General features: G+C 40.3%; 10 protein-coding genes across 20 annotated transcripts; 9 read left to right on the top strand and 1 right to left on the bottom strand.

Moving 5' to 3' along the window:
• The first annotated feature begins 15491 nt into the window (after positions 1-15491).
• Positions 15492-21990, top strand: emc10 (ER membrane protein complex subunit 10). Of its 2 annotated transcripts, XM_082531268.1 has the most exons (8): positions 15492-15632; positions 15768-15834; positions 16613-16725; positions 17335-17448; positions 19059-19243; positions 19483-19576; positions 20462-20559; positions 21681-21794. In XM_082531268.1, the coding sequence occupies exons 1-7, from the start codon at positions 15543-15545 to the stop codon at positions 20546-20548; spliced, it is 750 nt and encodes a 249-aa protein (XP_082387394.1). In that variant the 5' UTR covers positions 15492-15542; the 3' UTR covers positions 20549-20559; positions 21681-21794. The 2 variants fall into 2 exon arrangements, with proteins under 2 accessions (XP_082387394.1, XP_082387393.1); XM_082531267.1 differs by lacking the exon at positions 20462-20559 and having other exon boundaries at positions 21681-21990.
• A 5545-nt stretch (positions 21991-27535) lies between these two features.
• LOC309705444 (tripartite motif-containing protein 16) lies at positions 27536-42124 on the top strand. Of its 3 annotated transcripts, none has more exons than XM_082531265.1 (7): positions 27536-27801; positions 30740-30872; positions 32076-32293; positions 36562-36588; positions 36699-36761; positions 40823-40962; positions 41376-42124. In XM_082531265.1, exons 3-7 carry the CDS (start codon positions 32239-32241, stop codon positions 41778-41780), a joined length of 690 nt encoding a protein of 229 aa, XP_082387391.1. In that variant the 5' UTR covers positions 27536-27801; positions 30740-30872; positions 32076-32238; the 3' UTR covers positions 41781-42124. The 3 variants fall into 3 exon arrangements, with proteins under 3 accessions (XP_082387391.1, XP_082387389.1, XP_082387390.1); XM_082531263.1 differs by having other exon boundaries at positions 31748-32293; XM_082531264.1 differs by lacking the exons at positions 27536-27801; positions 30740-30872; positions 32076-32293 and adding an exon at positions 33733-36470.
• Positions 42125-42236: 112 nt separating this feature from the next.
• akt1s1 (AKT1 substrate 1 (proline-rich)) lies at positions 42237-50918 on the bottom strand. The gene is made up of 6 exons (XM_082531262.1): positions 50772-50918; positions 48463-49204; positions 48103-48370; positions 46769-46852; positions 46508-46683; positions 42237-44375 (listed from the first exon to the last, which is right to left on the bottom strand). Exons 2-6 carry the CDS (start codon positions 48853-48855, stop codon positions 44238-44240), a joined length of 1059 nt encoding a protein of 352 aa, XP_082387388.1. The 5' UTR covers positions 48856-49204; positions 50772-50918; the 3' UTR covers positions 42237-44237.
• Positions 50919-54566: 3648 nt separating this feature from the next.
• On the top strand, positions 54567-66891 carry tbc1d17 (TBC1 domain family, member 17). 2 transcript variants are annotated; one of them, XM_082529594.1, is made up of 17 exons: positions 54567-54675; positions 57341-57436; positions 57527-57604; positions 57699-57810; positions 57885-58068; positions 58224-58335; positions 60867-61037; positions 61128-61253; positions 62082-62185; positions 62613-62707; positions 62794-62910; positions 63919-64019; positions 64646-64745; positions 65394-65491; positions 65652-65768; positions 65853-65939; positions 66137-66891. In XM_082529594.1, the coding sequence occupies exons 1-17, from the start codon at positions 54649-54651 to the stop codon at positions 66296-66298; spliced, it is 1887 nt and encodes a 628-aa protein (XP_082385720.1). In that variant the 5' UTR covers positions 54567-54648; the 3' UTR covers positions 66299-66891. The 2 variants fall into 2 exon arrangements, with proteins under 2 accessions (XP_082385720.1, XP_082385719.1); XM_082529593.1 differs by lacking the exon at positions 54567-54675 and adding an exon at positions 56839-56910.
• Positions 66892-71433: 4542 nt separating this feature from the next.
• Positions 71434-73445, top strand: ccndx (cyclin Dx). Its single transcript, XM_082531792.1, has 4 exons — positions 71434-71941; positions 72056-72271; positions 72446-72766; positions 72987-73445. The coding sequence occupies exons 1-4, from the start codon at positions 71675-71677 to the stop codon at positions 73134-73136; spliced, it is 954 nt and encodes a 317-aa protein (XP_082387918.1). The 5' UTR covers positions 71434-71674; the 3' UTR covers positions 73137-73445.
• Positions 73446-73787: 342 nt separating this feature from the next.
• Positions 73788-79147, top strand: nucb1 (nucleobindin 1). Its single transcript, XM_082529245.1, has 13 exons — positions 73788-73885; positions 75067-75190; positions 75289-75396; positions 75535-75667; positions 75975-76078; positions 76294-76479; positions 76576-76666; positions 76780-76838; positions 77064-77156; positions 77243-77332; positions 78226-78396; positions 78488-78605; positions 78694-79147. Exons 2-13 carry the CDS (start codon positions 75071-75073, stop codon positions 78777-78779), a joined length of 1359 nt encoding a protein of 452 aa, XP_082385371.1. The 5' UTR covers positions 73788-73885; positions 75067-75070; the 3' UTR covers positions 78780-79147.
• A 642-nt stretch (positions 79148-79789) lies between these two features.
• On the top strand, positions 79790-88117 carry LOC309704308 (uncharacterized protein). Its single transcript, XM_082529374.1, has 9 exons — positions 79790-80050; positions 81327-81383; positions 82924-82977; positions 83087-83170; positions 83265-83309; positions 83566-83637; positions 83729-83767; positions 84784-84843; positions 84950-88117. The coding sequence occupies exons 1-9, from the start codon at positions 79835-79837 to the stop codon at positions 87188-87190; spliced, it is 2868 nt and encodes a 955-aa protein (XP_082385500.1). The 5' UTR covers positions 79790-79834; the 3' UTR covers positions 87191-88117.
• A 366-nt stretch (positions 88118-88483) lies between these two features.
• LOC309704307 (uncharacterized protein) lies at positions 88484-99412 on the top strand. 2 transcript variants are annotated; one of them, XM_082529372.1, is made up of 11 exons: positions 88484-88743; positions 92247-92300; positions 92376-92471; positions 92577-92636; positions 94527-94577; positions 94690-94773; positions 94847-94891; positions 95354-95431; positions 95530-95589; positions 96569-96628; positions 96735-99412. In XM_082529372.1, exons 1-11 carry the CDS (start codon positions 88528-88530, stop codon positions 98973-98975), a joined length of 3045 nt encoding a protein of 1014 aa, XP_082385498.1. In that variant the 5' UTR covers positions 88484-88527; the 3' UTR covers positions 98976-99412. The 2 variants fall into 2 exon arrangements, with proteins under 2 accessions (XP_082385498.1, XP_082385499.1); XM_082529373.1 differs by having other exon boundaries at positions 96711-96765.
• A 1938-nt stretch (positions 99413-101350) lies between these two features.
• LOC309704309 (uncharacterized protein) lies at positions 101351-111884 on the top strand. 3 transcript variants are annotated; one of them, XM_082529376.1, is made up of 8 exons: positions 101351-101584; positions 105739-105798; positions 106048-106104; positions 108150-108209; positions 108361-108444; positions 108537-108575; positions 109041-109100; positions 109207-111884. In XM_082529376.1, the coding sequence occupies exons 1-8, from the start codon at positions 101366-101368 to the stop codon at positions 111445-111447; spliced, it is 2820 nt and encodes a 939-aa protein (XP_082385502.1). In that variant the 5' UTR covers positions 101351-101365; the 3' UTR covers positions 111448-111884. The 3 variants fall into 3 exon arrangements, with proteins under 3 accessions (XP_082385502.1, XP_082385501.1, XP_082385503.1); XM_082529375.1 differs by having other exon boundaries at positions 108537-108596; XM_082529377.1 differs by lacking the exon at positions 108537-108575.
• A 1903-nt stretch (positions 111885-113787) lies between these two features.
• LOC309705389 (uncharacterized protein) lies at positions 113788-124093 on the top strand. 4 transcript variants are annotated; one of them, XM_082531185.1, is made up of 8 exons: positions 113788-114116; positions 118270-118329; positions 118579-118635; positions 120430-120489; positions 120641-120724; positions 120817-120855; positions 121321-121380; positions 121487-124093. In XM_082531185.1, the coding sequence occupies exons 1-8, from the start codon at positions 113898-113900 to the stop codon at positions 123725-123727; spliced, it is 2820 nt and encodes a 939-aa protein (XP_082387311.1). In that variant the 5' UTR covers positions 113788-113897; the 3' UTR covers positions 123728-124093. The 4 variants fall into 4 exon arrangements, with proteins under 4 accessions (XP_082387311.1, XP_082387310.1, XP_082387312.1 ...); XM_082531184.1 differs by having other exon boundaries at positions 120817-120876; XM_082531186.1 differs by lacking the exon at positions 120817-120855.
• Positions 124094-125696: the final 1603 nt, after the last annotated feature.

Genomic DNA, 125696 nt, shown 5'->3' with positions numbered 1-125696 from the left:
AGCAATGTTTTAAAGAAGAATAGGCCAAAATTCCTCCACATGAAAGACCGATAAAGTCGTACCGAAAATGCTTCTTTCAAGTTATTGATGCTAAAGTTGGTTTTACAAGCTACTGAATCAAGGGGTGTACTGAATCAATGTAACGCCAGTGGGCTACGTTTCCTTAAAGAGAGATGTGAGTATGTGGGGTTTGACTTGGCAATGGATGGAAAAAGAGAAGTGCAGGACCCCCCATTTCATAACACTTTACATTTCTTTATAAGTTGACCTCAAAAAGTGGAATTTAGCCATACATTTTTAACAGTTTTAATAAATAAATGTGATTCAGGAAGTAATTAAATCATGAACCTCGGAGCAGAGACTGTTCTTTTTGAATTAGTCAGATTTAACTCAACCAGTCAGGCTGCTTCTGCTCTGGGAGCAGCTCTGCTTCTTACTGAGTGATGTTTTCAGTAACTGAAAGTCCAATCCTCTCCAATTCTTACGCATTTTTCGAACGCTATTCAACAGGGAATCCCTCAATGCCTGTAAAGCACCTTAATCCCAATATAAAAGCAACTCACTCTTTTATTAATATATGCAGTAATCACATGTGGCCAAGCTGCTGCTGTTGCTACACTTTCCTTAAATCGCATGACGGTGTGACCAAAAGTATTTTTGTATTCTTTGTATTTTCCACAATATTCAGATACACACACACATATATATATATATATATATATATATATATATATATATATATATATATATATATATATATATATAATGCAGTGTATTAGCAGGGGAGAAATAAAAAGAAGATTAATATTAAAGCAGTCTATTTATAAACAGACTCTGTGTGTGAGTATCAATGGTATTATTGGCACTTGGCTGGCATCCACACTGGGAGCAGAGCATGACTGATGTAGTTTCACCATTTTATGATGAGGATGGAGAGCGAAGCTGTCAACAGAATCTGGGTACGCTTAAGCCTCTGCCCTCCCGATCACTCAATCATTTGCCAAGTTAATTTGACAGTCTTGATGATCTTTACAGCTGCATCACGTACTGAATAGACTGTCTCTCCATGTAGGAGGAGAAGGTAAATGGATAAATCTCGAGTAGCAATTAAATAGTTGCTTGACATGCAGGTAGTAATGGATGGTGTAAAACATCAAAGAGCAGATGTTCCCGTAATTCGAGTGATTGTCAGAATCAAAAATAATAACTGCACATCACAGAGCAGCTTTCCATGAAATCAATTTGTGACACAGTTTTAAAATAAAAAACATGCAGTTATGAAGATTTTATTGATCTTTTTCTTCTTTTTTTCTGAACTGTTGATCAAAATAACTGCAAATATAAGAAAAAAATATTACTTTGAAACTCAAAAAATCTGTATTGATCAAATGTCCACTCATCTGTAAAATGAAAGCCTCGGGAAGGGAGTTAATCTGCCTGGTAAATAGGAACTCGCAGTTTTAACTGCACTGATACAACCAGGAAATAAACAGGAGCGGTCTTTGCAAATCTAGATGACCTACTTTTTGTTTCCGGCTGCTTAGTTTTAGCTTGTTGGAGGAAAAAAAAACTATATTTAATATTTTAAGGGATTTTTTTTTTCATATGAACCTTTAAAAGATGTGAAAGGTGCTTTGAAGAAGATTTAGAAGAAAATGGTTGAACGTATGCTCCTCCAGACTGTGTCTAGGTTTGAACCATTTTAATCATTATTGCCCTCCTTTTTTAAAAAGGTCACAGTTTACATAAAATCTACAATCTGAACAAAGCTTGGTTGAGCAATCTGAAAATATATGCAATAATCTCTGCATTAACTTTAACATTTGCTGCTACTAGCCTCTCAAATGTTCTTCTTCAGTAAACTGAGTGCAAGTGGGACAAAACAAGCAATTTGAAGGCGTCACCTTAGACAGCTAATCAATGGATCGAGGAAAGCGGTGGTATTAGTTGTAGCCTTACACTGTGTACAACAGCAAACCTTCCTCAATCTGTGCTTTGATGAGAGATTTGGTCCCAAGATTGTTGTGCTGTCATCCCTTTAGAGAACCTGTGTGTGATTTATGTGTTGATTTATTACAGCAGAAAGGATGAAATGATATACTTTCTTCTCATTCTTTTCAGTATTTCATCTTGATCTCAAAAGCAAGCTCTGTGCTCTATAGAGACTTTACTATAAAGAAAAAGGTCACTAATAATGTTTCTCCCACTGAGAGAAGTTGATAAAGCTCCGACGGTGCTGACATTACCGTGTTATTCCATTTGTACGCGTTCTGCAACGATCCTGCATTAAGCCTGTCGTGGCCAAGGACCGAGGGATTAGACGCACAAGCTTGTGGAGGGAACACAAGAGACTGGATGGTTGTATATAATACTGACTTTTAATGATGATGATAAGAATTATGGCTTGTTTGAATTGGACCAGTCATGTCTCTTTCCCCCTGCTTTCTCTTCGCTCCTTGCCACACAAAAGGATGAAGATTTATGGAAGAACAAGAGCGCAGAAAGGGAAGGATTTGGTAATCGGTTTGAAAAATGGGTGTGAAACTGAAGATTAGATTTTATAGCAGTGCTGTAAACTTTCCTGACAATTTCAATGAATTGACATTGTGTGAACAAAGCGCTCTCAACATAAGAAAACAATTACTAAATGCAATTCTAATTTAGACATGAGGAATCTGTAAACAAAGGCAGCTTTAAATACCATATTAAGCTGTCATCCACTTCAGCTTTCCATTTATTTCCTTTTGTCTTGCAGCTCAAATCAACACCAGCCTGTGCTCCAAATAGGCTAAGGCCTCTCTCTGATCAAAGAGGAAGCTTTTAGAAAAAGGGATACATTTCTGGGTGTGTATCCACTGCGCATCACACTGCTTGGGCTGCGCTCTGAGAGGCTTTGTTAATGATATTTCAGGGGATCAGTTAACTTTTCACACTCTTTTTGTAGGACCTCGTGGCACAGTTGCTTGACTCTGCATCTGTCTGCAATCCATCAAGCAGCAGGCGCATACCTGTGGGAACTTGATGATCGCCTTGGTATGAAGTAATGCTACACTCGACCCGTTGTGAGACGCGTGGTTCGGGGAGCTGAAGAGCGGAGATGTGACATAATAGACATGGGAATACAGGAAGTTTAACCTTCTGCTAAACAACTGTGAAAAAAAGAAGACAGGCTCTGGCACCAGTTTTACACACAGATACATGATTGGTCCAGGTGTAACTATCACTAAGACAGATCCTTGTTTAGCTCAAAAGAATTCAGTTGCACATCTTAATTCATCCTTTAGAGAAAGCAGTTTTATTCTTGGACTGTGCTGGAGTAGCATGATTCAGAGCTCAAATTGATGCTTATTTATCTTATACCTGGCCTTGGTGTAGCCTCTCACTTCATCCACCTGTGTGAAAAAAGCCATTTTATTTCCTTTATCCTGCTCTTTAAGCCACCTTTTTTCTGAGTGGATACTACTTGTTAATGTAAGATTTGAACAGCTGGTAGTTTGGGCTTCTGTCCTCCCAGCCAGAGCCATGTGACCATAATAATGACATTCCCTCTCTCTGAAATCAGATCAAATTTCTTAACTTTAAAACAAAATAAAAACTGAAAAATAATTTAATGGTTCAAAAAAGTGACATAGTCTCAATGGAGAACAGGCCTGCAGCAGTGCTGTGGCTCGATACTCAAATAAAAAGAAAAAAATGAAACAAACTAAAATTTATTAATGATTTTGGAGTTTTTTTTGTCATCTATCTACGCTCTTTAGTCACAGAAACAAACAGGTTTTAGGCTGGTCCCATGAGATATCCTAAAAATAAAGAATTGACCCTAAAAAAACACAGCCAGCCCACTCTCAGGATAACTAAGCAGCAACCTCCTGGCTGATAAATGAAGCCAGAAGTTGCAGAAACTGTGGCTCCATGACCACTTGATGCTGGCCTCAAAAGTGAGTCTGTCTCACCTGATTTCTGTATGCATAACTTCACAGCAGAAATAAACATTTTTTACAGGTTGGTACAAAAACATCTTGATCTCTAATTCAGAGGCAAATTTCCATCTAGATCTTTAGTTTAAAATGTATTAAGTTATTGTGGCATGGCTGTTTTGACTGGAACAGGTTGATGCTGACATCGATGTCTTTAGCCACTAGCTTTCTGCTACTTTTCACCTGTTTTCAGTCACTAAACTGCACAGCTCAACAGCATTTGCAGTGTCTCTGCCTCTTGGTCTGTATTTAATTTAATTCAATTCATTATTTGACAAAAACTTGGCTTGATGTGCAGGTTTTTATTAGTGGCATTCTAATGCTCAACTTATCAAGTATCTATGTCTTTGCAAAGCACTCACTGAAACACTAGCAAGAATTAAATGCAAAAATAGAATTTACTTTAGCTACTGCTGGCTCCAAAAGACCAGGATGGCAAAGACCATTCTTCAAAACAAAAGTTCTCAAACTGACAGTTGGTCTTCTTAGCTGTTATATCCAGTCTATGAGACTAAAAAAAGCTGGCATCAGCAGACGATTTACATGCACTCATAAGTAGCCGTTGAAAATGCGCAGTAGTGATAGCTGTTTTCATTTGTCTGAGCAGCATCATACTGTCTAACAGACAAGTCTGCAGAAGTTCTGCTAAAACAACTGGAGTAGGAGCCGAGCAGTTCGATGTGCTCACTCAAAAAAAGTATGGTTACTCCTACTTAAGATATTCAAGAACTTGATGCAGTGGATGAATGCAGATATCAGTCTACGTTTGCCCTTCATCTGAATCTAAGCCAGATTCAGAGTCTTTTTTGTTAAGCTGAACCGCGCTCCTTTGTATGCTAACAGGGGAGGGAGTGTTTGGGTAGAGATGGCGGCCTCTGGCAGCGTTACTGGTAATTAAAAATTGTGTTGTTATGTCTACGCGTGCTCAGCAGTGGAGCAGCGCCAGTGAACTGTCACCCTGCACCCTGCAACTATTACCATCAACTCTGGTGCGCAAGGTCTAATTATTCTGTGACTGGCTCATTCCAAAGCTCCCACTGGTTCATGAGACATAACAATCCATGATTAACATGAAAACTATGATCCTACTGGGCTCCTTCCACGTGTCTTATATGGGTCAGCTAAGGTCCATCCAAGTGTGTTTCCCCTCGCTCTCTAGAGGCGCCTTTCCTTTTGTGGATCCACAAGACCACGGTCATCGCTTTTACACTTGAGAACTATTCTTGTGGCTGTTTATTGGGATGCGTGCTTCTTCCCGATCACCAAGTCTTCTGAAGCCCCAACAGCCTTAACACTGGATGAGTCACATGAGCTGTAACCAGCTGATCGACAGGGGCAGAGGGGCTCCAAAGCTGAGGATGTGTGAGGAAGTTCATGAGCGGGGCAATAATTTGGGATGGGTGGAAACACAAGAACAAGAGGAGACTGGGTGACGGCTGTAATGTGGTGTTAGGAACATAATATGTGTGATGTCAGGACGCTGGCCTGGAGACACATTGGATGCAGGGATGGAATTACTGCTTGATGGAAGAATAAAAAGGGAAAGGGTATAAGGTACACTAAAGGGGACAGATTTCAGTGCATCAAATGCATTTTATGATGCATCAACGCTGACGTGCATTTCTAAATACGGACTTTTGCAGACGCATGTCGCTTTCAGCAAAACGCCTTTTTTGGTCTGATCCACATGACTTTGAAAGAGCTCAATGAGTAAAACAGATATCGGAATTATATATCTGAGAAAATGGGAGTTCTGACTTTTACATAACAGCAGTGATATGGTGAACTTCATGCAGATTGGCGAATGGGGAGATTGATGCCAGCAGAGGAGACAGTGTAATAGAATGAGGGAGGCAATCAGGGTCAGATAGATAAGGTGTCTGAGGTGCAGAGATACGACGGCAAGGTAGATACACCTGACTTGACAGAGGTCCCTCTAACAAATCATTCCCCTCATCTCTCCGCTTTTATCTGTTACCTCTTTCTTCCCTCGTGCCCTCCTTCACTCCTTCCCTCATGCATGCTCTCATTTCTCCCGCTTAGAGCTGCAAGATGATTTACAGTTTGAGGTTGTTGCTGACAAAGGCGGCGGAGCATATTTCAGACCCAGTGACTGATAGAAACATTACAGCATACACTACATCACAGTGCTGTGGTGATGTTTCAGCACTGAGATTACCAAATGTTATGCCACATGCATGGGAAGATTATCCGCTGGAACCACATACTTCCAGTTTATGGTGCAATGAAAGGGCTTATTATCAGTAATAAAAGAAGGCATTTACTGCCATTTACAGCCTCTGTTTTTCTTTTAATTAAATAACTTCAGTGTATATAAAATGTATGGAGTTTTGCATAATTATATGACACTGGATTTAGTGTAAAAACAAAGCGCATGCACTCTGTCTCTGTAATAAAACATAGTCACTTAAGATAATTGCATATGACGTGCATTTTCATCAGTTATAACTATGAAACTCACATCAGACGTCACTATAAGTTTGCCAACTTTTACCGTCTTGCTTTCTTCAGCTTAATTAAACGTCATGTATACAAAACACTTTTCCTATAAGAAAATACAAGTTCAAGCAGCTAAAGAGAATATATTTTTCTTTATCCATAACTTTGGATTGTTTTATTTTTGATTACCAACATTTAGGCAAAAAAAACCCTAAGTGCATTTAACTCTGAAAGTATTTTTAAATATTTGTTTAGCTTTCATTGAACTCAGTTGCAGTTTCGCACTATACCTCAGAACAGTTGTTTGGGAAAGAGAAAGCAGCACAGTGATACCAAATGAAGGCATGCACCTATAAACCTAACACTCATGCCACAGATTATTAAACAGCTTTAATTTGCATGCCCACTAATAAATTGTAGTCTATATTAGGTCATTCATTACCAACGACATTATAAAACTCCTGATTTATTGTGATTGAAAAGATAATTTTATCAAGAATAAACACTAAGGGTTAAAATTAGTTAGAAGTGCCTTGATTTTTCTCTTCCCACACATCTGCACCTTGCACAGAATCACTAGCTTCCACGTCTGTTTTTTTCTGTTCTAATCTCACAGGATGGACCAGCTTACCTGGGTTCTGGGGCTCAGGCATGACTGTGTCTGTTTACAGCGATTCCTCTGAAAGCGTCTTCGTCCCTGCTTGGCAGTGGCTCTGCCTGCATTTCCAACTCTTCCATCCCTTTTTATGACCTCCGCCACCCCCACCCATACCACCACTACCACCGCCTTATCCCCCTCATGCCCACCCAACACTTTTACTTTGTACCACTGCCATGCCCCCCCTTAACAAGCAGAACAAGGAAGGAGGAAGAGAGTGACAGAGATGTTGTCACTTGAAACCTTAGTGGTAGCTGCAGAGCCCTGAGGAGGCACTGAGACACCATGAGGGGTAAAAGTGGTTCAGAGCCATAAAGAATTCCAACCCATGGGAAAACCTGCCAGCTGATTAACTCATTAGGCCCTGTAGGCAGAACATTAATAAACTTACTGATGCTAATGAGCTCTGACTGACAATTTGACTGAGGGATGCCGCAGTGGTAAAACTCCACAGATGTTTTGTGTTATTAGAGGGGAGGATAATATGTTTTGCCACTTTAATGAGGGTTAGGAGGTTTAAAAAATGAAGAGTGAATCTTTTCCTTTTTTCCATGCCCTAAATCTATAATTAAGCATAGCTTAAGCTTGGGAAGGCCACAAAGTCAAGCTCAGCTGCAGTGCCAGAAGATCAGACGATCTCAGTCCCTGGCCACATCAGCTGATGGCTCAAAGGAAACCCCTCTACATTTCCAATTGACAAATAGGGCATGCTTTTTAAGAAGTTTTAGCTCGCTGACAGTCGCTGCACATCTGCAACCTCCTTTGCAACCCGTCTCCTCACTTCCTCCCGTATCAGACTTAATCAGTGTCATGTCTCTCAGTGATGCCTGCTCTTTTCTGTCTTCTTGCAGCTCTGCCTGCCTCCAGCTCTCCGTGTATGCACATGGAAGGGTTGTGGGAGAACTATGTCACCATGTATAAATCACTGCAAATGCAAGTATCAGCCTTGCTTTCACTAACGGTCTTGAAATTAAGGCTTCTGTGACTCTAATCTTTTTCACTAGCCAGCACTTGCCTCACTTTATTCCGTAGCACAACAGACTGATCATGTAGAATTAACTTGTTATATAATGCATGTTTACCACAAATATATGTTATGCTGTAGTGAATACCCATTTAGCATTGCTTAGCTACAAAATAAGGAGTATTTGGCAATTCTTTCTACTCCTAATGGGCTGTGTTGTTCCATTAACATAGGTTGTGTTGAAAAATTATTGTAAGAGGTGTTCCAGTATTTTTCTGTGTCATGAAAAGGGGTCTAAACTATATATCAATAACCCTGCGGAGGGTGTTGCTCTTCTGAAAAGCCTACCCTAAGGTTCTTCTCCCCCTCTTCCACCCAGTGATTTTTTCACTGTCCCCAGCTGACAAGAAAGGGAGAGGGGGAAGGAAATCAAAAATGAGAGCAAAACAGCGGCAGCCGTGCGTTCCTATAGGCAATGACAATCCCATTTGTTCTTTTGTAGGCATAGCTGTCAACTAGCTGTACTTTGTGAGAGAGGAAAGCTTCATGCAGGGATTTACGGAGGAAGGTCAGAATAGAGAGAGGTCACCTTATGAGTTCCTGAACTATGTATGCTCACACTAGGATTTGTTCTTCACATGTGTGACATATGACGTAATCAATATATTTACCAAAAAAAGACAGGATTTAAATGACAGAAAAAGGACAGTAAGCTCTTACTGTAGACCAAATTACAAACATCAGTGTTAAATTATGCATTTAATAAGCCTTTCACTTTCCATTTCTTCATCCATATGCAGTTCTCTTTTTTCCTTTGGTTTCTGCGCTCATTTTTTTTTGCTTTCGAAATTACTCAGGCAGCCCTAACCTTGCATAATAATACGTATTCTTTGAGACTTTAATTTTGGAGAGAGAACTTAAGCCAGAAAGAGAGGCAGAGATTGAAGAACAGCTATTTAAGGTAAGTGCAACTTAAGATTCATATGTTCAAGGAGAACAAAATACCCCAGAGGAAGATTATGGAGAGCTGTTTGAATAGGACATAAAAGGTCCTTGAGTCTGTTAGACTTACTGTATATCATAACTTTACATTACTTTACTTTAAAGCTGAATTATCTTCAATAAATCTTTTTTACGCATTCACAGGTCATCAGTTGCAATTTATAATGTGACTAAACTCTCTGAATGAGCTGAAATTATTCATATATTGTGGATTCAAAGTGGCTATAGAAGACTTACTATAGGTGTCCTAAATGATCCACTGATTCCCTACAGAGGATGACACCAGAGTTATTTAACGCTTGCATTAGTTAAGCCTCACTGAAAAACACTTAATGCCAGCTGAAGCAGGTCCCCTCCATTCTCACAGCAGCTTTCCCAAGACAGCGTCATAGCACTATATAGAGGTTAAAGCTTTTAATGGATGTCATTTAGCAATAATTTAAAAACAAATCTGTTAAGTAAATATATTTTATTGTGTTTGAGAAACTACATTCAGGGTGATATGAGAGTATTTTATGGAAAATGGCAGTAAAAAGACAGAAAATGGTCAGATGAGTATAGCTCACCAATAAACAAAGGAGTCTCTAAATGTCTCATCCTGGTGTGTCAAATACTGTCATTCTGTCAGATGCATGTAGTGTCCGCATAGGTTGAGTCAACAGCCACAACAAGTTTTCTTTTTAATATTGTAGGGTCTTTACCTTATGAAGCACCTTGATGCAACTGTTGTGATGAATTGGTGTTATATAAATAAAACTGAACTGAAAAACTGAACATGTGGTTGGATTTATAGTCTGGGCGACAGGTGCAGAGATTGCTCAGATGAAGATAAAAAAGCACAGAATTTGCCATCCACCACATCATACGAAACATTTTCAGAGGTGGAGCCAATGCAGTGTTAATTGCATAGTAATGGTCGCTAAGTAACTTATTTTCCTTACCAACTGGGAAATAGGAGGCCTACATACAAATTTTGCTAATCAATAGCACTGAAGTTTCTAGCAACCAAATAAATTCAGTGGCTCCACTACTTAAAATTACTAATATGCTTTGGAAAATATTTGTGTTAAGGGTTTATCACTATGTTGGCAGTTCTGGCTCTATTTTGCACCCATCACAAAGACTACAGGAGGATATCCTGATATGAGCTAAAACACCTTCTTCCCAACAATAGTCCTACATATTTTAAATGTTATGTTTATTATGCAGACCTATGACACGTTTCCTTGATTTTTATTAGACAGAGGCAAACTTTGAAATAATAAGGTGTATGTACAAGTACTTCCGGTGAGCCACAGGTTCAGGGTCACTACTCTAAATCTTCAGTTTCTAGTAGACTTTTTCTTCTCTTGAATCTGTATAGTGCCAATAAGATTTATAGTATGTCATCTCAGGTACAGTGCTCTGTCTATGGGCACAAGAAGCACCACCCAACTGTTATTTTTAAGAGGTGGAACCAATTAGAAGAAAAAGCAGGATGATCTTAAAAGGAGCTAAAATAACTCCTTTCAGTAAATTAGTGAACCAAGGGTTTGCATCAAAGCCTAATATAAGATAAATAAGGATTATTCTGAACTGTAACTCAATCAAGTACAAAAATGTGGAGTTATTAATGAGCCCCCTTTAAGGGTGCACAGTGTGACGCCATAAGCATGTACTTTATAAGCATCCATAGCAGTGAGTGACAGCACATACACCAAAGGAAAACCTTATGCATAACTGTCAGATGCCAGTGGCTTTGACAAAACAGCAGTATTTGAAAAAACAAGCTAGTTATTTCACCTGTACAGATAACGGATTTCCTGGTATGGTGGTTAGTGCTGTTGCTTCACCGTAAGAAGGTCCTGGGTTCAAATCTGCAATCTGGCTAGTTTGTAGTGGTTTCTTTCTGGGTATTCTGGTTTCCTCCCACAGTTAAAAGTCATGCAGTTATTAGAGTTAGGTTTATTGGTGATTCTAAATTACCTGAGAATGTGAGTGCAAATGGTTGTTTGTCTCTATGTGATAGACTGGTGAGCTGTCCAGGGTGTACCCTGCCTCATAACTTATCACTTCAGGGTTATGCCCCAGCCCCCCCTGCAACCAGGATAAAGATAGGAGGATGGTAGTTGCTGTAGATCCATTCACTTTTTATGTTAGCCAGACTCTAGACTTTGTTGAACATTATGTAATATGAAGACAACATGTAGTATTTAAGTGACCAAGTAGTATTGGGGTAAAAGTTTGTCATGGTCCCCGTGCCTGCTCGGCTGGCCCTGTGTGGCTACATGTTATGTTTTGTCTGTTCTCTCTCTCCTCTCTCTCTGCTCGCTGCCTGGGCGGAGCTCATTGTGAGCTCCCGGCCTCCACCACCTGTAGGGAATCACCTGTGGCTCCTCACCTTGTTTGCTCCCACTACTTAAGGCAGTGACTGAGAGCACCTCACCGCTGGACTACTGAGTAACGCTCATCAGTGCTACTTTAGCCTCAGCCAGTTTTGAGCTCTGTCCGTGAAAGTTCCGTGCTAACTCTTGTTCTCTGTATGCAGATTTCTCGTGCTTGGTTTGGGGACTCTGGATGCTTTTCCCGACTCCTCTCTGCACCCCTGGGAACCCTGGCCCCCTTCTCCTTCACCTGTATATAGTGCACCTGGAGTGTGTAAATAAACCTGTTTTTCTGAGATTTCAGTCTGCGCCGAGTCCTCCCTGCTCCTCCGTGACAAAGTTATTGAATAGTGTTGAAACAAAATGACAAAATTGTGAAGGATTCAAACATTCCAAGAGCTCAACTTACTTCATCTAAACATGTTTCAATCACGTTTATTGAACACAAATTGCACAGGTTTATTGAATATGAAAAAGTTGTGTTGATTTAACTCAGTTGTTTAAGTTTCTGCCAAAGCAAAACATTTGTGTGCAACCAATGTCCATTATTGAATAGAGCAGTGCTCATAAGTTTTAGACTGCTGTAGATTGCTGTAATATGTTTAATTTGCTATGTAGCCATGGGATGGATGGATGATTGCATAAAATTCAGTTCTGGAATATTAGAATGAAAACCCCAACAATCAGTTGGCTCTCTATGAGAAACACTTGGCAACAGTGGGAACGAAAAACTTCCTCTTAGAACAAAGAGCCTCAGGCAGAACCAGCATAAAGGAAAATCTCACATGATCCTCGTGGTGTAACTCTACATGGAAGTCATACCTGCGCTGCACCACCCCGATGTAGGATCAGCTTGACAGCCTCTAAAAAATTGTCTAGCGCAGCCACACTCAGTAAACAGAGGAAAGAGGGATTCTTAGCACGGCGGTAAAAAACTGAAAACAATTCAATTTTAATTTCTATAATTATCTGATTTGTCTGATCAGTTGTAAACACTGCAGTATGAAAAATTTATTCACAAAGACTACACTGCTGAGGCTTGGAAGAAAATGTTTTCTTTAGTGAAACTGTGGTAACATATTTACAACTTTGGATGTTTTTTTCTTTTTCCTCACATCTTGTTCGCTTCCTCTCTCATTTGTCACCCTGCTCCATTTTTAACAGCCCGCAGGCAGACAGGACATGACAGTGTCTTCCTTCAAAGTGAAAGTCCTGTTGTCATTTCACATAAATATACATGCTTTCATATTTGACTAAGAATAGTAAGGTGACACCGTTGTTTAGGGCTGTGACAGAGAGTAATGGGCTCTCCCACTGGGGGGGAAGGGGGGGGGGATACTGTATAGGGCTGCATGGTTTCAAAGGCAAAGCCGGGGGGGAATCACATGCCACAGTCACCATATGTTCCATACTGAGCTCTGGCTCCTTTAAGCTGAAGACGAAGCCCAGAGAGACAGATCGTTTCCATCAACAGAAATGTAATAGCAGTATGTGCACATCTATAATTTATGATCAAATAACTGGTTTGAATACATCATAAATACAGTTCATACAATATATTAATATATTAATGTTGGCATATAAGATGTGGAAGGAATTTGTGTGTAAATTAAAGCAGGTTTCGAGCGAACTTTTAAGGAGATCCACACAACTGTTTTGGGACAGCAGGAAAATATCAATTTTGTAAATGTAGTAATTATTTAGCCATTTTTGCACATTATTTCTTCGTTTCAGCTTAATTGTAACTCTTATAAATGTCTGGAATAATAAAGGAATAGGCTTTTTTTAAACAAAAAAAAGAGTTCTGTTTCAAAGAGTTATATGAATAAATAAATAAGTTAAGATAAGTTGGATGTCCAAAAGTAACCTTGACTTCTTGGTATTCCAAACTTTAATGGATTAATGATGAATTCAAAACTCCTTTTCAGCACTTTGATGCTGAAATGTGAAGTTTAAAATGATTGATGCCTTTCACTTGTATCCACAGAGGGTTTATTGCATGTCAGCAGAACTCTTCAGCCAAGAATAAGCATTGAGAAATAAATCGCATCAATCACATTTGGCAGAAACGTGCAGCTGTTTTCTCTTCTCTCTGGTTTGATACTTTTATATTTGGCGGGTACCTCTAATCAGTCAAGTCACAGCTACAGTGCTTCTTGTACCTAACCCTTGGATTGTCCAACAGCATTTCAGCACCTTCAAGCCTAGTTAAATTAGCAGCTGGAGCCAGAATCCAGTGCTCACAGGCACAGAAAAGAGCAGCAACGATCCATAAATTCTGACTTGGAGGTGCCACATTTTGCAGCCTTTACTCACTGAGCCTATTGAGCTGAAGGAACACTGCTATGTGCTAACAAACTGAGGCAGGACCTCTGAGTTTATAGAGCACTCACAGAAAGCTGAGCCCTTCATAAAAGTCCCATTCAAAATTAAATCTAAATAAATGATTAAAATACTTCTAAATCTTATCATACGCAAGCAGCTCTAAATGTAGATGTCCAAACACCACCATGAAAACCCTAGGATTGAATACTTCATTCTGGGGAAAGAAGTGTGCATTCCTCCACCGAAAAAAAGAAAGTCAATATATGCATATTTTAAGTATTCATGTAGCCCCCTCTCTGTATTTGGTTTCTTTTAATTTAGCAGGAGCACAAGGGAAATAATTTGAAATGAGAGAAACACCGCTAAACAGAAACACTGTAACTGAATTGTCAGGCACTCAAACCCCTGCATCAGAGGGTTTGAGTGCCCATACCTGGCACTGGGCAAAGTACATACTACCAACTTTAATAATATTGAGAAGGTACTGGAGCCAGACTTAAGTCTTCAAATAGCCACTGCAATCCTCATTTCCAGTTTTTTTGGTGAGTTCTAATTGCAGTAGTCACAGTTTTGCAAAGATTAAAAAAAGGAAAAAAAGTCTAGCAGGGAAAAGAAATCTGATGATAAGAGGTCACTTGAGACACATTCCAGTGCCAGATGTGAACTGCTGCCAGTTATGACTTGATGTAAAACCCTGATCTAGCTCTTTAGATTAGTGCAGGAGCGGATCTAAAGAGCTTTATTTGTTTCATCAAAGACTTACCCCTAAGCAGGGCATTTACCTAAATAAAACTCTGGCTGAGGTAGAGCATGAAATGCTGACTAAAAGATGTAACACATGAATTACCCCTTAAATATTTATTATTCAGCTGATAAAAATTGCACTTTTCGGGGCACTTCTGTGGAAGTAATGGGGGTGAGAAGAAGGTCGAGGCAGTGTTTTATGATCTGTTAGCAGCCTCTGCTGGCGTTGGATGTGTCAGTACATGTTAATCTCACTCACAAGAGATCTCTATCATGTTTGTTTCAGTATTTCTGTTTTAGAATGCAAAGGAGAGTAAATTGGCATGTTTGGCATATTGTGACAGATATTAAACGTATATAAAATTGTTATTCCAATACTAATTATACCCTAAATAATGTCAGAAGTATACTCTGACATTAAATTAATATCTTAATTTAAATAGAAAAGATTTTGGGGGTTGTTGGCTCATCTCTAAAGTAAATTTTCCATCTCTCATTGCACATGACAAAATATAAAGAAATACTAATTTAAAATCTTTACAGCACGAAATAGAAATTAAAACTCGTTTATGTGGTAAGAGGAATTCATTATTGCTGACATTACAAGGTATCACCAGAAATACAGACAGATTATTAGAAGCATTCTGTCAACAGGTGTGTGTGTGTGTGTGTGTGTGTGTGTGTGTGTGTGTGTGTGTGTGTGTGTGTGTGTGTGTGTGTGCAAGCAATGACGTTACCTACATATAGAGCACATGAAGGTCTCCAATCATTATTAGGAATGATGCAGACAACGTAGGATTACTTGATAATGATTAATTGATGGTAAGTAATTAAGCTGTCTAACAGCTTAAAGAAAAAAGAAAAAAAACACTTGCATGTGATTACATTTTATGTTGTTTGTTAACCCTTTGTTTGAAATCGTAATTACTTTTTGAAAAAGAAAAGAAAAGAAAAGAAAAGAAAAGAAAAGGAGCTTTTGTTATGAAAATCGCCGGAAGTTAATGTGTTATGCCACTTGAGGCGTTCTTCCGGTGTCTGTTTCTGCCAAAATGGCTCGTGTGGTACAATCTAAGGTTGCTGTTGTTTCCACTGTTTTCTTCGTATGTTTACATTTCGCATGTTGTAATAACGGAAGAAGGGTAAGTGTGAAGTGTTATAACATAGACGACATCAATTTAAATGCAGTGAAGTGGATGCTGTACCTGTTAGCTATTTAGCATTAGCTGTGTATGACCGACTGAAAGGCTAACAGTGGATTTCATGTTCATTCTCAGGTTGGTGATGCCTTGGAGACTGAGTTCAGTGGTTTCTCTGTGCCTCTTGAACACTCATTTGAAGTTGGTGAGAAACATATTTAATTCTTTTCTTACTGTAACGTTGTATGATACGACATTGATTATGTTGGTAAGCTAACTAAGCTTAACGCAACAAGAAAATTGTCATGGTAAACGCCAGACTCCATTTAAAAATGTCTGTTTAATATGTTTTTGCATTTATTAATGAATGTACCTGATTTGCTACAAATGTACATATTTTTCAGAATTGTTTTTTTGCGTTTATAACAACCTATGAACGCCTACACTTCACACCTACAGGAGCTTTAATGACATCCATTCTAAATCCATTGGCATTAATAAGGAGTTGGTTCCCCCGTTAGCAGCTATAACAGTTTCCATTCTTCTCGGAAGGCTTTCTACGACATTTCTGTCTGTTTAAAATTAAATTATTCTCAATAATGCGTGCAGCTGGGATAAAGTCAGCTATAACAATACAAGCAGTTAAAAGTCATTTCACAGCCCAGAATTAAACACCCTTTGAAATCATAGCATTTGGATGGGCAAATTCAGTATTTATTATACTCTCAAAATGCAAAATCAAAACATGCTGTCAATCAAATAAAAAAAGAAAACAGGCAGTTACAGTTTATTCCTTCATTTAACAATAATAAAACACTCTGCTTTGATGACAGACTTCTACCTTCATTTTATGGTTAACTATGAACTATGTAGAGGTACAATGTGTTGGTTCTTTTTTTTTTACCCAGATTTTTACAAGTCTCCAAGCAGGGAACGGTTTGTTATCATTTGTAATTTATTTATTTATTTATTTATTTTTCCAGATGATGTAGCAAAGTTTCAAGTGCGTGGAGCTCTGCTGTTAAAGCCTGGAAGAGAGCCGGGTGTCTCACTAAGTCAGAACCCGCTGTCAGATGAGGACAGGACCAAATTGAAGGTGAACCATGTTAACCATTGATTTAGTGATGTTTTCTACACATTTCCAAGATGGCCCAGTGATGGAGAGATTTCCCCTGTTTCAAATAAATATTTAGTTGGGGGTTTTTTGGGGGTTTTTTTGGGTGCCGGGGGGGGGGGGAGGGACAAGTACTTGTCGGTACTTGCAGTGCACACTGCAGTCACCTATTCTCACGCTCACTCATGCATTCTGTTAGCTTCAGACATTTTTTACCTGTCACTTAATCACATATGAATCGAGGTAATTTGGGGTTCAGCATTTTTCCTGAAGAGCTGTAAATCAAATAAGCAGTCTTCATATAAGTAGACAACCTTCTTCTTGAGCCACCACCTCCTCATCTGTAGAATTACCTGTGACTGAAAGTCACCCAAAATGTTGGTACCAACGTGGGTAACATCACTCACTTGTTCCACTGGTGTAGGATGTGTTTGGATGTTTAGCCAAGTAAAACAATAGGTGAACTTTCCTAGATTTATACTACATTAACCATAGTATCAGTTCAGGATGTGTTAATGTATCCTCCTTATAATGTTTCTGTATGAACATGCGTTTCTAAATTACTTGTTTTTAACTTGGCTATCCCCACAGGAAGTGGCTGCAGTAGACGGTCTATACAGGATCAGAGTGCCTCGTGTTTTCCTGCAGGCTGACAGACAGACAGAGCGGCAGATGGAAGGCTACCTCACAGCATTCGTCAGAGCTGTGTGTATTTCCCTCAAATTCTCCAGAAATTACAGATAAGATTAAAAAACAACACCTCCTGTAAAATTGAGCACATGTTTATTGACGGCTTTTGAGGGTAGTTTTCACTGCATGGTTAAACTTAGCTTTTAGATGGAGACAGGAAAAAGGTAATGACTTGGAGAAAAGTGAGTAAAATCATAGGATGTAATGATAGGTTCTTAAAATATATTACTGTAACTTGATTCCAGCTCCTATTTCTCCTCGTTCTTTTGGCTGTTATTGGCAAATGTTCATGGGTGTTTAAAGCAAATTAATTCACATGATTATTGTGAGGCAAAATTTTGCTTTACTCACGAATCATGAAAATTACTCTAGACCGGCTCACCACAAAATATAGAAACTTTTTTGTTAATACAAAATTATATTAAACATTTTCTTCCAGCTATGAAAGAGCAGCTTTGAGCAAACATTTTGGCTCTGAATGAGGTTTTTTTATGATGTGGTTAATCTGATGTGTTTTCCCCCAAATAATTTACAGTCTAGTTGTTGCTTTTTTTGCTCTTCTATGCTGGAAAAAATACAGTTGGTTTAGAAATGTTATGTTTTTCCACAAAGGATAGAACAGAATATTTATACAGTTATATGTTATACATATTCTAATGTGAGTTCCTCGACCAATTTGACTTGATAAACTCGTCATAGTGGCCTTATCAAAGGCAGTAAAGTTAATGGAAGTTAACTTACTTGTGTTAAAGAACAAATTTCTCACAGCAGGAGGTCGGCCGTTGAAAGAAAAGAATTGAAATAAAATAAGATGAACCGACACAAGGAGTGGGCGAAGTAGCCTCAAAGTTATATCACCGTATTTCAAGGAATATGTGTAATGATATTTGACAATGACGTTTTATTGATGATTGCAGCGGGGAGCATTTATTAGTGCAAACAAAATAAATGGATTTTTCATGTTCGTGTACAATGAGCAATGATGATAGACTACCTAATTCCAAGTTTGAAGTTGTCAGCAGCAGCAATATAATACTACGTACAGTAATGGCACAGCAAGCACAAAAGTCACCTGGTTAGTGTTTTAAGTATAACAAAACTACTTAAAACTTAGCCTTGTAAGTTTTCATTAGACAAGTTTATTGTTTCCATCTTTAGCTATTTTTTTACATTTTGCAAAGTATTGCACATGTTGGAGGTCTGACTTCTTGTAGCCCAACTACTATTTGCATTCCATTGAAGTAGCCTCTTTTATAATTGCCACATGTTCATCTGAGGCTGGTGCGTTGCTCTCACTCTTAGACAGGAAAGGCGTGGTTCTTTTTAACATGTAAACATTTATACACAGATTATGTGATGTATCATATATGAATGTATGAAGTAGAGTCCCTCTATCAGTGGAAAGGTATTATGATAGTATAATATCATAAGTTACTTTGTGATCCTGTCAATAGAAATTAAGAAACAAAAACACATTCACACTTTAATAATATTGAGAAGCAATATTTGATCAGTGCTAGTTTTGACCTAAAGCTTCTCAAACGGTGTGTAATTAGTGTAAATTGTAAATATTTCTAAGCAATAAGCTGTTATATATTGTTTTAACATTCTCCTGTGATCCTCAGTGTGCCATGGTTGAGTCCCATCTGAGCGATGTGATCGCGCTCCACACTGACGTCTCCGGGTACCTCATCGGTGTCTCCATAGTGACGTTACCTGGGGCCTGCAGGGGCACTGAGGTCGAGGATGAGGTCGACCTTGAGATTTTCAACACCACTCTCAGCATAATGGCTCCAGTGAATGCACCTGGGTCAGTCACACTGCTTTTACCTGTGATTTTGTCCTTTTCTCCTTTACAGCTTCTTTACAATCTGACATTGTTTCAATCTCTACTTGTGGTTGTCTCTGCATAAGTCAAGGCCTCCTGCAGGTTTTTTCCACATCCTTTGGTTTAGCTTTTGCCTTGGCTTAGCAGCTCTATGTCAGTTGTCCTGGGTGGCACAAGTCCCTCTATACCTTTCACAACACTAATTGTCACCTTTCTTCCAGACCTGAGACGGCTTTCTTCCTTGAACGGATGGAACAGGAATCTGAGAAGAAAGGGAAGAACCCACAAGAACAGAAATCTTTCATCGCTAAATATGTAAGTACTTACACAGAAAACTGCTGATAGGCTAGAAGGGCCTAAAGATGTACAGGTAATAAATAAATGAAAATGACTGTTAAGCTCGTATTTTCTGTTCTCAGGCGCATCACATCTTTTCAAATATGTCTAGTATGTTTTAATATACACTGGAGACATCAGTGCTGTACTGCACTTTTGCTTCTATTTCATTTGCCAGGATTTATGGCAGAAAAGTGAAAATATCTCCCAAAAAGTCAAAATGGTTCCTGTTGTCCTGTTGAAAGGCTCTTTTCTACCTGCAGTTTGTGTCAAACTACGGGGGAAAAAGTTATTTGTCAGTACCTTTTAGGCACAGGTACACTTTTCAGTTTGTTTCTCTTACTCCGCTGAAAGCAGCGATGCGAGTCCTCCTCCTTTCCTTCTTCTTTGCAATGCAACTCTGTTAAAGACACTAGTAAAAAGAACTGGACTTGGTGGTCAAATGTAGATGGACAGTGTAATCAAACCCTTAATTCTGGAACAGATAGTGTTTATCTTTATGAGGCATATGAGTATGCAGACTTGTTTTTCATCTGATTTGTTTTCATACCAAAAACTGCTGCTCCAGGCAGCTGGTCGCTTGCTAGAGGTCCCAGTTTCACGAATCCATGTGTTGCTAGTCGTCTAATATTAGTTTTCCCACAAAGTGCATAAGAACATAAAAAGTAATCCCTTAAACCCAGTGGTAAGGTTTTGTGTGTCTTCAGACTTTCTTAGCTTCGAGCTGTTTTTCCAGGCAGAATCCCGCCCTGTATCCTGTCTTAGTTTGCCTGAGCGCTGTTAAATCTGTCTTGTTTTGCTGTTCTGTGTGTTTCTTGCTGTGTTCACTGATCTGTGTTGAACTGATGCTGTACTGTGTTCCAGTGGTATTTGATTCTGGGTGGTGCAATCTTCCTCATGGTCACCAATTCGGCACAGCCCCCAGCAGGGGGAGGCAGAGAGCAGAGCTGAGTCCCACTGAAGTACAGTTTCCTTACTTGTCCCCTTCTTCAGTTTGTATTTAACCTTTAGTCAGCGTGACTAAATGAAACCCCGTCTCCTTTCTGTGTCCACTCATTCTGTCCTTCTGTCTTTTCATGGTCTCTTCAGGTCCAATGCCAAATACTTGCAATGGTGCTCCCTTTTGGGGTTGCCACAGTGGATCTTTAGCACCAACCCCCTGCATTTCCTCCTTGACTACATCCGTCAGCCTCCTCTGAGATCTTCCTATTTTCCTCTATCTTCAATATCCAGTGTTTCTCTTCTGCACATGCTCAAACCATCTCAGCCTTGCCTCTCTGACTTTGTCCCTCCTATACTCTTTTCTAATCTTGTTTGTGCTTGTCACTTCCAATGAAAATCTGAACACTTCCAGCTCCACCTTCTGTCTTTTTGTCAGTGTAATTGTCTCCAAACTGTACATCATAGCAGGTCTTAAAACCTTCTTTTTCACTCTTGCTGTTATCCATTCTGCATTTCTCTCGTGCACTGTCTGTCATTTGGGTTGGCCCAGGTATTTAAAGTAATTTTCTTTCCCTATCTCGACTACTTGCATTTTTAACATTCCACCTGCGTTTCTCTCATACATGTGTGATTGGGAGGAAAGGTGAAAATGCCAAAAACATGAATTACAGAGATCAAATTTGTTTTTACTCATCAGCTGTAAAAGGCTGATTGTGTATTGTCATCACTACGCTGGGCTGGCAGGCGACATCGACACCCAAGTTTGTGAATGTGATAACTCAGAACAAGGCGACATAGAATTTTGAAATTCATAGCATAGGGGTATCTACTAGGAGGCTTAGGGATACCACTGGCATCCACCAGTATGTATTATTGGGAGTCTACAGGATAAACCACCAGTATATCTGAAATTATTATTCTGGCTATATTTAGCATGTGTTTGGTGTTTGACCCCTGAGATCGTCACTCTATGGCCCTGTCACCCACTTATGCCTTTTCTTCTCTTCTGTTGTGAAAATGAACTGAAGCTAATCTGGGATGACCAATCAGGAGCCACTGATGCTAGATGATCACAGTTGATTTGTATGTTGAAACCAAAAATATTGCAGTATTTAGTTGCCCTTTTCTTCTTCTCTTCCAGTGGATGTACATTGTGCCTCTCGTTCTCTTCTTGATGATGTCTGGCGCTCAGGATCAGTCGGGAGCAGGAGCTGGCGGTGGAGCAGGCAATGGCGGTGGCCGATGATCAACAACACAACAATTTTTGTTTTGCTTTTGTTTTTTGTGAACTAAACAATACTTCTTGGGCAGTTTTTCATTGCTGTACATAATGCTGTTAATGGAAGATACACGTCGGTCACACACAACTTACCTCTTGTAGAAGAGATATAGTACCCTGCAGATGACTGCGTTTTTAATTCTAATGTGAAAATAAAGTATTTATTACTTGAGCTGTATTTGTTTTTTTTGAGGGAAAGTTACTCAAGCTTATATTATTGCTCCTCTATTATACTATACTATAGGTCCTCTTTACTCCGATTTGTATTTAGTTGCACTAGTAGTATGCTTCCAAAACTTCATAGTCAGTGGAGATTAAAAAAAAAAAAAAAAACTACTGTAGTGAAAGAAAACGCAGTGAGAACATGCAAACTCCATGCAGAAATACCCCGGGCTGATGGTGGAATTGAACTCAGGACCTTCTTGCTGTGTGGCAACAGTGCTAACCACCGTGCCACCGTGCTGCCCTGTTTATCCATCTAAATAATAATGTTTTTTATTTTAGTTGCCTCATTTTGGAGGGTATGTGTTTTCTTAATGGAACTGAATGGCAGTTCATGTAGGAACTGTTGCTAAAACTGGACAACCTGCATTCAAACAGTCCAAATGGAAACTTGCACTTCAGGCTAGGAAATAAATCAACCAGTTTGACTCAATGTGTGCAAAAGTCCTCTCTTCTTCACAAAAACTGCAAATGGAAGAAGTATAAATTAAAATAAACTGCAGATAAGAAGTATAATAAGATCTAGAAAATGGGGTAACCAAATCTAATGTATGAGTGACATATACTTATTTTAAGATCTAGCCTTATTTTCAAAACTGTTACTTTAAATCTAGTTCTATCTGCTCTTGTATATTCCGGCTTTCTTCCTGTTTTCTTTCACTAATGGGTGAAGCAAGAATTGCCTCTGTGTCACTCCACCACATGTGAACTGGAAATCCTCCATTCAGCAGTTTAATCTTTTATAATACACCCAAGGGTTAACCCCGTGGGATTAGAGCAGCTGCTGCTTTCCCCCAGCAAGTGTCAACTGTTGTGACAGTTTATTCAGTAAGTGCTGCTTAAAAAACTGCACACACAGAAGGATATTTAAGGATATCCCTTTAAAAAAAACTTCACTACATTTTATGATTTCTTATGTATGCAAGAAAATGGATGTTTGGGGAAACACTAAAAGTGCAAGAGAAGAATGCAACACACTGAACATCAAAATGTAAAAAGCAAAAAGGCTCTGCAACCTGCTTGGTTGGGGCCTTTTTCTATAGAGTTTTCATGTTCCTCCAACCTGGCCTAGATTATCCAGTTGGCATTCTCATTCTAGGCATTTGCTCAAGGATCCACACACCTGCCTGTCTGTTAGCCCTGTGATGAACTGGTGATCTGTCCAGCTTGTATCACATCTTTTTCTCCATCACAGCTGGATAGGCTCCAGAATAAATTACAGTCCTCATCAGAATCACATCACAGAGTCTCTTTAAATCAGTCAGATTCAGACTTGGCTCATCATAGAGGGTTTCAAGAAGCTAAGATAACGACAGCAAAATGCTCAGCTTAAGGCTTTACTAACCATGATTGAAAGCGAGGTGGCTATCACCATCCTTTATTTACAGTCTATGGTAGCCATACATTAATCAGCTGCAGCTGTGTGTGATCAATATAGATCACAGCTATGATAATTAATGAAAGGAAGAAAAAACTGTTATTCACTGAAGAGATTTTGTTAATGCTACTGATTTCAAAGGCATAATCCTAGAATAGTAAGCTATTACTTGCTTGGACAGCAGCCCAATCCAAATGAAAGCGGGACAACCCCTCTACCACGGATCCTCCAATCTGTGTATTTATAATTATGAGTCAAGGAGAGAGACCACAGCTTCGTGGCTTTAGTAACAGAATGTCCCAGAATCCCTGAGTCAACATTCATCAGCATATGTCAGTCACACTGGCTGTTTTGAGTCCGCATGTCCAACTGTGAGGGACATCCTCTTCTTTTGGGAGGTTAAATGTTGCGCCTCAAGACTTTGGTCCCCTTTGCCCTCTTCCACTCACCAACCAGACCTTTCTCAGAATCACACACACACAGTCCTACTCTGTGACTGTTTTCAGCCACTGCCTGCGCTATCTTGATGAATAACATGAGGGATAAGGTGATAACAACAGCTGAGAGAAAGATGAGAGCTGGAATGAAATAAGCCATTTGACAAAAGTCATCTATTTGTAAAGAGATCTGCTTCTGTCAGACAGCAGCAGAGCTTAGACTAGAGATGGTGATCAATCTGGGTTTTCGTGTAACATCAGCTAAATGAGCCGAGACTAAACTTGTTTTGAAATGTTTCCTGCCACACAGTTTAAAAACCAGAACTACAGCTACACACTTACGTAACTCACACACTAATAAATCCAGAGGGTCAGTAGGGGGTGTGATGTATGTCCCTGTACCAGGGAGCGGGGAGGGGGACCCTGACAGTGACACATTCAAATCAAATCAAATCAAATCAAATCACTTTTTATTGTCACATCACATGTGCAGGCACACTGGCACAGCACATGCGAGTGAAATTCTTGTGTGCGAGCCCCACAAGCAACAGAGATGTGCAAACACAACAACACAAACGAGCAAAATACAAGAATGGCCAACCTGAAACTAATAAATATATGTACAATATATAATAGTGTATGCATTTCTGGATGTGTATACTAAATATTTTCCTACGTGTGTGTGTGTGTGTGTGTGTGTGTGTGTGTGTGTGTGTGTGTGTGTGTGTGTGTGTGCGCGCGCGTATACACATTTTTACAAATTAAATAGTAATAAAATAAAATAATAATAATAATAATAATAAAATATATAAAATATACAGAGTTGAATATGTGCAAAACAAGTGGCATTTATTTACAGTGTGGAGTGCATAATGTTGAACATTATTGTTGTGCTGATGTTTAGGAATGGAATCCAGTGTATTTGTGGTTACACTGAGAGTACAGTCTCAGAAAATGGGAACAGAGACATTACAAGAGAGTTCTGAAATTAAATCTAAAGAGAGTTCAGCAAAAGCAAGTCTGGGTTGGAAAAAAAAACACTGTTGTTGGGGGAGAAATGAGCAAACCTTTTAAGTAGTTTTTAATCACATTTGGCTGGTGATCTAAGATATGATGGTTGTTATTTTTAAATGTTGCTATGATGACTGAAATTAAACTCAGCAGACAGTGATTTAAAATAAGTATCCAAAGGCGAGATCCCAAATTCCTCAGAGTGGCACGATCTGTGCCCTTGGAGTCTGCATCTTATTGAGAACAATTTAAACTGTGGTAAAGATTTTGAGTTTAAGTTAATGTAACATACAAAAATGACCCTTTTAGAAAAGTTGCAATTTTTTTTCATTTTATATAAATTCATTAACATTTTTAATGCAGTTTGTCTCTTTACCAACCACTCAGAAGAAACGTACACATATTTATCCCAAAGTCCAGAAATTAGCACGTGTATGTTTCAATACCATGAGACGCTAAAAGATGAATGACAGAAGCATTACAGTAGATAATACGATGGGAGAAAGCAGCAGGGTGAGGAGATCTCAAACAGGCTGCTTGTACTGCAGCATGTTGCTCACAAATGTCTCTGTGTTTGGAGAGCACCAATGTCAGCACGTCACTATGTGAGGAAGGACGCTCCAGCCTTCTTTCACCATGTTTTTAGTCTCATTATACTGTGTATAATAACAATAAAGGCTTTAATTCTCTCAGCTACAGCTACAGTGGTGTTTGATGCAGAGGTGTGGACTCGAGTCACATGACTTGGACTCGAGTCAGACTCGAGTCATTAATTTTATGACTTTAGACTTGACTTGAAAAAATGTTCTAAGACTCAGAGGTGGGACCAAGTCATTGTTTTGCAAGTCTCAAGTAAGTCTCAAGTCTTTATCCTCAAGTCTCAAGTCAAGTCTCAAGTAATGTCAGGCAAGTCAGAGTCGAGTCTCAAGTCACTGGTGTAAAAGTCCAAGTAAAGTCACAAGTCTGAAATTTTGAATTTCAAGTCCTTTCGAGTCTTTAAAAAAAAAAACGAAAAAAAAGCATGTTGCAGTTATATGCTAAATGTAAATATTAGACCATGTAATTTTTAAATCTGTGTTTTTCTCAACACATGACAAAATAGTGAACTTAGAAAATATACACAAATTGTGAAATTGCACCTCTTTAAAATGCAGCTCAATTAAACCTAGCTCCAAGAATAATTTTCACCGACAGTTCTGAGATAAGCTGCATGTTATTCTTGGATGCGGTTGTAGGACTGGCTTTAAAATCGCATGACAAAAATATCATACATAAATAAATATTTTTTTTTAAATATCATTTTAAAAAAAAACTGTATCACCAACGTAGCCTGGAAAACATTTGCTAGTTAGATGAAGTCAGCTATCTCATCGTAGCATATTTATATGCATATTTATAATCATACGGTTCTTGGAGTGAGTGCACACACTCATGAAGTTTAGTAACTTCCGGTCACTGCAACAAGCCCAGGTACAGTTTACCGACGGATGGGTGCAGGACCTTGAAATGCACCGTGTAGAACGAAAGACCATCGTACGTATCATAAGTTTACCAGTCTCACAAATCGTCGTCATAAATACACATTCGTTAACCGTTTATTAATAGGACCTTTGAGCTCAACGGTAATTAATTAGTAGTGGAAATAATTTCTGGTAGCATCACAGAAATGTAGCAGTGACAATAATATTGTATGCTGTAATCGTACTGGGCAATTAGTGATACAAAACAACTGTTTTATCCTGTGAATAAAAGTATATGTTTTTGTCAATGTACCATAATAACAGAAGCGAAACGCAATATTGTGTCAGGATAATTTACTATTTATGCACAATAAACAAAGGAGCATAGCGCGACAATTTCTGTTCAGCGCCAGACTTGCTTGTAACCTATATCACCAATTATGTTAAGAAAAATGACGTATTATTAACTACAACAGCAGACTGACCTTCGTGTAAATGCTTGGAGCAGACTAACCTGTGAGCTGGAGTGTTCTAGGACGTTATATTTGGTCTTTGAATGGCTGCAATCCAGTCGCCTCTTTGTTACTTCGGAAACATGGCTCGAACAATTTCTCTTCAACGACATAATCCGATAACAACCGATCTCTTTACCCGTCGGCTTCCCGTGGCTGTCATGCGACCGGCTATTGCAGTTAATAATACAACAGCTTCTTGACATTTTTGTGTTTCTTTTTATCGCTGTATAACTGATTTTAATTGAAAGCCTGCTTGCCACGAGTTCCCGAATCCTTTGCGGTTCTACCCGTGAATGACGTCACATTTTCAATCTCTATATAATATGAATGTTAAATTTTATATTTGGGGTAAAATATCAAGTCTTTTCAAGTAAACCGGTTCAAGTCCAATTCAAGTCCCAAGTCATTGGTGTAAAAGTCCAAGTCAAGTCACAAGTCTTAGAACATTTTTTCAAGTCAAGTCTAAAGTCATAAAATTAATGACTCGAGTCCACACCTCTGCTAAGACTTGTGACTTGACTTGGACTTTTACACCAATGACTTGGGACTTGAATTGGACTTGAACCGGTTTACTTGAAAAGACTTGATATTTTACCCCAAATATAAAATTTAACATGCATATTATATAGAGATTGAAAATGTGACGTCATTCACGGGTAGAACCGCAAAGGATTCTGGGAACTCGTGGCAAGCGGTACTAGCGCACGCAGGCTTTCAATTAAAATCAGTTATACAGCGATAAAAAGAAACACAAAAATGTCAAGAAGCTGTTGTATTATTAACTGCAATAGCCGGTCGCATGACAGCCACGGGAAGCCGACGGGTAAAGAGATCGGTTGTTATCGGATTACGTCGTTGAAGAGAAATTGTTCGAGCCATGTTTCCGAAGTAACAAAGAGGCGACTGGATTGCAGCCATTCAAAGACCAATTATAACGTCCCAGAACCCTCGAGCTCACAGGTTAGTCTGCTCCAAGCATTTCCACAAAGGTCAGTCTGCTGTTGTAGTTAATACGTCATTTTTCTTAACATAATTGGTGATATAGGTTACAAGCAAGTCTGGCGCTGAACAGAAATTGTCGCGCTATGCTCCTTTATTTATTGTGTTTATTGTGCATAAATAGTGAATTGTCCTGACACAATATTGCGTTTCGCTTCTGTTATTATGGTACATTGACAAAAACATATACTTTTATTCACAGGATAAAACAGTTGTTTTGTATCACTAATTGCCCAGTACGATTACAGCATACAATATTATTGTCACTGCTACATTTCTGTGATGCTACCAGAAATTATTTCCACTGCTAATTAATTACCATTGAGCTCAAAGGTCCTATTAATAAACGATTAACGAATGTGTATTTATGACGACGATTTGTGAGACTGGTAAACTTATGATACGTACGATGGTCTTTACTTTCTACACGGTGCATTTCAAGGTCCTGCACCCATCCGTCGGTAAACAGTACCTGGGCTTGTTGCAGTGACCGGAAGTTACTAAACTTCACGAGTGTATGCACTCACTCCAAGAACCGTATGATTATAAATATGCATATAAATATGCTAAGATGAGATAGCTGACTTCATCTAACTAGCAAATGTTTTCCAGGCTACGTTGGTGATGCAGTTTTTTTTAAAATGATATTTTAAAAAAAAAATCATTTATTTATATATGATATTTTTGTCATGCGATTTTAAAGCCGGTCCTACAACCGCATCCAAGAATAACATGCAGCTTATCTCAGAACTGTCGGTGAAAATTATTCTTGGAGCTAGGTTTAATTGAGCTGCATTTTAAAGAGGTGCAATTTCACAATTTGTGTATATTTTCTAAGTTCACTATTTGTCATGTGTTGAGAAAAACACAGATTTAAAAATTACATGGTCTAATATTTACATTTAGCATATAACTGCAACATGCTTTTTTTTCGGGTTTTTTTTTAAAGACTCGAAAGGACTTGAAATTCAAAGTTTCAGACTTGTGACTTTACTTGGACTTTTACACCAGTGACTTGAGACTCGACTCTGACTTGCCTGACATTACTTGAGACTTGACTTGAGACTTGAGGATAAAGACTTGAGACTTACTTGAGACTTGCAAAACAATGACTTGGTCCCACCTCTGGTTTGATGATCTAAGAGTACAGATTAAATATAAAAACTTCTAAAAAATTCAAACATAGACTCATAAGCTGTGCTTCTTGTTTTGGCCTTGAAGACCCTGTCCACCCTATCTGTTCCCTCCTTTTGGTTGTTTGGCCTCTTTATTTATTTTTTGGTAATTATCACTCTCTAAATAAATGTTGAGTTCAGGAAGTTGTCATTTTTAATCCCCAAAAAAATACTTTTGATATGATTTATTTGAATGAATATTTCATAAATTGATTGTATATGTGTCGTGACCCTGAAGAAGGTTCCTGATCCCCTTGTTGGGTCTAAAATTACAGTATATGAAGTAAAATAGTCAAATCCTATAGACACATTAATGCTCTGCTGTCTTTGTTCTTTCTCGCATCTTTCACTTTTGCTATATTTAATTAAATATATTCAATAACAGATTTAGATTGTGTACCTTTTGCATAAAAATGCGACTATGTTATTTATTTCTTCTCATTAAGTAGATTTAAATGGTTGCTGTGATCGTTTTCATGAAATATTTCTTTTTGTCACTTCTGTCAGTCTGGGATAAACACTCTTCATAGCATACATACTTAGAGCCAAATACTGTAAATGTGGACAAAACACTGAGAGGCCAGCACCTGCCTTGTCAATCAGAGAAAAGCTAAGAAAACTACAAGGGGAAGTCTTCACAGTCCTGGAAAAGCATCCCAGCAGGCCTCCGCAGATTACGGTCTCACACTCAATGAATCCCCAGCGACCAATTGTGCTATACATTTCACCACAGCCCCATCATGTTAACATGCAATGAAGTAACATGATCAGACACTTAACAGCCAGGTCGGGACTGGAATATTACATAGTGATTGCTGAGTGTATAATGTAGCACCCCTAAACACACATAGACCAAAGGTCATGGTACAATACTGGTTAGACGGCTCACTGGCAGCAGTAAGCAGCAGGTGCTGAAATTTGCTTTCATGGCTTACAGTGTGTGTGTAGTATTACAGGAACCATCACTAAGCTTGCGCCTCATTAAAATTCCTCTTGTAATAACAGTGAGACGGAGTTATTTCCTCTTTGACTGTAATTATCAGGATGTGCCAATAAATTCAATACTAAGATGTTGCTTACAATTATATGTAAAAAAAAAAAAAAAGTTCCTTTTACCAAACATTATTTCCCCAAAATTGTATATTTAAAAAAAAAAACAACCTTTTAGATTGTTAACGTTGTTTTCCACATAAAGTGAAATATTTCATGCTTTTGTCATTTTAATTTGAAGAATTATAATAAAATCAGATCTCTTGAGTCGGTGAGATCAGGTCCAGCTTCTAAAACTCCGTCACCATGTGGTCGGGGCTCCGTCACCATGGATTGTTGCATTGCTTTGAATTTTTTCCGTCCACTGAATGTGTGTTATCGTTGGTAATCAGGCCCATAGACAGAAGTCCAGGTTGCTTTGATAGCAACCCTCAGCTCATGTGTATTTTTGGGCTGGGTGTTCCTCATCTTCCTGTTGACAGTAGCCCATAGATTCCATGTCAGGTCAGGCATGTGTGCTGGCCAGTCAAGCTACAGTAATAACATGGACAGCAAGCCATTTGGTAGTAGCTGTGGCACTGTGTGCTAAGTCTTGCTAGAAAAAGAAATTGGCATCTCCATGAAGCTTGTCAGCACATGGAAAGCTGAAGGGCTCTAAAACTGGTTGCATTGATTTTGGACTTGATAAAACCACCAACCAACACCACCAACACCAGCTGATGATATGGTTGCAGATGTTGCAGAGCCTTCACAGATGGTGGAAACTTCACCCTGGACTTCAGACATCATGGATTCAAGGCCTCCCTACTTTCAATCTGTTTCTTTGGACCGATGATTAAGGTCCAGTTCTTTTTCTCCTTCCCCCAGGTAAGATGCTTCTGGATCAGGAGTGGGTTGATATTAGGACAGAACCTTTAAAAGGATGCCTGTGTATGGTGTTTACAACAGTATTAACATATAACTCCACAACACTGTAAAAATTTATCTTATCTTCAAACACAAAACAGTACACTCACTATACTAACTATAAATGTATGCTAATGTTATATTTAATTATTTAATATAACTGACAGTAAATGTGAGTAAAATCTGGACAAACAGACTAATTAGAAATTAGAAATTGCTATTTGCAAGCTTGAAGTGCAGCAGCATTTTTGATAAGCTTTGCTCCAAGTTCTTTGCCACGTGCGCTCAAAGCAACTGCAAATAGATGAGATTTTTGGGTTGACGACAGCTCCCCGGTGGGTAGACATCTCCCACTCGCTGTACAGAAAATAACCCCCTATAGCTTGAGTTAGTCAGTTTAAGCTGCAGTTTAAAAAGTCAGTCAAAGTTCATCGTGTTGCTGAGGTGACAGGACGAGTCCTTATTTGCAAAGGGTCACCATAGCGTATGGATCTACACGTGTGACTTGGCACCGATTTTTACACCAGATGCTTCCCGATGCAGCCCTTACAGGGATTTGTGTCTCCTCCTGGTCTTTCATGTATTAAGCAGATATGCTAATGACTCCTCTATGATGCCACTACAAGGCTAAGCACTGATATGCCGTGTGGATGTGAGCATATGCCAATTAGCCAAAACATTAAAACCGCTGACAGGCTGCATGAATAGCACTGAGTTTCATGTTGAAATGCAATGTTCTGGCAGAAAATTTGCACGTTTCCAAATTCATCTTGATGTCATTTTGACATGTTGACCTCACCACCGCCCTCCTACCATGGCAATGACACTCCCCAAAGGCAGTGGCTTCTACCAGAAAACAAACACAACAAAGTAGCAAAGATTTTGAGTTCCAGACCTGCCAAATCCAATAGATTGACAGAAGCCACATGAGGCAATCCACAGAACATAAAGTATCTGCTGCCAACGTCCCTGTTTGTCTACATCCATGACACAAAGAGGTTTGGGCACATTGCTATATTTTTTCCCCCATTCTTTAAACTAGATACTTAAATTTCTCAGTGCTAAATGCTATGTAAGCTCTGGGGTTTACCTCGTGCATGTGCTCAGTCCATGTGTACGCAGATAAGTTTGCATACTTGGGATGTATTGCTCATCTCCATCAAGCGATCCCAAGAAAGGATCAGGAGTTTCAAGTAACAGGACCATCCCGTTGGATGGCCGGTACATCCAACCCAAACTCGTGCACCTCCCCTCTCTACTGATTTGGAAGTTAATAAGAGTGACACTCCGGAGATGCACAGGCACTTTCACAGGACGTCGCCGATTGATGCCAAACTGTGCCGTGAGAAACACGAGAATCATGCCCGTACCCAGGAAAGCAGGTAAGAAATCAATCTCACCTGAGTCTTTATGAGCATCGTGTCTTCAATATGTCTTTCATGACATTTGAACTGTTGTAGTCAATATTCTAAAGCTCGAGTACATTATACTGTGATGCATTTAATGACAAATACGGCAGTTCAAATGTTTGACTTTCAAATGTAATGTGACCCAAATGTTTTTGTTTGATTGTTTTTTTGTATGTTTTAAATTAAGGTGGCTCAGGAGGTAGAGCAGATCATCTGCTAATTGTAAAGTTGGCGGTCTGATCTTTGGCTGCAGCAGTCTGCATGCCAAATTATCCTTGATACTGAAGCCTGGGCTGCTCAGTGTGATTGTTATATAGAATGCACTTGGGCAAAGAAAAAAGTGCTTTTGTGAATGAGTAAAAATGCATTATCTAAGAGGCAGTTCATTTACCATTCCTTATGGACTTTAAAAATCTTAATTACAGTTTGTCACAGTGTGTTATTACTGATTTATTATGTGTTTTATATGTTGTTTATTTGACGTTGTTAAGTTACCTCACGCTGACCATCCCTGGACATTAGCTGGGAGCCAGATATCCTTCCTCACCTTGGATTGTGCCAGTTTGGTCCATTAATCATGTCAACAAAGAGCCTCTCGCCGGGTGGTGATCGTTTCGTCAATGTCACAGCCTCGCCTGCAGTTTCAGTGCTCATATTTCTGTCTGTCTTTCTTGTTTCTGTCCCTAAGCAACGTGATACACCTGTCCAAACACGCCCACGTTGCTTCATTCTCTGTCTCCAGCTAGAGGAAGATATTTCATATAGATTCTCCATATCCTACCTGCTTCTTATGGATTTTTTCAGTCTTTCCAATTCCATAATAGCTTGCATAACCCAAGTCACCCGCTCTCCCTCCGTCTCCATCCTCAATTGTTGCTAATCCCTCCTCTGCTGCCACAGTAATGAAGTGTGAAATGCTGCACAGTAATTCAGGGACCAAAATGCAAATGCTCATCTTGGTGTTATTTATGGCTGTTTGATTTTGCCTTTATGTAACATATAGCACCCGCGGCTTCTGCAGTTTGTCGTCTCCTGGAGGAATTAGTGCCATTAAAAGTTTAATTTGTCACCATAATGTACATGAATGCAAGCGTAATGTGGCAAATCTAACTAATGTGATTAGCTAATCTTTGATGCATAAAAATACTCTAAAAATAATGAAATAATTCAAAATGGAAATTTGTTATGGGAGCCTACATACTTGTATTAGCCCTTCAAAAAGGCCTTTTCCTTCTGAGTGTACTTTATGTCCTTCCAATCTCCATCTCACATGTGCGCTCGTCACCCATAGGGCTTCTAGCCAGGAAGTTTTGACACTTGACAGGAACTATCACTCACTATCTTCTCATCTTGCTGTCTCAGTGGGATGCTCTGAACCTGATCTGTGCAGATAGCTCTGTCCCACTGAGAGAGGAATCTGGGGAGGGGGTGAAAAAAGAGGTTTACCTCGTGACACTCCAAAACAAACACTTCTTGTGAAACACTGTGAGAGTCGCCGTTGACCTTTCCAGCTGGACTGAGCTGAGCTCGAGCGCTTCCTTTCTGAAAGAGCTCAAAGGACGAGAGAGAGAAAGACCGATGAAGTGATCTGTCACCAGCGACTTTCTGCTCCCAGTTTCCAATGATGACTTCATGACCTTCACTATATCCTGCTTTGTCCTGCCAAATCTCTGTCTGCCCCATCCATCAATGGTGCAGCATTATGCGAACGCATCAGTCTATTAAAACGTTTGAGCTTGTGCATTGTAAACTGGCAGGCTTGCTGTTGAAGTCAATCATGACATGTGGACAATATCCAAACTCAAACCTCGTCTGTAACTGAATCCTACTCAGTACGGTTTAATTAATATGTCTGCATGCCCAGCCAATTATCAAATTCTCTGGCCTTAGTGATGTTGATCAGGTAATTGTTCTTGGCGTAATGAGCTCCTGCAAAACAATACCTCAGCCTATATTTAGGTTTTAATTAAAGCACCCAGTGAACATTACTTTACCTATTGAGGAAAAGCCAACACATTTAAAGTTGGCCCACTCCTCTTCTGGAAACCCTACCCTACCCTACCTCGGTGCATTAGCCACAGTAAAGAGAATTGCAAGCCAACACATTTCAGAGAAAGCAATGCCACCCCTTCAATTATATCTGATGTTTGCAGATGTTATGCCAGGCCATCATTTGTCCTTCTGGTTGTCACGCTGCTGGCATCCTCCCCAGTGGAGGGTCACACAGGTCGTAGAGGTAAAGTTTCCCCAGGCTGAGATACGTGCTGGATTCTCCTCTTCAGACATAGGGAAACCTCTATGGGCACAGAAGTCACCTTTCTAAAGACGCGGGATCCAGTGCATTTGCATTCCTGTTAATAATCAAAACTACACACAGGATAACCATTATAATCAAAAACAGCTTTAAAGAGTTTGTAGTTCATCCCATTAAATAATCTATACAACAAAAGAGGGAAAAAAAGAAAAACATAAGGACAATGATTAAAAAAAATAATAAATATAAAAATCAACTAAACCTGGAGATATATAAACTCAAAGTGAACAAGTATCAAGCTGAAGCATGAATTTATTCGATTTATCCTGTCAAGTTTATGTCCTTCCTCTGTTTAGGCTTCCAAAATGAGCTAATACTACCACTACAAATTCATGTTCAAAACATCTTTGTATTGTGTTTAAGAGATAGTAACTGACTGAAGGTTAACTCAGCCAAGCTATACTTTCATATGGTACCACAAGATGATGCAGCAAGTCAGTATCACCTTTATTTAAACAGGCAAAAGAACAAATGGTGGTGTGGGAAAACGCTGCCCCCTGTTGGTAAAACCTTTAGTTAAAATTGGCAGACGGAAACTACAAACAGTACCTTTAACAAATAAAGTTTACAGGTATATGAGGATTTTTATAAAACAGGATGCACTGTCGCTGCGTAAAACACCCAACAAATATTTAAAGGAGTTAAAATCAACTAATCAAATTACGTCATAATACTGAAGTTAAAAATACTCCTGCACTGGATGCTTTTATTTTTAATTCAAGACTTTTTATGAAGCCTGCAACTGGGACTGAATAAGTATACAACAAAGTAAAAGTAATGTAATTCTGGCCATTCAACAGATATTATACAGCTTTAATAAAAGCACAACTTTCAAATTAAGTTTTTATGTACTGACCCATACAAAGCCTCCACTCTGCAGGAAGTACTAGATCACTAAAAGCAACGACTTATACAATTATAATTTAACAATCAACCCTTAATCTACATGTCCTCACCAAATGGCCAAGCCTTAAATCTTTACTATCTTTTTTAGTGGAGATGAATGACAATCAGGGATTCGGTCATAATACTGCCATAAAACTATATTTCAGTCTGTTACAGCCTCTTATGGTATAAAAATGAGGGGAGGGAGAGCAGAGTTTAAGTAGGGTGAGGTTTAGTTTAATTAAATTGTCTTGATTTTTTCTTAAAAAGTGAAAGAAAGCATGTTTTATGACTTCTCATTAAATGAACATAGTTATACCCTCCATATAGGACGTCAGAAAAACGAGCCTGTTCTGTCTTATTTTGTTAGACAAATCAGATAAATACCGGGATGTAACAGTCTGTTAAATGAGCGTGAAGCATAAAATAATCGAATCGTTTTCTGTGTGAAATCTGAGAGATGGTAACTTGACATACGCAGAGGCATGATTGATGACCGGACGGGTGAGGGATCACAGTTTTCTCCGAATGTCAGAAGACGCAGTGACTCACAAACTGGAGGAAGAACAAACGGAGAGCCTGTGACACGATAAACACGCCCACAGCGGTGGGAAGAAAAAGCATCCCACAGAAAGTCAATTCTTAGAATCAGCTTCCTGTCATCAGTGGCCATGAACGGTGTTCCCAGCAAATGTATGCGGAGTCCCATACGTTGAAACCAGAACCTCGAAAAGCATGAGGGAACTCCATGAATCAGTGCTGAGCCGACATTTCACACATACCCCTATGTGATCTACAATGTGTTGAGAGCAGCAGGTGATTAACTGCAGCTGCAGTGCTGGCAGACACTATGAAGAAGGTGCAGCCTGTAGAGGAAGATGAAAAGGTTTAAAGTAACCGCCGCTGCCACCCTGGGCGTCGAGCGGTCAGCTTTTTGTCATATAAGCTCATGTGAGAAACCATGTCTGAGGACAGGCTGTAATTCCATATACAGTGTCTGTAGTAGACAGCAGTGAAATGATGCTCTCGTTTTCTTTTCCAGGGAGAAAAAACAGTAGTGCTACAGAAGGTAAAAACCAGCATGGAGTCCCGCTGTTGTGAAGGCTTTGCATGTGGATATTAATGCATTAAATTAAATCAATGTGTCATTATTTATCCACTTATTCCTCCTCTTTTCAGTAATACTGCCACCATATGAGCCCAATATCCCCGAACCAACCACCAGGGCCGACTTCATGAAATGTAAGGCTTTTTATTTTAATATGAAGCTCCTGAGTAAAGAAAAAAAGATGAATAATTAATAATTAAGTAATGTCACGCCATGCTATTTTTTTTTAATTCAAAAGAATTATGGAGCAAACTTATTAAGATGATCAAAGATTAAAATAATAATGGTCAAAGTTTGTTCCACATAAAAAGGTTAATGAATAAAAATTTAGAAAGTAATCGTGGTGTAAGACTTAGATACCAGATCACTTAACACCAAATTCAATTAGTCTATTACACTTCCTAATATGTATTTAAATGGTTATTACATTTCCCAGAACCAGTCACTAACTACATTATTAAATAAATATGTAACAGCATATTCACAAATGTTATATCCCACAGAAACAGCGCACCACTTAAACGTCAAATGATTCAAAGTTGCCTCGTCACTTGCCAATAGTTGCTTCTAATTTTTATTATTATGCCTGTTTTTTTGGCTGCTGTTGTTTGGGGGGGGGGTTAGACCAGGATGACTGTTAAAGTAAGGTCAGTAAATATTATTTACCCTGCTATACTCACTGCTCACACAGTAAGCAGCTGATTCTGAGAAAGACTGTAGGGGAACACTCTGCAGGGGGCTGACTCTCATATAGCCCAACTTTTTTTTTAAGCTTTTCCAACCCTGAGATTCATTCACTCACATTGCTGAGTTAGATTACATCATCAGGTTACTGATGTTGTCAGCAAACGTGTACTATAACATGATCCACATTGGAATAAATTATAAGTATAATACTGTATTTGCGCAGGTGTGTCCTCAAAGTGGGTGTCAGTCATACAGTGGGCCCACAGCATGCCTTAGTTTATCCTTTTTTTTCTTTTACTCAAATGGGACAATAATTTACAAAATAACTGTGCTGAATGAAATAAGACTTTTAAAAAAATAGCGACTGAGACATTAAACTTTTCCCAGACATTTCTACACAAACCTCTTTCTGCAACCTTAGACGATGCCCCCTGCTGTCTGTTAGACAGAATAAAGGTTTATAGCACTGACTTTCTTTTTCAGACCCAGGAGTTAATCTTTACCAAACAAAGCTAGTAATGAGAAGCAATAATGAACGAAGGAAGGATGTTAAGGGTCATGAGGAGAGAACTGGGAGTTCAGAGAATCTGACGGCACTGGCACTTCATGTTTGTTTGCTTGCTTGTTAAAGCATCGGCCTCAGCTTTAGCTGTTCTTCCTGAGGTCCGACCTACACACACACAAACAAGCTGGTTCTACTGGTTCACCTCCACCTGTAACTTACAATGTCATTGATCATCTAATGCACAGCTAATGTGGGTGATTTTACTCTGCAGGGTTGAAACTACAATGTCCCAAAAATGGATCCCAAAAACTGCCTCTTGAGTTGTTACCATGTTGTTTCATGCAGGCTGTATAAATGAGAACCACCCTCTGAAAAATATCACTTTAACACTAAGGAAATTAAAGAATGCCTGTCACACTGTCCACACACACTTGGGATGATCCAGTGTATCCACCTTCTTTTTTTTCTTTTTTTTTTTTAAAGGCATTTTGTGGATAAAGTTAAATTAATTATGCTAAAAGGGTAAGGTGGGGTGGGTGGATAGGTAAGTAGGTAAACCTATGTTTGCAGTGTTCGTAGTTCACCTGCCAGTTTAACGTAGCCCGTCTTTGAAGGGTCACTTGTCACTAGGGATGGGTATCGTTTAGGTTTTATCCGATACCGGTGCCAAATCGGTACTTTTGAAACGGTGCCGGTGCTTAAACGGTGCTCGAACCGGTGCTTAAAGAATGGAGAACACAAACTTTGTCCAAAAACCTCTCATGTTCAGCTGTTTTTTTTTGTAAAAAGATAACAATGTGTGCCTTTTCTGCAGCTATGTGGCATATATGGTATCACTCTTGGCTGGAAGCAGTGCTTAAACAATGGAAAAAACACAAACTTAAACCCTCTCATGTTTAACTGTTTCCCACTTTTTCTTTGGTCATTTTAGCCTTTTTGGCCAGGGTGAAGGGAGTATCTGCCATCAAACAAGAAGACAGCCGCATGTAGCTATGATGATGTTTGCTAGTTCACCTTACATGCATTAATGTAATAACGTGGTTAGCCTACTCAACGTAAATTACACACGAATTAAGCTACTCACGCAGAGAAGAACGGCTGCTGCTGCCATCATCATCCTCATCATTTCTGCTACACTGGCAGGGCTAGGGGCCAGGACTCTATTCTTCGGGTTTTTGGGGGATGTTGCTCCGGGTCCGATAACTGGCAACCCACCCGACGTGCACGGTGTGAGGTCTCGCAGCAAGCTACCAAATACGGCGCATTTCTCGGCTTTTAAAAAAACCGCTATGCATCGCCAGCTGTTTAATCGGATTCTTGGTGTTACCTCCTTTGACAGTATCACAGTATCAGCTTAAAGCACTTGTTGCAGGCTGCTGAGTTTGCATATTTTGCTGTGAAGTACAGCCAGACTTTTGACCGCTTCGCCTTGGACATTTTTAATCTGTAGCTCTGCTCTAACAGAACTTACGTACCTGGCCCCGCCTACTATCCTCGGAAACGTAAAATGATTGGCTAGAAGTGTATCACAGCTCAGGAAAAAAAAAAGCACCGAAATAAAGCACCGAAATGTGCGCTGCTTTTCGGTCTGGTTACTACCGTTTATGTCAGAACCGGTGCCATCGGTACCCATCCCTACTTGTCACATTAATCAAGTCTTTCCTCAACTCTCACTCTGAGTATCCCCCAAAATGAGAGAATTTTTCACATTTACCCAGGTGCTATTCATTAATATAAACTACTAATACTCCCAATAACACACTGGATTTGACAGAGCTACATGGTAATTCACAATATTTTCCAAATCCTAATCACTCCAGGAGCACTAAAATGAAGATTTTCTCTTATAAACAATCAAAAAACAGCTAAGTCAGCTATAAAAGCTTGTATGTAGAAACTCAACACAACAAAAATTTACACATGTTAGAAAATCTGTAATCACAGAAACAAAAAGAAAAGTGAAAAAGCAGTGGAGGAAGTAAACCGCGCAGCAGGGGTTGTGCTCCTAAATTGACATCATGGTCAATGCGCTGCTTGTACAGTTTAACTCTGAAAAATAGACTTACAAGTATTGCACAGGGGTGGTACTGGGCTTTTCACTGAAACTGGGAGGGAAGATCTTATGTGGCAGTTCAGGGAGTGTAAGAGACACTGCAAAACATCAGTGACAGAAAACTCTCGCTGGCTATTCGGAACAAAACAGCAGGAAGCACATTCTTCTGTCAGATGAAACCAAGATAAAGTTATTCGGCTCAGAAGGGGTCCGGCGTGTTTGGCAAGAACCTAGCCACGACTTTCACAATGAATGCATCACAGTGCTGACAGTGAAGCATCGAGGTGGTAGAGTGCCAAAGGTTCTGGGGACATAGCATTTCTAGATACCCTTGGATAAGATTCCAGGAGCCTGTCAGAAGAGGAACGGTCCAAAACAAAACAGTTTCTATATCATAAAAATATGACATTTAACATCTTTGGGTTACTTAACAGAAAAGTAAAACAAAGAAAAGCTGAACACAGCTGTCTATGAATAATGACGAACACCTGTCCAGATGTTTGGTGAGAAGGCCTGAATCTGTTTTAATAAAGGCAAAAGTAGTATTCAAGTATTCATGCAAGTACATGCACAAGGATGTACTTACGATGACAAAATAATGTTTATGTAGTGGAGGGGGGGAAATTACAATAATGTGGAATAAATGCAAAAATAGTTAATTAATATTACTATTTTAGGTTAGTGCCCCCAATTAAATCCAAAGATATCAGTTAAACATAATTTAAGCCAAAAATCAAACAGAAAAGTTGCACATTAATACTCTGAAAACTGCAACAACAGAAATTTAAGATCAAGGTTTTTGTTTTCTTTCTCAAAAAGTAGATCTCGAAACTTAGACGTGCAATTTTAAAGTTGAAAGTCTTTAATTTTGGGTTACTCTGAAAGACAGCCACCAGTCCATCACCAGCCTCCCGGTCTCAGTTTGTATTTTTGCCCTCCCCTTTCCTCAGATTGGATCCCCCTCTCTTTCGATGACAGAACTGCAGAGAAACTGTTGTGGATTTCAGAGGGCGGCTCTAAAGTGGCTCGTACATCAGATGCAGTGTGCCCTTATCACCAGAGACCTGAGAGATACGACCACTCACCACAGGTAAGCTTGGAGTTAATCATCGTTCTGGGCATTATGGGAACAGGCTCAGGGGCCCATCAAAGAGGCAGGAAGTAAAACTAACAGGAACCAGAACTTTATTTAAACTTTTGGTCTTGGAACCAGCATGTTGGTGCTTTTTTCCTGTATGTTAAAATCAAAAATGACTAGAGTCTTCCAAGTTAATATCTTGATCTGACAACAACAATTAAGAATCCAAAGACAGTTTACCATAATTAAAGACAAGCAAATTTAAAAGGTTCAGAAGTGCATCTACTGGGAAAAAAATGTATTAGGAACATTACTTCATCAAATTGCCTGCAAATCAAATCAATAATTCTGCTCATCATTTAATTCTTGAAGCCATTTTTTTTGTTGCTAGCTTAATTTCCTACTATGGCTCGTCTAACCTTTAGGTGCTGTGCAAGGAAGGGCTGCTGGGCCATCGAGGGTACTGGGAGGTGGAATACGACGGCTGGGTGGTGATCGGGGTGGTCAGCGAGAGCTCACCCCGGAAGATGCAGGACGGACCCTGCGGCATCGGAGAGAACAAAACCTCCTGGGGTGCCGGCTGGTCTGGCTCCTGCTGTCAGATCTGGCACAATGCGGAGAACGTGGACATCCAGATGCCCCTGTTCTCCACCATGGGCGTCTACGTCGACCAGCCCGCAGGCATCATAAAGTTCCTCTTGGTGGAGGGAGAGGCTGAGAAGGAGGTGCGGCTGATTCACAAATTCAAAGAAAACCTCCAGGAGAAGGTCTTCCCTGGCTTCTGGGTTGGTCCAAATTCATTCTGCCTTATTCGGAAAAAGGATCAGTGATACAGTAGAAGAAGCAAATCGGGGAAAAGGGAGGGAGGGTCACGTATCAATTTAAAAAGCAGGGGGAGATGGGGATCTTGTGATGTTTGGGGAACAAGTGCTGTAACCATTTCTGCTTTCTCTAGTGCATGAAGAAAGCTTATTGGTTTCAGACAGTCCCCAGAGATGCCCAAATGTCATACTAACAGGCATTTATCTGTGTTATTTAAACTTAGAAGAATGGGCATTTAATGGTATATTTCAATCCAGCTGGGACTTTTCATGAGCTAGACTGCCTGTTTTATTCAGTCTGGATGTTTTGTATGTGCCAAATGTAGTCAATAAACTCTCATATTGTGTAATAACACTGAGCTCTTCTATTATATCTGTGTGACTGCTGCCTAGCAGACTTAAACACAGAGCGCTGGTACACTCTAGAGGCCTTTTATAAGAATACATCTATAATGATACAGGAAGTCTTTTCTCTTGGTGTTGCTCCTTTATTTGAAACATAAAAGTAGTTAACGGAACATTTGTTTGTTTTTCGAAATGTCACACATGGACATTTATCTTTTCAGATCCACTCTACCTCTCTTTCACCCTCTCTCACACAGTCTTCTCATTCATTCATTCAATCTTTTCAACAACATATCAGGAGCAAAAAAAAAAAAGAAGAAAAAACCCATCTTCTACAAATCAGTTTTGATTTACAATCATTCTATCAGTCAGTCATTCATTGGCAAAAGTAAAAGTAAAAATAGACAAGTTACGACGAGGTGCTGGTGTCCTCTGCTCTCTGCTCACATTATCTAAAGCCACAAGCTTCATATCAAAGCAACCACTGGTTTCTACCCCTTAGAAGGAATAGACTGGTTTCTATTGGGGGCAACAGCAGGCCTCTTGGTCATCTTACCAGGTAAATGATGGGAGTATACAGAAGGAAAAAAAAACCAAATGTGGCAACTTTAGCATGTTGAGCTAAATGACGGCGAGGCCCTGCAGTTAAATCTGACCTCGTCAATGATTAATGACCAACAGATGCAAACGTTTTCTGTATTTAAACCCACAGATCTGTGCGGATCTTATAGGATTTTTTTCATGGGAATGTTGGATTTATGTTTTCTCCGTAAAAGTTGAGACTCTCCCTGCTATTTTTAAACTTTAAAAGGACCAATTTGCCTATTTACCTTCTTTGAAACACGAATGCCTTTGCAGGTGTGAACTGAGAACCAGAGGTTAAATAGCACAGGGGCTGGCTCGCTCTTAAAAGTCACTGATTAACATGCATCTAATTTGTTTACAGCAACGATTTAAAGACAGTTTTGTGTGCATAGTAAAGTTACTAAGCACCACTACCTATTGCAAATCATTTAGACCCATGTTAGTTTCCTCCTGTAATTCTGGGGTGGAGGTAGGAACCATTTTTAGCACCATATGCTGGCGAATTTGTGTAAAGAACTACAGAACCTCTTATAAAATTTACACCATATGTAAGGGTACAGTTTCACAGTACAACTTCAAACAGTTTCACTGTAATGCTGACAGTGAAAAGAAACACCCCTGAACACTCCTAAGCTGAAATTATGGCCAATGTATCCATTTTTCCTTGTTTGTTGACATTTGTAAAGCTAGAAATGCTGCACAATCGGGTGCTGCTGTGAAGGGCTGGATAAACTAGTTACAGGCCTAGATCCCTCTGTTGGTAAAGACGCAGGTTATAACATGTTAATTTTTAGCTTTGGTGGGGCTGATAGGTTGAACTGAGTCCATCTAGTTTGCGGTTTGCTTTCAGCTTTTCTGGCGTGCAAAGCTTTGCCAAACTGAGACGAGCTAAGCTAACAGTCTCCGGATTATGCCTCAACATTTAACAGACTTGAGAGTGGCATCGATCAAAAAAAAAAAAAAAACTATTAACTACCACATATTGCCTCATCTTCATAATAAAGCTAATACAACTCAAAGTTGGAACTTAAGCACAAAGAAGCAGCATCTATGATGAAGCGGGTACAGGCAGCTCTTCCCCAAAGTCTCATCACTTCACAGGTAACCTGACCAAAAGGCAAACGTCCAAAAAACACCAGGTACATGTTTACACACCCTGTTTTAGTGACTTTTAGTTCAGTGCAGTGGGTCACTACACAAACATCTCGAGGTCCAATTGTAATGTAGTGTCGTGGAAGCTAGTATTGACGAAGTGGGAGGGGCAGGGGTAGTGTTGAAACGTTAGTGTTCATAACCACATTTCTTTAGGAAAGTTACTCCACAAAGCATGTGCCGTTAATTTTGGTTAGTGAGAAATAAATGGAGGTATTAGCTTTTACACTGTGTCACATACTGTACGTCACATTTGCCAGAAAATCCAGGGTTCCTCCTCTCACTCCTCTCCACATTTCCTCCTATCCCTTTACCACTCTCCCTCTTTGTACTTGCCTCACTCCCTTTCCTTCCCTCCCTACACCCTCTCCTTCCCCCCTTCACTCAGTGCTTGAGAGAGAAGTCCCCTGTGTTGAGACGGGGTCGAGGCAGGGCCCCAAACATTTCCGTCCCATCAGTGGCTCCAGGGGCCAGCAGAGCCTTCATACTGGCAGCGATGTGCTCCAGGTCAGCACAGCCCGACTAAGAGACAAACACAGGGAAAACGAGGGGTTAACAAGGGATATGGACTGAAACTGACCAGTATCAAATATTGCCTTTTCATGTTCATTTCCTGTACATTTCTGGTGTTCGACATTCCCAGCTCGACCGTAAACACTCTTTCTGTCAGTTGTGTTCGACAGTGCCGTCATGGCCATTAATGGGTGCAAATGAATAGCGTCTTTGTTTTAGTCTTCAGACAGCATGAAATATGTCAGGATGGACTGACACCAACGGGCATGAACGCTAAAAACAAAAGCCTGCTTAATTATCAAAATGTCATGACCCATTTCTTTTCAGGAGGTCTGTTTATCTATGCCCATCAAGCTGTTGGATCAGAGCATCTGAATTCTGTTTGCACATTTTTTTCCAGAATTTATTTTCAGGACTAAAAAAAAAAAAAAATCCTTCAACTGTCTGTTCTTAAACAGATAATAACATTTGTGTTTAAACTACCAACCAGGCATTATGTCTGCATTCATTCTGAATCAGAAAACCTCATAATGACATTCTAACATTTAATACCATTGAAATTTGTTAGTTACAGATAGTACCACCAGATAAACCTCAGCTCAGCACTGAGTTTAACTCATGGTAAGTTATCCAACCAAAAAAAAAAAAAAAAGTGAAATCTGACATGAAACGAGATCAAACCATCAAAAAATAATGTGTTTATTATTGTTTAAACCTTTTTAAAAGCATCACATGACTGCACTAACTATTCACGGCTGTTAAAACATTTCAGTGCTACTTGAATGTACCACATCTACATATTCCTAATTATATCTCCCACTATCCCCAACATTTAAAGAAGTAGTTAGAACCAGTCTGAACAGTATCAACCTACATAAGCACAACAAGACTGCAGCTGTAACTGTGCTGCTATATATTCAGGATATTCAAGATGAATTAATGAAATACGTTGAAATGACTCTTTAAAAACTGCAACGCTTGCACTTTTGGTGCAGCTCACATGCAAAGAATACATATCACAAACAACTATAAACTGAGCAGCCACCATCTCCCAAACAGATAGCTCTGGTGTTTCAGCTCAAGCAAAGCAGGCATCAATCATCTGCACAGTTGAGAGTTTCTCATATCTGACCTCTAATTTGTTCCCCCTCCTTTCATTTATGGCAATGAACAGGGGTTGTAAAACACGACACTCTCTGTGCAGCTCCTATCCACCATTTTTCGATGCATTATGCATTTACTTATGCAAACTATTATTTGTTTATGCATGACAGTGTGTGGAAAGAGGCATGCCTGAGTTTGGCCCAGCAGAAACTCCACTTTTTCCTGGACTTGCTCTCCCAGTTGCCGTTCTGTACTACATAACTTAGATTATCTAGTAAGTTAAAGGTATCAGCCTCCATTGTATGATCCATCACACTAACTTTACATTACATGACTGCAGGCCATAGAGCTACAGTAGCAGACACCATCTGGCAAATTAAATTGTGGGGTGGCCTAGCATGTTATCTGTGATCGACACAGACGCACTACAAATACATTCATGAGAGCTGCTGAACGTTGTTGTGATGCGATTTGATAACATTAGCACACAGATTAGTTTGATAAGAGCAGATGTGAGGTCACTGACGGGCAATCAAAAAGAAACGCATCATTAGATTTAATAAAATTGAATTCTCTTTGGAGTCGAATGTTATTGGACTGTTATTCAGGATTATGTAAGTATATTAGTGGGTCTACTGCATATTTATTAAACTGTATAATGCTGAAATGCTTAAAAAAAACAAAACATTCAAAATGGTTGAAAATGAAACACTGCAAAAGGCACCACTAATTCAACCTACAATCCAAAGTTTCTGCTGGTTTATACTCTAAACTATCACTTTGCATTTTATGTAATGTTTTGGTCCCAGTAAGGATTCTAACAATTTTTCCAGTTACCCGACTGCTCAGTAGTCAGTGCTGCTGGCCCCTTTTGACCTGAGTCTGTATGTAACCAACCATGGTGATCAACACTTAGGAGAAGTTAAGAGTTAAAACTAGTTAGTCTGAGCTGTAAACGACTGACTGGCTGCCCACCGATCTCCATGTGTGACACAGAAGGTCAGATCATTTGGCCTCAGTGTCTGAGATGCGCTCACCCGTTCTCCACTGTTGCTGTCTCCCTGAGCAGCTCTGCCTCCTCTGCAGCCCCACACAGGCACAGATACAGGCAGGGAGCGGGCCAACGCCATGGGATGGGACTGACGGGATGAATACGCACCCTGACCCACAGCCATACCGCGCGATGGCGGAGGGGCATCCTCACTCAAGGAGCCTGAAACAAATTTAAAAATAAAGAAATTCAGCTCATGCACATATGTGTATGTGTACACATGATGCTCGGCATATTGAACGCTCACCATCCGTGCTCTCTTCCTCTCCATCAGATTCAAAGAACGGCTCACAGTCCCGAGAAACAGAGTCCTCATCCATAGAGAACACACCTGAAGCAGAAGGCATACTTTGAATTGGAATAAACACAACATATGCATTACAAATTGATTTCTCAAAATGTTTTTGCACCCATTTCAACAACATCAAAATGTTTTAAAACTCTTTGTTTTAACATTTCTGTTTCAGAAAGTGAAAACGGAACGAATGAAGCGTTTTAATGATCAAAACACTGAAACAACCTGAATAATGAGCAACCTCCTCATTATCTAAAGTGTGTGTGGCTGGAAAATATGGCCAGCTCGTAAAAGCTCATAAAACTAGCAATTAAATAGTCCGAGGATGGAGAGTAATGGTGCCAGAGAGCCTGCAAGACTAAATGAGCAAATCACTACCAAGTCCCATGAAGATATTTTGGGTTTTCCCAGGGATTTTCCTTTTTTGGATGACAATTAGAGACTGATTGTAAAAATTAAAAAATGAATAATAATTATTATTATTATTTGACAAATGTCAAAGATCTCTCACACTGAAAGATTATCATGCATTATATCTGAGCATGGTTATGAAACTTTGATAAATACTGGAAAGGATGCACTGAGTTTACCAAAACACAGGATATCAACAAAAACACCTCACACCAACTGAGCACGGTGGTGGAGGAATGATGAATGATGCTTGTTTTGCACCATCATTTGCGGGACATGGGCACCGTGCAATCATTGAATCAAGCATGAACTCCTCTGTCTACCCAAGTATTCTACAGTCAAATGTGGGTCCATCTGTCCAGCAGCTAAAAATAGCTGAAACTGGATCGTGCAACAGGACAGTGATCTTAAGCACAACAGAAAATCTCCAACAGAATAGCTTGGAAAAACAAAAACAAAAAAGAACCAAGATTTCACAATGGCTCAGTCCAGCCCTCAACCTCACTGAAATGCTGTGGCGGGACCTTAAGAGAGCTGTGCATAAATGAATGGCCACAAACACCATCTTTAGGCCTACAAAACAGACTAGGTAAAGGCAACGTGTTGAATTTTTATTAAAATAATTCAGCAAACATAAAGTCAAACTACAACTGAATAAGTGTGGATGCTGACGTGGTTTTCATGTGTCCTTTTGTGAAACCGAGTGTAGTTTAATAGAACTTATATGTGGGCATATGTATTATAATAATTAAGGTTTTTTTTCTTAAATTAAAAAAAAAAAAACAGAATACTTCAAGTCATCACGTTTCCAGTGATAACACAGTAAGAATCTGCATGGATCAGGGACAGCAACAGATTACAGTGTCGTTCCTCACCTGCACTTTCATTCCCATAGGGTCTCCTCTCATCCATGTCCTCTTCCTCTTCTTCATCCTCACCCTCTTCTTCTAAATCCTCAATCCCAGACCTCTGTCGACCTCGCTCGGCCTCCAACGCGCTCTTCTCACGTTCCCTCTCTCCGGTACCGTTCTGCCCGCCGCCCTGCCCGGGCACAGCTCCTGAGCTGTAGATCGACGGGTAGTTTTGGGAGTACAGTCTTCCACTAGGACTGACTCCTCCCACTACAACGTCACTTGTTAAGCTCTGCACCAACAACAGAGAATCAAACACATTACAGATGTGAACTTTCTGAATCAATACCGCAGTTTGCTATCTAAAGCAAACAGTTCACTCACCCCCCTGTTTCCAGGGTCAGAGGTCAAGTCAACCACTAGCTTGGTTCCTCCCTCTCCTCCAGCTTGGCGTGTGTGCTTTTGGGCTGTTAGCATGGTTGTGGAGTGCAGCACACCGATGTCATCCATGTAGCGACGTGCCGACTCAGCCAGAAATCCCTGACCCCATACATTATAAGAGAAATCGCACTCCCTGGAAAAGGCACTGCCGCTCTCCCGCTTCCTCCCCACTTCTCCTTCTCCAGTCACCGACCGGAACTTCTTACAGGCTGTGAGTATGGCCAGGTCGCAGCCAGACTTTTGGCAATACACTTCTGCTGCAGAAAGTAGTGCCAGCCAGCTCTCTTTGTGGTTGTCTGGGATTTCGAGCTCGGATGACTGCGTGATGGAGGCCATAATGGTGCTAAATGCTGTTTACAGATTTCTTTGATGAGCTGATTTGATGAGACAACTGAGTAATACTAAGAAGTGATGAAGAGCTTTGAGGACTTGGGGGCACCAAACTTAACAAAATACTGACTTTGGTAGCTGTGGCGTGTCTGACTTTGCTCAAATGGCTGAAAACTTACAGTTACTCACTTGCTGGTGTATGGATAGTTTTTGCACTGATGAAGATGAAGGGGAAGGGTAGGACCTATTAGGCAGAGAGGCACTGGGTGACTTTGAGATATGACATACAAGGTGGTGTCCTTACACACTGGAGAGCCAGGGGAGAGAAGAGGTGTTGTCAAGTTGCTGGTGATACCTAAAAAAATAGAAATAAATAGAGTTAGGTTAAATCACTGCTGTTTTTTTTTTCCATGTGAACAATAAAGACAAAAAGGTTGGAAGAACTTAAAAAAATGCAGACTCAGTTTGTGAATTTGTGACTTCTCAAAGAACATTACAAAAAGACTTAAAAGTTCTTCAAGCACAATCCAAGACTGAGATCATAGTGGAATTGCCTCTAATTACATTGAACATCTGATGTTTAAAGACAATTAAAGGATTCCAATTATACTTTAACCCCTTTAACAGCCACCATCAAATAACGCAGGGGTTGAAAGAGTTGCATATTAGGCAACAGCCACCTAACACAGGACCCTGGAAAGATTACCTAAAATTCAGCTTCCACTGGATTGTAAGAAAATACATAAATCATACAGAGTACAAGTGCTTGTTCCTGTTACTGCATGTCACAGACATTAAAAACAGACTGATTTTGCAGGGGTTAGATGGGAACATTTCTCACGATTCACTAATTTTATATGGGTTTAGCTCCATAGTGTAGTGATTAACACATTCACTTGGCAAGCAAACGGTCAGTGGTTTCACTCTAGCCCGAAATACAAATCCCTTTGAGATATCAGCAGGAAAGGAAAACTCTTCCATATCAAAATAAGTGGTGATGCCATTTACAAGTACCTGTAAACTCCATAAAAAGGGAAAGATGACAACCTAACCCTACCCCAACTCACTAGGTGGATGTGAAGAGGTTAACTAGGGTTTAGTCAACCTAGAAAACACTCCCAAGTCAATCACAGAAAGTTGATTCTGGACGTCGTTTTTTCAGACTGAAAAACTTGTGGGGGGGGGGGGAGTCTGGTGTACACAAGTCAACATGTGAGTCTCACAAGGAATGTAGCAAGAAAAAAAAAAAAGTGTTGATCTATGGATGTACCCCTACTGGCACCCAAAGATGGTCCTCAGACATTACAGCAGCTGAAATAACATACCTTAGCTTCCCTTTATGCTTACACGCAGTTGTAACAATTGCATTCAAATAAACTGTTGTATATTTATTCTTCGTGTGATCGACCCCAAACCTTCAACCTGCGTAGTTTATTTTATTAAGTTAAATATAATAAAATACCACCCTAATGCCTTCCACACTGTTGCATGCAAACACGCTCTCTGACCCACATTTGGTTTTATGGGACCTGGTCTAATTTAGGTGTGTGCAGGTTAACGTGTAAACCTACATGAATTAGTCTGACTGTCGCAGCCCCCACCAGTTCTGTGGGCTGCATGACACCTACCGATGCTAACTACTATAGCTACTGCACCGCTTTCAAACCACTCTGCTCGCTCCTGCTTCCATTTGCTGCCACATCTGCACTGATCTATGTCTCATTTCTGAACTGCACGCTGTGGGCATTACTGCACGGTTGCCACCACTGCTGTTGTTGTTGTTGTCGCTGATCTTGTTGTTTAATCAGTGTTGTGTGCAACCTCCTCATGATGGAAGCACACTTCACCTCCATTTTCGGGCTTTAGTAGGAGTCAAGATTTGGAAAGATAAATTACAAAAACGAGGTGAGACCTTCACCTACCTTGTCAGTTTCTTTCTTCCACGCTGCCAGATGTTTATCGACCTTAAAGTTGTTTGAATCTTTCGTACTGTGCCTTCTACCACGGTTTCTCTCCCCTTGCTAGGCTCGACACCAGCGAGAGCAAGCTAGCAAGGATTAATAAGGCCTTTTCCGGTCAGGAATTTCGCAATAAAGGTCTGTTTCGTCAACATAACACGGCGTGCATTTTTTTTAAATTAAGTAAAATACAATTATTTAAAGTAAAATAATCTTGAACTCAAAGCTGTTGGTAAAAAATATTACTTTCGGAGAAAAAGTATTTTTTAAACTCTTACTTTACAGGAGAAAAATCAGTATACAGTTACCCATTGTTTTTTAAGGGGTTTTTAATCAATAAATTTAATACCTGCATTTTTTTAATCTCTCAGTGTGCATTTAAAGTGAATTTAGATTAAGTTTCAACATAACTTATCAAATAAGCGTCCTAGTGTTTCAAAGGCCAGATTTGCTTTAAATGATTTTTGTGTAAACTTGGATAACTTGTTTATTTACTTCCTAATAACTTCCAAAACTTGAAATTAATTAATTATAGGTAGTTACATACATTACTTGAGTTTATTGCCAGAGAGTCGCGTGGACATGTGTGGTCCTCAAAAGGAAATGTAAATCAGTTAATAAAATGTTAAAACATAATAATAATAATAATCCACTGGTCCTACTAAAGATTAAGTTGGGGTACTATTAAAATGACCTCACCCAGACTACATGATCACACTCCCATATCACTACACTCAACTTTTCTAGAAAGCTACAAAGCCATCGTAGTCCACTGGCCTAAGTGTGCGCACTAGCCGCCGGAAGTCCTAAAGAATACAGAAGAACTGAGGTCAATTAAAAATCCTAAACACAAACAGAACAAAGCAAGCCCTATACTGAAAGTACAACTCAATGAATGACAGAAATTCAACACCACGGAGCCCAGGTAATTGGGTATATGACTCCTGAGGAAATACTTTAAAACGAGTCTCTCTGGAGGAAAACCGATCCCCAGTTATTACTCAATCCGCTACAGTAACTCATTCAGGGAACAGTAGATCTACTGCACACATACAGATTAGAGTACTGTGTTGAATCAGCTTCCTTCTCTGAGCAAGACAAAGCGGCCTATTACACCTGGTCCTGTGCTACCTTAGCATCTCCCACAAACACAGTTCTTACAACTGCTGAATCTCCTAAGCACCAAAGGAATCCCTACACTACATATGCACTACATATTTACTAACTAAATGACAAAAAGATAAGCACTTGGGTTTAAGTTAGGTTTAGGTTAATAGCAATAAATTATTTATTTAATTTTTAAAAAATGATAAACCATTTTATAATGCCGGGGTTTGTGTTATATATAGCATTTTACATTCACTTAATACGGCAAATGTCAAGGTGATGCTAATGTATTTAAGTGAATCAGTAAAGCCAGCTTGGATTCTGACCCGGTTTTTTATTTTATTTGTTTATTGAAATTGAGACGTATGTAAGAAAGCCGTCCTAGAAACAAGTCTTTCCACTTCATCTAAATTAGTTTAAATTTTAATTGGAGAAAAGAAAGAAAGAAAAATACATGTATAGAAACACAAATCAAATCCCTGGGTAAAAAAAAAAAGTTTTAATTTTTTTAAAATATGCTTTGCCACATTTCTTTTACCACTATTTCTGCTCTTTGAACTCAGGACTCTCTCTCTCTGGCTCTTATCCGTTTTTTAACTCTGCCTAACTTGACGCCTCTCTGACGTCACCTGTTTACTGCCTTCCATTCGAGAGCACGTTTCACACGTGACAGACGTTTGGGGCCGGGCTCGTGCTCGCTCTGTTCTCGTGCACATGGAGCTGTCCCCCCTAGCCTCATCAAAGCCCACCTGCCCTACCAGCTACTCGGAAGTTATGGGCCTGCGTTGTTTCTGCAGTAAAAGCTGGATAGCTCCAGCAGCTGCCGTCCCTCCCTTTAAAGTGTCGTTAATGACGCAGCCCTCGGTGAACCAGCAGCCTGAGTGATTTTGGAGTTGTGTGTTTTCTGCCACCTGGCGGTCACAATGAGAGCTTGCAACAGCACACTTGGGTGCCGAATAAACATCTATCCAATGATCAGTATGAGCCGCTCGTATTGCTGTGATTATTACACTGCTATTTGGAAACACCTGAGAGTAGTGTAATTATGTTAGCTGTAGTCTAGCAGTTATATTGAGAAAAAGTGCAACATCACTGTCTGAAATTGCACAATAGTAAAAAAAAAAAAAAAATGTGGGTCAGCAGCTCTAAATGTGGCATTTCTTCCTTTCTTTCTTGCGAGGCCAGAAGAAACTAATTGTCAGCACAGCCCTGATATCATCATCACGTTCAGTAGCTATAGATCAGCATGAATTTGGAGTCATGTTTCTCTCAGCTGGCGCTCGGCAGGGAGATGTGGTCCTTTTGTAGCTAGATGCTCTTTTGCACTCTCCTCAGGATCTTCCTTGAGCTTTATAAATCTGTGTTTATATATTTCCCAAATAGACATTAACGTTGACATTTATCCTTTTAATAAGTTGCAATCAAATAAATATTGATCATAGCAGCTCTTGGTCACAGTAAAATTTTTCTAAACACATAAAACGGTTGTAAATTGATGAATTATTTAAACCCCAATCAGCCACACTATTTTAGCAGCATAGGGCTATCATACAAAAACTCTATTATTTCTCTGTGATGGATATCTTCTGTTCTAATGTAATTATCTTGCTGGTGTAGAGGGGATGTAGGGATGCCTGAAACTGCGACTGCATCTGAAAGGTACCATCTGTTCATCCCCACCAAGATCAGTGCCAGAAATATTGTTTTTGAAATATCCCTGAAAGCAGCGAGTTTGTCTAAGGCCTGCCGATCTGCTCTGGTTATTCAGCTGCAATTTGACAGCCGAGTAACCCATTATGTTCAGAATATCTAAATTTAGATATTTTCATCTTTCCAGTAACTGTAGAGTTTTAGTATTAGTATTAGTGTGTAGTATTGTATTGATCATTCTGGTCATGTCAAGGCAAGATGATCAGATCCCTCAAAGTTTGAGGCAAAGAGTGTTATATTTTGATGTAACTGTGAACAATATTTTATTTAAATGAAACTTTCCAAAAGCATAAAGGGAAGTTTAGGAATATTTTTATGGTCTTATGTGATATTCTTGAGCCACATTCACATTAAAATGCTGTGCATGCCCACATTTTTCTGTCTTTGAAACCAGTACATTTTGTAACATCCTTTCTTCTTCTTCCTTTAAGTGAGCTGAGTCATTGGTTTGTTTAAAAAACAAAGTGCTGAAACCTAATTTTGAGTAGTCTAGAGTAGCTTTCATGTAATCATTTCCTCATTATTTTAGCTAAAGTTTACATCAAGTACTTAACACATGTACTGTGTGTTGGGATGTGCACAGTCTTTTGATGTAGGTGTTCATCCTAACTGTGAGGCACTTTGTAACTGTGTTTGTTGTTGTCGTTGTTGTTGTTTTAGACTACAACTAAAGTTATTCTTTTTTCTTTTTCTAATCCATTGCTGTTTAGAGTCAGCGTTGTTTTCTGCCCTCTAGTGGTTGTCATGTGCATTACATAAAAATTTACATTAAGGTATTCAGACATAATAGGTCACTGCCTGTAGCTGACAATCAAATCAAATCAAATAATACCATAAACTCTTACATAAATATTGGCCTCTGTAATAATATTAAAGCGTTTAAAATATAATTTAAAAACAAAGCAGTACAAATTACGTTCTGATTGGGTGTTTTCTGACATGACGTTGCCATGGGCGGGGTTTTGCATTAGCAGGAAGCTTGACGTCACGTTTGTTTTGGGAGAACGACGGAGACGACAGGAAAATGGAGCAAAGCGCTGAGGATTATAAGGTACTCCTGAATTAAATGTTTAACACGTTTTCACTGGCTGTTTCTGTGAATGTTCGTAACTGTGCTGTTGAATATTGGGCAGAACTTCTGATAGCTGACTAATGGTAGCATCTAAAGCTAGCTGTGGATCTCCAGTACCGTTCGTTAAGCTCGAGCTGGGCTACGTGGTGCTTTAGCTCGATATAAGCTGGATATATTTTTTTGTATAGTTGTGTGTATAACCACACAGACATGAAAGCTTAAAGTGTGTTCAGAAAGTCGCGAACTTAATTCAACTTTTCCTGCTTGGCTGTCTCGCTTTCACCCACTGACCTGAGCAGAGCAGTGACTTTATAGTCATGTGATGTGAATGTGTCATTTACCAGTTCTTTGCTATGATTTACCTGCCGGGTCAGCTGTTTGACTGGTCACGTGGTGCACGGGCTCGTTAATCACATTTGGGCACTGGGTGGGCTACGTTTGCATTTATTTATTTTTTATTAATATCATTTAGTTTTTAATTTTAGTTTGCTGTCCAGTTTTCCAAAAAGTTTTAGCCGTCGTCAATCATTTTTCAAATGAGGTTTAAAAATAACAGGAAAATACGTTAATCTTCTAAATAAGGTCTCGACGACCTCGTTTGCCATAACTATATGCTATTAAGGCGTTTGAGCTATTTCCTAGGAAATACCGAGCTGTCATTTAGCTTCCTGAGTTGAACCCACCATGGTTTTTGTGGGTTAATGCTTGTGGTGTTGACTGACAAAGACTGAAACTAAATGAGCTAATTTTATAGGTTGAGTGTTATCGTGTAAGTATTTCAGTTAGTTCTCATGATTTCTAAAGTTTACGTTATTTTTACAATGATCACGTTTTGTTTTTCTCACTTGACCTCAGATAACTACGAGTTAGTTTGTATCAGCTGTGTTTGACGTTAATTCTTGTTTCCATCTGCCATGTGATGAGTTTATTCCACGTGGATGTTTGTTTTTTTTAACTGCAAGACAGTAAACTTTCTTTGTTTACAACCAACCTGCTGTCAGTGTGGTACCACCAATTAGCCCGAAGTCAGGAACACAGACCTGTTTGGCGACCACTGGTTCCAAAGGCAAAGTGGCTGCTGGAGGATTTTGGGTTGCCAGGAGGTCACTGACCAGTTTGTTTTTAGTTTATTTACTCCCTCTTCAGCACATTTTGAGCCCTTTTGAGGATATTTGTTACCATTGTTATGCAGACGATATCCAACTCTATATATCTTTTAAACCGGAAGAGGCTTCTAAGCTGCGGCTTTTAAATGTGTGCTTGGAAACCATTAAAGGCTGGATGGCTGAAAACTTCCTCCAACTAAATGACAGTAAAACCGAAGTCCTCTTATGTGCCCCAGATAGACATATACCCAGTATAATAAATGCTCTTGGTCCTCTTTCAACGTTTGTAAAACCATCTGTCAGGAACTTAGGGATTATCCTTGATCCTGCTCTTACGTTAGATAGTCATGTTAAATCTCTTGTTCGGTCTTGCTTTTATCATTTAAGAAATATTTCTAAATTGAGCTCTATTATATCCTATACCGAAATGGAGATTGTTATTCATGCTTTTATCTCTTCACGACTGGACTATTGCAATTCCCTGTTTACTTGTTTAAATAAAGGTTCTTTGGAGCGTCTGCAGATCGTTCAGAATGCTGCAGCAAGACTTTTGACGAAAGCTTCTAAATTTTCACATATAACACCGTTGCTCATGCAGTTACATTGGCTTCCTGTTGAATTTAGAGTCCAGTTTAAGATTTTGGTTTTAACTTTCAAGGCTCTTCAACAACAAGCACCACCATATATCATTGAACTTTTACAGCCCTATGCCCCTAGTAGGTCTCTGAGGTCGAGTAGTCAGGGCCTACTTGTCATTCAGTATACGAGACTGAAAACTAGGGGTGATAGAGCTTTTGCTACTGTGGCCGCCAGACTGTGGAATTCCCTTCCTCAGGACTTACGATCCGCTGATTCATTGATTACTTTTAAAAAAACAGCTAAAAACACATCTTTTTAAAACTGCCTTTTGCTAACTTTGTTTGTATTTTGTCTTTTTAATCTGTTATATCTTGTAAAGCACTTTGTGATCTCTATCTAGAAATGTGCTATATAAATAAAATTTTACTTACTTACTTACTTACTTACTTACTTTGTGTGTGTGACTGGGGCTGAAAAGACACGTTGGGCTATGGGAGGACGCCAGAGTACCTGGAGAGAACCCAATCAGGTGTATTGAGAACATGCAAATTCCACAATGATTGGGCAAAAACAGGGCTGGGCTAGCCTGAAATGCTGCTTAGATGTCACACAGAGTGCCTAGCCTTTGTGAAGAGGTGTGGACAACCTCTTTACCTTGAGAACACCAGTAGCGATAGGAATTCTGACTATGCACAGGTCATTAAATCCTTGCTCTTTGTATATGGTTCAAGTTCAACTTCTGAGAGAAACAAGTGGTGTTCAACCACACAAGGTATCAGTTATACTGTAGTTATTGATGACTGATTAAAATAATCTTTAGGCTAATTCTTATTATCTGCCTGTTTGAGTGACTGAAATTTGACACCAATAAAAAAAAAAAAAAAACACCTTTAACTGCAAATACATTTTACACTTAATTTCTGCTACTTCATATTTATGTGGGGCTTTTTTCTCCTCAGCTGATATTTGAGAAGGAGGGGGTATACCTCCACACAAATGCCAAGAGGAGTAACCAGGACACTAGTATCCCAGGGTTCATCCGCATTGTGGAGCGGGTAAGAAAGTCTGTGTGAGCTAAGACTGTTTAGGTCAAAGGTATGATCAGGAAAGCACGGGGGTAACCTATCATGTCTTTATTTTTTCAGGCTGGGCTGCCAGCTCTAGAGTGGAGTCCACTGGAGGATGACGGTCGCAACGCTCCTGCTGTACTCTACAGCAAAAAGGTTGGGAGCCATCTATTTGCTACATGCTGAAAAATAAAAAGTATTTGTTATTAGCTCGACTAGGATTCTCATCCAATAATCTCCACCTGATCAGGATGGTGATGGAGGGGAAGAGGATACAAACTTTGACCCGGGCTATGAGCCAGACTGGGCAGTTATAAGCACCGTGAAGAAAGAACGAGAACACGTCCCAGTCAAAAGTTCAGGTGCAGTCTGCTTTTCTGGTGATCCTAGCAAAGGCTCGTGCTCAGAAAACTAAAAACTCCTCTTTTTTCCACAGGTCAGTGGGCGTTCTCGCTGCCTCTCTCAGAGCTGTACTCTCTTCGGAGGTCTCGGTTCTCCTTGGGTCGAAACTTTCTCGTGCTGACTAGTAGAGGTGGCCACCCACTGCCTCCTTTGCACTTCCACAGAGGAGGAACCCGGGAACTGCTGAGGGCACTTCAGCGCTACATTATTCTGGACCCGTAAGCATCACTGCAATCATTTTAGCAGCAGATTTCTAATTACAGTGGAATGCCAGCATTGTTTACATGCTGGAGAAACCCAGATTAGTACCTCAGTTTCAGATGCCCTTTGCTTCTTTGTCAGCGTGTCATGTGGTTTCTGTTCTTGTTATCAGGTCACCACTTGACGGGCGGCTCTTCCTTGCCTACCCCCAGGACTCAGGCACGCTCCCTCAGTCCTTTGATAGGCTGCAGTTTCTTGATGATGGAGGCAATGATCTTGTCTCAGTAAGTAGAGTTTTTTGTTGTTATTTTTTTAGAGGATAGTGTATGTTGGATTTCTAATGAGTAATTTTCTTAAGTAATCTCGCACTTAGTAATTCATAGATTTTAAAATGATTAACTTGTCCATTAACACCAGTGACCCAGTGATGAGGTCATCTTCCACCGAAGCAGCATCAGAACTTGAAAACAAAAGCTAATGTGGAAGTGCCAAAATCTCAATTTCCTCTAAAAGCAGCTTGAGCTATATAGATCCCCGATGTTAACACCTCCAACTGCAGAGTAGTAATAAACATGTTTATAGGATTTTTGCAGTTCAGAGTTTTTGGCCTCCAGAGCCAGTCTCCCCTCGGATGACTACTAAATTCCGAAACCAATTTCTGATGTTTTTATGTTTAAAGTAGGTTGCATTATTTGGGCATGGTCACATTGACAGTTGGATGCCATCACAGGCAGATTTGTCCAGTAGCTGTTTACCAGCCATCACCTCAATTACCTGCACTAACTGTACTAATAGATCACACAAAATAGAAATTATTAGCAGGTTTCTGTATCTGTGCACTGCTCTCATACAGATTATGCATATAGAAAGCAAGATTACTGATACACTGGATAAAAAGAAATATGCAGTTGGTATTTTTGTTGATCTCAAAAAGGCCTTCGACACAATCAATCACTCAATTTTATTGGATAAATTGCAAAGATATGGTATTCGAGGGAAAGCTGGTAACTGGTTAAAAAGTTACCTAACGGGTCGGGAACAATATGTTAACATAGGGCATTACCATTCAGAGAAACTTGGTATTACATGTGGTGTTCCCCAAGGGTCAGTGTTGGGACCAAAACTTTTCAATGTATACATAAATGATATTTTTGATGTTTCTCAAGTACTTAAACTCATACTGTTCGCAGATGACACCAACATATTTTTCAGTAGCGATGATTATACTGATCTTGTAATGACTGTAAACAGGGAGCTAAAATTAATAAAAAAAATGGATGGACATAAATAAATTATCATTAAATATAAATAAAACTAAAGCAATGTTTTTTGGTAATTTAAAATATAATATAGAATTACCAATTATCATTGAAGGTGTACCAACTGATAATGTGAGTGAAAACAAATTTTTGGGAGTCGTAATTGATAATAAAATTTCATGGAAACCCCACGTCAGACACATAAAAACCTAAATTTCCAGAAGCCTCGCAGTTTTGAACAAAGTGAAACAATTCCTTGATAAAGATGCACTTCGTACTCTGTACTGTACCCTGGTTCTTCCATATCTTACATATTGTGTGGAAGTGTGGGGAAATACATATAAAAATACAACTAATCCATTAGTCACAGTACAGAAACGAGCACTGCGTATTATTCACAAGGCTGGTTATCTAGATCATACTCACAAACTCTCTCTTCAGGCAAAGTTACTTAAATTCCAGGATCTGGTTAATTACAATACATCCATAATTTTGTATAAAGCTTTTACTAAACTTTTACCGGCAAATTTACAAACTAGATTTGAAATTCGAGAAAAGGTTTATAATGTGAGAGGCTTTGGAGAATTCAAATTACCCAGAACTCAAACAACCCGTAAAGGTTTTTGTGTGTCTGTATGTGGTGTGAAAATCTGGAACAGTCTGAGTTTACAACTTAAACAATGCAAAAATATTCATAGATTTAAATTTCTCTACAAACAGTTGGTCTGGTCACAGTATACTCAATGATGCTTTTAGTGTGCTCTGTAATGTCTGTCCTCTTACCATTGCTGGTATGGATTCCAAAAAAAAAAAAAAGTGTGAGTATGTATGTACATATATGTACATGTGTGTGTAGATATATATGTATGTATATGTATGTGTGTTTGTTACTTGTAGTTATTACTGCCTGTTACCTGTGGTAATGGAATTTATAATTTATATATTCTGTATTCAGTTATGAAGGCTCTAATTGTTGGTTGCGAGCTGCCGTTTAGATGCTTGTATGTGCCCGGAGCTGTTGATGGGTCTGTATGCAATGATGGGCGTAGCTGCGGGAAGTTTATTGTTTTGTTTTGTTTTTGTTGATGAGTGAGTATAGGGGTGGGATTTAATAAGTTTTCTTCGTCCCACTCCTTTTTCAGGCAATTTTTGTTTTTTGTTTTGTGCATTTTATGTTCAATATAGGTATTTGTTGTGCCTGAAAATGAACAAATAAATGAAATGAATGAAGATGGGATCGGCCAAAAACGAAACCATCAGAGCTTCAAACAGGTTCCACCAAGTCAAGTCAAGTCAAGTGGCATTTCATTTCAATCATATGCAGTGGTACAGTACACAGTGAAACGAGACAATGGTCCTTCAAGACCTTGGTGCTACATATAACATATAACAGACAATCAACACAGGACTACATGTGGTGGCAGCGACACAGTGGTTTCATCTGTCTTTTTTAATCATAGCCTTTGGTACCAGCTAACATTAGTGAAGGAAACATCATACTTAAAACGACAGGCCTTCATTTGCATAAACATTCTTTTTTTTTTCACCTATAACAGAGATTTATCCATGACCCGTATGCCACTACATTTGGTGGATTCTCCAAAGTCACAAATTTCTTCAGGGCAGCACTTCGGCCTCCAGAGTCCCCCATCCACACACGTACTCCTCAGGATCCCAGTTTGCCTCCACAGCCTGATGAAGAGCCCGGATTCGAACTCATCACCTGCGTAAGAGAAAGATACAAAAAGATAATTTGAGCGCGGATAGATGGAATAAAAAATAAGTTATTAATGTTTGATTTTATTTCTTTCATCAAGGGTGTGGAACTTGGTCCCAAACCAGATGTAACAAGGGGACAGCCTCTGGATAAGTGGGAGGAGTTTTTGGACTCTGAGGGGCGAGTGACTTGCAAAGAAAAAATCAAAGAACTTGTGTTCAGAGGGGTAGGACAGTAAATAGAGTTAGGCTACGTTCACACTGCAGGTCTTAATGCTCAATTCCAATTTTTTGATCAAATCCGATTTTTTTTGTCTGGTTGTTCACACTACAAATAAAATGCGACAGCAAACGCGCTCTAGTGTGAACCCTCAAAGCAGCCCGCATGCGCAAAAGAAGACGTCACACACAACGCGCTCTGTTTAGACCAAGAGCAAACATTATTGTATGACTGATGGCCCTTAATATAAAGACTTCGGACTTTACGTTTCCCAATTTTTGCTTTAAGTTATTTTGTTATTTACATAATAATGTAAATAACCTAATAATGATCCTTATTGCTGTTTTAGAGAGGAGCGGTGCTTCAAAGGATAGTTGCAGATTTCTGTCAGAATCTGCAGATTATACAGTACAAATAAAATGTTCACGTTTCTCCAACGTTGTATTCCCAACAGTTTCACTGGATGGCCAGGAAGCGTTCGCGATGTCTTATCGGGCGCTTCTCCGGAGCTGATGATTGGCGTCTGTCTTGCGTCAGTGACGTAAAAGATGGATTTCATGCGACTTGACCGTTCAAACAGCAGTCGCTTTCTAAAACATCGGACATGTATCGGATTCAGTACCACATACGAAAGTGACCCAGATCGGATTTGAAAATATCGGATTTGTGCTGTTCACACTGTCATAGCATGATCGGATATGGGTCGCATAGGGTCAAAAAAGTCGGATTTGATGCACTTTCGCCTGCAGTGTGAACGTAGCCTTAGAGACAAACATGTGTTTCTCATGTTTAACCAGGTGTGTATTCTTTGATGGGGTTTTTGTGTATCTTGCAGGGCATCACACACTCACTGAGGAAGGAGATATGGAAATTCCTGCTGGGGTTTTATCCGTGGAACAGCACTGCCAAGGAAAGAGAGGACATTCTTCGGGTCAAAACGTTAGTAGAATTTTTTTTTCCTGTCATATCTTTATGATAATTTATTGAAGCTTTGGGAAACACTCTCATTGCCTTGCTTGGTAAATGGTAAATGGACTGGTTCTTATATAGCGCTTTTCTACTCCACCTGAGCGCTCAAAACACTTTATACAACTTGCCCTGTTCACACACATTTCCTACAAAAGTGCTTTCATAGCTAATATTCAAACACACATACACACACTCCGTTGGGTACATCAGAGAGTAACTTTGGGTTAGTAGCCAGGGTTCGAACCACCAACCTTCCAATTAGTAGATGACCTGCTCTCCCTCCCTCCTGAGCTAGCTGCAGACACTTTTTTTCTTTTTTAAGGCTTAGCAGCGAGCCAGTGTATTTCCTAAAATCTTGAACTATTCACTTGCTTTAACAACCCTTCTGCGTGTGCAGGGATGAGTACTTCAGGATGAAGGTGCAGTGGAAGTCTGTCAGTGAAGAGCAGGAGATGAGAAACTCCCTCCTCAGAGGATACAGAAGCCTGATAGGTCAGTGCGTCTAATAACAGAAGATCTGTTCAGCGTTTAGTCAGCTGCCCGTCAGAAGTTAAACTGTCTTTGTTCTGTTGTGACAGAGAGAGACGTCAACAGGACAGACAGACACAACACTTTCTTCTCTGGGAATGACAATCCGGGACTGACCCTGCTTCACGACGTGCTGATGACTTACTGCATGTACAACTTTGATCTGGGTGTGTATTTATGAACTGCTGGTAAACAGATGTGCACTTCATAAATTGATCACCGGTACATGTGACTGCCAAAAAGACCACCTTTGGTAGTTTCCTGGTCGGGATCTTTCAGGTGTAATGCCACAATCTTCCCAGAAGTGGACGACCCAACAAATTCGCCCCAAGGTCACACTGTGCAAGGCACATAGAAATAGCAGAAAACCCATGAGCTAAGTTCATGACAAGTATGGCTTGTTTGTATAAGTTGCCAGGAGAAAGCCCGTTCTCTCTAAAAAGAACATGGCACAGGTTTAGAAAGAGCAAACTACAAGACTTCAGGAACAATGAAACCAAAGTAGACATGTTGGGCCATGAAGAACAGTGCCACGGCTTTGCAGTCACTGACTAGACCATGAACTCTTCTGTATACAAAAGTATTCCACAGTCAAATGTAAGGCTGTACAAGAGCTAAAGCTTGGCCCAAATTGGGTCATCTAACAGGACATCCTCTCCCAAGCACAACAGCAAATCTACAACAGAATGTTTTAAGAGAGTAATCCCTTCAAAGCCCAATTAACTGAAGCAATGCTGTAAAGAAGAGTGGACCAAAACTCCTCCAGATACTGATGAAGTCATATAGAAACCCATCACGTCAACCTATTGCTGCTAAAATAGGTTCTCTAAGTACACCACGTGATTCAGTAGCTTACTTTCACATGACTTCATATTGTTTGTATATGAAAATAAAAGTTGAACAAGCATTACGGTGCCAGTACGAGTGGCGTCTGATGACCAGAAAGATTTGTAACAACAGGAGGAAACGTATTCTACGACTTCCTGTTACTTAACTGGCTAATTTTCTCTACTTCATTGTGTTCAGCAAACAACAAAATAAACAGTGAAACAACAGAGATGTCCATGATGTTTTAAGACCAATCAACAAAGGGTTTGGCAGCGATTAAAAGCGGTTTGAGTAAAGTATGTATGTAAATATGTTTGTAACACAGGTCTCCTTTTTCATCGGTGCAGGTTATGTGCAGGGGATGAGTGATCTTCTTTCTCCTATCCTGTTCGTCACCCAGAATGAGGTGGAGTCATTCTGGTGTCTGACAGGATTCATGGAGCTGGTGGTTAGTAAAAATATCTGTTCTCTTTTTTGTTACCGTCTGTCACAACCCGTGATCTTCTGTTGAGACACACAAGAGCTTTTAAAGCTGTTACTCTATATTTGAGTCGATTTCTGCTCCGAATGGAGAATAATTAACTCGGCAGCAGCACAAACATAACCTTTGAAAGTTTAAATGCACTTGGGCCAGTGAAGTGATTTTTGTGCAGTGACTTAAGACCTCATCAAAATTTGATTTGAATGAATATAAAAAACGCCCACACTTAAAACTGCTTTGGATGTCTCTCAGTGTGCTCTTCTGCTAACTTGCCGCTGTCTCCAGTTGTGAAGCAACCACAAAAACACTCACTGGATTTTGGTTTGTAGCCTGAGGCTGTTTGCCAACAATCACAAGCATTACACCTTATTAAATGTTAAATAAATGCACATTCTCTCTCTTAAAAAAAATGTCATCTGGTTCTATGTTGTGCTGAAATGTGATATTAATCATTGAGATCTGGGGAAGCAGTGAAAGAAAAACAATAATGAAATTAGCGGAGTGTCAAAGCAGAAACATCCAAAAGATTGATGTATTTGTAAGAAGCCGTAGACTCCAGCTGAAGAACAGGTCTTTGTTTTTCTTTCCTGCAGCACCAGAACTTTGAAGAGTCTCAGGAGGCCATGAAGCAGCAGCTTCTTCAGCTCAGTATCCTGCTGAAGGCGCTGGACCCAGAGCTCTGTGACTTCCTTGGTAAGTGAGCTCCTATTTAGCCAGGCACATTAACAGTAGAAGTGAGAGTGTAAAATGAAACGTGCAAAGTAAAGCTGGGCAAGATAAAGAAGTTTTAAAGCTACCTCCTTCATTGTTGTGTTGATTTGCACCTCAGCACTAATTTCAGTTCCTATCTAACTTGTATACATGTGCTTCTGTCTAAAAGGAGCAACTTGTCAATTTGCATGGCATTTGGGGAAGAAGATAAAGTCACAGGGAGGGAAAATCTGGCAGCTAGGGCAGGTAGTGACCAAAGATTGTCATGTCACCACAGTTCCACTCATCCCAACTGATTGTTCTTACTCAGATGTTATAGTAGAACTCGGTTTGGAGAGGTTGTTCCTGGCGGATGAATTTACGGTTTGAGGTTGGGTCAGTTTGACACCGAAGGCAAAGTCGAACCTTAAATAGAGCAGCAATGCAGAAAGACGACCAGAGGTGCACAAAAGGAAGACATTACCGTGTTTTCTGTTGAATCTGACCTCTCACATATAAGTTTAGATATGCTGAAGGTGACATACATGCCACGCATATGTATGAAACTGAGAAAACTCTGGATGTGCAATAATAATTTCTTTTTTGTAAAGAGATAAAATTCCAGTTCTCCCTTCCTTGCATGTCCTTCAGACTCTCAGGACAGCGGCTCGCTTTGCTTCTGTTTCCGCTGGCTGCTCATCTGGTTCAAGAGAGAGTTTTCCTTTGAGGATATCCTCACACTGTGGGAGGTGAGTGCTTGACTGTACCAATTTAACATATTTGTGTCTTGAATTGATTTTTGTTATGAAACCGAATCCCACATTATTATTATTTTTTACAGTCTACAGTACGGATTGTTTGGGCTGCATCTTGACATCGCATTTTATGGCATCGTATTTTCTTCCTCAGGTCCTCTGGACTCGTCTTCCATGTGAAAACTTTCACCTGCTGATCGCCTGTTCGATCCTCGAGTCCCAGCGAGAAGAACTGATAGGCTCGAACCATGACTTCAACACTATTCTGAAGGTGTGTGTCTGGATTAAAGATGAGTTTGTTTGTTTTTCTGTAATCATACAGATTTTCATCTTCTATAATGTTTTTCATCTGCAGCACATTAACGAGTTGACAATGAAGTTGGACCTGCAGAGCGTTCTGCGTGGAGCCGAGGCCATCTACCTACAGCTGTTTCTGTGCAAGGTAAGACACAGGGCCACTTCATACCTCATGATTCGACATACAGCCAGTAAAATATCTGTTGGTCCAAATCTGAGATTATTATTTTTTTATTAGTATTATCAGAATATAATAGGAAAACAATTTATCTTGTGCTATATTATGTTAACTGATAAATTAATAACTTGCTTCCCCTTTTTCCTCTTCCCTTTCCACCCCAGGAGCTTCCTGTTATGGTTAAGCAGGTCCTGGGCCTCTACGTCCCACCCAGCTCAGAGGAAGAGAGCCCAGACTCACAGGCCAGCGAGACACAGCGCCTCCTCAGCCAATCACAGGAAGGAGCTGCAGCTTCTAATTCAGCGTGTGGCCCCAGCTGCTCTTAAATCTGATTATCAGCTGGTGGACTGACACTCACTAAGAGATGTGTGAAAGACATTTATATATGAAATATGTACTAAATATTATCCCATGGTATGGAGTGAAGACTGTTGTTACTGATGGTCAGAGGCAGGGGGCACTGTGGAGGCTCTTTTCTCTCACTGTGTGTTCATGAAAGTTACAATCCAATGTGTTTAAACACTATAGCCGTACTTGCAGTGCTGTTTTTGTGTGTATGCTGTCCTCCTGTTTCCTTGTCACTTGTTTACATTTCCTGTTTTCATGACACTTTTGCTTCTGCTTTTACTTATTATTTAACTATATTAATTCGTTTATCCCTTGCTTACGTTTCAGTTTATTTTGTGTTTTCTTACGGTCCTCTCACCACTCCTCCTGTAAAGGGAAATAGACGAAGCATAAACTCACTGGCAGTATTTTGCTAGTACTGTAAGATGCCATTCCAGCCCTATGCAAAGGTTGTGCATGCCTTATAGGTTCCACATGCCACTTTGGTAATATTAAGCCTTGTAACTATATGTATGATGTTCTAGCATTTTCATCTCGTTATTACCAAATAAATGGTTGAATCATAACAAAACAGGGTATTTAAACTCTACTTTATCCATTTGTAAAAACTTAAGCAGAAGAAGTTCAAGATAACTGAACTTGATCCCCCTGTGGATAAGAATCAGGTGAGGAAGGAACAGACGATAACATCCTCCCCAAGACTTGAAAAGGATTCATTTATCAAATGGTGGAGGTGAGCGTCAGTGTGCAGGTCTGAGTTTACCTGCAGATCCACAGCAACAATAATACACGAGCCGACCGTGGGTCAGGGGGTTGGAAGCTCATCTTGTAAACCGTAAGGTTGCCGGTTCGATCCCCAGCTCTGTCTTGCTCGTTGTGTCCTTGGGCAAGACACTTCGCCTACTGGTGATAGCCAGAGGGGCCGTTGGCGCAATATGTCAGTCTGCCCCAGGGCAGCTGTGGCTACAACTGTAGCTGCCTCCACCAGTGTGTGAATGTGAGAGTGAATGAATAGTGGAATTGTAAAGTGCTTTGAGGGTCTCGAAAAGCACTATATAAATGCAATCCATTATTAATACACATATCAGTGAGGAGTAACTTCACACCGGTCCTTGTCCTATAAAGTTACTTCTCATGCATAAACTCACCATAACAGGCGAGGTGTGTGGGTGTTCCTCGCCTCTCGCCCTGTGGTAGCTGGGATAGGCTTCAGTGTATATCAGTGTAAATATGTAAATATCTGTATATTTACATATTTAAAATATCTCCAGTTATATATCTTAAACTATCCAGATGCAAATGTTTTAGATGTAGTTTAAAAACTGAAAAAATGGGAAATAGTTGTTTGAATTTTACATGTAAATACATAAAGATAGAAATTGAAATGAAAAGCTGCAGGATGCAGGAATCTATAAGAAAGATTCCAGCTCAATCAATGAGCTGTTTTAACTCCTTCCTTTATTCTGATTGGTTGTCCCTTGCAAACAGCAGTTTTGAACAGCAGATGCATCTCAGGTCCAGCAGCCAACGCTGTGTACCTGAGATGACTACTTTAGGGATATCAGCTCTCACTGACATCATATAGAGCCAGAAGTAGAAAAGAAATACCTAAACTGAGTGTTTAGAGCACTCTGAGCTTTTTCCTCACAGGGATTAGCTGCACACCCTGTCATTTCATTATTTGAAACTTTGGCCATATTTAATACGACCATCAAACATCGTAACTGTTTATAACAGAGGTAATAGCTCCCCTTTAGTGTAACACCCAAATGCTGTCAAAAACTCAACTGATAGTCTCAAAATTGTGATAAATACATTGATTTAGTGAAGATGTTTCGCTACTCTGCGTCTGTGTAAAAATGATTCCAACGACTCGTTTACATTTGTCCGATAAATCTGAGGTCAAAGACTGACAGACTGTTACAGTAAACTGCACTTGTTTATGTCTTAACTTGTGAACTGGTTAAACTTTGCCCTCCCTAACCTCTCCTCCCCCACTGGCCAGCAGGTGTCTGTGTGAGGTGAATAGCTCAAGGGGAAAATAGGGCCTCTGTTCTCCACTGTCCTGGGAAATGAGCTGGAAAATGAGGGGCGGGCAGCCACACCCCCTTCTCAGGACCTGCTGCACTCCTCCTGTGGCTGGTGGCTGTCTTCGAGCCCCTCGATCCATTTTGTTTGAATACAGCTGCGGTGTATGAATTTAGCAGGGTGCTTAAACAGCCCGACGATCTGTCACTCTCGCCCTCTCGCCCTCCCACCGTCCCACCCCATCCTGACCTCACTTGACTGGCAGAGCCAAACTTACTCAGTCCTTCATTCAAACTCAATCTGCTTTCAGCCCTTTTCAAAGCCTGTTTATAGGCGAAGGCCTTGTCGACCGCTTTAAACCTAATATTCTCTCACTAATGCTACAATCGACTAAGAATTGCAGGATTATGTCTCTTCGTGTTGTCATTATGCAGAGTGTCTAAGAATAACCATCTCAGTTAGACAATGTGGCTGCTGATCTACTCCCTGTGCCTCAGATTCTCATCTATGATTTGTTTATTATGAATTCAGTTACTCAGGAAAATTGAATGAATCTGGTCTAGGCTTGGAACACTGGACACAGGATGCACTGGCATTGTTTTGTACAGGTTTAAACTTTAACCTTGCATGAATATTTTAAAGGGAAAACATTGTGCTCTTGTGTTAATTAGTTGTAAACTTTGGGTAAGTTCATGTACAAGCCCTGAAATACCCTAAAAGAACTCAGAATTGCAGTATAGATTCAATGCCTGCGTGTACATTCAAACATGTGTTATAATATGCTTTTAACCACTGATTCTGATTTGGAGGGGGGGGTGTATTAATTTTGGGTTTCAGTCTTTTTAATTACTATTGTGTGGATGCCATATATTAGACACAAGACTTGGGAAAATTACATCATGTATCACATTAAAAACACAGAACTTTTGAAAGCCTTCTTGTAATCATCCAAAGTCTCAATGAATACATCCACGTCAGAGTGTAGTTTCTATTTTTATTTTAGTTAATTAAAATGTTTTTAAACATCCAGTGTTAATTTTTTTTAGTTTAGCTTCAGTAACAACCATCATATGAAGAAGGAAAATGTTATGCATTTTCACAGAAAGTGGGACTGTTTAATCAGGTCTGCATTCTTGGGGATTTTAGCTTTAGCTTGTTATGATATGGGTTTCAGGTTTTGGAATATTTTATGAGATTATGTTAAGTGGTTGTGATTATTTTTTATTTTCATGACTTTCATCAAAGTAGCTCGTGCTTACGTTTACAATAGCGAAATTTAATCAAGTGCTTTATCGGAACATTGCTCATAGTATAAGTACAGATTTCAGGTGCATGTTCTCCCATTGTGTATTTCCATCTTTTAAATCTTTCTTATGTTTGTTCAGTTTACCATTTTAGGACTATTGTTTTGTCATATTCTGTCTTACTGAGTTTTTTATTTATAGTCCTTTGGTTGCTGTAATACAGAACCTGCCCAACTTTGGAGATAAATGAAGTGTTCTTTTTTTTCCCTCCATAAAAATACTGTTTTGGGTTACATATGAAACTGAATCACTTCTTTGTCACAGCAGGTATGAATTATTGATGCTCAGCTGAAATCAAGTCGTGGTGATCCACAGCATGGTGTTCGTATCTCTGTCCATTTAACTCCCATTTGAAACCTTAGCTGCCATTGACGCCTTAAATGTGTGAAGAGCCACCTGTAATGAGTGTGTCAAATACAATCTGTATTCTCCACTGGGGAGTGCGACCCCATTGTGACCATCAGTGGGCTCCCCGGGGAGTGCGTGAAAAGTGTGTCTACCCCATGAATGTGTGAAGTGTGTGTGTGCGAAGAGCCAGCAGCAGGCAGAAGGCCAGGAGCTGTTGTCTGACACTGATTTGTAAAGGGAGACAATACGGCTCATTGACCTGCCCGGCTCCACTGTCTGTTGCACATACCTCGCCCGGCCCTCCCCGCTGGCCTCGCCGCTCTTTATACAAGAGCAGCAGATTGCCACAGGGAGGGGAGACCGAAGGGGACGCAGGTTGCTTTGACAATGACAATCTGTGACGACAGAGAAGCTCAGAGCCAAAAGTTTGACGAACACATTTATAACTACTTTTGAAATCCCTTCCTCTCCCCTGATAAATGGTGAGAAACGCAAGATGTGTGCAGTATTCAAGGTATTTTAATGTTTCCATCTAAAGAGTGCAAAAGCTTCCAAAAAAGAAATCTGTTTGCAACCCCACTGTCAAATATTATTTTTCTTTATTGATTAATTTGTAATTGTTTCAAAAATTGATTCATTTTTTTGTTTAGTATGTTTGCACGCAGCTGTTATATTGTTTCCTTACAAAAGAATATAGAATCTATCTAGAATTACCAAATATCTTTGTTAAAAAACATTTGTAAAAACAAAGAACCTTTAGGGTATTCTCACTTGAATGAAATGTGAGATTTTACTCTCATTTTATCTATCTTTAATTTTTAATCACTTAATCACAGTTCTCCAAATGCATCCTGGGACATAAGCAACATTTTAGGATTGCAAACCTGCAAACCACCGACTCAAATCATTATACGACACAAAAATCCCTGAAACTGCACAGACAGAAATAATGGGACTGTTTGGGAAACTAAAAAAATATCAGAACTTCAGGATCTTTCTCTGACAGCAGGACAAGACTGAACATCAGCGTTTAACATCTCTCCTCCCGTGCTCACGTTGTAAACAAACACCCTCATCCTTTTGTCATCCATGCCCATTGTCACAGTCTGGAGGTGCTTCGCTCTCTCTCTCTCTGTCTCTCTCTGTCTCTCTCTGTCTCTCTCTCACCCCTCGTTGCCTTTTCTTTTCGTCCTTCTCTTTTTTCACTGTCGGTGACAAGCTGTTGCTCTGTCCCTGCGGGCCACACCCTCTCTTGTCTGTTCCTCTTTTCCCCTCCCCTGCCTCCCTCTCTCCCCTTGCTCTCCTTCTTTCTCCCTCTCCCCACCTGTTGAGGCAATTGTTGCACAGATCGCATTGTTTGTTAACTTATTATTTTATGTCGCTCATGAGGGTCTCTGCCCCTTCCTATGGCATTTCCCACCCCTCTGGACCACTCCCCCTCTCTTCCCGACTGCTGGGTATAAAACTTTGAGCTTCTGGTGAGGGGGGATATTCAGCAGGGCCACCTCAGGAAGACTGATTTCAGCAAAAACCAAGAAGGCTCTACAGTGATTTACCAACTTCCATTTACCTGCAAACTATTCAGCTTCCTCGTGTGGCAGAAGGACGTTGGTTTTTCTTTTAATTCCCTCCTGGACATAAACAAGTTCATATTTTAGCCAGCAGGCTGTGCAGATGGACAGAGACATGTCTGTGTCTCTGTGGTGTGAGGAAGTGGAGGATGACCAGACTCAAGATCAGAGCCAGAGGGAGGCACAAGCCCAGGGCCACAACAGTGGCTCGCCTCAGCTGCGAGCCGCCTGGGACCCAACAGTGTCGGGGCATCGAGTGATCCAGAGGCTGCTTCACGTGGAGGAGAGATACATGCCCTCCATGCTCTACATCACCCTCATCCACAGGGATCCGGAGCGCAGGGAGGAGCTTGCCAAATGGGCCCTGGAGGTATTCAGTTCTCTCATGCTCCAGTTTTTCGATTTGCCTCAAAGTGCTGGGTGAGTTATGTCATCGGGACAGCTGTGATCCTGACATCTTTCATCCTTTTTCCCTCCTCTCCAGGTGTGCTGTGAGTGTGGTTGTGATGAGACAGTCTTCCCCCTGTCTGTCTCTCTGATGGACAGGTTCCTGTCTGCGTCTCTGTCTGTACCGGTCTCATTGTACTGCCTAGCTGCTGGCTGCATGCTTATAGCCTCGAAGCTCACAGAGTGTGACAGCGTGACCGCTGACACCCTGTGTGCGGCAGCTGAATACAGCTTCCTGCCATCGAACCTGTTGGTGAGTTTATCTCATACTCCGAATAACCTAATCCCATTTGGGAGTCTTTCCCAGCTGTGGCCCTCTAATACCTAACAGTGATTTGTCTCCACTGGATGCCAAAGTCTTTCAAATGTAGCCCATAAAGTTGGGCTTCAGCTAAAATTTTCCTGTTTTCATGCTCCCTTCCATTAGGAAATGGAGCGTGTTATCCTCGCCACCCTCCGATGGGACACAGCAGCAGTGACTCCGCAGGATTTTCTCCCACATTTTCTCGCCTGTGTAGAGGAGAGAGGAGACAGTGGTGAATCTGCAGAGGAGCAGCTTTCCACCCTGCGGCGGCACAGCGACACGCTGGCCGCCATGTGTGTCTGCGACTCCCGGTTTCTGGGAGCCCCGCCATCGCTTGTTGCTGCAGCATCACTGAACTGTGCCCTACGAGGTCTGGGCAACAAGGGCCTCACTCAGCTGGCCCTTATGAGTGAAGCATTGGCTGAACTGTGCCAGACCGACCTGGTGAGAATGCCTGTTTTGTTTGCAAGTAGACTCAATTATTAGATTAGATTTGATTTAAATGAGGTTTTCAGTTGGAATTTTAATTTTGCAAAGGGACAGAATCAACAAGAAGCATTTTCTTTTGTTTTGAAGGGCCTCCTTGTTTCAAAGCTTTGTCAAATGCAGTGAAATACACATATCTTACACAAAAGACTTCATTTTTCTCTTTCTTGCTTTCCAGGCTGTCCTGCAGTGCTACAGTGAGATGATTGAATATGCCCTCCACCAGCGTCTGAGAAGTGGGCTTCAGCAGGGCCCCACAGAAAAAGACGAGGAGGTGGAGAACGAAAGGCCTGGAACACCAACTGACATGAGAGAGATTGACTTGTGAACACTGAATGAAGTATTACATTGAAAGTGTCAACCAATCAAAACCCTTTAAGCTCATCAGTCAAACTGATATAAATTCAATATGACCTCAGAATGCTCTGACATTTTTTCCTCATATAATTTAGCTATTTTTGTGTGTGGTTGTTAATTTATTTTTGTTAATTTATTTGTGGAAAGGCGTTTTTTCCACGTGCCATATTTAATACTTCTATCAATTTTATATTAGGCCTAGATTTTTTTAAAGAATCATATTTATACCTTTTATTTATTATTCATGCGCAATTGTTGATTCATTTTATGTTAATTTATTTCAATTTACCATAACTTTGTGTTTTTGTCCTGAGTTCAATACACAGAAAATCTATTTTTAAAGCTATTAAAAATGTTTGTACATATTTTGTGTCTATTTTTTTTACCTAATATCCGTTGATGCCTTCATGTGCAAAGCCACGCGCCTCCAAAAGCAATCTCTTATATTTGATGTTATCTCACTAAAGGGGGATTTTGTCTCATTAATTATGTGGCACATTTATCACGGTGAGCTTGCATTATGTTCACTATAATACAAAATTGTGATCACAATTCCAAAGCTCCTTACCCGTAAAAAAAAAAAGGATGTGTATGATATTTCCGACGTTACCTGAAGGGAGCACACAGGAGGAGATCCGCATTCCCATGACGTCAGTTTTATCCGACGCAAATACAGCTCGTGCTTGAAGCATTGGGTCAGATATCCAAAACAAACTTGCGGTAAGATACTGCCTATGTAAGGATGTTTTTCAGTGTTATGACAAGTTTTATGTGTCAGTTTAACGCCGACCAAGAGTGTACGAGAAATTAAGAGAAAACTGTGTCGTAGAAAGAAATGTGCTATGCGTTTCTTGCTTACATGTTCGGCGATGTGAAAACACGGAGCTCTAACATCATCTGTAAAATCAATTAATAACGAAAGAGGCCTGAAATAAGCCATAAGCGAATCATTAATTTAGGTTTGTGTTGGGTTTACAGTGACAGGGGTTCGCTGTTAACGAATAGATTATTTTGGGGGGGCTAAATCGTCATCACTCAGTATCCATTTTCCGCATCCGTAGTGTTCTTACTTAAGCTAGTTAGCTTCCTAGCAATAGCTAAACAATACCATTAATTAACAAATGCCTTATTAATAAATAATAATATAGATGGTATCATTACAAATGGCACATGAAATCTCATCTCAGAATGCCGGTATAGCTCCTATTTGTAACACTTCTTCCCTCTTGGATTACATCTATTGCGTTAATTCTTATCAAAATGTCATATTACTGTTTTTTATATATCCAAGGATACATCGAAATCTACGAAGAACTACAGTTTTAGACTTTGTATAGATCCTTGCAGTCGTCTGGTGAATTCGGCATTCATCGGTCATCAACTAATCACATTAAAACCTAAAAGTGACTAGCTCACTTTCCTGCTGTAACCACTGCGTATAATTTGTTGACTGAGATTAAGGTTGTATAGGAGTTAAATTATATAGTATTGGGGGAAAAAAATAGAAAAAAGATGATAAACTATGTCCAGAGCACTACCTGAGGTTTGTTATTGGTGAAGATCATTCAGATTCTCACACTTCCTAAACTACAACTACAGATACCAGAAGACACACCACTCCTGGAAATCTACATAATGTATACACCAAGTATTATGAAGTAAATGTAATGTAATCAAAACAATAGGAAACATGACCTATTTGCACATGAGTATCCTTACAGGGTCTTTTGTTTGAAAATGTCATAATTGAGTTGTGTGTTGTGAGATTTTAGGGGAAGGAGGTTCTCTGTGAGTTAAATGCATCATACAGATTTTTTTAATGTACCAAGTTACATATAAATGTAGGTATGTAGGAGAACTGACACTGGAAGATATTTTTGTTATTGATATTCATATTAAAGGAGGATGAAGTGGATATCTGGCTGGCTCCTGCTGCTGTCCATCTCTGTCGAGGTCTGGTCAGTGCCTATAGATCGCAATGCAGCCCAGCAGGTCCCTAAAGAGGAAGTGCAGGAAGAGAACATGGTAATGGCTCATTATTCTGTCATTTGTTTTTTCTTCTACCTCGTGACCTGTTTTTATGACCAGAGACTTGTTGTGGTTAACATTTCCTTACAAAATAGGACACTGGCCTGTACTACGACCGGTACCTCAGAGAGGTGATTGAGGTTTTAGAGACAGACCCGCACTTCAGAGAGAAACTGCAGACAGCAAACACAGAGGACATTAAGGTTGGTTTCCACCTCTGCCTCTGTTTCACGTTCTTCCTTCTCAGTCGGTAGGCTTCCCTGTGTACTGTTTACATTCTAGCAGCTGGCATTGTGTCCAAACTGTTTAAACTCACCTGGATTTCTCATGTTTGCCATCAGAACGGGCGTCTCAGTAAAGAGCTGGACCTGGTCAGTCATCATGTCAGAACTCGCTTGGATGAGCTGAAGCGTCAGGAGGTTTCTCGTCTCAGGATGCTGCTAAAGGCCAAACTGGACAGCACCAACACACAGAGTGAGTGGGATTCCTTTGATCCACATCACTGAAAAGTTTGCAGTCAACTGTATACTAAAGTTCTTATTAGATTTAATAATCTTTTTTAAAAAATGAAAAAGATTTTTAACACCTTCACAGAAATTTGTGAACCATTGACTTTTCTTATCTTAACTGATTATGGAAATTTTGTATGTCAGTCCATTTTTATCAGTCTGTTATTTACAAAAAAAAATCTCTGTACAAATCTGTGTATTTATTCAGTAATATATATAGAACCAAATGGTAGTCCAGTATGTGATTGGTTATTCACATATGATCCATACAGGTCTTCAGATGGACCATGCCTCCCTTCTGAAGCAGTTTGAACATCTGGATCCGCACAATCAAAACACCTTTGAGGCCAAAGATCTCGAGCTTCTAATCTCAACGGTAAGTTGCTGCAGCGATAAATGAAGAAGAATTTTAGGAGTTTTTAAAGAAATTTTTGTCCATTTGTTTCACAGAGTGTGACAGATCTCGAGAATCATAACAACACTGATCAGACTGTCTATTTTGTGCTATACCTCACTTATTTTTAAAAAAAATATTATTAACAGCAATAGTAGCAGCAATAATATCTTTTATCTCTCTGGCTTTTCATCTAGGCCACTAAGGACCTGGAGAACTACGACGCAGAGAGACACGAGGAGTTCAAGCGCTACGAGATGCTGAAGGAGCATGAGAGGCGGGAGTACCTGAAGAGCCTTGATCAGGAGAAGAGAGAAAAGGAGGAGAAGAGAATGCAGGAGCTGAAGGAGAAACACCGCCAGCATCCTAAAGTTAACGCTCCGGTGGGCGACTGATACATCCGTGTTCGTTTTTATCAGAAACCATTAGAAATGACTCAGGTTTTCAGTCTGTTTTTAAAAAATATTTTTCCCACTCAGGGTAGCGTTGATCAGCTGCGGGAAGTTTGGGAGGAGACAGATGGACTGGATCCTCAGGAGTTCAATCCCAAGACCTTTTTTAAACTGCATGGTGGGTGACAGCAACTCGCTTTAAGCCATTCTCTTTTTTTCATGTTAATGGGTTATATGTTTTTTTTAAAAACAAAGAAAGAAGGGTTCTCATTTATTCTCTGTTTCATTTAGATACAAATGAAGACGGTGTTTTGGATGAGCAGGAACTGGAGGCTCTCTTTACAAAGGAGGTGTACAATCCTGCTTACATCCACATCATGACTGCTTCAATTAAACTTTGATTTAGATTTAGTTTTATCCTGAGACTGCTTAAAATCCTGGTTTGATTTCTATTTCCTTCAAAATGCAGCTCTTCTCTGTGTTCCTAAGCTCCTGCAGGCTTTTTTACAAGCTGACAGCAGACATATGCACAGCATCAGAGTAGCGGCTAACATCTGTTTATTTCCCTCCTCCAGCTGGAGAAGGTCTACGACCCAAAGAATGAGGAAGATGATATGATGGAGATGGAGGAAGAAAGGCTGAGGATGAGGGAGCATGTCATGAAAAATGTAAATTGTTAATTATTTATCTCACCATTTCCCACCTTTACTGGGTTTTTCTTTAACTGACGCAGCCAACCTTCCTGTGTTAAAAGGTGGATGCAAACAAAGACCGGCTCGTCAGCCTGGAGGAATTCCTCAAGTCCACAGAGAAGAAAGAGTTCAGTAATCCCAAAGAGTGGGAGGTAAGGAGCTCAGAGGTGGCCTGAAGGTTGGGGAAGTGGGTGGATGCTTTGCACTGGGTGTGTGGTTCAAGTTCCCAGGATGAGCCTGGAAAGCGTGGGTGCTGAAGTTGAACAGTTAATGAGTCTCTCACAAGTTGACCCAATGAAAACTCTTTGATGTACTTTTTATTTTTTAATTCCTGTTTACCAATGGACATTTGGAAAATCAGACTGGGTGTGACAGTGGTGTTCTTTTCAATAATGAGATAATGCATGCATAATGCTTTAACTAATTTCATCGATTGGGGATCAGATAACTATAAGAGGGTGGAGTATCCACTGCAGGTTAGGGCAGAGTTTTTGGATGAATTGGAATTCTCAGAGTCTTTTTCACCAGTGTTTTCACAGTGCGGAGCAGGAGATTGAGATACAGATTGGTGCAGCATTTGTTGTGATGCAGACGCTGTATTAGTCCGATATGGTGAAGAGAAAGCTGAGCATGAAAGCAAAACTGTTGGATCTCCAGTCGATCTACATTCCTATCCTCACCTATGGCTCCAAGGTAGTGACTAAAAAATAAGCTAAAGGTTAAAAGCATTACAAGTAAGCTTATGCATAGGGTGGGAATCTTGGCCATTTGGGAGGCAACTCCTTCGTGGCTAAAGGAGCCTGTTGAGGTGCTTGAGGCATCTAAACAGGATGCCTCCTGTGAGGCTCATAAGTGAGGTGCTGGTGTTGGACATGTGCTACCAGTAGGAGGCTCTGTGGCAGACACAGAACATGATGGAGAAGTTATAGGCCCCAGCTGGTTTGGAAACATCTCGATGTCCCTCCCCGGGAAGAGGGAGGGACGTGTTTTCTTTTTTAAATGGATGGATGTGTGCGTTACCTGCATCCCGCTGTTGTCGCTGCAGACTCTGGAAAACAAGCCAGTGTATACAGAGGAAGAGCTCCAGCGATTTGAGGCTGAACTCAGGGACAAGGAGGAAGAGCTGAAGAGGAGGGCTGAGACTCTGCTTCAGGAGCAGGAGCTGCTGAGGGAGAGAGGCAAAGCCTTGGAGGCCCAGAGGAGAGAGTACCAGCAGGTAACAATCCTACCCTGGCGGTCACTTTCTTACATCATCTGAAACTTAAAAAATAGTTAATTGTTTCTTTTTTTCTTTTTTTAAATGGCAGGCTGTATTAGAAATGTCTCAGCGACAGAAAGAACAGCAGGCAGTGGATGGGCAGCCTCCTGCGGGTCCTAATGGAGAACTACAGTTTCAGCCACAGACACAGAAACCTGAAGATAAAGGTAAACTGACTGTGACATATCCAGCATTGTTGTTACATTCTTTGGCTTGTGTTTTAATTCATTAATTTTTTTCATATTTCTCCCACAGAGGCAAAAGCTCCAGCTGAGCCCGAAGCTGAAGCCCAAAATAATCTGCCTGCAGAACCCCCACAGAATCTGCCTTTGCACACCTAATGTGCTCAGGCAGCTTACACACACACACACACACACACACACACACACACACACACACACACACACACACACACCTAAACATACGCACATTTGGTTTGATTTACCCTGACACAGATATCCAGATGGGTTCTGCAAAATGCATTATGTGATCTGTGTGCATAGGTTCAGACAGACCGGCTTGTTTCTTGTGACATACTGAGTGTACTGAGTGTTAATGTCTGTGGTCTACATTAGATTAAAGATATCAAAGCACACGGTATTAGTACATGTATTCTCAGAAATCTTCAGTTTCAGTGAAGCTGTCAATCCTGCAGAATTGCATGTGTAAAATCACAAACGTTGCCGAATAAAATCTTAATTTAAAAGTATTTTGGGGAGCACTGTGTGGGGTTTTTTTGCAACACTAAATCGCACAGCTTCAGACATGATCGATTGTCATTATTTTTATGTGGGTGCTGAAGTTGAACAGTTAATGAGTCTCTCACGAGACGGAAGATTTTCAAAGTTTGTTATTTATATAACAAAATTTGCAACTATACATGCCAAGGTCAAGAATTTCCAGAGAGTAATGCAACACTTCGCTTTGTGGATAAGGAGGAAAACAACAGAAATATTCGCTTGTTTCTGAAATTCAGTTTTTCTCAGAAAGATCTGAACAAGATCTTTTTGTGTGAGCTATTTATTAATGTCAAATATGCAAGGACAGTTTAACGAAGAAACAGTCAGCAGGTATTTTACACTCTTGAACTATTGTGGAAAGAGATTAACAGTAAGTAAAAAGAGCCCGTGCTTAGATAAACTGGTCCAGTTTTTTGGGAGGTGCTGCAGGAACCACATTCTTTGGTAGAAGTGTAAATTAATAAAAAAAAAAAAAACTATAATAATCCGACTACTGAGGTTTTTTTCAACATTTCCAGGTTTTATATTTTGTTATTATAAAGCCCCATAAAATAAAATATATTCAAATATATATATAAAAATAAATATCCATTCACACTTCCGGTGCAGGGGGAAGCGCTTCCTGGTAGCTGAAACCCGTAATGAATACGTGAATCATGCCTCGCAAAAACGAGCTTTCGGAAGCTTTACGATCGCAAATTGTTGATCTGCACAAAGCTGGAAAAGGTTATAAAATAATCGCACGCACTTTGGATATTCATCGCAACACAGTTAGGGACATTGTGCTTAAATGGAAGCGATTCAGTACTGTGGCTACTCTGCCGAGAAGTGGGCGCCCTAGAAAGACGTCTGCAAAGACAAAGATCAGCGAGGTAACCCTTAATTACTCTGCAAACAGCAAATCAAGCAGCCGTGTGTACAAAACTAGACGCCTGCAGCATCCAGACGAGCTTCTTAGCTCTGAACCCTGATGAAAACAAATGTGGAAGTTATTATTTAGCGGCCAGTGGCCACATTGGAGCATCAGCGGTCATGCCAAAGCGCATCAGTTGGATTTCAGACTAGACCTTGTTTTTCTTTAGAAGGTGTTTTAAACCATTTGTGGATAATATCTCTCACTGTGGTTCGCTGATGTCCCAAAACCTAAGAAATGGCTTTGTAATCCTTTCCAGGTCGGTGGATGTCAGACAGGTTCTATTCAAGTGATTTCTGTAATTAAATAATAGGAGTGTGGCTACTGAAATTGAACTCGGCTTTCCAAAAAATGTCGATTAATCACAGTTAAGTCATCATTTAACAAGGGAGGAAATTACTTTTTCACATAGGGTCAGGTAGGTTTGGATAGATTATTCCCTTAATAAATTTTAAAACGTATTTAAAAAGTTGGATTTTTTATTTACGCAGGTTAAATTTGTCTAATATTAAAATTACTTTGATGATATGAAACATGTAAGTGTAATAAATCAGGAAGCAGAAAACGAAAAACTTTTCCATGGTACCATATACTGGTCCAGCTCACAGTATGAGAGCATGTGATCATACATGAGACACAGATCAAGTGACCCCCCCCCCCCCCCCAAACACACACACACACACACACACACACACACACACACACACACACCTTGCATTACTAAACATTCTCCATTAATAAAAGCATTTTTGTCATTTTCATATTTACATTTTCTAACCGCTAAAATGTCTTTTTAGAGATTGTGAATATATAATATACTAATCTGAATGTCGTTTCAGTTTATTTCTTGAAATGAAATTTGCTACAAATTTTTAATTATTTAATTTTGGCAATTCATTTCCTGCAATTTACCCCAAAGATTCGCACAATGTTGTTTGAGTAACTCTTGTGAAATGCACTCAAAGAAGTAATGAGATGAACAGGATATAACATGGGTGACATCCCACCAGTGAATACTTGCCCCACCTACCTATTCCAGTCCACACCAATAAGAGCATGTTGCTTTTCCACTCCCCAAAAATCCAGAATTTAATTTTTATTTGTATAAAATTATTTAGGGTTCACTTAAAGAAATGTTAATCACTCTACTGAAATCCATGACAGTTTGATCTCTGAGGTGTAGCCGCAGATTAATGTTTACCATATGACTTGATGCATCTTTTCCTGTCTCTTAGGTTGGTAATGGCTCTAGTGAGCCAAAAGACAGAGGAGAAGATTTGCATCACAAAAAGGTAAATTTTATTAATTCAAGAGTTGATGAACTTTAGAAGGAAAAATAGAAAGACGAAATGTGCGAAGGCTCTGGGAAAAAACTGGGGAAAACTAAGAATAGAAAAACATATCTGATCTAAATTTGGCTCCAGTCTCACTCAGACTGGTCTCTTTGTGCAGTCCAACTGGTCTGCCTTTCAGACTAATACTACTAGGAGTGGAACGAAAATCTCCAGCCAAACTTTAAATTTCAACTTTTTATATATGCACACACTGCATAAGAAAAATAAAGCCTTTCCAGAAAACTGCAATACCTTAAATGGCCACTTATGGTTGGCTTAAAAACTGAGCAATACATATAGACTATTTATGAAGGATGGACTTACCCACACACGATATCGCCATGGTTATGTGGCTAACTTTGTAGCCTCATTATTGGTATTTTGGGTACAGAAATGTTGTTTTTTCAGTGCCAGACCACATGTTTACTTCTAAAGTTAGACATTTTAAGATGACACTCTGTGGGTTTTAACACATTTTTGAAGCCAGTTTCAAGTGACCACTTGAGGAACTGCAGTTTTTGGCACTTCTGTGTTTGGTTTTAATTTTTAGCCCTGCAGATTGCCACTTGGTTCATCTCCATGGAACCCCATGCTCTCCATTGTTAGTTTTCTATTCACAACAACTGTACTGGTGATCTGTGGTTTACTGCTCTTTGTAATCTGAATTCAACCACTTAATTCAACCAGATGTGAGCAGATGTTTTATGAGTTGTCCAGGCTGATCTCCATCGTCTACACTGACAGTTAGACTTGTAGTCAAGACCGCCTAAAACAAGACCGAGACAATACCAAGACCAGAGGGTATCGAGACCAAGACAGACCGAGTAAAGACCAAGAGAAAGTCGAGACGAGACTGGACTTCTCTTTGTAAGCTCCTTTGACTACGATGACCTGGATGACTGAGAACCTTCACAGAGCGTAGCTGAGCCACTGTGTGAGAGCTGAGGAGCGGGTCTCACTCAAGGGGAGTCGACTCTTCTGGTTCACTACAAAGCACTCTCTAAGCACGGCTCTTAGAGCTGATGCTTTTGCACATGACACATTATCAAACGCTACGTTGTGTGTCATGGATACTGTTGACTCCAAATCTCCCGATCTGAGACAGCAAGACCGAGACAGCAAGGCCAAAATGGGACCGAGACCAAGACAAGACCATGACCACGTAAAAGTGGTCTCGAGACCAAGACCGGTCTTGAGACATCCAACTCTACTGACAATATACTGTTTATGCTGTCTTTATACTAGACAGTAAATGTAAAATTTACAGTGACTTCTGATTTAAAATAATGAGGACTTACATGTAAGCTTTAAATTTAAATGAACTTCTTTAAAGTTTATAATATAATGGTATTAATTTTAGTGCTTGACTGAGGTTTTAGTTATTTATTTTGGAGTCTTGTATCTCTCGGCATATGTCGTGTAAAAGTGTGCTTGACTGTGAGGATGCTTGGGTCTTTTTCTTTTGGCTCACATCTATATTCTGTCTCTTTCTCTATAGCAGCGAGGAAAGGCTACTGCTGTTTCATCTAAAGATGAGACTACAGAACAAGACGTTAGTGCTTATGTATTTGTTAAAATTGTTTAAATGATTGTTTAAAATATCTGATTTTTAAAGTAATCTAATAAAACCTATCATTCTATATATTTCTCTTTAAATCCAGAGAGACTTTAACACCACCCACAAGGATGGAAAGATCATACATTCCGACTCATCTCGTACTCAAGCAGCAGATGAAGAGAATATGGTGTGTTAGCTACTGTATATATATATATTTATAAATGATATACAATAAATTATCACATGAAGATGTTTGTAGCTCATCACTTCCTGTCTCCTAGGCTGGACCGTCAGATATCAGAGGAGGAAGTTCAGCCCATAAAATGGTAAAGCATCTTCAGTTTAAGCATTGTTTGGAAAGACAAGAACCCCTCATTCTGTTTACCTTTTAAAATCCAGAGACGATTAGTCGACATAGAAAACTGAAAAATACCATCTCAATATTATTAACATGCCTAATCTAAATTTGGCCACATTTACATTCAAATTGACCTCTCTAGTCCTTTTAGGGAGGAACCAAAAATAGCAGATAGCATGGTTTCAAGTGCAGGTCCTCATTCTGTTTTCCTGTTAAATCTTTAGAGCGATAACATCATCTGCAGTGATGGAAACACAGATTCCTACTCATCTGATGAAGATGAAGAAGACCCTATTGTATGTGAAGTAACAATAAGTGAAAATGATTTTAAGGATATCAAAATGATGACATCAAGATGTTCATCAGCCATCCTTTTCTGACTTGCAGGCCAGTCATCTGTCAGCTGGAGATCCGGACCATGAAATGGTAAATATGCACATGCAGTAAGAAGTGCAATAATTACTTAGTTAAAACTAAAGCAAACCATCCAAATAATGAATTTGAAGAAGGAACCCACACCACAAACGCAATCAAGACGCCCAACTTAGAATGCGTTCACACTGCAGACGAAAGCGCATCAAATCCGACTTATTTGACCCTATGCGACCCATATCCGATCATGGTGTGACAGTGTGAACGGCACAAATTCGATATTTTCAAATCCGATCTGGGTCACTTTCGTATGTGGTACTGAATCCGATACATATCTGATGTTTTAGAAAGCGACTGCTGTTTGAATGGTCATGTCGCATTAAATCCGTCTTTTACGTCACTGACACAAGACAGACGCCAATTTTCAGCTCCGGAGAAGACATCGCAAACGCTTCCTGGCCATCCAGTGAAACTGTTGGGAAGACAACGTTGGAGAAATGTGAACATTTTATTTGTACTGTATAATCTGCAGATTCTGTCCGAAATCTGCAACTATCGTTTAAAGCATCCCAAAAAACCAGTCTGTGATGAAGGAGTAAACATATCCAGGAAACCAAATTTGACCAAATTTGATTTAAGTTTGAAGTTGTGAATTATTAGGCGCACGGGTACTTCAAGGATACTAACACAGGCAGCTGTAACCACTAAGTTCCTACTAGACTTCACCTCTTGAACCTCAGCCATTTAGGATACATCCTAAGCAAACATTGGTAACTTCTCTGTTACAATATTATATAGTTTTAGCAGTGCTGTTGGCGTTAATCTCGTTAAAATGATGTTAATGTCATGTTAGTGAGTTAGTGCAGATCACCCTGTGTGTGGGGCTGCACAGTGCACAGATTTTGGATAAACTTTTAATCAATTATTTAATTAATGCTTGATACACTGAATTATTTTGGAGACTGTATGTGTAGGTGAAGAGGAGCTTAAATGTGAGCATGACAGCAGGGTTTTCTCGTGCACCGGAACTTAATATACCTGCTTATATCTCTTTCTCTTTTATGTTGTAGCACCAAGGAGCGACCAACTCTGCTTCATCTGATGATGAAACTACAGAAGAAGATCCGACAGTTAGTATTTTTCATTTGTTATTTTTTTACATATGGAAATGATGACATTTTGGTTCATTTCTACTACATTTAGCTTTTAAAGCATATTTCTGGCCTGTGTTACTAGGAGCAGTTTTTCTGTGAAGAGAAGAAGATATATGCTGGTTCCTCAGTCACAATGGGAGCCCTCCTCCTGCTCCTCCTGGCGTTCATTGTGAAGCACGGCTTGTCAAAAGCAGCATCCAGAGATCTCCTGCACCTCCTAAACTTGGTGGTACCCGGATGTGTTCCAAAGTCGCTTCGCTTTTTAAAAAAGCATTCGACTGATTACAATGGAAAGACTGAGATTCACTTTTATTGCCCCAGGTGTACAAACTACCTTGGTGTGGATCCCGGTAATGAGTGTAGTGTGTGCCAGCAGAGCTTGAGCAGAAAATATCTGATCTTGAAGGCTTACTACTTCCTTGTAATGCCGCTCGAAATTCAGCTAAGAAACCTCCTTGCACGCGTCCACTCAAAGCTTGGGAAGCATTTCACGAGGGATGATTCCTTTTCTGATGTCCACACTGGAAACGAATACAAGAGTGAAAGACAAGACGGCAGTATTACACTCACCTTCAACTGCGATGGCTCGCCCGTGTTCAGCTCCTCAAAATACTCCATCTGGCCCATCCTGTGTACCATCAATGAACTACCGTATGTGGAACGGTGCAAAAACGTTCTGTTGCACACTTTATGGTTTGGCAAAGGAAAACCACAAGTTCAGAGTTTTTTGACTCCGTTCATTAACGAGCTTCAGAAACTGTCTGCTGCAGGGTTCTGTTGGAAAGATGAGATCGGCTCGGAGCATCACACCACGGTAACAGTTAAAATATGCACATGTGATGCGATAGCAAGAGCAATGGTGCAGAACTTTGAGCCGTTTAACAAAGAATTTGGTTGTGGTTTTTGCTACCACAAAGGTGAGATGGTTATAAAGGGCAGGGGTTTTACCAGAGTTTACCCGATACAGATGGACGGCTGTGATCTGAGACACATGCCTGAAACGGTGCAACTTGCTGAGTTAGTGATGGGAAATAGTTATGACCAGAGTCAAATGGGGGTTAAAGGTCCAAGTCTCCTGTTTCTTTTGCCGTCATTTGACATTATCAAAGGCTTTGTTCCAGATTACATGCACTGTTTTTGTCTGGGCGTTGTCCGTCAGTTCGTCAATCTGTGGTTCGACCCGCTTTATGCCAGCAAGGACTTCCATTTGACAGATGAGCATTTAAACGACCTGGACAGAGCCTTGTGTGAGATCCAGCCACCAAATGAAATCAGCCGAAGTCCCAGGAGCCTCAGTGAGAGGATGCATTGGACAGCTTGTGAGTGGAGAGCATTTGCTCTCCTCTATTCTCCTGTAATACTGAGGAATGTTTTGCCAGCAGTGTACTACAAGCACTGGATGCTTCTTCCTTGTGCCCTTCACGTCCTCCTCTCCCACTTTGCCACTCAGGATGAGCTCAACTGTGCAGAGTTGTGTCTGGTTCAGTTTGTAGCACAGATACCGTCTCTCTATGGACTCGAGCATTGTTCGTACGACTGCCATGTGTTGACGCATCTTACAGAAGGTGTCCGGAACTGGGGGCTTTTGTGGGCCAATTCAGTCTTTGTTTTTCAAGACATGAACAGCAGACTGTTGCAGATGTACTCTGGTACGCAGTCAATTTCATTACAGATTTTCAAGAATTTCTTTTCATATGAGAAAATAATAAGACAAGGAAGTGCTACCCTTCAGGACGCCAGCACAGAAATCAAAGACTTCTTCTGTTCCATGGCAAGTTGTGATCGTTTTACAAAGTCATTAAATTACATTGGAGAAGAGTTAGTGACTCTGGGAAGTGGCTCTCAGAGAGTTTTGACACCAAGAGAAATTGCAGCGTTGCAGAAGAATGAAACACTTTCGTGGTGCCAGCCACATCGTGACAGTGTAACTGAATATAAGCGTTGTGTTTATAAGAACATGCTGGTTACTAGTTTGGAGTGTAGTGGCACATTAAAAAGAAACAATTCAGTAATAGAAACAAGCAGTTGCTTTGCTGTGGTGGAGTCCTTGGTCGTTGTACCGAAACCCTGCAGCTGTGAAGGAAGGCCCGACTGCTCGTGCAGAGAACTGGTCTTTTTCTGCAAGCAGCTGCAGCGACTAACCAGACAGCCAACTATCCAGGACACACAGATCAACACAAACATCGCCAAATTCCTTGTAAAAGTGAGGAACTCAAATGAACTGTGTGCAATAACATGCCAGGACATTGTTTCCAAATGTTTCATGATTAACCACGTGGGTCACTTATATGTCATGAGAATGCCTGTGTTTGAGACACATTAAAGTCTGTCATTTATGATTCATGTCAGACCTCTCTGAGCTTGGGTGCTCAGAGAGGTCTGAGTGCACCTGTACATATGTTTGGTATGTAGCAGAAACTACCAGTGAAGGTCCTTCAGTTTCATGTTTGTTTTATTCAACATCAAATTGTTAATATCAGCTTTGATTAAAAACTTGAATCTTTGAAAAATTGCCTTAAGTTTCAGAACATCTTTGTTTGTTTCTCTCATTTAGCTGTAATGACAGACACACACATAAGCCTTTAAAATCACCATCATTATCGTTGTCATTAGATGGATCTGCACTGGTCCATGGGGATTTGGGGCTGTTTCCCCATGGACTAATGTAGAATGTGACTTCTTTCTACAATCACAGGAGTCACCCCCCTGGAACCCCTAAAGAAATCATATTTTGGAGAGTTCAGAATATCAGAGTACAACCCATGTAAAAAAGTTGTAGATTGATCTCAACAGAGCCATTCACTGAGAGAGTTTGAGAATCAAGGTGTACCAAAGCTGTTCGGGCAAATCTGTAGCTGAATTAAAATAATTCTGCAAAGAAAAGTGGGCCAGAATTCCTCCACAACAAAGTGACAGACTCATTGCCAGTTATCACAAACACTTTATTGCAGGTCTTTAAAGTTGGCAAAACCAGTTATTAGCTTTGGGGGGTAATTACTGTGTCACACAGGGCCAGGCAGGTTTAGATAGCTTTTTTACCTTGTCTGACATATTGTGTTTGTCTTGTGACTAAGATGAATGTCACATGTATGACCAGTTGAGTCATTCCACAGGCTGTTTTTTCACTGTGTAGCACGTTTGTATCCTGTGTATAACACACTGTGGTTTCTCCCTGTTTACATATGCTTTTCATGAACCCAGCCTCCCCCTCCTGAAAATGATCATTATCTGATAGAAGCAAAGTATTAAGGATTAAAACAAAGTCATATCCCACTGCTGTTTTCACTTTTCATCTCATTTATTATAGAAAAAAATGTATGAGGTTCCATGAAAAACCTGACTTTTGTTTTTTCTTGATTCCTTTAAATGACATGAGCAGAGACTACAGGTCAATAATTAAATTAGTGGCCTGTCTTGGTTAATCTTTGCCAGTCAAGAAGAAAGGTCAAAGAGACTGTAATAATAGTGGCTACAGTTTTTACTTTGTTGTTTTTAACATATTATTACGTTATTATAAAGCCTTCCCCTCCAAAAAAAACAAAACATTTTTTGCCTTTTTTTAGTTGTTTTTTTTTTTTCAAGAAAAAACTATCCATTCACACTTCCGGTGCAGGGGGAAGCGCTTCCTGGTAGCTGAAACCCGTAATGAATACGTGAATCATGCCTCGCAAAAACGAGCTTTCGGAAGCTTTACGATCGCAAATTGTTGATCTGCACAAAGCTGGAAAAGGTTATAAAATAATCGCACGCACTTTGGATATTCATCGCTCCACAGTTAGGAAAATTGTGTATAAATGGAAGCGATTCAGTACTGTGGCTACTCTGCCGAGAAGTGGGCGCCCTACAAAGACGTCTGCAAAGACAAAGATCAGCGAGGTAACCCTTAATTACTCTGCAAACAGCAAATCAAGCAGCCGTGTGTACAAAACTAGACGCCTGCAGCATCCAGATGAGCTTCTTAGCTCTGAACCCTGATGAAAATAACGCTGCTTCACAGCTTTCGGATAACTGGTGTCAACTGGAAAGAAAAAAATATGGAAGTTATTATTTAGCGGCCAGTGGTGCCAGCTGTGTATAAGTGGGAGGTACGTGTCAAAGTAAGATCCGATTACGGTAGCCGGGAGTCTTCCTGCATTACACTGTAACAAATGATCGGCGCTATTCACCTACTCTGATGTTTCAATGTGGTAACATTGTATCCAAAAAAACCGCAAAACCTTCTGTCATTAAATGATTTCTACCGAAAGAAGCTTTGTTTAACTATTTGCTAGATACACTGAAAAAAATGTCTTTTTTAGTCATTATTACTATTATTTGCATACTTGTCACACGTTTAAGAACATCAAACAAATTAGAATATTAGGCAAAGATAAATTGAGTAAAAACAAAGTGCAGTTTTTAAATGATGATTTCATTTATTGAGGGAAAACACGGCCCTGTGTGGAAAAATAATTGCCCCCTAAACCAAGGGAGGTATATGATTGTGCCACCCTTGGCAGCGAGAACTGCATCCAAGCATTTGCAATAACTGGAAATGAGTCTTTCACTGTGGAGGAATTTTGGCCCACTCTTTGCAGAATTGTTTTCATTCAGCAACACTGGAGGGTTTTGGAGCATCAACGGCCTGTTAAAGGCCATGCCAAAGCATCTCAGTTGGAATTAAGTCCAGACTTAGACTAGGTTGTTTTTTCTTTCTTTTTTTTTTGCCCATGTAGCCCCAGACCATCACATTATCACCATCACGTTGCCAGATGTAAAGGAAATCAAACTTTTCAAAAAGTTCATCTTCTGTCTCATTAGTCCACAGAATCCTTTTTGGTCAGGAATGGTTTTCTCTTTGGAACTCTCCCATGGATGCCTTTTTTGCCCCGTCTCTTTCTTATTGTTGAATCATGAATGCTAGCATTAAGTGAGACAAGTGAGGCCTGCAGTTCTTTAGAAGTTGTTCTTTTGTGTGTGTGTGTGTGTTTCTTTTTAGTCTTTTTGAGTAATTTTGGTAGGACAAGAGAACAGTGAGAAGGTTTACCACTGTTCAAAGTTTCTCCATTTGTGGATGATGTCTCTCACTGTGGTTCACTGATGTCGCAAAGCCTAATAAATGGCTTTGTAATCCTTTCTGATGGTTGTCAGAAATATTAAAATTACCTTGATATGTGAAACATATAAGTGTGACAAATCAGGAAGCCTTCTTTCTGATTTGTCACACTTACATGTTGGGAAGCATTTCACGAGGGATTTTTTATATTTACATTTTCTAAGAGCGGGAATATCTCTGAATGTTGTTTGCAAATGTGTTTTTAAAGAGTGTGAATATATAATTATACCCTAAAAAGGCATAAACTATTCTGAAAGTCATTTCAGTTCATTTCTTTTAGATTAAAAAGGAATTTTAATTAGATTAGCTACAAAATTTGAGTTATTTATTTTTGTCAGTTCACCCCCTGTAATTAACCACAAAGACTTGCACAAGGGGTCGTGGGGTCTTGTTCCCGAGTGATGGGAGAAGGGAGCCGGAGATCGACAGACGGATTGGTGCTGCGGCCGCAGTGATGCGGACGCTGCACCGGTCCGTCGTGGTGAAGAAGGAGCTGAGTGTAAAAGCGAAGCTCTCAATTTACCGGTCGATCTACGTCCCTACCCTCACCTATGGCCACGAGCTGTGGCCGAAAGAACGAGATCACGGATACAAGCAGCGGAAATGAGCTTCCTCCGATGGGTGGCTGGCCTCTCCCTTAGAGATAGGGTGAGAAGTTCAGCCAGGGAGGGGCTCAGAGTAGAGCCGCTGCTCCTCCACATTGAAAGGAGCCAGCTGAGGTGGTTCGGGCATCTGACAAGGATGCCTCCTGAGCGCCTCCTGAATGAGGTGTTCCGGGCATGCCCCACCGGGAGGAGGCCCCGGGGCAGACCCAGGACACGCTGGAGAGATTATATCTCTTGGCTGGCCTGGGAACGCCTTGGTGTTCCCCCAGATAAGCTTGAGGAGGTGGCTGGAGAGAGGGAGGTCTTGGCTTCTCTGCTTAGGCTGCTGCCCCCGCTGCAGCCTAAGAAGATGGATGGATGGACTTGCACTATATTGTTTCAGTAGTTATTGTGAAACACATGCACACAGAGAAATAACGAGGTGAACAGGATATCCTGTGCCTCAATAATCCTCGAAGCTCAACTCTTCCACTCCAGCTTGTTAATCAACCAGGGACCCAGGCGGAGTTTGAATTCATTTGAAAGCCTGATGCTTCGCCTTGTCCTCCCTGGCTTAAAAACTCAAAAAACACTTTTATTTGCTGTTATCGATTGTCCACCTGGGCCTTACTCAGAGTTTCTGTCTGAATTCTCAGACAGTAGTGGGGAATAGATTTCATCACAGTCGATTTCTTTCTACAAGTGCTGCAACTAAGTATAAGGATATAATTCACCCACTGTTATCTTCTTCAACGCCTTGTGCCAACACAGTGCAGAGCAGGTACCTGAATGCTCCTCCCACAAAGGTCGATTATCTTGTTAATAGTTGTACTTCTTAACTGCGTACAACTTTAGATACTGTAGCTCCACTGAAAAAGAAAGTACTTGCCTTCCTGGTATAACTCTCAAACGTGGACTTTAAAGCAGATAACTCATAAGCTGGAGGAAATGACGTCTCACTAATCTGGAAGATTTATTGTAGAAGACCTGAAAAAATAGTTTGCTGCTTTATGAAAAGCTAGAACACCTTATTATTCATCACTGATTGAAGAAAATAAGAACCACCCTGGGCTTCTCTTCAGCGCTGTAGCCAGGCTGACAAAAAGTCAGAGCGCTGTTGAGCCAACCGTCCCTTTAACGTCAACTAGTAATGACTTCATGAACTTCTTCATGAATTAAATTTTAACCATTAGAGAAAAAAAATTACTCAATCATCTCACAGATGTAACATGATCTACAGCTACAATTGATCTTTCTGAGCTAACTTCAGTAAATAATTCCTCCAAACCATCAACATGTCTTTTAGACCCTGTTGTTGGGGTTTTCTCTGTTTTCTTTGTATTATTTTTCTTATAGAGCACCTCGAGGCAACTGTTGTGGTGATTTGGCGCTATATAAATAAAATTGAATTGAATTAAATTAAATAACATGGGTGACATCATATTTCATGCAACAACAAAGAGGGCACGTTACTTTTCCAGTCTCTAAAGATGCAGTATTGCCCAGGATTTCATTTTTATTTGTATGAAATTATTTTTTAATGTTTGATGCCCCCAAAGGTCTGGCTGTTCACATGATGGCTTCGTTTAATTAAAGAAATGTTAATCACGCTGCTGAAATCAATGACAAGTTGATATCTGAGGTGCAGCCAGACATTAATGTTTACCATATGTCTTGATGCATCTTTTTCTGTTTCTTAGGTTGGTCATGGCCCTAGTGAGCCAAAAGACAGAGGAGATTCACACACTAAAAAGGTAAAAATTCATTAATGCAAGGACTGATGAACTTTGGGAGGAAAAATAGAAAGACAATATCATTCTATTTTTCAGTTAAAAAGCGAGAGAGACTCTACCGCTGTCCGCAGTGATGCACAGATTATATATTCCTGCTCATCTGATACTGAAGCTACAGATGATGATCCTGTGGTGTGTGAGCTCAGAATAAATTAAGCATTTTCTGCTTTGTTTTTTTTCACAATATTAATATGATCATATGAAGACATTTATAGGTCATCCCTTCCTGTCATCTAGGCTGGACGTGCGTCTGCTGGACCATCAAATAATAGAGGACAAGGTGTAGGCCTTAAAACGGTAAAACATCTTCATTTTTAAAGTTTGAAAACAAAAGAGCCCTCTAATTTTGTTTACTTGTTCAGAGAGATTATAACCCTTAATGGAGAGAATATGAGGTCTGGTTAAAATGTGCAAAGACTCTATTGGGGAAACTATGAAATAAAAACATATCTGATCTAAATTTGACTCCAGGCTTATTCAGGCTGGTATCTTTGTCCAGTCCACTTTGTCTGCCTGGAAATTTCAGGTTAATACTGCTAGGAGTAGAACTAACATTTCCAGCCAAATTTAAATGTTCAACTTTTTATATATGCACTCATTGCATGGGAAAAAAGAAGCCTTTCCAGAAAGCTGCAGTACCTCAAATGGCGATTGAGTTATACATATAGATTGTATATGAAGGATGGACTTAACCATGGTCATATCATCTGTGGGTATGTGGAGAACCATGAAGCCTTATTATTGGTATTTTGGCCACAGCCATGTTGGCCTTTCAGCGCAAGACCACATTTGGACGGGAGAATTGAATGAAGTTATCAGCAACCAGTATTCATACACGTTATGGCTGTAGTACACCCAAATACCTGCTAGAGTAAAAAGAAGATATCACTAATAAAACAGTTTTTTGTACCAGGATGTGAACATGTCTAGGGCTGTGCGATATGACCAAAATCTCATATCCCGATAAAAGACCTCTACCATCCGATAACGATATAAATCATGAAAATTTTAAATTTTTTGTAAATTCTGTGAATCTCGGGCAGCTCGACTTGCGTGAAGTGTTTCTAGCTGGGCGTCGTGTACCTGGAGTCCAGTGTTTTAACCGATGCATGAAACTATATATTTTTAGACATAAGTTGTAACGGCCGCCGTTTTCTTTGTGAGTATTTATTACACGGTGTGCTGCGGGGAAAAGCCTGTTCTAACGTTTGAGTCTAAGGTTTATTTTTTAGCACCTGGCGGCTCTTTTTTGTTCCTCATATGTAAAACACTCTGCATACCCTTTCACGTGATTCAGTTTATTTTGAAAAGTCTCAACAGGATCTTGAGCTTTATTCTGAAAGGTTTATGTGGAAAATAAACAAGCGGACACGTGATGGTTTTACCGTCGTTGTTGCTAACGACAACGCATAAAAACAGTCGCTTGTCCGTCTGTAGTGTGGTTATATTAAATATTAGAGAAAGAGAGAACTTTAAGAAATGAATATAGCCACTACAGTGACATCAGAACGGTGAAAAAATATTGCCGTAAACAGTTTATTTTGCAACACCACGAAACAAACGATAGAGTAAAATGAAACGATAGACGTTTTTATATCGTCATCCGATATATATCCTTATATCAAACAGCCCTAAACATGTCTACTTCTAAAGTTGGACAGTTTAACATGACACTCTGTGGGTTTCACTCACTTTTGAAGCCAGTTTCAAGTGACCACTTGAGGAACTGCAGTTTTTGGCACTTCTGTGCTTGGTTTTGATTTTTAGCCTTGCAAATTGACACTTGGATAATCTCCATGGAACTCCATGCTCTCCATTGTTAATTTCCCATTTACAACAAGTGTACTGGGGTAAAAGGTTTTTACAACTCACAGGTTTGGATTGTATTCAAGTTTTAAGCGATGTATTATTGGATGGATGCTTTGAATGACATGTGGGTATCGCTATAGCTGTGATAACCACTAACTCTACTGTGTTCACCTTTTGTTTAAGAAACATTCTAAATGAACATAATGTCTCATTCTAGGTTACTACATGGCTGTAGTTATTTTAGTGCTTGACTGAGGTTTTGGTTATTTATTTTGTCACGTCTCTGGGCACATGAAGGCAAAAGTGTGCTTGAGTGACAGGATACTTGTGTTTTTTTTTCTTCTGGCTCACATCTATATTCTGTCTCTTTCTCTATAGCAGCGAAAGGCTACTGCTGTTTCATCTAATGACGAGACTACAGAACAAGACGTTAGTGTTTATGTGTTTGTTAAAATTGTTTAAATGTTTGTATAAAATAAATATCTGATTTTTAAAAGTAATCCCATAAAACACGTCATTCTATATTTCTCTTTAAATCCAGAGAGACTTTAACACCACCCACAAGGATGTAGAGATTAAACATTCCTACTCATCTGATACTGAAGCAACAGATGAAGAGAATATGGTGTGTTAGCTACCATACAGTATTAAAATTGTCACATGGAGACGTTTGTAGCTCATCATTTCCTGTCTTCCAGGCTGGACCGTCAGATATCAGAGGAGGAAGTTCAGACCATAAAATGGTAAAGTTCCTTCAGTTTAAGCATTGTTTGGAAAGAGAAGAACCTTTCATTCTGTTTACCTTTTAAAATCTAAAGAGACACTGAATGGACATAGTCCGCATAGGAAAAACAGAAAAATACCATCTCATTATTATTAACATGTCTGATCTAGATTTGACTGCAGTTACATTCAAGCTGACCTCTCTAGTCCTTTTAGGGAGGGATCAAAAAATAGCAGATAGTGTAGATTGCACCTTTACATAGGTGATGTTGCAGAACTTCATATATGATCACCAGCCACTTTGTGAACCACCCTAATTCATTATAGAATGTAATAACATCACACAGTTGCTGCAAATCTGTTGGCTGCACATCCACAATCCAAAACTCCTATCTCATCAGATTCCACCAAAGTGCTTTGTTGAATTGAAATTTGGGGCAGTTAGCATCTTCGTTCTGTTTTCTTGTTAAAATCCTCAATAGGTTATTATGAAAGAAAACACCATCTGTAGTGATGGCAACACAGATTCCTACTCATCTGATGAAGATGAAGAGCCTATGGTATGTGAAGCAACAATAAGTAACGATAAGTAGGTTTATTAACGATATCAAAATGATGACATCAAGATGCTCCTCAGTCATCCTTTTCTGACTCTTAGGCCAGTCATCTGTTAGCTGGAATAGGAGAGAGCAGAGGAGGAGATCCGGACCATGAAATGGTAAATATGCACATGCAGAAATAATTACTGTGTATCCACCCATATGTACATACACCCATACGGGTGTAATATGATGTGATATGGGAAACAGTTTTTTGTACCAGACTGTAAATATGATAATTTCTGGACATTTTGCCAGAAATCTGTGGGGATTGACTCTATTCTGGTGTGTGTGTGTGTGTGTGTGTGGGGGGGGGGGGTTTAAACCCAGTCTCAAGTGGCCACTGGAGGAAGGACAGTTTTTTTCCACTTCTTCATTTGCTTTGGTTTTTGTTCCTGGAGCTTTCTCTTTTTGACACAAAGGACCAGAGGTTCTATTCCAAGCTCCTCATCCTATCTCTGAGGCTTAGGTCAGCCACCCTATGAAGGAAAATCATTTTGGCCACTTGTATTCGCAACCTTTCCTTACCTTTTCACCAGTCCAGCAGTCGAATCCATTTTCTACCTTCTGATCAGTTGTGAATAAGATCCCAAGTTTCTTGAATACCCTCACCTTTAGCAATCTTTCCCCCAACCAAAAGGCAGAATTCTAACATTTTCCAGCAGAGAGTCGTGGCCTTAGATTTAGAGTCCTAAATTTCATCTTGGACATTTCAGACTCAGCTACAGGCTGCTGCAATGCATGTTGAAGGTCATGCTCCATGAAGCTAACAGAACCACCTCAACTGCAAGAAATGTGGATTATATTCTTAAGTTCTCAAAGGGGATACCTTCCTCATCCCAGGAAAGTATGAGAACCTTCCCATACTTGTCCCAAATATGATTGGATACAGGAGCAAACCTGATGGAGTTCAACACAGACTGAAAATGTACCTGAATTTGTGCCAAAGACTCCGACACAGCTTGGATTTAGAGGTTAGGAGTTTGCTCTAATTTTGGAGACTGTATGTGTAGGTGAAGAGGAGCTTAAATGTGAGCAAAACAGCAGGGTTTTTCGTATAATATACCTGCTTATATCTCTTTCTCTTTTATGTTGTAGCACCAAGGAGCGACCAACTCTGCTTCATCTGATGATGAAACTACAGAAGAAGATCCAACAGTTAGTATTTTTCATTTGTTATTTTTTTACATATGGAAATGATGACATTTTGGTTCATTTCTACTACATTTAGCTTTTAAAGCATATTTCTGGCCTGTGTTACTAGGAGCAGTTTTTCTGTGAAGAGAAGAAGATATATGCTGGTTCCTCAGTCACAATGGGAGCCCTCCTCCTGCTCCTCCTGGCGTTCATTGTGAAGCACGGCTTGTCAAAAGCAGCATCCAGAGATCTCCTGCACCTCCTAAACTTGGTGGTACCCGGATGTGTTCCAAAGTCGCTTCGCTTTTTAAAAAAGCATTCGACTGATTACAATGGAAAGACTGAGATTCACTTTTATTGCCCCAGGTGTACAAACTACCTTGGTGTGGATCCCGGTAATGAGTGTAGTGTGTGCCAGCAGAGCTTGAGCAGAAAATATCTGATCTTGAAGGCTTACTACTTCCTTGTAATGCCGCTCGAAATTCAGCTAAGAAACCTCCTTGCACGCGTCCACTCAAAGCTTGGGAAGCATTTCACGAGGGATGATTCCTTTTCTGATGTCCACACTGGAAACGAATACAAGAGTGAAAGACAAGACGGCAGTATTACACTCACCTTCAACTGCGATGGCTCGTCCGTGTTCAGCTCCTCAAAATACTCCATCTGGCCCATCCTGTGTACCATCAATGAACTACCGTATGTGGAACGCTGCAAAAACGTTCTGTTGCACACTTTATGGTTTGGCAAAGGAAAACCACAAGTTCAGAGTTTTTTGACTCCGTTCATTAACGAGCTTCAGAAACTGTCTGCTGCAGGGTTCTGTTGGAAAGATGAGATCGGCTCGGAGCATCACACCACGGTAACAGTTAAAATATGCACATGTGATGCGATAGCAAGAGCAATGGTGCAGAACTTTGAGCCGTTCAACAAAGAATTTGGTTGTGGTTTTTGCTACCACAAAGGTGAGATGGTTATAAAGGGCAGGGGTTTTACCAGAGTTTACCCGATACAGATGGACGGCTGTGATCTGAGACACATGCCTGAAACGGTGCAACTTGCTGAGTTAGTGATGGGAAATAGTTATGACCAGAGTCAAATGGGGGTTAAAGGTCCAAGTCTCCTGTTTCTTTTGCCGTCATTTGACATCATCAAAGGCTTTGTTCCAGATTACATGCACTGTTTTTGTCTGGGCGTTGTCCGTCAGTTCGTCAATCTGTGGTTCGACCCGCTTTATGCCAGCAAGGACTTCCATTTGACAGATGAGCATTTAAACGACCTGGACAGAGCCTTGTGTGAGATCCAGCCACCAAATGAAATCAGCCGAAGTCCCAGGAGCCTCAGTGAGAGGATGCATTGGACAGCTTGTGAGTGGAGAGCATTTGCTCTCCTCTATTCTCCTGTAATACTGAGGAATGTTTTGCCAGCAGTGTACTACAAGCACTGGATGCTTCTTCCTTGTGCCCTTCACGTCCTCCTCTCCCACTTTGCCACTCAGGATGAGCTCAACTGTGCAGAGTTGTGTCTGGTTCAGTTTGTAGCACAGATACCGTCTCTCTATGGACTCGAGCATTGTTCGTACGACTGCCATTTGTTGACGCATCTTACAGAAGGTGTCCGGAACTGGGGGCTTTTGTGGGCCAATTCAGTCTTTGTTTTTCAAGACATGAACAGCAGACTGTTGCAGATGTACTCTGGTACGCAGTCAATTTCATTACAGATTTTCAAGAATTTCTTTTCATATGAGAAAATAATAAGACAAGGAAGTGCTACCCTTCAGGACGCCAGCACAGAAATCAAAGACTTCTTCTGTTCCATGGCAAGTTGTGATCGTTTTACAAAGTCATTAAATTACATTGGAGAAGAGTTAGTGACTCTGGGAAGTGGCTCTCAGAGAGTTTTGACACCAAGAGAAATTGCAGCGTTGCAGAAGAATGAAACACTTTCGTGGTGCCAGCCACATCGTGACAGTGTAACTGAATATAAGCGTTGTGTTTATAAGAACATGCTGGTTACTAGTTTGGAGTGTAGTGGCACATTAAAAAGAAACAATTCAGTAATAGAAACAAGCAGTTGCTTTGCTGTGGTGGAGTCCTTGGTCGTTGTACCGAAACCCTGCAGCTGTGAAGGAAGGCCCGACTGCTCGTGCAGAGAACTGGTCTTTTTCTGCAAGCAGCTGCAGCGACTAACCAGACAGCCAACTATCCAGGACACACAGATCAACACAAACATCGCCAAATTCCTTGTAAAAGTGAGGAACTCAAATGAACTGTGTGCAATAACATGCCAGGACATTGTTTCCAAATGTTTCATGATTAACCACGTGGGTCAGTTATATGTCATGAGAATGCCTGTGTTTGAGACACATTAAAGTCTGTCATTTATGATTCATGTCAGACCTCTCTGAGCTTGGGTTGGAAATGTTGGAAATGCTCCAACCAACCTTCGCCACTTTGACAACCCCTGATTAAATCAGATAACTCAAATAAGAAAACATGCTGTCTATTTTCCAACAGGTGATACATTCAACACAACCCTGGGCAGTACCGAAACATGCAATAAGCACAACCTCTGTATTGCATTACTTTATGCTCTTATTGCACCAGCCGGACAAAGTGCATTAAAAATACTATTTTATTATTATCTTTTTCAGTTGTGCAATTTTCTTGTTGTACATTAAAGTGCACCTGTACATATGTTTGGTATGTAGCAGAAACTACCAGTGAAGGTCCTTCAATTTCATGTTTGTTTTATTCAACATCAAATTGTTAATATCAGCTTTGATTAAAAACTTGAATCTTTGAAAAATTGCCTTAAGTTTCAGAACATCTTTGTTTGTTTCTCTCATTTAGCTGTAATGACAGACACACACATGCTTTATGGATTCCATAAGTCTTTAAAATCACCATCATTATCGTTGTCATTAGATAGATCTGCACTGGTCCATGAGGAGTTGGGGCTATTTCCCCATCGACTAATGTAGAATGTGACTTCTTTTTACAATCACAGGAGTCACCCCCCTGGAACCCCTAAAAAAATCATATTTTGGAGAGTTCAGAATATCAGAGTACAACCCATGTAAAAAAGTTGTAGATTGATCTCAACAGAGCCATTCACTGAGAGAGTTTGAGAATCAAGGTGTACCAAAGCTGTTCGGGCAAATCTGTAGCTGAATTAAAACAATTCTGCAAAGAAAAGTGGGCCAGAATTCCTCCACAGCAAAGTGACAGACTCATTGCCAGTTATCACAAACACGTCTTAAAAGTTTCAAAATCAGTTATTATCTTTAGGGGGTAATTACTGTTTCACACAGGGCCAGGCAGGTTTGGATAGCTTTTTTACCTTAATAAATGAAAAACGATTTTGAACTATTCAGGTTATCTTGGCGTAATATTTAAATCTGTCTCATTATCTTTAACATCCAAGACAAATATGCAAAAAACTATGAAATCAGGAAGGAGTCAAATACCTTTTCACAACACTGTACAAACAAGATTATCCTGACAAAAGGTTTGGCCATCTACAAGATTCAGTTCTTCCACCAACACTAGAATTATCCAATACTTGAAAACATGAAAAAATTTTTGTCTCTGTTGTCAACCTATTGTGTTTGTATTGTGACTAAGATGAATGTCAGATCGCATTAATGACCATTAAGTCAGTCCACAGGCTGTTTACTGTGTACTACGTTTGTGTCTTGTCTATCACACACTGTGAAATTCCTGTTTTGTGTTTTCTTGAACCCAGCCTCGCCTTCCTCCTTTCACTGTGAGTCTGCAGACACTCCGGGTTGTCTCCTGTCATTGTTCCCAGGGGAACTGCTGATGCTTCTTCTTCTTGTCCTCATGATGAGTTGTTCACTGAGCCACGCAGGGCACTCCTATCAGTAAGATGTTAATCTCATTGTCTACTGTGGATCTAATACCAACAAAGGGGAAGAAAAGAAAAGGAAAGAAGATGGACACAGGTTTGGGGAAAATCTTAGTTTGAGGTATTTGTGTTTAGAACAACATTTGTATGACAAAGGTAAAGATGCTGGAGTTTTCTTGACGTCATTTTTAAAAGCATTGTTACGGAAATATGGTGATGGTGGTGTTATTAAAGTGGGAGATTTTTACAGGATACACTTCATTTAACAACACAATGCTCTGCCCAGTGGGTGCTGCTTGAGTTTAAGTCACTTTTCTCCTTCAATATGGAACCCAACCATACACCATCATAGTAAAATATGGTGGCAACAAAATTAACACAAGTTAGAAGTGTGCATCAAACCAATAAATGTTCTGGGATGTTCTTAGGACTTATGAGGCGAAAGTTCTCCAGAAACTGACTGCTGGAAGACCAGACATCATCCTTCCAACCCTGCAGAAATCTTGACAAGATTTCCTATTCATTTGTTGGAAAAAGTTTGAAATTTCATGATTTTCTTTTTTTTTTCTTTTTTCTTTTTTTTTCTTTTTTTCTTTCTTTTTTTTTTTTTTTTTTTTTACATATTTTGGCTGGAATTTAAAAGAGTGCAAGTTTCTTATCTCTGGTTATCATAACCTTTGCAGTTCATACTGTGTTGTTTTAACAAATTATTAGGTTGTCAGAATCCCAAAGAAAGTTGTTTCTTTTTGTCCTGTTTTTTGTTTTTTGTTTTTTTAATAATGAGGAAAAAGTCCACACTTCCGGTGCAGAGGGAGCGCTTCCTGGTGGCTGAATCCCTCAACAAATATATTCAAATGTTTTTATTGATGGATATTCCTGTTCATGTGAATTATGCCTCGTAAAAAGGAGCTCTCAGAAGATTTACGAGCCAAAATTGTTGATTTGCACAAAACTGGAAAAGGGTATAAAATAATAGCACGCACTTTAGGTATTCATCTCTCCACAGTCAGGGAGATTGTGCATAAATGGAGACGATTCAATACTGTGGCTACTCTGCCGAGAAGTGGACGCCCTACAAAGACGTCTGCAAAGACAAAGATCATCAACGAGGTAACCTTAATAATCAGTCTGCAAAAAGTAAATCGTGCAGCCATGCGTGCATAAAGGCACCTCTGCGGGGCTGCAGCGAGTCATCGAGTTGATTAAAATAACTGGATCACAAAAATAATACATAAAACATCTTCGACGCATCTTATTTATTTAATTATTTATTTTTTTATTCATTTTTTATTTTTTTGCTTCGTTGCTTCATTTAAATTAATGCACGACTGCGTAGATCTCAACTTATAAAGGCGAGAGTTTCTCCCACGTTTGCAACTAAAATCAGACCTGCAGGAGAAGATGCATCTGGGAGCATACGTGTGAATAAAAAGCTTTACAACATTAATGCAGGCAGTCCCCATGTTTTCAACGAAAAAAGACTGGTAACACACCGGCAGCAGTGAAGATGATGCTGTCATAGTTTTTTATGGGATCTGCACACCCGGCGGAGAGCAGAGAGATGGAGCCATTAGCTCAGGTGGAGCGCTGTTCCTATAAGCGCCGTTAAAAACCTTTACTAGAAAACGAGCTCCAACGTGAAGAAAAGAGAACCTTTCAGAACCTCCCACCCAGCGCTGTTTGTTTTAAACAGTGACAAAATCTACAGCAAATCCACAGAGGTCAAAATAAAAGCATATGTACACTCTTAACTCAGTGTGACATGATGGTTAAATTAGTCCCACTTTCTGCCAGAGTGATTCCTAATGTAGGTTAATATAAATATAAATTATATTACATAAATGAAAATGCTGATATGCTGCGTTAAATGCTCAAACACACACACAAACACGTTAAGACACACCAAATCTGCCTCATCCAGGAGACAACACTGTCAGAGCTCTTTATTAATATAAGTCTTCCAGTAAGACCGAAACTAAAGACTATTTTATTTGATGGCCTTGTTTGGGTTGTATTGATGCTTTATTATATTGTATTGTGATTAATTATTTTGTTAACGTTTCATAAAATGTTTCCTTCATAAACTGTTAGTTAAAGTGAGTTCAACTGTTAAAACATTGTAACTTGTAAAATGGAAACTAAGGAGCAGTTTGTTTTATTTTTTTATTCGTTTGAATATTCACTATTGCCGAGACAAAAGTATTTCTTATCCGATAAGTCATTTAATTGATGGAATAATTGATAAAATCCTCAGTTACTAAGGAATCAATAGGTGCAGCCCCACTTTTAACACTGAAGGAATGTGCTTTATCTAACTCTAACTGACTTATATTTTGGTCGGCCATTATTATCCCGCCGTAGATTTTTTGGTAACAGCAGTTGTCACGGTGGGGAACTCCGGGGGGTTAAAGGAACGGACCCAAAAGCAGAACACGAAAGAAAACTACTTACTGGTTAAACAAAAGGCAAGCCTTTATTACGAAACTAAAACCTAAACTGAAAAAACTAGCATTGGCTATAACAACTCCATCCATCCATCCGTATATCCATCTTCTTCCGCTTTATCCGGGGCCGGGTCGCGGGGGCAGCAGCCTAAGCAGAGAAGCCCAGACCTCGCTCTCTCCAGCCACCTCCTCTAGCTTAACTTCTCACCCTATCTCTAAGGGAGAGGCCAGCCACCCTTTGGAGGAAGCTCATTTCCGCTTCTTGTATCCGCAATCTCGTTCTTTCAGTCACTATCCACAGCTCGTGGCCATAGGTTAGGGTAGGGGCGTAGATCGACCGGTAAATTGAGAGCTTCGCTTTTACACTCAGCTCTCTCTTCACCACAACGGACCAGTGCAGCGTCTGCATCACTGCGGCCGCAGCACCAATCCGTCTGTCGATCTCCGGCTCCCTTCTCCCATCACTCGTGAACAAGACCCCGAGATACTTGAACTCCTCCACTTGGGGCAGGAACTCATCCCCGACCCGGAGTGGGCACTCCACCCTTTTCCGACTGAGAACTGTGGCTTCAGATTTGGAGGTGCTGATCCTCATTCCCGCTGCTTCACACTCGGCTGCGAACTGTTCCAGTGCGAGCTGGAGGCCCTCACCCGATGAAGCCAACAGAACCACATCATCCGCGAAAAGCAGAGATGAGATTCTGAGGCCACCAAAGTGAAAGCCCTCCACCACTTGGCTGCGCCTAGAAATCCTGTCCATAAAAATTATGAACAGAATCGTGACAAAGGGCAGCCCTGGTGGAACGCATCACCCACCGGGAACGAGTCCGACTTATTGCCGGCAATGCGAACCAAGCTCTTGCACTGGTTGTATAGGGATCAAATGGCCCGTAGCAATGGGCCAGACACCCCATACTCCCGCAGCACCTCCCACAGGACACCCCGAGGGACACGGTCAAATGCCTTCTCCAAGTTCACAAAACACATGTAGACTGGTTGGGCAAACTCCCATGCGCCCTCAAGTATCCTTGAGAGGATAAAGAGCTGGTCCGGTGTTCCATGACCAGGACGAAAACCGCATCGTTCCTCCTGTATCTGAGGTTCGATTAGTGGACGAACTCTCCTTTCCAGCACCCTGGCATAGACTTTCCCAGGAAGGCTGAGGAGTGTGATCCCCCTGTAGTTGGAACACACCCTCTGGTCCCCCTTCTTAAAGATGGGGACCACCACCCCGGTCTGCCAGTCCAGGGGTACTGCCCCTGATCTCCACGCAACATTGTAGAGGCGTGTCAGCCAGGACAGCCCTACAATGTCCAGAGCCTTCAGGAACTCGGGGCGGACCTCATCCACACCAGGGGCTCTGCCACCAAGGAGTTGTTTAACTGCCTCAGTGACCTCACCCTCGGAAATTGGCGGGTCATCCCCCTCATCCCCAGACTCTGCTTCCTCCTCGTAAGACGTGTCAATGGGATTAAGGAGGTCCTTGAAGTATTCCTTCCACCGCCCGACAATTTTCTCAGTCGAAGTCAGCAGCGCTCCGCCAGCACTATACACAGTGCAGGTAGAGCACCGCTTTCCCCTACTGAGACGCCTGACGGTTTGCCAGAATCTCTTCGAGGCAGTCCGAAAGTCTTTTTCCATGGCCTCTCCGAACTCCTCCCACACCTGAGTTTTTGCTTCAGCCACTGACCGAGCCGCATTTTGCTTGGCCTGTCGGTACCTGTCAGCTGCCTCCGAAGTCCCACAGGCTAACCAAGCCCGATAGGACTCCTTCTTCAGCCTGGTGGCTCCCTTCACCTCTTGTGTCCACCAATTGGTTCGGGGGTTACCACCACGACAGGCACCAACCACCTTGTGGCCGCAGCTCAAAGCAGCAGCTTCGGCAATAGAGATGCTGAACATGGTCCATTCAGATTCAATGTCCCCAGTCTCCCTCGGAATGCTGTTGAAGCTCTGCCAGAGGTGTGCGTTGAAGATCTCACGGACTGGGGCCTCTGCTAAGCGTTCCCAGCACACCCTCACTACGCTTTTAGGTGCACCGGGTCTGTCCAGCGTCCTCCCCTGCCACCTGATCCAACTCACCACCAGGTGGTGATCAGTTGACAGCTCAGCCCCTCTCTTTACCCGAGTGTCCAGAACATTTGGTCGCAGGTCTGGTGATACGATTACAAAATTGATCATCGACCTGCGGCCTAGAGCGTCCTGGTGCCACGTGCACTTATGGACACTCTTGTGTTTGAACAAGGTGTTCGTTATGGCCAAACTGTGATTTGCACAGAAGTCCAATAACAAAACACCGCTCAGAATCACAGAATCATAAAGACATTGGAAACCTGAAATGACGGGGAGAAGGAAAACAGACAACCTGACAAAACTAAATGAAAACACAGACTAAATACACACAGGAGGTGATCAGGGGAAGTGGAAACACATGGGGAAACAACTGACTGGAATAAACATAATGACACCACAGGGAACGTACAACTATACACATTAAACATGGAAACACCAGATTTTTCTAAATAAAACCGGAAACATGGAGAGACGTAGACATGACAACACCAACTAGACAATTAGGACATAGAACAAGCAGAGAGACAAACGCACAGGCATAACTGAAAGTAAAACACTGAGGACAAGACAGACCACATAGAGGACAGGAAAAGATTCATGATCACAAATAGTGATGCATGAGACTTGTCAACCACAACAATGATAATACTCCTGTTAAAAATCACTGGCAGCTGCAAATTGATGTTTCACATCTTTAAATTACCAAATATGTGTAGATTCCTTAATTTATCTTTTTGTGTCTCTCAGGCTGGTCATGGCTCTACTGAGCCAAAAGGTAACAGAAGAGGAGATTCAAACCATAAAAAGGTAAAATATCTTAATACTGATACTATATAATAAGAATTATTAAACCTTAGAAAAAAAATTAAATGTTATTTTACAGTTAATGATCAGAAAGACTGTAACGTCACATTCATGTCGAGATTATATATTTCCGCTCATCTGATACTGAAGTAGCACCCGTATATGTGAGCCTTACAGTAAATGAAATGCTTTTTCTTTCACAATATTAAAATGATCATATGAAGATGTTTATAACAAAGTCCTGTCTTCTAGGCTCATCATGGGTCTGCTGGGCCAGCAGATGATAGAACAGATTCAGACCATCAAACGGTAAATTATCGTTTTGAGAATTTTTAAGGTTTAGAAAAAGAAGAATCCAAAATTACTTAAAATCCAGAGAGGCTATAACATTGGCCGCAAGAATAGAGTAAAAATGTGCAAAAAGGGAGTAAACATAACTGATTTAAATTTTGTGCACAAACCAAACAAGCTTCTTTGTCCAGTGTCACACTTCTAGGGAGAAAATAAAATAAGCAACCAGATTTAAATCAAGTGCATTTTTCATCTTTTTATAGGAGCAGTCATGGAAGTTTTTGAAGAAGCTTATTTATCCTCCCTGGCCACTCTAGATACATGTGAAATACACAGAGTGGTCCATGTATATTTGGACACTGACACAAGTTTGTTTTTTTGTTTTTTTACCCGTTTACTGAAACATATTCCATCTATAGTTATATAATGAACATGGAAATAATGTGTAGACTCTCAGGTTTCATTTGAGGGTATCACATTTAAATTGGATGAAGGGTTTAGGAGTTTCAGCTCCTAATATGTCCCACCTCTTTTTAAAAGAACCAAAAGTAATTTGACAATTGACTCAAAGGCTATTTCATATGCAGGTGTGGGCAATTTCATTATGTCATTAATGTCAATTAAGCAGATGAAAGACCTGGAGTTTATTTGTGGTGTGATGTTTGCATTTGGAAGATTTTTCTGTGAGCAGACAACATGCGGTCAAAGGAGCTCTCCATGCAGTTGAAACAAGCCATCTGTAAGCTGCAAAAACAGAAACAACCCATTCGAGCAATGGCTAAAACAGTCAGAGTGGCAAAATCTACAGTGTCGTAATCTTAAGAAAGAAAGAAAGCACTGATGAACTCAGCAACGCAAAAAAAAAACCCTATACGGCTACAGAAGACAACAGTGGTGGATGATCACAGAATCATTTCCGTGGTGACGAGAAACTCCTTCACAACAGCCAACCAAGTGAACAACACTCTCCAGGAGGTAGGCGTATCCATATCAACGTCTACCATAAAGACAAGACTGCATGAAAGTAAATAAAGGCGCCACTCATAAGCCTCAAGAATAGAAAGGCTAGACTGGAATTTGCTAAACAAAAAACAAAAAAAAAACCATCAAAAAAAGGCAGCACAGTTCTGGGAAAATATTTTTTGGGCACATGAAACCAAGATCAACATCTACCAGAATGATGGCAAGAAAAAAGTATGGAGAAGGTGTGGAACAGCTCATGATCCAAAGCACACCACATCATCTGTAAAGCACGGCGGAGTAATTGTGATGGCTTGGGCATGCATGGCTGCCAGTGGCACAGGGACACTAGTGTTTATTGATGATGTGACACAGGACAGAAGCAACCGAATTAATTTGGAGGTGTTCAGAGACATACTGTCTGCTAAAATCCAGCTAGATGCAGTCAAATTGATTGGGCGCTGTTTCATAATACAGATGGAAAACAACCTAAAACATGCAGCCAAAGGGAGTTTTTTTTTTAAGCAAAGAAGTGGAATATCCTTGAATGGCCAAGTCAGTCACCTGATCTTAACCTAACCTTACTAAACTTCAGACAGAAAAGCCAAAAACAAACAGCAACTGAAAGCCACTGCAGTAAAGGCCTGGCAGAGGATTAAAAAGGGAAAAAAATTAACATTATATTTTAGGTTATTTAATTACAATTACTTTCGAACCCTGGAAATGAAGGGATTGTGTTAAAAAGTGCTTTAGTTCCTGACATTTTTTTTTTGTAATCATTTTGTTCAACCCATTGAATTAAAGCTGAAAGTCTGCACTTCAACTGCAACTCAGTTGTTTCATTTAAAATTCATTGTGGTAATATACAGAGCCAAAATTAGAAAAAAAAAAGTTATCTCTATCCAAGTATTTATGGACCTAACTGTAGTACAGCTGTTGTCAAAAGGTGGTGAATGAAATTTCTTATTGAGGCCATTAGTTAGTTGGAGTACTTGGAGACAATAGTATCTAATACTGAAGATACAAAACATCCTATGGTGATTATATATAAACGTTGAATGTGATCATATCATGCTTAGAAATCATAATTTTCTTTATCTCAGGCCACTCATGTGTCTGCTGGGCCTACAGATGACAGAAGAGGAGATTCAGAGCATGTAATGGTAAAGTAGGGGTGTCAAACATTACATGGGATTATTATTGGGATTAAATCATGGATCCGGCATATGTAGTTTATTGATATGTTTAGAAGTTTTTATACTTCTAAAATGAAAAAGGTTCCTCATTCTGTTTTTGTGCTACAATCCATGACAGCATATTGCGAGAGATAACACAGTCTACAATGATGGGGACACAGATTGTTACTCATCTGATTCTGACGAAGATGAAGATCCTACGGTATGTGAAGCTGCCTTGAGTGAAAAGTATTTTAAGGATATTAAAATTATGCCATTGAGATGGTCATCATCCATCTTTTTTTTGACTCGTAGGCCAGTCATCTGTCAGCTGGGAAAGCAGAAACCAAAGAGGTAGATCCAGACCATGAAATGGTAGCGTATATGCATACAGGAAGTTTTAACATGGCAGTCTGAGGAGACTGAGTCTGTTTTTTTCTTCTTCTTTTTTCATAGACTGAAGGCTGCCACTTAAATAACATCCATAGATCGTCACGTTTAAATGTCCTATGCCTAGTAGAAAGAGGCAGGATTACAGCTTGCAAAATGTGTTGCTCACAAAAGCTAAATTTATTTAAATTCATTTCAATTTTTTTACATGGTGCCAAATCACAGCCACAGTCACCTACAGGTGCTTTATATTATAGTAAGATACTCTCTACAATAAAATTCCCCACTCATAATTGTGCAGGGGCTATAAGAAGGTTCCTGGCACCTATATCCTCTAGATTTCTGCCAGCCTTCACCTCGTCTACTCTGTTTAAGAAACATCATCTGCCTCAATACACATTTTGTATCTCGTTCTCTTATATGTTATAGCACCAAGAACCGACGAGCTGTGCTTCATGTGATGATGAAACTACAGAAGAAGATCCAACAGTTAGTATTTTTCATTTGTTATTTTTTTACATATGGAAATGATGACATTTTGGTTCATTTCTACTACATTTAGCTTTTAAAGCATATTTCTGGCCTGTGTTACTAGGAGCAGTTTTTCTGTGGAGAGAAGAAGATATATGCTGGTTCCTCAGTCACAATGGGAGCCCTCCTCCTGCTCCTCCTGGCGTTCATTGTGAAGCACGGCTTGTCAAAAGCAGCATCCAGAGATCTCCTGCACCTCCTAAACTTGGTGGTACCCGGATGTGTTCCAAAGTCGCTTCGCTTTTTAAAAAAGCATTCGACTGATTACAATGGAAAGACTGAGATTCACTTTTATTGCCCCAGGTGTACAAACTACCTTGGTGTGGATCCCGGTAATGAGTGTAGTGTGTGCCAGCAGAGCTTGAGCAGAAAATATCTGATCTTGAAGGCTTACTACTTCCTTGTAATGCCGCTCGAAATTCAGCTAAGAAACCTCCTTGCACGCGTCCACTCAAAGCTTGGGAAGCATTTCACGAGGGATGATTCCTTTTCTGATGTCCACACTGGAAACGAATACAAGAGTGAAAGACAAGATGGCAGTATTACACTCACCTTCAACTGCGATGGCTCGTCCGTGTTCAGCTCCTCAAAATACTCCATCTGGCCCATCCTGTGTACCATCAATGAACTACCGTATGTGGAACGGTGCAAAAACGTTCTGTTGCACACTTTATGGTTTGGCAAAGGAAAACCACAAGTTCAGAGTTTTTTGACTCCGTTCATTAACGAGCTTCAGAAACTGTCTGCTGCAGGGTTCTGTTGGAAAGATGAGATCGGCTCGGAGCATCACACCACGGTAACAGTTAAAATATGCACATGTGATGCGATAGCAAGAGCAATGGTGCAGAACTTTGAGCCGTTTAACAAAGAATTTGGTTGTGGTTTTTGCTACCACAAAGGTGAGATGGTTATAAAGGGCAGGGGTTTTACCAGAGTTTACCCGATACAGATGGACGGCTGTGATCTGAGACACATGCCTGAAACGGTGCAACTTGCTGAGTTAGTGATGGGAAATAGTTATGACCAGAGTCAAATGGGGGTTAAAGGTCCAAGTCTCCTGTTTCTTTTGCCGTCATTTGACATCATCAAAGGCTTTGTTCCAGATTACATGCACTGTTTTTGTCTGGGCGTTGTCCGTCAGTTCGTCAATCTGTGGTTCGACCCGCTTTATGCCAGCAAGGACTTCCATTTGACAGATGAGCATTTAAACGACCTGGACAGAGCCTTGTGTGAGATCCAGCCACCAAATGAAATCAGCCGAAGTCCCAGGAGCCTCAGTGAGAGGATGCATTGGACAGCTTGTGAGTGGAGAGCATTTGCTCTCCTCTATTCTCCTGTAATACTGAGGAATGTTTTGCCAGCAGTGTACTACAAGCACTGGATGCTTCTTCCTTGTGCCCTTCACGTCCTCCTCTCCCACTTTGCCACTCAGGATGAGCTCAACTGTGCAGAGTTGTGTCTGGTTCAGTTTGTAGCACAGATACCGTCTCTCTATGGACTCGAGCATTGTTCGTACGACTGCCATGTGTTGACGCATCTTACAGAAGGTGTCCGGAACTGGGGGCTTTTGTGGGCCAATTCAGTCTTTGTTTTTCAAGACATGAACAGCAGACTGTTGCAGATGTACTCTGGTACGCAGTCAATTTCATTACAGATTTTCAAGAATTTCTTTTCATATGAGAAAATAATAAGACAAGGAAGTGCTACCCTTCAGGACGCCAGCACAGAAATCAAAGACTTCTTCTGTTCCATGGCAAGTTGTGATCGTTTTACAAAGTCATTAAATTACATTGGAGAAGAGTTAGTGACTCTGGGAAGTGGCTCTCAGAGAGTTTTGACACCAAGAGAAATTGCAGCGTTGCAGAAGAATGAAACACTTTCGTGGTGCCAGCCACATCGTGACAGTGTAACTGAATATAAGCGTTGTGTTTATAAGAACATGCTGGTTACAAGTTTGGAGTGCAGTGGCACATTAAAAAGAAACAATTCAGTAATAGAAACAAGCAGTTGCTTTGCTGTGGTGGAGTCCTTGGTCGTTGTACCGAAACCCTGCAGCTGTGAAGGAAGGCCCGACTGCTCGTGCAGAGAACTGGTCTTTTTCTGCAAGCAGCTGCAGCGACTAACCAGACAGCCAACTATCCAGGACACACAGATCAACACAAACATCGCCAAATTCCTTGTAAAAGTGAGGAACTCAAATGAACTGTGTGCAATAACATGCCAGGACATTGTTTCCAAATGCTTCATGATTGAACACGTGGGTCACTTATATGTCATGAGAATGCCTGTGTTTGAGACACATTAAAGTCTGTCATTTATGATTCATGTCAGACCTCTCTGAGCTTGGGTTGGAAATGTTGGAAATGCTCCAACCAACCTTCGCCACTTTGACAACCCCTGATTAAATCAGATAACTCAAATAAGAAAACATGCTGTCTATTTTCCAACAGGTGATACATTCAACACAACCCTGGGCAGTACCGAAACATGCAATAAGCACAACCTCTGTATTGCATTACTTTATGCTCTTATTGCACCAGCCGGACAAAGTGCATTAAAAATACTATTTTATTATTATCTTTTTCAGTTGTGCAATTTTCTTGTTGTACATTAAAGTGCACCTGTACATATGTTTGGTATGTAGCAGAAACTACCAGTGAAGGTCCTTCAATTTCATGTTTGTTTTATTCAACATCAAATTGTTAATATCAGCTTTGATTAAAAACTTGAATCTTTGAAAAATTGCCTTAAGTTTCAGAACATCTTTGTTTGTTTCTCTCATTTAGCTGTAATGACAGACACACACATGCTTTATGGATTCCATAAGTCTTTAAAATCACCATCATTATCGTTGTCATTAGATGGATCTGCACTGGTCCATGAGGAGTTGGGGCTATTTCCCCATGGACTACTGTAGAATGTGACTTCTTTTTACAATTACAGGAGTCACCCCCCTGGAACCCCTAAAGAAATCATATTTTGGAGAGTTCAGAATATCAGAGTACAACCCATGTAAAAAAGTTGTAGATTGATCTCAACAGAGCCATTCACTGAGAGAGTTTGAGAATCAAGGTGTACCAAAGCTGTTCGGGCAAATCTGTAGCTGAATTAAAACAATTCTGCAAAGAAAAGTGGGCCAGAATTCCTCCACAACAAAGTGACAGACTCATTGCCAGTTATCACAAACACGTCTTAAAAGTTTCAAAATCAGTTATTATCTTTAGGGGGTAATTACTGTTTCACACAGGGCCAGGCAGGTTTGGATAGCTTTTTTACCTTAATAAATGAAAAACGATTTTGAACTATTCAGGTTATCTTGGCGTAATATTTAAATCTGTCTCATTATCTTTAACATCCAAGACAAATATGCAAAAAACTATGAAATCAGGAAGGAGTCAAATACCTTTTCACAACACTGTACAAACAAGATTATCCTGACAAAAGGTTTGGCCATCTACAAGATTCAGTTCTTCCACCAACACTAGAATTATCCAATACTTGAAAACATGAAAATTTTTTGTCTCTGTTGTCAACCTATTGTGTTTGTATTGTGACTAAGATGAATGTCAGATCGCATTAATGACCATTAAGTCAGTCCACAGGCTGTTTACTGTGTACTACGTTTGTGTCTTGTCTATCACACACTGTGAAATTCCTGTTTTGTGTTTTCTTGAACCCAGCCTCGCCTTCCTCCTTTCACTGTGAGTCTGCAGACACTCCGGGTTGTCTCCTGTCATTGTTCCCAGGGGAACTGCTGATGCTTCTTCTTCTTGTCCTCATGATGAGTTGTTCACTGAGCCACTCAGGGCACTCCTATCAGTAAGATGTTAATCTCATTGTCTACTGTGGATCTAATACCAACAAAGGGGAAGAAAAGAAAAGGAAAGAAGATGGACACAGGTTTGGGGAAAATCTTAGTTTGAGGTATTTGTGTTTAGAACAACATTTGTATGACAAAGGTAAAGATGCTGGAGTTTTCTTGACGTCATTTTTAAAAGCATTGTTACGGAAATATGGTGATGGTGGTGTTATTAAAGTGGGAGATTTTTACAGGATACACTTCATTTAACAACACAATGCTCTGCCCAGTGGGTGCTGCTTGAGTTTAAGTCACTTTTCTCCTTCAATATGGAACCCAACCATACACCATCATAGTAAAATATGGTGGCAACAAAATTAACACAAGTTAGAAGTGTGCATCAAACCAATAAATGTTCTGGGATGTTCTTAGGACTTATGAGGCGAAAGTTCTCCAGAAACTGACTGCTGGAAGACCAGACATCATCCTTCCAACCCTGCAGAAATCTTGACAAGATTTCCTATTCATTTGTTGGAAAAAGTTTGAAATTTCATGATTTTCTTTTTTTTTTCTTTTTTTTTCTTTTTTTCTTTTTTTCTTTTTTTTACATATTTTGATTCCTTAGAGTGAACCTCAAATAGAGACTACATTAAATCACTGACCTGCTCTGGTTAATTTATAGCAGTCAAGAAGGCTGGAATTTAAAAGAGTGCAAGTTTCTTATCTCTGGTTATCATAACCTTTGCAGTTCATACTGTGTTGTTTTAACAAATTATTAGGTTGTCAGAATCCCAAAGAAAGTTGTTTCTTTTTGTCCTGTTTTTTGTTTTTTGTTTTTTTAATAATGAGGAAAAAGTCCACACTTCCGGTGCAGAGGGAGCGCTTCCTGGTGGCTGAATCCCTCAACAAATATATTCAAATGTTTTTATTGATGGATATTCCTGTTCATGTGAATCATGCCTCGTAAAAAGGAGCTCTCAGAAGATTTACGAGCCAAAATTGTTGATTTGCACAAAACTGGAAAAGGGTATAAAATAATAGCACGCACTTTAGGTATTCATCTCTCCACAGTCAGGGAGATTGTGCATAAATGGAGACGATTCAATACTGTGGCTACTCTGCCGAGAAGTGGACGCCCTACAAAGACGTCTGCAAAGACAAAGATCATCAACGAGGTAACCTTAATAATCAGTCTGCAAAAAGTAAATCGTGCAGCCATGCGTGCATAAAGGCACCTCTGCGGGGCTGCAGCGAGTCATCGAGTTGATTAAAATAACTGGATCACAAAAATAATACATAAAACATCTTCGACGTATCTTATTTATTTAATTATTTATTTTTTTATTCATTTTTTATTTTTTTGCTTCGTTGCTTCATTTAAATTAATGCACGACTGCGTAGATCTCAACTTATAAAGGCGAGAGTTTCTCCCACGTTTGCAACTAAAATCAGACCTGCAGGAGAAGATGCATCTGGGAGCATACGTGTGAATAAAAAGCTTTACAACATTAATGCAGGCAGTCCCCATGTTTTCAACGAAAAAAGACTGGTAACACACCGGCAGCAGTGAAGATGATGCTGTCATAGTTTTTTATGGGATCTGCACACCCGGCGGAGAGCAGAGAGATGGAGCCATTAGCTCAGGTGGAGCGCTGTTCCTATAAGCGCCGTTAAAAACCTTTACTAGAAAACGAGCTCCAACGTGAAGAAAAGAGAACCTTTCAGAACCTCCCACCCAGCGCTGTTTGTTTTAAACAGTGACAAAATCTACAGCAAATCCACAGAGGTCAAAATAAAAGCATATGTACACTCTTAACTCAGTGTGACACGATGGTTAAATTAGTCCCACTTTCTGCCAGAGTGATTCCTAATGTAGGTTAATATAAATATAAATTATATTACATAAATGAAAATGCTGATATGCTGCGTTAAATGCTCAAACACACACACAAACACGTTAAGACACACCAAATCTGCCTCATCCAGGAGACAACACTGTCAGAGCTCTTTATTAATATAAGTCTTCCAGTAAGACCGAAACTAAAGACTATTTTATTTGATGGCCTTGTTTGGGTTGTATTGATGCTTTATTATATTGTATTGTGATTAATTATTTTGTTAACGTTTCATAAAATGTTTCCTTCATAAACTGTTAGTTAAAGTGAGTTCAACTGTTAAAACATTGTAACTTGTAAAATGGAAACTAAGGAGCAGTTTGTTTTATTTTTTTATTCGTTTGAATATTCACTATTGCCGAGACAAAAGTATTTCTTATCCGATAAGTCATTTAATTGATGGAATAATTGATAAAATCCTCAGTTACTAAGGAATCAATAGGTGCAGCCCCACTTTTAACACTGAAGGAATGTGCTTTATCTAACTCTAACTGACTTATATTTTGGTCGGCCATTATTATCCCGCCGTAGATTTTTTGGTAACAGCAGTTGTCACGGTGGGGAACTCCGGGGGGTTAAAGGAACGGACCCAAAAGCAGAACACGAAAGAAAACTACTTACTGGTTAAACAAAAGGCAAGCCTTTATTACGAAACTAAAACCTAAACTGAAAAAACTAGCATTGGCTATAACAACTCCATCCATCCATCCGTATATCCATCTTCTTCCGCTTTATCCGGGGCCGGGTCGCGGGGGCAGCAGCCTAAGCAGAGAAGCCCAGACCTCGCTCTCTCCAGCCACCTCCTCTAGCTTAACTTCTCACCCTATCTCTAAGGGAGAGGCCAGCCACCCTTTGGAGGAAGCTCATTTCCGCTTCTTGTATCCGCAATCTCGTTCTTTCAGTCACTATCCACAGCTCGTGGCCATAGGTTAGGGTAGGGGCGTAGATTGACCGGTAAATTGAGAGCTTCGCTTTTACACTCAGCTCTCTCTTCACCACAACGGACCAGTGCAGCGTCTGCATCACTGCGGCCGCAGCACCAATCCGTCTGTCGATCTCCGGCTCCCTTCTCCCATCACTCGTGAACAAGACCCCGAGATACTTGAACTCCTCCACTTGGGGCAGGAACTCATCCCCGACCCGGAGTGGGCACTCCACCCTTTTCCGACTGAGAACTGTGGCTTCAGATTTGGAGGTGCTGATCCTCATTCCCGCTGCTTCACACTCGGCTGCGAACTGTTCCAGTGCGAGCTGGAGGCCCTCACCCGATGAAGCCAACAGAACCACATCATCCGCGAAAAGCAGAGATGAGATTCTGAGGCCACCAAAGTGAAAGCCCTCCACCACTTGGCTGCGCCTAGAAATCCTGTCCATAAAAATTATGAACAGAATCGTGACAAAGGGCAGCCCTGGTGGAACGCATCACCCACCGGGAACGAGTCCGACTTATTGCCGGCAATGCGAACCAAGCTCTTGCACCGGTTGTATAGGGATCAAATGGCCCGTAGCAATGGGCCAGACACCCCATACTCCCGCAGCACCTCCCACAGGACACCCCGAGGGACACGGTCAAATGCCTTCTCCAAGTTCACAAAACACATGTAGACTGGTTGGGCAAACTCCCATGCGCCCTCAAGTATCCTTGAGAGGATAAAGAGCTGGTCCGGTGTTCCATGACCAGGACGAAAACCGCATCGTTCCTCCTGTATCTGAGGTTCGATTAGTGGACGAACTCTCCTTTCCAGCACCCTGGCATAGACTTTCCCAGGAAGGCTGAGGAGTGTGATCCCCCTGTAGTTGGAACACACCCTCTGGTCCCCCTTCTTAAAGATGGGGACCACCACCCCGGTCTGCCAGTCCAGGGGTACTGCCCCTGATCTCCACGCAACATTGTAGAGGCGTGTCAGCCAGGACAGCCCTACAATGTCCAGAGCCTTCAGGAACTCGGGGCGGACCTCATCCACACCAGGGGCTCTGCCACCAAGGAGTTGTTTAACTGCCTCAGTGACCTCACCCTCGGAAATTGGCGGGTCATCCCCCTCATCCCCAGACTCTGCTTCCTCCTCGTAAGACGTGTCAATGGGATTAAGGAGGTCCTTGAAGTATTCCTTCCACCGCCCGACAATTTTCTCAGTCGAAGTCAGCAGCGCTCCGCCAGCACTATACACAGTGCAGGTAGAGCACCGCTTTCCCCTACTGAGACGCCTGACGGTTTGCCAGAATCTCTTCGAGGTAGTCCGAAAGTCTTTTTCCATGGCCTCTCCGAACTCCTCCCACACCTGAGTTTTTGCTTCAGCCACTGCCCGAGCCACATTTTGCTTGGCCTGTCGGTACCTGTCAGCTGCTTCCGAAGTCCCACAGGCTAACCAAGCCCGATAGGACTCCTTCTTCAGCTGGTGGCTCCCTTCACCTCTTGTGTCCACCATTTGGTTCGGGGGTTACCACCACGACAGGCACCAACCACCTTGTGGCCGCAGCTCAAAGCAGCAGCTTCGGCAATGGAGATGCTGAACATGGTCCATTTAGACTCAATGTCCCCAGTCTCCCTCGGAATGCTGTTGAAGCTCTGCCGCAGGTGTGCGTTGAAGATCTCACGGACTGGGGCCTCTGCTAAGCGTTCCAAGCACACCCTCACTACGCTTTTAGGTGCACCGGGTCTGTCCAGCGTCCTCCCCTGCCACCTGATCCAACTCACCACCAGGTGGTGATCAGTTGACAGCTCAGCCCCTCTCTTTACCCGAGTGTCCAGAACATTTGGTCGCAGGTCTGGTGATACGATTACAAAATTGATCATCGACCTGCGGCCTAGAGCGTCCTGGTGCCACGTGCACTTATGGACACTCTTGTGTTTGAACAAGGTGTTCGTTATGGCCAAACTGTGATTTGCACAGAAGTCCAATAACAAAACACCGCTCAGAATCACAGAATCATAAAGACATTGGAAACCTGAAATGACGGGGAGAAGGAAAACAGACAACCTGACAAAACTAAATGAAAACACAGACTAAATACACACAGGAGATGATCAGGGGAAGTGGAAACACATGGGGAAACAACTGACTGGAATAAACATAATGACACCACAGGGAACGTACAACTATACACATTAAACATGGAAACACCAGATTTTTCTAAATAAAACCGGAAACATGGAGAGACGTAGACATGACAACACCAGCTAGACAATTAGGACATAGAACAAGCAGAGAGACAAACGCACAGGCATAACTGAAAGTAAAACACTGAGGACAAGACAGACCACATAGAGGACAGGAAAAGATTCATGATCACACATAGTGATGCATGAGGCTTGTCAACCACAACAATGATAATACTCCTGTTAAAAATCAATGGCAGCTGCAAATTGATGTTTCACATCTTTAAATTACCAAATATGTGTAGATTCCTTAATTTATCTTTTTGTGTCTCTCAGGCTGGTCATGGCTCTACTGAGCCAAAAGGTAACAGAAGAGGAGATTCAAACCATAAAAAGGTAAAATATCTTAATACTGATACTATATAATAAGAATTATTAAACCTTAGAAAAAAAATTAAATGTTATTTTACAGTTAATGATCAGAAAGACTGTAACGTCACATTCATGTCGAGATTATATATTTCCGCTCATCTGATACTGAAGTAGCACCCGTATATGTGAGCCTTACAGTAAATGAAATGCTTTTTCTTTCACAATATTAAAATGATCATATGAAGATGTTTATAACAAAGTCCTGTCTTCTAGGCTCATCATGGGTCTGCTGGGCCAGCAGATGATAGAACAGATTCAGACCATCAAACGGTAAATTATCGTTTTGAGAATTTTTAAGGTTTAGAAAAAGAAGAATCCAAAATTACTTAAAATCCAGAGAGGCTATAACATTGGCCGCAAGAATAGAGTAAAAATGTGCAAAAAGGGAGTAAACATAACTGATTTAAATTTTGTGCACAAACCAAACAAGCTTCTTTGTCCAGTGTCACACTTCTAGGGAGAAAATAAAATAAGCAACCAGATTTAAATCAAGTGCATTTTTCATCTTTTTATAGGAGCAGTCATGGAAGTTTTTGAAGAAGCTTATTTATCCTCCCTGGCCACTCTAGATACATGTGAAATACACAGAGTGGTCCATGTATATTTGGACACTGACACAAGTTTGTTTTTTTGTTTTTTTTACCCGTTTACTGAAACATATTCCATCTATAGTTATATAATGAACATGGAAATAATGTGTAGACTCTCAGGTTTCATTTGAGGGTATCACATTTAAATTGGATGAAGGGTTTAGGAGTTTCAGCTCCTAATATGTCCCACCTCTTTTTAAAAGAACCAAAAGTAATTTGACAATTGACTCAAAGGCTATTTCATATGCAGGTGTGGGCAATTTCATTATGTCATTAATGTCAATTAAGCAGATGAAAGACCTGGAGTTTATTTGTGGTGTGATGTTTGCATTTGGAAGATTTTTCTGTGAGCAGACAACATGCGGTCAAAGGAGCTCTCCATGCAGTTGAAACAAGCCATCTGTAAGCTGCAAAAACAGAAACAACCCATTCGAGCAATGGCTAAAACAGTCAGAGTGGCAAAATCTACAGTGTCGTAATCTTAAGAAAGAAAGAAAGCACTGATGAACTCAGCAACGCAAAAAAAAAACCCCTATACGGCTACAGAAGACAACAGTGGTGGATGATCACAGAATCATTTCCGTGGTGACGAGAAACTCCTTCACAACAGCCAACCAAGTGAACAACACTCTCCAGGAGGTAGGCGTATCCATATCAACGTCTACCATAAAGACAAGACTGCATGAAAGTAAATAAAGGCGCCACTCATAAGCCTCAACTAGTGTTTATTGATGATGTGACACAGGACAGAAGCAACCGAATTAATTTGGAGGTGTTCAGAGACATACTGTCTGCTCAAATCCAGCTAGATGCAGTCAAATTGATTGGGCGCTGTTTCATAATACAGATGGAAAACGACCTAAAACATGCAGCCAAAGGGAGTTTTTTTTTTAAGCAAAGAAGTGGAATATCCTTGAATGGCCAAGTCAGTCACCTGATCTTAACCTAACCTTACTAAACTTCAGACAGAAAAGCCAAAAACAAACAGCAACTGAAAGCCACTGCAGTAAAGGCCTGGCAGAGGATTAAAAAGGGAAAAAAATTAACATTATATTTTAGGTTATTTAATTACAATTACTTTCGAACCCTGGAAATGAAGGGATTGTGTTAAAAAGTGCTTTAGTTCCTGACATTTTTTTTTTTGTAATCATTTTGTTCAACCCATTGAATTAAAGCTGAAAGTCTGCACTTCAACTGCAACTCAGTTGTTTCATTTAAAATTCATTGTGGTAATATACAGAGCCAAAATTAGAAAAAAAAAAGTTATCTCTATCCAAGTATTTATGGACCTAACTGTAGTACAGCTGTTGTCAAAAGGTGGTGAATGAAATTTCTTATTGAGGCCATTAGTTAGTTGGAGTACTTGGAGACAATAGTATCTAATACTGAAGATACAAAACATCCTATGGTGATTATATATAAACGTTGAATGTGATCATATCATGCTTAGAAATCATAATTTTCTTTATCTCAGGCCACTCATGTGTCTGCTGGGCCTACAGATGACAGAAGAGGAGATTCAGAGCATGTAATGGTAAAGTAGGGGTGTCAAACATTACATGGGATTATTATTGGGATTAAATCATGGATCCGGCATATGTAGTTTATTGATATGTTTAGAAGTTTTTATACTTCTAAAATGAAAAAGGTTCCTCATTCTGTTTTTGTGCTACAATCCATGACAGCATATTGCGAGAGATAACACAGTCTACAATGATGGGGACACAGATTGTTACTCATCTGATTCTGACGAAGATGAAGATCCTACGGTATGTGAAGCTGCCTTGAGTGAAAAGTATTTTAAGGATATTAAAATTATGCCATTGAGATGGTCATCATCCATCTTTTTTTTGACTCGTAGGCCAGTCATCTGTCAGCTGGGAAAGCAGAAACCAAAGAGGTAGATCCAGACCATGAAATGGTAGCGTATATGCATACAGGAAGTTTTAACATGGCAGTCTGAGGAGACTGAGTCTGTTTTTTTCTTCTTCTTTTTTCATAGACTGAAGGCTGCCACTTAAATAACATCCATAGATCGTCACGTTTAAATGTCCTATGCCTAGTAGAAAGAGGCAGGATTACAGCTTGCAAAATGTGTTGCTCACAAAAGCTAAATTTATTTAAATTCATTTCAATTTTTTTACATGGTGCCAAATCACAGCCACAGTCACCTACAGGTGCTTTATATTATAGTAAGATACTCTCTACAATAAAATTCCCCACTCATAATTGTGCAGGGGCTATAAGAAGGTTCCTGGCACCTATATCCTCTAGATTTCTGCCAGCCTTCACCTCGTCTACTCTGTTTAAGAAACATCATCTGCCTCAATACACATTTTGTATCTCGTTCTCTTATATGTTATAGCACCAAGAACCGACGAGCTGTGCTTCATGTGATGATGAAACTACAGAAGAAGATCCAACAGTTAGTATTTTTCATTTGTTATTTTTTTACATATGGAAATGATGACATTTTGGTTCATTTCTACTACATTTAGCTTTTAAAGCATATTTCTGGCCTGTGTTACTAGGAGCAGTTTTTCTGTGGAGAGAAGAAGATATATGCTGGTTCCTCAGTCACAATGGGAGCCCTCCTCCTGCTCCTCCTGGCGTTCATTGTGAAGCACGGCTTGTCAAAAGCAGCATCCAGAGATCTCCTGCACCTCCTAAACTTGGTGGTACCCGGATGTGTTCCAAAGTCGCTTCGCTTTTTAAAAAAGCATTCGACTGATTACAATGGAAAGACTGAGATTCACTTTTATTGCCCCAGGTGTACAAACTACCTTGGTGTGGATCCCGGTAATGAGTGTAGTGTGTGCCAGCAGAGCTTGAGCAGAAAATATCTGATCTTGAAGGCTTACTACTTCCTTGTAATGCCGCTCGAAATTCAGCTAAGAAACCTCCTTGCACGCGTCCACTCAAAGCTTGGGAAGCATTTCACGAGGGATGATTCCTTTTCTGATGTCCACACTGGAAACGAATACAAGAGTGAAAGACAAGACGGCAGTATTACACTCACCTTCAACTGCGATGGCTCGTCCGTGTTCAGCTCCTCAAAATACTCCATCTGGCCCATCCTGTGTACCATCAATGAACTACCGTATGTGGAACGGTGCAAAAACGTTCTGTTGCACACTTTATGGTTTGGCAAAGGAAAACCACAAGTTCAGAGTTTTTTGACTCCGTTCATTAACGAGCTTCAGAAACTGTCTGCTGCAGGGTTCTGTTGGAAAGATGAGATCGGCTCGGAGCATCACACCACGGTAACAGTTAAAATATGCACATGTGATGCGATAGCAAGAGCAATGGTGCAGAACTTTGAGCCGTTTAACAAAGAATTTGGTTGTGGTTTTTGCTACCACAAAGGTGAGATGGTTATAAAGGGCAGGGGTTTTACCAGAGTTTACCCGATACAGATGGACGGCTGTGATCTGAGACACATGCCTGAAACGGTGCAACTTGCTGAGTTAGTGATGGGAAATAGTTATGACCAGAGTCAAATGGGGGTTAAAGGTCCAAGTCTCCTGTTTCTTTTGCCGTCATTTGACATTATCAAAGGCTTTGTTCCAGATTACATGCACTGTTTTTGTCTGGGCGTTGTCCGTCAGTTCGTCAATCTGTGGTTCGACCCGCTTTATGCCAGCAAGGACTTCCATTTGACAGATGAGCATTTAAACGACCTGGACAGAGCCTTGTGTGAGATCCAGCCACCAAATGAAATCAGCCGAAGTCCCAGGAGCCTCAGTGAGAGGATGCATTGGACAGCTTGTGAGTGGAGAGCATTTGCTCTCCTCTATTCTCCTGTAATACTGAGGAATGTTTTGCCAGCAGTGTACTACAAGCACTGGATGCTTCTTCCTTGTGCCCTTCACGTCCTCCTCTCCCACTTTGCCACTCAGGATGAGCTCAACTGTGCAGAGTTGTGTCTGGTTCAGTTTGTAGCACAGATACCGTCTCTCTATGGACTCGAGCATTGTTCGTACGACTGCCATGTGTTGACGCATCTTACAGAAGGTGTCCGGAACTGGGGGCTTTTGTGGGCCAATTCAGTCTTTGTTTTTCAAGACATGAACAGCAGACTGTTGCAGATGTACTCTGGTACGCAGTCAATTTCATTACAGATTTTCAAGAATTTCTTTTCATATGAGAAAATAATAAGACAAGGAAGTGCTACCCTTCAGGACGCCAGCACAGAAATCAAAGACTTCTTCTGTTCCATGGCAAGTTGTGATCGTTTTACAAAGTCATTAAATTACATTGGAGAAGAGTTAGTGACTCTGGGAAGTGGCTCTCAGAGAGTTTTGACACCAAGAGAAATTGCAGCGTTGCAGAAGAATGAAACACTTTCGTGGTGCCAGCCACATCGTGACAGTGTAACTGAATATAAGCGTTGTGTTTATAAGAACATGCTGGTTACAAGTTTGGAGTGCAGTGGCACATTAAAAAGAAACAATTCAGTAATAGAAACAAGCAGTTGCTTTGCTGTGGTGGAGTCCTTGGTCGTTGTACCGAAACCCTGCAGCTGTGAAGGAAGGCCCGACTGCTCGTGCAGAGAACTGGTCTTTTTCTGCAAGCAGCTGCAGCGACTAACCAGACAGCCAACTATCCAGGACACACAGATCAACACAAACATCGCCAAATTCCTTGTAAAAGTGAGGAACTCAAATGAACTGTGTGCAATAACATGCCAGGACATTGTTTCCAAATGCTTCATGATTGAACACGTGGGTCACTTATATGTCATGAGAATGCCTGTGTTTGAGACACATTAAAGTCAACCCCTGATTAAATCAAGGAAATCAGGTAAAAAATAAGTAAATATGTTTTCCATGTTCCAACAACTGATTTCCAACTGATGTATCATCATAAACCCACTGTGGGCAGTACTGAAACATGCAACAAGCACAACTTGTGTACTGCATTGATTAGGTTATTATTGCACCAGCGGAATAAAGTGATTTACATTGGTATTTTATCATTACTTTTTTATTTTGTGCAATGCTTTACATCTTCCTGTTAAAGAGTACCAGTTCCATATTTTGTGTGTAAATTAGACACCACCAGTGAAGGTCCTTCAATTTTGCATTTGTTTTGCATATATCAGCTTTGATTAAAAAGTGGAAACTTTTGAAAATGTGCATGCGTTTCAGAACATCTTTGTGCTTCTTTGCTCTCATTTGGCTTTAATACCAGCAGCACCCATGCTTTATGGACCGGTTTGTTTTTTTAATCACCATCATTATCCCAGCATTATCTAACAGTTGACAAAAGAGCTTCCTATGAGGAATACTTCACGTGGCTCCATATTAATTTTGGCTGAGGTCAATAGACTGATTACATCATCTGATACCAATAAAAGTAAAGATAATGTTGGGCACAGGTTTGAGCTTTTGTTTCTCGAACAACTTTTGTGTGACACAATTGAAGATGCTGGAGGATTTCTCAGTGTAACTTTTCAAAGCAAATACGATTGTGGTGTTATTAAAGTGGGAGATTTCTACAGGTTACACTTCATTTAACAACACTATGCCCTGCCCTGTGGGTGCTGCTTGAGTTTAAACCATTTTTCTCCTTCAACAGGTCAAAGCCAAAGCACGGAACCCAACCACACAAAAACTGTTTAAACAAGAACCAGTCAGCTAGAAGTCTTTCACCAGATTTCCACCAGCTATCCAGCCATTGTGAGAACAAAATAAACACAATTTAGAAATGTGCATCACATGAGTAAGTGTTCGGAAAGGTTCCTTGCGCTGGGGTACTGGTACTCTTGGACTGACAACTCTACAGGGGGCAACAGGCAGATTCAGGCAACTAAAATCCCAAGATTGCTCCTAGCTTTAATGCTTGACTTGGACTGCAGCTGTTGATTATTTTATATCCATTGATTATTCCATTAACATGGGTATGTGTATTTGTGTATTTCTATGTGTCTAAATGCACTTGTGAATGAGTAAGCGTGTGTCTGCACTCAAAAAAAAGAAATTCAGCAACTTAATTTGTTCTTGTTGAGACGACATGATAAAATCTAGTAAGAGTGGTTAGTTGTATTTAAGGTTATTAAGGTATATTTAATTACCGTTACGTGTTTAATTGCAAACACGTTGCATACTAAGATGAACGGTGGAACAACAAATGGAACCGATGATGAGCAGGAGTTATTGGACTTTCTCATTACCACAGGTTTTGCTCATAACAGTAGCATCGCGTCGACCCCGCCCATCGAACACCTCAGTGGCTTCAGAGTAGGTTTAGCCTCTACAAGGCTCTTTGTGGAGAAAAGTGGGAGCGGCATGAGCATGTTCAAATACTTTTAATTGACGTGCACCCCTAAATACCTTTTTATTGCAAGTCTATTTTTAGTCGCAAACTTCGCTCGACTTAAATGGATTAAACCAAACATCAAAGAAAAGAATTTGCCTAGAGGATGTTGTAATCAGGTTACTCGAGTTCTGCGATGAATCATTGCAGCCCTACTCTTGACCTTGACTGTTTAAGAAACATGCTAAACTTACACCTACCTAAATACACCTGCTTATATCTCTTTCTCTTTTATGTTATAGTACCAAGGAGCAACTAGCTCTGCTTCATCTGATGATAAAACTACAAAAGACAACCTGACAGTGTTTTTCATTTGTTTCCTCTTTTTTAAAATATAGAAACGATGAGGTTTTGCTTTGTTTTGTGGTGGTGTAAACGAATATAAGTGTTGTGTTTATAAGAACATGCTGGTTACTAGTTTGG

The sequence above is a fragment of the Aulonocara stuartgranti genome, assembly GCF_965226115.1.
Source record: "Aulonocara stuartgranti genome assembly, chromosome: 4".
Lineage (NCBI taxonomy): Eukaryota > Metazoa > Chordata > Actinopteri > Cichliformes > Cichlidae > Aulonocara > Aulonocara stuartgranti.
Note: the sequence above shows the minus strand (reverse complement) of the source record. Positions and strands in the feature narration are given on the sequence as shown.

Bases quoted from the DNA above. Each gene is read 5' to 3' on its own strand.
- emc10 (XM_082531267.1), top strand. From the start codon at position 15,543: ATGGCTCGTGTGGTACAATCTAAGGTTGCTGTTGTTTCCACTGTTTTC. The intron at 15,633-15,767 runs GTAAGTGTGAAG...GTTCATTCTCAG, and splicing joins GTTGTAATAACGGAAGAAGG to GTTGGTGATGCCTTGGAGAC. The intron at 17,449-19,058 runs GTGTGTATTTCC...TGTGATCCTCAG, and splicing joins TCACAGCATTCGTCAGAGCT to TGTGCCATGGTTGAGTCCCA.
- LOC309705444 (XM_082531263.1), top strand. From the start codon at position 32,053: ATGTATTGCTCATCTCCATCAAGCGATCCCAAGAAAGGATCAGGAGTT. The intron at 32,294-36,561 runs GTAAGAAATCAA...TTTCTTTTCCAG, and splicing joins GCCCGTACCCAGGAAAGCAG to GGAGAAAAAACAGTAGTGCT. The intron at 36,762-40,822 runs GTAAGGCTTTTT...CCCTTTCCTCAG, and splicing joins CAGGGCCGACTTCATGAAAT to ATTGGATCCCCCTCTCTTTC.
- akt1s1 (XM_082531262.1), bottom strand. From the start codon at position 48,855: ATGGCCTCCATCACGCAGTCATCCGAGCTCGAAATCCCAGACAACCAC. The intron at 48,371-48,462 runs GTGAGTGAACTG...TTGTTGGTGCAG, and splicing joins CTGACCCTGGAAACAGGGGG to AGCTTAACAAGTGACGTTGT. The intron at 46,684-46,768 runs GTGAGCGTTCAA...AATTTGTTTCAG, and splicing joins AGAGGAAGAGAGCACGGATG to GCTCCTTGAGTGAGGATGCC.
- tbc1d17 (XM_082529593.1), top strand. From the start codon at position 56,872: ATGGGAGGACGCCAGAGTACCTGGAGAGAACCCAATCAG. The intron at 61,254-62,081 runs GTAGGACAGTAA...TGTATCTTGCAG, and splicing joins AAGAACTTGTGTTCAGAGGG to GGCATCACACACTCACTGAG. The intron at 62,186-62,612 runs GTTAGTAGAATT...CTGCGTGTGCAG, and splicing joins GACATTCTTCGGGTCAAAAC to GGATGAGTACTTCAGGATGA.
- ccndx (XM_082531792.1), top strand. From the start codon at position 71,675: ATGGACAGAGACATGTCTGTGTCTCTGTGGTGTGAGGAAGTGGAGGAT. The intron at 71,942-72,055 runs GTATTCAGTTCT...CCTCCTCTCCAG, and splicing joins TTGCCAAATGGGCCCTGGAG to GTGTGCTGTGAGTGTGGTTG. The intron at 72,272-72,445 runs GTGAGTTTATCT...CCCTTCCATTAG, and splicing joins TCCTGCCATCGAACCTGTTG to GAAATGGAGCGTGTTATCCT.
- nucb1 (XM_082529245.1), top strand. From the start codon at position 75,071: ATGAAGTGGATATCTGGCTGGCTCCTGCTGCTGTCCATCTCTGTCGAG. The intron at 76,079-76,293 runs GTAAGTTGCTGC...CTTTTCATCTAG, and splicing joins TCGAGCTTCTAATCTCAACG to GCCACTAAGGACCTGGAGAA. The intron at 77,157-77,242 runs GTAAATTGTTAA...CTGTGTTAAAAG, and splicing joins GGGAGCATGTCATGAAAAAT to GTGGATGCAAACAAAGACCG.
- LOC309704308 (XM_082529374.1), top strand. From the start codon at position 79,835: ATGCCTCGCAAAAACGAGCTTTCGGAAGCTTTACGATCGCAAATTGTT. The intron at 81,384-82,923 runs GTAAATTTTATT...CTTTCTCTATAG, and splicing joins AAGATTTGCATCACAAAAAG to CAGCGAGGAAAGGCTACTGC. The intron at 82,978-83,086 runs GTTAGTGCTTAT...CTTTAAATCCAG, and splicing joins ATGAGACTACAGAACAAGAC to AGAGACTTTAACACCACCCA.
- LOC309704307 (XM_082529372.1), top strand. From the start codon at position 88,528: ATGCCTCGCAAAAACGAGCTTTCGGAAGCTTTACGATCGCAAATTGTT. The intron at 92,637-94,526 runs GTAAAACATCTT...CTTTCTCTATAG, and splicing joins AAGGTGTAGGCCTTAAAACG to CAGCGAAAGGCTACTGCTGT. The intron at 95,590-96,568 runs GTAAATATGCAC...TTTATGTTGTAG, and splicing joins GAGATCCGGACCATGAAATG to CACCAAGGAGCGACCAACTC.
- LOC309704309 (XM_082529375.1), top strand. From the start codon at position 101,366: ATGCCTCGTAAAAAGGAGCTCTCAGAAGATTTACGAGCCAAAATTGTT. The intron at 108,445-108,536 runs GTATGTGAAGCT...TTTGACTCGTAG, and splicing joins ACGAAGATGAAGATCCTACG to GCCAGTCATCTGTCAGCTGG. The intron at 108,597-109,040 runs GTAGCGTATATG...TATATGTTATAG, and splicing joins TAGATCCAGACCATGAAATG to CACCAAGAACCGACGAGCTG.
- LOC309705389 (XM_082531184.1), top strand. From the start codon at position 113,898: ATGCCTCGTAAAAAGGAGCTCTCAGAAGATTTACGAGCCAAAATTGTT. The intron at 118,636-120,429 runs GTAAATTATCGT...TCTTTATCTCAG, and splicing joins CAGATTCAGACCATCAAACG to GCCACTCATGTGTCTGCTGG. The intron at 120,877-121,320 runs GTAGCGTATATG...TATATGTTATAG, and splicing joins TAGATCCAGACCATGAAATG to CACCAAGAACCGACGAGCTG.